Raw genomic sequence first — 144,179 nt, forward strand, 5'->3', positions numbered from 1 at the left:
TTAATATTTATCCAATTAGGCTAAAGTAAGTTTTAAGTACATTTATTTTCTTCTCTATATTTCTATTAGTTATTCATGCTTGTCAGAGTGGGTCATAAAATATAATACAAAACTGGGCTACGTAAACATTGTTGGTGTTAAGACTTACCAACCACATGTACTATTGGGAGTGGTTCTGGGATTGTCCTGTTCATTTACCATTTTACAGGAGTGGTTGGATGCCATTTTTTTAGGAACAATGACTTTTACAGCTAAGGCCCTTTCTATTCTTGCGATAGCTCTAAATAGCACGTTTAACCATAGTGACAGTGACTAAAGACAAAAGAAAACAACACCCATGGCTAAAAGGTTGTATTGTAACTGACGTACAATTGTATAATTACTTCTAGTCTAACTGCGCTGCAAGTTTCATTCAATCAAACATTAGCTTTCGATTGTTAAATGAATATCAACAACACCGTCTACCAAAATGGACCATGGCTGAATCTTAAACCTTCTGATGGCTCACAGCTCATATACACTGTAAAAAGTGAAAGCTGCTCTACATAAAACAATTCTTTCAGTGGGTAACACCTAAAAAATGAAGTTTTATACATTTTCTCACTGTCAGGAACAAAGCACACGAACCCAAGCGCAGACAATGAACAAAAAACACTTTAATACACGCAACAAGAAAACAAATCCCTCGTGGGGGTAAACAACAGGAAACACAAAATACCGACAGATAACACTAGACCTGATATTTGAATACTAGAACAGGAACAATACAAAACGAATGTGCAATGGGCAATAGACACAGGGGCATATAAATCGGGAGAAACTAAACAAGGTAACAGGGGAAAACAGGTGATGAACTAATGATTAACAATAAGCAGGAAAATGAGGAAGCGGAGACAAGAGATGACACACCGGAGGCACATGACCTGATACGCAAGGCCATGAAACTCCACATAGTACATGGGACTGCCAGAACTCTGCCATCATGACTAGACACAAATATTAAAGGGGCCATGGCACAATAATGTTTTAAGATGTCAAATAAATCTTTGTTGTCCCCAGAGCACATATGTGAAGTTTTAGCTCAAAACACCATATAAATAATTTATTATGTTTAAATTGCCACTTTGTAGGTGTTTGCAAAAATGTGCCGTTTTTGGGTGTGTCCTTTAAAATGCAAACACTGATCAAATTAATGGTGGTTTGTTGCAATTAAAACTCAATTGTGCTTTAAGGGGTGGTATTATTATAATAAGAGCTCCTTGCGACATCATAAGGAGAGCCAAATTTCAACGAACTATTTTTTCATGTGCTTGTTTAGAGAATGGTTTACCAAAACTAAGTTACTGGGTTGACTTTTTCACATTTTCTAGGTTGATAGAAGCACTGGGGATCCAATCATAGCACTTAAACATGGAAAAAGTCAGCTTTTCATGCCATGGCCCCTTTAAAAAAGACTCTTTGGCAGGATCCTGACACTCACTTTAATTAAAAAATTTGAGGTGAAAAAAGGTACATTTTAGGCGTTTGAATTGAGCATTTTTAAAATTTACCCAACTTTTACTTTTTTCAATGTATCGTGTGAGTCACTGAGACCTGGCATGAAAACAGACAAACTCAAGATGTGTGTGTTTTGTGCATGAGCAGGAGTGGTTGCCCTCAAGCATACACTTAAGCATCAGGAAATAAATTAGAGCTCCATTACATGACATTTACACATTTTTTACACTGTAAAAAAATTCCGTAGAAATTGCAGCTGGGTTGCGGTAACTTACCGTGGATTTGAATTTGTGGTGTTTGCTGGCAACATTTTGTTCAAAGTTAAATGAACATTAAACATTTGCAAGTCTTTGTCTTTATAGAGTAAAACTAAAAAAACAGTATCAAGCAAAACATTATGGTAAACAAAATCTGAAGCAAAAAACAGAAAAAGGTTGATGATGACTTCTGGTTCCCAGAATGCTTTGCATGAGGCTGTTATTGTATAGTTTTATTCTGTAAAGATAAATACTTGTTAATATTAAAAATATATTTAACCTTGAACAAATTCTTGCCAGTAAATAGCATAAATGTAAATCTACGGTAAATTACCGGCAACCCAGCTGCAATAACATTGTAATTTTTTACAGTGAAGAGATTTTATTAGTATGCCTGTTCCCTGAGAATCAAACCCATGACATGTACTGTTAAAGTAATGCTCTACTATGTGTGCTACAGGAACAGAGCTGTTTTACTTCTAAACCTAAGCAAAATATTGGCATTTTAGTGCATATGTAATCTTAAAAGATAGAATTTTGAGAATCATATAAACATTGAAAAAAATCTTATTTAGCTCCAGTGGCGGATGGTGACTGCTCTTTTGAGGGGCGCAAATTAAAAATATGTATTTGGGGTCTCGTGTGTTGCTGTGAACCATGTGCATCATGCATCTTGTCAAAATACATGCCTGCTGCCCACACGTCAAAAGGATTTATGATAAAAGAGACACTAACTCAACCCTAAACTATGATTACACATGAGAGAAGCGAGTATCTGGCAAATGTAAGCATCTCTTTTTCATCATAAACCCAAAAGCAGCAGGCTCGTATTTAATTTACACGTGATGCACACAAGTTAACATGACACACCAAACACATATTTTGAAATGACGAGCCACACATATGACGGGCTACATATATGTTGTGACGAGCTTCGCATTGTGCGCACTTAAAAAAAAAGTCACCGGCCGCCACTGGGCGGTTCTATACGTTTTAAGACATTGTAAAGCCAACTTTTTGGATTTTTTAAAAACTAGGGCTGTGTAAACTGGATTATTTTCTCCTCAGACTGTACAAAAGTCACTATAGAGCTGCCGTTATCCTGAGCTGCTTTAATACACCTGCCTCTAATGCTTAAGTAATCCTGTGTTTGATTAGGGTGGTGATAGTTAAGCTCTCCAGGAAGGTAAATTTCACTTTTGGAGAAAGTGCCTTCTGCCTCCTAGGGCATTTAAAGGTGCAGTGTGTAACATTTAAAAGGATCTCTTGACAGAAATGCAAAATAATATACAAAACTATATTTTCAGGGGTGTATAAAGACCTTTTATAATGAACCGTTATGTTTTTATTACCTGAGAATGAGACGTTTTTATGTACATACACAGAGGGTCCCCTTATGTGGAAGTCGCCATTTTGTGCCGCCATGTTTCTACAGAAGCCCTTAACGGACAAACTTTTTTTACTAAGTTGTCTCTGATGATGACATGTTTTTCCGGTGGCGGCTACTGTAGCTTCTCTAAGTGTTTTGAAAGCGAGGAGTGAGGACTGAGCCGTTGGTTGCAATTCGCAACCTCACAACTTGATGCCGCTAAAATGTACACACTGCACCTTTAAGGGAGTGGTCCACTTTATAGGTGGGGCCCGTTGACTTACCATAGTATTTTTTCCAACTGTGAAAGGTCAATGGACCCCATCTTTAGGGTGGGCTACTCCTTTAACATCCAAAATACCCTTCCTGTTTCACAAAAGGGTCCAAGGGCAGCAGTGGCTCAGTGGTTCATGTAGGTTGTCTACAAACTGAAAGAAAATCAAAAGGAAAGAAAGACATGGTTATTTCAAGAACCTTTAAATGACTGGTCAAAATGGTTCTTCTATATGGTATTGCTGTATGTAACACACCTTTATTGTTTTATATGACCTTTTGGAATGACACATGACACAAATAATCAGAGGTACATTCCCTGTTCTTGTCTTTAATTAGGAACCAAATACCTTACACCTGTCAGCTGCATTCTTCATGTTTTGTAATCATATGATTCACTGTTATTTATGTTTGATTATTTTGGAGCATGATGTCACACAGCGTACCATGGTCTTAAAAAATTAAAATTCTGTTGTCATTTACTGTCATGTTGTTCAAAACCTGTATGAGTTTCTTTATTCTGTTGAACAGAAAAGAAGATATTTTGATAAATGATGGAAAGCACACAGTAGAATGTGTTTATTGACTTCTATAGTAGGAATAACAAATACTATGGAAGTCAATGGGTGCTACTGTGTGTTTACCATCATTTATCAAAATAAATAAAGAATTAAACTCATACAGGTTTAGAACAAAATGTGGATGAATAAATAAATAATAACAGAATTTTCATTTTTGGGTGAACTATCCATTTAAAAACTATTTAAAGCGTAGATGGTTAAATGAATAAAACACTATATGCTATAGATAAAAATAAATGGCAGTACTGAGTTTTTGTTGTCCCATTCTCAAATATATAATTTCAAAAACAAAACTGAGCGCATGCTGACTGACAAAAGAAATTAACAATTGACTCATAATAATAGGAGAGGCTTGTGACTTTGTTCTTTGTGACGTTCTTGGGTTTTGGCTTTTTACTCCTAAAAATAAAGGGGCCAAAAAGAATTAAAGAAATTTTTTTCATGTTTAGAAAACCTTTTGGTCAAAGTTTCTTAAAGAACTTGCTGGCATGAGGAAATCATTCCTGTGTGTTTACAACAAGCCACAATAAAACCAAAAGATTTTTTTTCAGTGAGGTAAATCATTTTAAATTTGTGTAGAACATGCTGGAAAAGATAAGTTAATGAAGTGAAAATAAAAATTATAAAAATTTCCATTTGATATGGACATGTACTGCATTATTAAAAGATCAATCCAGGTCCCACTGTCTGTCTCAGAACAAATGCATAAAGGTAGAAAAATAGTTGTCAATGGAGCGATACCTTTTCAAAATGTTCACTTTTGTACCTAATAAGAGGTGTATATTGGTACTTCTAATACACATTGGTACCTTAGAGGTACAGTACATACTGGTACCTTAAAGGTACATATATCTGTAAATGGTACATATTAGGAACTTTTTATGAGGTACCATCCCATTTTGTACCTTTTAATCTGAAAGTGAAGATAGTAAAGGCTTAAAACTTTTTCAGATAATTTGCCTTTTCATAGTGTTTTACAAAGCCATTTGGTAAAACAAGAATGTTTACTTGGGCGTTTGACTTGAGAAGTCATCCTCATTGACCGCCATGTAGCAGGAAGCAATGTCGTATAAATTTACGTTGATCATCAAGTCTGTCAACTATCACACAGCTGAGCTGTCATTGGTCCATTCTTGTCTTAAAAAAAAGAAAAAAAAATGACCTCACTTTAAATACAGCTCACCTGACTGGTACGCTACATTACGGATTGTCATTTATTTAACTTGTCTTCACCCTCAAAACACTGCCTTTTGGATTTACCGAGATTGTTGACTTTTCTAAAGTAAGGTAAAGAACATTTCATTTATTTTTTATTACGGTTTTTATTTTGTACATATTTGTGTTTAAAATTTGTTTTGGGATTGTGCTACTATTGCAATGGTATTACCCACTATTTTTTCTCATAAAAAAGTTCTGTAATAATTGTGTGCTGTAGTCTTCAATATGTGTGTATAATTTTTAATCACTTCTATGATATTAAATATACTATATTGTTTTATGTAACCCATTAATATAAGTGCCTATTTGTTGTCTATACATAGCTACATTGAAAATAGATTATACTTAAATTTTATTAGATTCTAGTAGATCTGTTTATTTTGTCTCAATTGAAAATGTGCCCCTGGTCGTCTTAGTGTAAATAATTATAAAAGTAGATAAAAGTCATAATAATAAATAAAATATGTTACCATTGGTGCTAACAACAATGATAATACAAAATAATACGAACAAACCTGTAAAAATAGTTGAAAGATGCCTGATAAAAGGTGTCGGCACCGCTGATTCGTGTGCGCGTCATCGCAAGAACTTGAACACAAGTTAGAGGTTTTAACAGGACTAAACCGTGTCTGAACTGCACCGGCTACATCACGAGCTGCATGACAGGTAGCCTAATAAGAAACATGTAAATGTGTTTGGAAAAAAAAGCCGGCGTGTGAGTTAAGCTTAATTAATTACAATAAAAGTTTACCTCGAGAGTTTTGTTGACAAACAATATTCGTTAGATGCTTTTTTAATACTACCACTCCAGTGAGTATTAGTTTTCTTCTAAATTAAATCCTTTTAGTTTTAGCCTACATTTTCATTTATAAAAAAATATCTGTGGTTTTAGTAAAAGAAAAATAACATGGTAAAGCCGAGGTTACTGTTTATTTTTGTTAAAAAACATTAAAAAAGATTTTATCTTATCTTTTATCAATAAAAACTGGTTTTAAATATCAACAAGATTGAATATAATTTTAACATAACAATCTTCCTTATTCTCATTTTGTTTCGAAATAAAAAATAAAAGTAAATATTTAGTAATATTAATATTTAGAGATTTTACTGATGTGTTACGCATTTGTATTAGCGTCGGCTACAAAAGAAAGAAAACCCTTTTTGTCCTTTCGCCCCTACATAGCACGACACTGATTAGAAATGTGTTTGATAATAAACTTTTGTATGTCTTTTTTTGAAGAATATTACTAAAACAACAGAGCAATGGAGTGGAGGATTATATTTGCCGTTCTGTGCCTATTTGGTAAGTATCTTTTCACAATGCCAAATCACTCTTTAGCATCTGCTTATTTTACATATAAAGCAATGCAATTTATTAGTATTTTTAATTTTTATTCTTAAAATTAATACCCAAGAGTGTGAATGTCATTGGTATGTGTGCTAGGGTCGCAGTTTTTTTTTACAACAGTCGTTCAACATCATTCTTTAGGGAGCAGCAGCATTACACATTTTGTCTGTCTCATTTGACACACCCTAGTTTCTGTAAATGTGACTAACAAAATATGCAGTTCTGCAGGTCCCATAGGTGACAGTTTTGCTGTATTAATGTCATACCAACATTCACTAGTGGTGTAATGAGTGACAGTTTATTTTAAAATTATTCATATTACCTAAAGTTAAGTTAAAGTTAAAGTATGTCAAGCGTCTTGTAGCCTGAGGAACTACACAAATTACAGAGCAGGCCTACTTAAACAGTTTAGTCCCATTTTGCAACCCACTTAGATGAGTATAAACTATAAAGCGGGACCCACCAACACATTTTTAAATGTATATATAAGGAAAACACAATTTTTTCTCTTACAATTCAGTGGTTTTTATTTTACTTATGTAATTTTATAAAAGAAATGTAAGTGTAATTGCAGTATTAAAATAGCTATCAAAATAAATATCAAAATTATAGTAGCCAAGCGACATTGCGGGTTTTAGTTCATCCTCATATGTTGAATCTCCCCCTTTATATATTTATATATACATTCAGTTAAGTTATCTATCAAGTACCCTTAGGAACTATAAAAATAGAAAGCCCAATAACTGGAAAGACTGATAACAGTCCATCCCGTTTGTATGTTTTGTCACTGTTTTAAACGCTCTCATAGTTCACATGTTCCCTCATAGTGAGCTACCGATTTTATACAAAGTGTCTAGATTTTACTATAGTTTACATTTAAGTTGACTATACTTTACTTACAACACCTACTAAGACACAATATTACATATTACCAAATATATTAAACATCTAAAGTATCTAAATTTTCTACATATACATTAAGTGACATTTCAAACCAATAGATGAGCCTGTGCATGCAAAATGCTCATAACGAGTAAAACTCTTACACCTCTAAATAGAAAAAAGTGATCTCACTAATTAAAGTCCAGGGAAAATAGTAGCAAGGCAACTTCAATATACTAGAAATAGATGAGACTCTCAGCCAAGTGAGTTGCACATGGATTGATATTCAGTACTCTAAACTCCAAAAAATGTTAAACCTTCAGCAGTCTTCCATTAGAGTTTTTTTAGATAATGATGATACAATAATGGATGTTTATTACAGTCAGTGTGTTGTAACATTTTCCTCTTTGTTTTATCCCAAACATGAATCCCACCTGTAAATGTGATGTCTCTAAATGCAGCAGCTTCATATGTAACAGCTCAAAATTCATCGTCCTCAAATGCAACGGTCTCAAATGCAACGGCCCTAAATGCAACGGGTTCAAATGCAACGGCTCCAAATGCAACCTCTCCAAATGCAACCGCTCCAAATGCAACGGCCCCAAATGCAACGGCCCCAAATGCAACGGCCCCAAATGCAACGGCCCCAAATGCAACGGCTCCAAATGCAACGGCCCCAAATGCAACGGCCCCAAATGCAACGGCCCCAAATGCAACGGCCCCAAATGCAACAGCTCCAAATGCAACGGCTCCAAACGCAACGGCTCCAAACGCAACGGCTCCAAATGGAACAGCATCTGCCAATAGCACTACTCCAGTAGAGTTGAACTTAAGTTTCAGCATTGCTGATACTTTCAAGGACGTCTACAACGACATGAATGCTCCAGATACCGTAAATCTCATAAAGAGCATTACCAGTCAGGTAATGTTTGTCTCTAATGAGAGACTGTTAGATTTCCCCTGTATTTAATTTATTAGTTTATTTAATTTTAGTAGCAGTGGATTCAATTAAAAAACAGTTAAACGGTTTAAAATGAGTAGTTTGCTTGTAAATGAAGACCACAGTAAAACAGATTTATGGATGTAAAGCCAGATATTTGTTTTAATCTGTTTTTCAATCTGTTGTAGATTGAGCCAGTTTACAAGAAGCGTTTTCCAAAGTTTCTCCGGATGCTTATAAAGAAATTCAGGTAAATCATATTGTAGAAAATTACTTTTAACATGTAAATTGGTTGGTTGGTATATTGTTTACTTATTGGAATGATTGGTGACTTTGCACAGCTTTGCATTTTAACAGATGATTTGTTAATTTAGTAGTTTGTTCATTTATTATTTGCACGTGTCTCACTGTGATTGTTTCTTGTCAGGAGTGGCTCTATTGTGGTAGATTCAGCACTTCAATTTGACAGCAATAGCACTACTCCTAATGTGACAGACGTGAAGCAACTCCTTACTGATGCAGCTGCAAGTGGAAACCTGTCCATCAAAATCAGCAATGACACCATCAACGTTACAGCACCTGCCACACCTGGTCAGTGTTTGTTTGCACATACTTTACGTGAATGTAAAACTAGAAAGAAGAAAGTCTACTCCAACATTAATGTAAAGTTTAATAGTCGTTAACTGAAAAGCCAAATTTTTACAAATGTCACTTTAGTCAATCCATTGGTATTTATCAAGTTTGACTGTTTTTGCTGCACAACCCTCAAAGTGCTTGCAAGCTTTTTTGGCAAAAACCTCCACTTCTAAAACAATTCACTCCTTTGCACAAGACATATCGTGAACAGTTGTAAAATCACGAAAGATGAAACTATAAACAATGCAAATGAAGAAAGCAAGAATAAAAAAATGAACCACACATTAGGGGGCGCTGTGATTCATGTGGCTGCCACATTTGGGTAGTATTCACGTCCAAAAACGGACACAAGTTTGAATGTGATCCATGGTCGTTTCACATGCGTCGCTCATCCAGATGGTTTACCGGCATTTGCATCTGAGCTCTTCATTTACTAACTCTACTTTGTTGCCTAAATTTAGATAATCTATCAGGAAGTCTTACCCTGAGAAACAAAAAAATATAAAGACCAATATCTCGAAAGATTGATTATAATCCACCATGTTTAAACTTCAATATTCCCTCATAGTGATGGCTTGTACTGATCCTGTGGTGTCTAGATTTTTTCCATAAATAAATGTTATCTTCACAGATTTCAGTTCTGAATATATTTTTTATTATAGCTTACAGTTAAGTTCTCTACATTATGTTTACAACACCTACTATGACACAATATTACATATTACCAAATACATTACATTTTTTGAAAAGTATCGTAAATATTCTACATACTGTAAGTGACATTTCAAGACAATAGATGAGCCTGTGCATGAAAAATGCTGAAAAAAAACTCTTACACCTCTAAATAGAGAAAACTGGCAAAAGCAAGAAAAAGTTTGCCTCTGAGGACTAATTCAGTTAAGAATTTCTATCAGATAGTACAATTGCATGAGACTCTTAGCCGAGTGAACTGGATTGATATTCGTTCAGTACTCTTAATATCAGAAAATTATAAACCGTCAGCAGTCTTATATTTGTTAAGAGTTTGTTTAGATAATGATGCTACAGTAATGGATGTTTATTACTACCAGTGTGCTGTAACATTTTCCTCCTTTTTTATCTTTTTCCAAATGTAACAACCCCGAATGTAACAACCCCGAATGTAACGGCAAATACGACCACAAATGGGACATCTCCAAATGTAACAGTCGCTGCCAATAGCACTACTCCATTAGAGTTTAACTTAAGTTTCAGCATTGCTGATACTTTCAAGGCTGTTTACAACAACATGACTGATCCTGAAACCTTATCTCTCATAAAAAACATCACCACACAGGTAATGTTTGTCTCTGATGAGAGATTGTTAGATTTACCCAGTATTTTATTTATAAATTTATTTAGTTTTTAATAGCAGTGGATTTATTTTAAAACAGTGGATACAAGTAAAAAAACAGTTAAATGGTTTCAAATGAGTAATTTGCTTGTAAATCAAGACAAAAAACAAAGTTATGGATGTAAAGCCAGATATTTGTTTTAATCCATTTTTCAATCATTTGTAGATTGAGCCAGTTTACACGAAGCGTTTTCCAAAGTTTCTCCGAATGGTTATTAAGAAATTCAGGTAAATATCTAATACTATTGTCTAATACTTCTCGTGCTGAATAATTTCATCATGTATTGATTGGTTGTCCTATTTTTTACTTTTTGGAATGATTGGTGACTTTTTTGTTCATTTATTATTTGCACGTGTCTCACTCTGGTTGTTTCCTGTCAGCAATGGCTCTATTTTGACAGATGCAGCCCTTCAATTTGACAGCAATGGCACTATTCCTAATGTGACAGACGTGAAGCAAGTCCTTATCGATGCACTTGCAAATGGAAACGTGACCATCAAAATCAACAATGACACCATCAACGTTACGGCACCTGCAACTGGTCAGTGTGTGATTGCACGTACTTTCTACCAGTAAAGGTTGAGGCTGAACAACTGTCTGTGACCATATTTTATATCTGTGTGAAAGTCCTTAAAAAAAATCCTTGTGGCAGTATTAAACACTGTTTTATAACTCAGTAGCCTATACATGCACTGTTAAAACGACTGTTTTAAACAACACATTTTGTGTCTAGTTAAGGACAACACATTTTGTGTTAAATTAAATTAATACATCCACTTATATTCATGTAAATACAGTAAGATTAATTTAAGGTGGACATATTTATCTTGTTGTACATGATGGAGGGCTCATTCATGAAAATCAGCCATTGTGTCACAAATGATTAGTGATGGCATAGATGACTGGGTTAAAAAATGCTAATTTGTCCTATGAGACTGTGTTAGAAATTTTTTTACATTTGTTGAAATACTGTACTTGGAAATGTGTCTCATTTTCTCTTTATTCTTCTCTACAGTAACACCTGTGACACCTACTAATGCCACAAATACTACCTCAAATACTGCACTGTTTACTTTAGTATTCAGCATTCTGGAAAACTTCAACGACACTTTGTCAAATTTGACCTCATCTGATGCTATAAGTCTACAAACAAAAATCACCAATCAGGTAAAATATGTAACCAGTGGTCATATTTAAATGTATCCAATCTAAAAGAAATAAATGGATGAAAATCATAATGAAATTTATCTATTACTTTTGTCTCTTACAGTTTGGTAATGTTTTCAAGAAACGTCATACAAACTATCTGCGAATGCTAATTAGGAAATTCAGGTAAATAAACTATTCGTCATAAATTTATTAAAATAGTAAAATCTTTATCAAATCAGAAATCAATTGTTTCCTTTCCATCATGGCAGGTTTACTTATATCTGTGTTTTTGCTTGATTATTTTTTGCAATGTTTATTTATAATATAACATGGTTTTATTATATAGAGCAGCTCCATCTGTTATTTTCACTTTATAATTTTATAAAAAAATATTTGAGCCCATATTTTTGTGTGTTTTCAGTAAAGGCTCCATTGTGACGAACAGTTCACTTGAGTTTAACAGCACTGGCGGTACAGTTGGAGCACAGCAGGTGGTTGACACAATTATTGAAGGAATTAAAAATGGAAATTTCTCCTTCACAATCGATCAGAAATCCATCAAAGTTACAGACTCGTCAGGATTCACAGGTCAGTAAATATTTTTAAATGTGTGTTTACATATAATGTTCAACACATATTTTTTTAGAAGTATGATTTAGTAGATTCCCATGTACAGCAATATAAAAATATTTACTTTTTTACAGTGTCCTCCAGTTCTCGAGTGATCACTAGTATGCTCACAGTGCTGTTGATGAGTCTAGCATCACTTCTGCTGTCAGGAGTGATCCGCCTATAAGCACCACATTCAGATGAAGAATCAAAGAAAAACTATTCCTGCATTTAAACATGATTACATGAAAACATATTATGAATGATCATGTCATCTTTGATCTTTTACACTCATTACATACTATTTAGTAAGCATTCAGAACCAACAACTTATTGTACTTTGCGCAACACGTTATAAGCTGTAACAGTTATCTGAAACAGTAGTCTTATATTTAGAGCCAGGTGATGTATTTTATGTCTGATTAATGACATTTTGTTTATAGCTCTGTTATGTCTATGTGTATACTGAGTTGGAGAAATAATGAGGATAGGTTTTTACATTTACACCGACTCTGAACATTCCTCCATGCATATATATATATATAATTTAGAAATGGAATTGTTTTGTTATGAACAGATTTATTTAACCTTTGAGTAACAGAATCTAAAACTGTTCTTAAAAATGTTGTGTACTTATACTGTTTTATGAGGTTTTTCTTTAAATAAAGGGGAAATCTTATCCTTATTTTCTGTAAATGTTTTCAACATTTTTGTAATTCTAGAGTTTCTAAATTTTATAAAATATGAATGGTAACATTAGTAAATTCATTAGCCAACATTAACTAACAATGATAGTTTTTCATTATATATGTTAATGCCAATACAGTTATTCAACGGTATATTGTTCATTGTTAGTACATGTTAGCTAACACTTTAGTTAATGTTAACAAATACAACCTTATAGTAAAGTGTTACCATGATAGTTTTTACATTTTCTTTTGTGTAAAAACAGCTAATTTAAAGTCGCCATGACAATAAAATGAAAAAGTATAATTTGTTTTGGAATATTGTGGTATTTTTTACAAATGACTTATCTTTGAGCTTCATTATTTTTTTTTTTCAAAATTCAGGTGCCCTCATAATCTTTAATCAAAACAATCTCTATGTACTTCTGGTCATATGCAGGGACACCGTGTGTGGGGGGGATAGGTGCTTAGGACGATTCTAAGGACCCATGAACTTTTGGGGGCCCAGCCAAGAACTGTGCCACATGCGCAACCCCCTTAAATTAGGCCCTCTTAGCTCCACACTGTCTTTACTCTAGCACCTTCTTCAATCTACGTTCTCACAGTGCGGAGTGAACTTCAGAAAAGTGTGTGTATTTACTGCTATTTGCTATGACATCTGCATATGTGAACTTCCTTACTATAAATGCAGTTTACATAATGTGACGCTGGAGCAATACAATGCAATTTTCTTTCCATTGTAAAGTTTTCGTTTTTTGTTCACCCCAGTTAAAAAAAACATGGTGATTTTTGTTCCCTGTTTTGTGTTATCATTCTGACGCAAAGTCAGCTCCCTGTAATCCTTTTTAACATAGCCGTATAAACTAATTAATATAGCCGTATAAGCTAATTAAAATAAACTAGAAATGGCATCGGTTACACACTCCAATGTTTTGAAACATATTATGCTAAGGAGGTATTTTTATGCAGTCGAGAATTGAGTTGATTGTGATATAACAGGAATGCAACAGACGCTAGTCCAGTAACGTATTAAAGCTTCTCACATTGCAACAACTTTAAGAAATCAATGAAAATGTATACGGTAATCTGCTATAGTTGTCCTTTTATTTTATATTAAAAAACAGCCTAAAGAATCATTTAAGAGTATAACGGTTTTCCCCAGTTCACTGTTTCAATGATCTGTCGTTCTTTTTGCTTTACTAAAGCTGTTGGTGTGTGAAACCTGTTATTCATCTTATAAATAATGCTAATTATTATAATACTGTAATGACACGCTAGGAGACGGAAGCAGTTGCAGGTGAAACACAATATTTATTTAAACAACACACAGGAATAAACGACTGAATGAGAGGCCAGGCAGGAAAATGTCCAGTGATGGTGGCAATGGTGGCGACAGACTATGGTGGTGAGTTGGTGACGGTGATGTTGATGGCAGCGTTGGTGGAGTGGTGAGCAGTGGTGAAAACCCAGGCTGAACACAGGAACATCCACACGAAGACGACAGCTACAACATACAATCCAACTCGACGACACGATAATACAAACACGGTGACACAGTAATCCAAACAACACTGGAGGCAAACATAGAGTGAGGATCTGGCAGGGAACAGAGAGTTGAGTGAGTCTTTATGGAGAGCATGTAATGATGAGCAGCTGGAGCGAGACAATCAACACACAGGTGAATGGGATGAGGGTAACGAGCACATGGGAGAGAGGTGAGTAAACACACACACACACACACACACACACACAAAACATGACACGGAGGAAACAGTGGATTTCCTACCGTGACACTACCCCCTCCCCTAGGACGTCACCTGACATTCCCAGCCTGCTTTACCTGTTGATTAAATCAATAAGGCGGTGATTCAATGTGTCTCGGGCTGGAACCCACCTTCTCTCCTCCGGACCATAACCTTCCCAATCCACCAAGTACTGAAATCTGCATCCCCTCCGTCTAGAGTCCAGAATACGATTGACCGAATATGTGGGTTCCCCATTAACGAGACGAGGCGGTGGGGGAACCGGGACAGGCGGATTAAGACGAGAGTAAACAACAGGTTTAATTTTGGAGACATGAAACGCAGAATGAATCCTCCTGTACGCAGAAGGGAGGTTAAGGCACACTGTTACCGGATTAATTATCTTGGTAATAGCGAACGGGCCAATAAATTTGGGAGCAAGCTTATTCGAGACAGAACGCATCGGAATGTTCTGAGTAGAAAGCCACACTCTTTGACCGACGTAGACGGGAGGCTTCGACCGGTGGCAATCGTCCTTAGCCTTGGCGCGCAACCTTGCCTGGAGCAAAGCTCTACGAGCTCTGGTCCAGATACGGTGACACCTCTGAACTAGTGCATGAGCGGAGGGGACCGAAACCTCGGATTCCAGACTAGAAAAATTCGGTGGTTGGTAACCTAAACTACACTGAAAAGGAGACATGCCCGTGGATGACACTGGCAACAAATTGTGTGCGTACTCCACAACTGAGAGCTGCTGGCTCCAGGACAAAGGATTCTTGGAGGCCAAACATCGCAACACCCTTTCGACATCCTGATTGGCTCGCTCGGTTTGACCATTGCTCTGGGAATGGAACCCTGAAGAAAGACTAACAGTCGCTCCTAGCAATTTGCAAAACTCTCGCCAAAATTTGGACACGAACTGGGAACCTCTGTCAGAGACCATGTCTGTCGGGAGGCCATGTATTTGGAAGACGTGGTCGATGACAGTTACCGCTGTTTCCTTGGCTGACGGTAATTTGGGCAAGGGAATAAAGTGAGTCGCCTTCGAGAATCGGTCCACTATGGTTAAAATCACCGTATTACCCTGGGAGGGTGGGAGGGCGGTAATAAAATCTAGCGGGATATGGGACCAGGGTCTCGAAGGCACTGACAGCGGTAAAAGTAACCCATCCGGAGGTCGATTGGAAGTCTTACCAGTGGCGCAAACCGAGCAAGCCAAGACAAAATCGTGGACATCACGAGCCATACCTGGCCACCAGAATCGTTGCTTGACTAGGAATCTAGTACGACTAACCCCTGGATGACAAGCCACACTGGAGCAATGACCCCACTGAAGGACATCTGACGGCAACTCTTCCGGCACAAATAAACGGTTTGGTGGGCAGCGAGCCGGGGGCGTTACCCCTTCTAAGGCTGTTAAAACCTTCGATTCGACCTCCCATCTGAGCGTGGAGACAATGATGGTCTCCGGCAAAATATGCTCGGGAGTGGCAGAACGATCGGAATGCTCAAAAAGACGGGATAAAGCATCGGGTTTGGTGTTTTTGGAACCCAGACGGTAAGAGAGTGTAAAATCGAAACGACCGAAAAACAGAGCCCACCGAGCCTGCCTGGAGTTAAATCTTTTGGCAGTTCTAATGTAATCGAGATTCTTATGGTCTGTTCACACAATGAAAGGTACCCCCTACCACTCAAGCCAGTGACGCCATTCCTCTAGTGCTAGCTTGACCGCCAACAACTCTCGATTGCCAATGTCATAGTTAACCTCCGCAGGGGATAAACGATGAGAGAAAAACGTGCAAGGATGAACCTTTCTGTCTGAGGATGCGCGCTGGGAAAGCACTGCTCCTACCCCCACCTCTGACACATCGACCTCCACTATGAATTGACGTGATCGATCAGGGGTGACAAGAATCGGAGCTGAAACAAAGCAGCTTTTCAGTTTGGCAAACGCAGCCTCGGCTGCGTCTGACCACCTGAACGTCAAACTAGGGGAGGTCAAGGTGGTCAGAGGTGCGGCTAGTTGGCTGAAATTGCGAATAAAATGCCGGTAAAAATTGGCGAACCCCAAAAATCTCTGCAGGGCCTTGCGAGACTCTGGGGATGGCCAATCTACCACAGCCTTTTAATCTTGTCAGGATCCATGCGAACACCCTCAGTCAAAATGATGTGTCCTAGAAAAGAAACAGACTGTGCATGAAAAACGCATTTTTCCATCTTGAAAAAAAGCCCATTCTCTAGCAACTGCAGAAGCACTCGTCGTACGTGTTGCAAATGTTCCTGGAGAGACGAAGAAAAAATCAATGTCATTCAGGTAAACATATGAACTGATCTACCATGTCTCGCAACACGTCATTAACGAGTGCTTGGAAGACTGCTGGCGAGTTTGTGAGCCCGAAAGGCATGACGCAGTACTCAAAATGGCCTCTAGGGGTGTTAAATGCAGTCTTCCATTCATCCCCCTCCCTAATGCGGACCAAATGATAAGCTTTACGTAAATCCAATTTAGTGAAAAGGGACGCTCCCTGCAACCTCTCGAAGGCTGAAGACATCAACGGCAAAGGATAAGTATTCTTTACCGTGATGTTGTTCAACCCTTGGTAGTCAATACAAGGCCGCAAGGATCTGTCCTTCTTACCCACAAAAAAGAACCCCGCCCCCACTGGAGAAGAGGAAGGCCGAATGAACCCCGTTGCTGGAGAATCAGAAATGTATTTCTCCATGGCCTCCATCTCTGGAACAGACAGAGAGTATAACTTGCCTTTAGGCGGAATCGTACCTGGCAATAAAGTCTATGGCACAGTCGTAGGGACGATGATGAGGGAGAGAATCAGCCCGAGACTTACTGAACACCTCCTTCAGGTCGTGGTACTCCGCGGGCACATTAGACAAATCCACTGCTTCCCCCTGAAACACAGATTCAGAAACAGTAAGACAGGCAGAGACAAGACAAGACTTATGACACTCCTCGCTCCAGCTGGTGACGGACCCCAGTCTCCAGTTTATTTTGGGGTTATGTGTGTGAAACCAGGAATGTCCAAGGACGATGGGGGATAGAGTCCGTGACATAAAAGGAAATCTTCTCGGTGTGGTTGCCGGAGGTGATGAGAGTGACAGGTACAGTGGTGTGTTTGATGGTAGGTAGTGGGTGTCCATTCAAAGCGAAGGGTGCAATCTGGTGAGTGAGAGGAATGACAGGAATATGGAGCTCATGGCTAGTGACCCGTCAATTAAATTTCCCTCAGCCCCGGAGTCCAGAAGTGCATTTTCGGTGTATGAATGGGTGGACCACCGTAGTCTCACCGGAAAGAGAGTAGATGTAGAAGAGGTCTTGGTGGCAGAGATCCCGCCTGATAGTAGCCTCCGTCTTACTACCGGGCTTGGTCTTTTACCGGGCACCGCTGAAACTGATGACCCGCCTCACCACAGTATATACACAGTCCCAGGGATCTCCGCCAGTTCTTCTCCTCCCGGGGAGGAGGGCTCCGGATCGGGGAGAACGCTGGTGGTAGTCTCGCTGGAGGGACTGTTGGACTTGGCTCTACGTGGTATGGCTGAAGGTGTCCTTCTTCTAGAGGCTTGGACAAGTCTAGCGTCGACCCGAATAGCCAAGTCCACGAGCCCATTCAATGAGGATGGTAGCTCAGTAGTGACGATCTCCCACTGGATGCGATCCGCAAGCCCATGCAGGAAATGGTCCCACTGCGCCTCCTTGTTCCACCTACACTCCGCCGCCAGGGTGCGGAACTCAATGGCGTAGTCGGAAACCGATCGATCCTCTTGACGGAGCTCCGCGAGGAGTCAAGCTGTCTCTCTCCCGGCGACAGAGCGATCGAAGACCTTCTTCATCTCTTCCGAGAGGAGGGTGAATGAGGAGCAGATGATGTCTCTATTCTCCCACACCGCCGCCCCCCAGAAGGCAGCCTTACCCGAGAGCAGAGAGAGTGTGAACGCCACTTTAGTCTCCTCAAGGCAGAAAGTTCTGGGCTGTTGGGCAAAGTGAAGAGAACAGTGAGACAAAAAGGGCGACAGTAATTTGGTTCACCGGAATACTTCTCGGGTATAGGCAGTCGTGGCTCGGGCGGAAAACTACCCCCTGAAGGTAAGGATGGTGTGAGCGGCGTGGGTGGCGCAGTGGTTAGCGGTGGGTGTTGAGATCGCTGGGAGAGCTCGGACACTTTCGCCACCATTGCATGGACGGCCTTACGCATCTCTTCGATGGATTTATCTTGATGATCCATTCGTTGTAGCGTACGCTGAAGGAAGTCCTCTAAAGTGGAGGTGGGTTGATCGCCTGCTGCTTCCATGTTGGCCAGATCCTTCTGTAATGACACACTAGGAGATGGAAGCAGTTGCAGGTGAAACACAATATTTATTTAAACAACACACAGGAATAAACGACTGAATGAGAGGCCAGGCAGGAAAATGTCCAGTGATGGTGGCAATGGTGGAGGCAGACTACGGTGGTGAGTTGGTGACGGTGATGTTGATGGCAGCGTTGGTGGAGTGGTTAGCAGTGGTGAAAACCCAGACTGAACACAGGAACATCCACACTAAGACGACAGCTACAACATACAATCCAACTCGACGACACGATAATACAAACACGGTGACACAGTAATCCAAACAACACTGGAGGCAAACATAGAGTGAGGATCTGGCAGGGAACAGAGAGTTGAGTGAGTCTTTATGGAGAGCATGTAATGATGAGCAGCTGGAGCGAGACAATCAACACACAGGTGAATGGGATGAGGGTAACGAGCACATGGGAGAGAGGTAAGTAAACACACACACACACACACACACACACACACACACACAAAACATGACACGGAGGAAACAGTGGATTTCCTACCGTGACAAATACAAGCTTTGGTCAAGCATTTTTGAACCAGTCTTATTTAAGGCAGAAGGTCAATTTCTAGAAAAGATGCATTGTTGTTGTTTTTCATTTTTCTTCTTTACGCCATTCCAGTATCTACACTATATTTCATGGCAAGAACCAGTTTAATTCAAGTTTTATTCAGACAAGCTGATTACTAGTGCCATGAATAATTTTAGCTCCAGATTTAACAACTGAAATACTCACATTTCATCATTGACACAAACTGAATGAAACTACTTCATGAATCACCTGGAAATTTAGGCAAAATGCAGGAACCAAGGACATAACATCTTAACCCTCCACGCGGTTCAGCCATGAGGCTGCTGCAACATAAAAGCACAAGCACATGCTGCCCTCTAATGGACAGTTGAAATAATATCTAACTATATACACAATGAAATACTCAAGGCCTTTAATACAGACACTTTGCCAATTTGCATGTTTTTGGCCTGTGGGAGTAAACCCACGCTGACACAGGGAGAACAAGCAAACTCCACACAGAAAGGCCACCTATTGAGACCACTATGATTTCAATCACTGACATAAGATTACTCCGTCAATATTAGATATATCAAGTTTATATTTTCACAGAATGATTTTATGTAAAAATAAAGGCAGGGCAGGGTCACAATTATCTTTAATCTTTGTCTAAGAATGTTGCATTTTCTCTGAATATTTGATTACAGTACTGTATTTTTCAATTAAATGTACATTTGCACAATAAATCATCTTAGCTTCAGACATTGTAGGTCTCTAAAAATACTGATAATTGTGGTCAAAACAATAGCAAAAGAAAATCTGCATTATTAAATTGTAGACAAAGATTTTGGATAGCTAGTTTGGATTTTTTGTTTGGTGTGAAATGGTTATGGTAGGGGACCCAACCCAATATTCTTTCATAGTATATATGTATATATGTATGTATATATGTATATATGTATGTGTATATATATATATATATATATATATATATATATATATATGTATGTATGTATGTATGTATGTATGTATGTATGTATGTATGTATGTATGTATGTATGTATGTATGTATGTGTATGTATGTATGTATGTATGTATGTATGTATGTATGTATGTATGTATGTATGTATGTATCTTTTCAATAGTACAGAAATTAATCAACTGTGTGTTTGATTTCTTGTGAGTCAGCTTTAGAAAAGGATTCCTTTTAGGACAACGTCCATTTGAATCAAATTGTATAGCTCTTGAACAATATTGGCAGCACTCATGCACCTGTTTTTGAAGCCAGCTTCTGCACGCAAAAGGCTCAACTTCTTTGATCGACCCTTGCCAGTCCTGTTTTGAGTGCAAACAATCTAAAACAAACTCTGTATGACCCTGGCCACTGTTCTGTAACTCAGTTTCAGGTTGTTATTGATCTTCTTATAGCCATCTCTGTGGAGAGCAACATTGAAAAAAATCTTAGTTCTGCTAAACCAGAGGTTTGGTTTTCTTTGATTCATCTTATTCAGGGGCAACTCCAGTGGCGACCGGTGACTTCTCTTCCGAGGTGCGCAAATTCAAAATATGGGTTCGCGGTGTCATGTGAACCATGTGCATCATGCATCTTGTCAAAATACATGCCTGCTGCACACACGTCGAAAGAATTTATGATAAAAGAGATTCACAAAATACTCGCAAGACACTAACTTCTGATTACACATGAGATTAAGTGAGTATCTGGCAAATTTGCGCATCTCTTTGTGCGCCCTCAAAAAAGAAGTCACTGGCCACCACTGGGCGACATTGTTAAGCTCTTCAGGAAGGTCAATTTCACTTTTGAAGAAAGTGCCTTGGAGAAATTGTCCTTCTGCCCCCTATAGGGCATTTAAAGTCTTTGAGGTATTAAAGCCAGCATCAATAACAAAACAATATAACCAAAATATAAAATAATGTGATAATAGTCTAAAGTTAACACTCATAACAATAAAGGTACTACTACATATGCACTACAGATGCCATAGAAAAAACATTTTTGACTGCAAATGGTCCATGAAGGTCCTTTAAGCAATCAATGCATAAAAATAAACTATTGGCTGCACATTTTGTTGAGTCTAACTATCCCATTGCTTCTCTACGTTATGTAGGTATCGGGCGAGTTCCTTTACCGAGGAGAGGTGGGGATCTTGATCGTATTTTAGTTAAACGTAAAGCTTACTGGATACATAAATAAAGAACTCTTGCTCCTTATGTTCTAAATGTCGATTTTGATTCAACCTGTTATCTATAAATGTTTTCTATTGACAGATGTTGGATGATATCGTTGTGTATTTATTCTTGTCCTGGGCCCGGTTCCCCAAAACGTTCTTATCGCTAGTAGTTCTTTACCTTGCCTATTCCTTAACCTCTCTCTTAACCCTATGGCATGATTCCAGACACGTTCGCACGCTAACTTAAATATATCTTCTGTAAGTCACACATTCATAAGGTTGATCTGTACCATTCGTAAGCTCTCTCTTAGCGTTGTTTGCGCGCAAAACGATTGCCGCCACTGTGCAGCAGTCTCTAGAATTCAGCGCAGCGCAGTATTAGTAAAACTATGGTATGCTGACAATGATTTTATTTTGTGGACATTTTAAGACTTATATTAGGGTATGTCTTTTAACATATTATTACATTATACTGTTTGTTTTAAAAGTTTGCATACATAATAAATATATATTATACATATACATGATTCACTGTAAAAATAATTGACTTACCATTAAGAACTATTACATAGGCTAAATGCACACATACATCTCAGTAGCCATTAAAACTTTCAAACGTTTATAAAGAATAAACGATAAACGTATGTGATAAAAACGCTATAAAAACACTACAAGGGAAATTAGGGGAAACAGACTTCAACCTGCTGCAGAGCCTTTTAGTCCATGTTAATTTTTTTATTCGGCAAAACTTAAACCCTTTTGACATTTTGCCTGATATTAGAAAAATTTCGATTCCCAAGACAACTCATTATTATGGAGCTGCTGAATCTTCGGTAAAAAGTGTTTCTGTGCCTTAGTAGATTTAACTAAATAAAATGAGTAAACTGTGTTACAATTTTTTTTAATCAAAATATGAGTTAAAATAGCATAATAATTTAAATAATTAACGAACACATCACTGAGTAAATTCAACTTCATTTTATCATGTATAATCCACTCAAATTTGTAAGAAGAAAATTAACGTAATAATTTTGTGTTGAAACTACGTGATTTTAATATTAAACATAACTAACTAGGCAGTGGACTCGTAGTTCCCAGCATGCTTTGCACGGGATTGCATTTGGAGAGTATAATTTAAATTTAAACTCTATTTTATGTGTTTTTAACTAAAAAGAAAGACTTGTTCGTTTTTAATGTTCATTTATCTTCGAGATTTGGAAGAGTTTCTGTTTCTTCTTTTGAGTTTTGTATAGTTACCATTGTTCAGAAGACTGGTGTTTGTCCATAGACTGCATACTGATGTCGCGCTTTACAGCTGCCCAAAACAAAATTGGTGGGGGGGGGGCACTGATTGAATAAACAATTCGTGCCCTCATCTCACAGAAATATGAAGTCTAAATCAATGTTTATGGAAACAACAACAAACCATAAGAAAGGAAAGTAAATTAAACTAACAGAGTAATATATATTTAAACTATTAGTTAACTAAACTTAATTTTGTTGCATTTGTATTAAGTAATGTGTTTATTATAATTAAAAAAGGTTGCAAGTTGACTCAACCTTTTTAAAGTCGTTAAACCCATGTCTAGAAGCGAAACAAGTGGCACAACGGGATAAGGAGGGTGGATGATTAGCGAGGGATACCCGGTTCGTCTACCCGTATTACTGACAATTTGATAATTTAATTAATAGTCTATATTTTACGGATAACTTAAACTATGTTAAAATAAATGTTACAGGAATAAGTTGATAATGTTCCATTTGTATAGAACGTGCTGTCTTTCTTAATGCCGTAATGCACCTTCGCGTGAAGTGGAAACCGATCCCTGAGCGATCGATCGCAAATAATTCAGCACCTTCACTTGGGACAGCGCCATTGTTACGTCGAACTTAGAGGCAGAGTGTTAAGAAGCTTCCTAAGAGACACTTCAGGGGGAACACACTTACACTGTAAAAAAATTGCCGCCCTAACTAAAAATTTATATTGGTAGAATTATTTTGAGTGAGCGTTATCTATTTTCTTAGAAAGATTAATTGATTGATTGTATTTGATTAATTGTATTCACCTGTTAATGATTGTCTATTAATGCTTGCTGTACTCAGTGCGAAATTATACCTTGACAAAGGCTTCGAAACGTTGGTAAAATAAATTTTTTGCTACCTTTCATATACCCATGAAAAAAATCAAAAGATAAGAAATCAAAAGATAAGAAAGACATGGTTATTTTAAGAACTTGTCAATGGCTAGTCAAATGGTTCTTCTATGGTATTTCTGTACTTATGTAACACCTTTATTGTTTTATATGACCTTTTGGAGTTATGAAGAATGGAACTTGTCAGCTGCATTCTTCATGTTTTGTAGTCATATGATTCACTGTTATTTATGATTGGTTATTTTGGAGCAGGATGTCATACAGCGTACCATGGTCTTTAATTTTTTTTTATTCTGTTATCATTTACTCTTATGTTGTTCTAAACTCTATGAGGCGGTTTCCCGGGAAGGGAATAGACTAGTCCTAGATAGACTAAAACATTTTTAAGAGCTGTCCAAACTGAAAACATCTTGAACTGACATATCTTAAAATACACCAGAGCCTCAAAATGCACACAGATAATGTTTTTAGTAAGGCAACTTGTTATATTTCCTAATTAAACTAAGGCCTAGTCCTGGATAAAGCTAATCCCTGTCCGGGAAACCGCCCCTGTAAGTTTCTTTACTCTGTTGAACACAAAAGAAAGGATTCTGATAAATGATGGTATTAAGCACACAATAGGCCTAGACTGTGCTCATTGTCTTCATTGACAGTCATGTAGTAGAAAGCAATGTTGTATAATTTTACATTGTTCATCAAGTCTGTCAACTATTTCACAGCTGAGCTGTCATTGGTTCATTCTTGTCTTAAAAAAAGGTAAAAACGTGACCTCACTTTAAATACCAGCTCACCTGACTGGTACTCTGCATTACAGATGCCATTTATTTAACTTGTCTTCACCCTCAAAGGACTGCCATTTGGATTTACAGAGATTGTTGACTTTTCAAAAGTAAGCTAAAGAACATTTCATTTATTTTTTATTACGTGTACATATATTTGTGATTAACATTTTTTGGGGATTGTGCTTAATAAAACTTTTATTGCAATGGTGGTATACCCACACACTTTATTATTTTTCATAAAAAAGTTCTGAAATAATTTTGTGCTGATTTCTACAATATGTTTGTATTTTTTTTATCTTTTGTGATATTGAATATATCATAATGTTTTATTTAACCCATTAATATAAGTGCCTCTTTGTTGTCTATACATTGAAAAAGGTTATACTTACACTGTACTTACACTGTAAAAATACTTTGCTGCCTTAAATTTTTTTGTTAAATCAACTCAGATTTACAAGTCATGTCAACAGAGATGAGTTGTCACAACTTATACAATATAGTTGAGAAAAGTCAACTTAATTTTATAAGTTATAACAACTCACCTGTAGTTATAACAACTCATAGTCAAGATTAATAATAGTAAGTTGAAATGACTTTTTAAGGCAGGAAAGTATTTTTTACAGTGTAGATTCTGTTATCAGATGCACCTCCCATGTGGATTTTTAATTTTATTTTATCACCCACTTGGAAATAATGAAATTCCATTTGTCTCAATTGATAATGTGCCCTATGTTCGTCATAGTGTAAATAATCATAAAAGTAGTCATAATAATAAATAAAATGTGTTACCATTGCTGCTAACAACAATGATAATACAAAATAATATGAACAAACCTGTAAAAATAGTTGAAAGATGCGTGATAAAAGGTGTCGGCACTGCTGATTTGTGTGCGCGGCATCGCAAGAACTTGAACACAAGTGAGAATTTTTAACAGGACTAAACCGCAGTGTCTGAACCGCATCGGCTACATCACGAGCTGCATGACAGGTATTAAGAAACATGTAAATGTGTTTTAAAAAATGCAATAAATGTGGCAGCGTGTGAGTTAAGCTTAATTAACTACAATAAAACCTCGATTGCTACCGTATTTTTGACAAACAATATTCTAGTTATTTTAATAATATAATTAGGATGTAGCCTACTTGGGTGCTCTTTTAAATACTACCAGTCTAGTTAGTATTAGTTTTCTTTAAAATGACCACATTTAAGTTTTAACCTATATTTTCAATTATAACAAATATTCTTGGTTTTATTATAGTAAAAGAAAAATAACACGGTAAAGCTGTTAATTCGTGCACCACAGTAAACAAGTTTTTATATTATCTTTTAAATGAATATAATTTTAACATAACAACCTTCCTTATTCTCATTTTGTTTTTCGAAAAAAACAAAAAAACAAATAAAAGTATATATTTAGTCATATTAATATTTAGGGATTTTTGATTTACTGATGTGTTACGCATCTGTAACAGCATCGGTAACAAAAGAAAGAAAACCCTTTTTGTCCTTTCGCCCCTGCGTAGGTCTGTGCACGTCACTGATTAGGAATGTGTTTGGTAATAATCTTTTGTATGTCTTTTTTTAAAGAATATTACTAAAACAACAGAACAATGGAGTGGAGGATTATATTTGCCGTTCTGTGCCTATTTGGTAAGTATCTTGTCACAATACCAAATCACTCTTTAGCATCTGCTTATTTTACATATACATCAATTCAATTCAATTCAAAAGATTTTAAATTATTAAAATATTATTTTTATATTTAATTTTATTGTTAAAATTAATACCAGAGAGTTTGAGTATCATTAGTTGTGCTAAAAAAACATTAGCTGTGCTAGGGTAGCAGTTTTTTAGCAGGCATTCAACATAATTCTTTAATGATCAGCAGAATAACACATTTTGTATGTCTGTCTCATTTGACACACCCTAGTTTAAGTAAATATGACTAACAAAATATGCAGTTCTGCAGGTCGGTGATAATTCTGCTGTATTAATGTCATACCAACATTCACTAGTGGTGTAATGAGTGACAGTTTATTTTAAGTTAAGTTAAAGTTAAAAGCCTGGGCTGCGTTCCCCGAAACCTTCTTAGCTCTACGTCGTTCTTAAGTTGTACCTTAAGCTGTACCTTATCGTTAATACGTGTTTCCCGAAACGTTCTTAGTTACGTATCCCTTCTGTAAGTCGTTCGTTCGGAAGGTTGGTCTGGAGCAATCTTAGCTTTACCTTATCCCACTTGACTCCGCTAGGGGCCATGACTGTGATAAAAGCTTGTGTAGATTGCAGTCTATATAACTAAATATCTGTGTAAAAGAAAGTTGAAGTACACTCCGTGTTAAATTAGGCATTTTTTATTTATTTAAAGAATAAAACATTCACGTAATTAGACATTATTACACTGATGGTTGTTAGATTTTTTATATTTTTTTTTCCAAAGGAACATCAGCTGTGAACTATTATTACAGGCTAAAGAAACTATTAAAAAAAGATTTTGGGTGGAGGAGTTGGTGAAACAAGGCAGGCAGCTATACAGCGAATCTTACTATTTTATTTGTGCATTTCATATCTGTTAAATCTTTAGTTTACCGGCTATTTTAGCTGCAAATAAAACAAATCAAGTTAAAAAATTGCATGCCACGGGAGCACATTCATCACGAAATCATAATTGTTGATTTTCCTAAATATTATTATTGATGTTAATTCGACTTTGCATCGAAGTTTTTTTAATGTTTTATAACTTTGAGGCAACTGCATGCCATATTCTTTATAAACATTAAAAATGCTCCACTTGATAATTGCTTGTATAAGGTCAAAAAAAATTTCCACATTAAAACTAATCAAAGCTTAAACCTAAAACAATCATACTATATATTTATATATCATATAATATATATTTTATGTTATATTTAAGGTAAACAGACAGGCGCGGCTCCAGAAATGCGTCCATTAAGCGTTATCCGCATTGTAAACGTGCTGCTTGCGCAGTGTCCAAGCACATAAACGCGTGAACTAATGAACAACAATTTGTTTTTCTATATTTTAAGTGTAATGCCAAGCCAGGTGACTTGCACGACCCACCTTATTTCCCTGTGCAACGCATTTATTGGAAACCCCTTATATAAATTATCCTTTAAAGTGAAGGGATAATGGATGCATTGGAGCAGTTTATGCATTATACTTTTGGACATGAAGTTGCGAGTTTTGCACGGGTTTAATATAAAATAAAATATACTATAATAAGGTTGAATTTAGTTGTTTGCAATTTGAAGATATTCCTAATAAATTTAACTTGAAATGTTTCTTAAATGTTTCTTTAATAAAGAACACTGCTATCTTATAACGCACCGAAACATATTAGATAAAGTGAACAATTGATTGTCGAGCGATCGATATCAACCTATTCAGCACCATCGCCATGGACAGCACCTGGTAACGTCGTACGTAGGAAACTATACCTTAAGAAACCCGCTGAGGTACAGTTCGGGAAACACGCCTAGAAAAGGTATAACTGTAGTTAAGGTTTAACTTAAGAGTCTTCGTAGCGCGCTAAGGGAGAACGTTGTCGGGAAACGCAGCCCTGAACTACACAAATTACATAGTAGGTCTACTTAAACGTTTAGTCCAGTGGTTCCCAAACTTTTCATTTTACAACTCACTTAGATGAGTAAACTAGCCTATACCCACGAACATATTTTTAAATGTAAATATGAGCAAAACACACATTTTCTCTCTTACATTTGAGTACTTTTTATTTTAATTATCATTTTATAAAAGAAATGTAAGTGTAATTGCAGTATTAAAATAACTTTTTGAATAAATATCAAAATCACTGTAGCCAATAAGTGACCTTGCGTGACCCACCTTATCCCAATGTGTGAACCACAAGTGGGTCCTGACCCATAGTGTAAAAACTACTGGTTTAGTCCATCCTCATATGTTGAACCACCCCCTTCTATTATCCTAAATAGGAATCCTACCCGTGCCTGGCAATGGGCAATCCCCTGGCAACATCACTGCTCCACCTAAAGAGATTAAAATAAGTTTCAGCATTGCTGACACTTTCCAGACTGTCTACTCCAACATGAGTGCTCCAGAAACCTTATTTCTGATAAACAACATCACCACTCAGGTAATATTTGTCTTTGATAAAAGATTGTTAGATTAACCCAGCCTATCATGAATTAATTAAAACATTTTTAGTAGTAGTAGCCTTATTCCAAAGCAATCACACTCTTAAAAAGAACGCGTTCATTTTTTTACACATCTTTGTGCTTTGAGCTTTTAACACATTATGTGTCATTTTGTGTTAATTTTGTGACAAGTTGTGTTGTTTCAATAATAACACAGAGATGGGTGGATTCATGCGTCAACACTTATGAATCAACACTAATGTGTTGTTTTTAACACATTCGTTCTAAGGGTGCAGTTTGACACTTAAAAACAGTTAAACGGTTTAGAATGAGTAGTTCGCCAGTAAATGAAATCCAGAGTTTAATACGATTATGGACGTAAAGTAAGATGGATATCTGTCATACTGTGTCTTAATCTGTTTTTCAATCTGTTGTAGATTGAGCCAGTTTACAAAAGCAGTTTTCCAAACTTCCAAAAAATGTTGATTCGGGAATTCAGGTAAATATTTTCTGAGAGTTTCTTATGCTGAATAATTTTAAAGTATTTAAAAACATGAATTGATTGGTTCATATATAATTTGCATGCGTTTCACTGTGGTTGTTCCCCTTCAGGAATGGCTCCATTGTGACAAATGGGGCACTTCAGTTTAACAACAATGGCACTAGCCCCAATGAGACAAATGTAAGGCAACTCCTTATTGATGCAGTTGCAGCTGGAAATGTGACCCTCAAAATCAACAATAGCACTATCAATGTTACAGCGCCTCCACCACCACCTGGTCAGTGTGTGTTTGCACATAAAAAACTGGTCTCACAAATTAAAGTCCAAGGAAAATATTAGCAAAAAGCAGCCTCAATATTCTTCAACTGCTTGAGACTCTTAGCCGAGTGAACTAGATTGATATGCGTTTAGTAATCTGAACTTCAGAAAATTATAAACCGTCAGCAATTTTCCATTTGTTTAGAGTTTGTTTAGATAATGATGCTACAGTAATGGATGTTTATTACTACCAGTGTGTTGTAACATTTCCTCCTTGTTTTATCCCAAATCCAACCTGTAAATGGGATGTCTCTGAATGCAGCAGCCCCAAATGCAACGGCTCCAAATGCAATGGCTTCAAATGCAACAGCCTCTGCCAATAGCACTACTCCAGTAGAATTGAAATTAAGTTTCAGCATTGTTGATACTTTCAAGGCCGTCTACACGAACATGAGTGCTCCAGAAACCTTATCTCTCATAAAAAACATCACCACACAGGTAATTTTTGTCTCTGATGAGAAATTGTTACATTTCCCCAGTATTAAATTTATTAGTTTATTTAGTTTTAGTAGCAGTGGATTCAATTATAAAACAGATAAACTGTTTAAAATGAGTAATTTCTTGTAAATGAAGACCACAGTAAAACAGATTTATGGATGTAAAGCCAGATATTTGTTTTAATCGTTTTTTCAATATGTTGTAGATTGAGCCAGTTTACAAGAAGCGTTTTTCAAAGTTTATCCGGATGGTTATTAAGAAATTCAGGTAAATATCCAATAATATTGTAGAAAATTACTTTAAACATGAATATTGGTTGGTTGGTCAATTGTTTACTTATCGGAACGATTGGTGACTTGGCACAGCTTTGTATTTTAACAGATGATTTGTTAATTTAGTAGTTTGTTCATTTTTCATTTGCACGTGTCTCACTGTGATTGTTTATTGTCAGGAGTGGCTCTATTGTGGTAGATTCAGCACTTCAATTTGACAGCAATGGCACTACTCCTAATGTGACAGACGTGAAGCAGGTCCTTACTGATGCAGCTGCAAGTGGAAATCTGACCATCAAAATCAGCAATGACACCATCAACGTTACAGCACCTGCCACACCTGGTCAGTGTTTGTTTGCACGTACGTGAATGTAAAACTAGAAGAAAGTCTACTCCAACATTAATGGCAATGTAAAGTTTAATAATCAGTAACTGAAATGCCTTATTTTTACAAATGTCACTTTAGTCAATCCATTGGTATTTAACAAGTTTTATTGTTTTTTGCCGCACAACCCTCTAAGTGCTTGCAAGCTTTTACTTCTAAAAAAAATCCTCTTTTTTGCATAAGACATATAGTGAACAGTTGCAAAATCACAAAAGATGCAACTATAAAGATTGCAAATGATGAAAGTGAGAATGTAAAAATTAAGAAACTGAACCACACTTTAGGGGGTGCTATATGGCTGCCACATTTGGGTAGTATTCAGGTCCAAGTACTCAAAAGGGACACAAGTTTGAATATGATCCATGGTCGTTTATCATGCCTTCTTTCATCCAAATAGTTTACTGGCACTTGCTAAAAAATCTATGTTTAGCTGATTCTACCAACAAACTGGTATTTCTAAATGGCCTAAGGCTGGGTTTAAACGGATTTAATGCGAAGGTATTCGATAAACATTTAATTTGTGGCAAGAAGGTCAATATCACTATCCTATTTTTTTAAGGATGTGGTGTTTGCCAGCTTTTGCACCTGAGCTCTTCATTTACTAACTCTACTTTATTGCCTAAATTTAGGTAATCTATCAGGCAGTCTTACTCTGAGGAACTATAAAAATATCTCGAAATATTGATTATAGTCCACCCTGTTTGTATGTTTAGTCACCATTTTAAACTGCAATCTTCCCTCATAGTGATGGCTTGTTCTGATTCTGTACTAGTAGTGTCTAGATTTTTATACCCCTGAAGAAATGTTATTATTGTCACAGATTTCAGTTCTCAGTGAGAATATTTTTTTATTATAGTTTACAGTTAAGTTTGACACACTACATATACTATTATGACACAATATTACATCTTACCAAATACATTACATTTCTTGAAAAGCATCTTAAACATCCTGCATACTGTAAGTGACAATTTTAAGAAAATAGATGAGTCTGTGCATGCAAAATGCTGGAAAAGACAAAACTCTTACACCTCTAAATAGAGAAAACTGGCAAAAGCAATCAAAAGAATGTGACTCTGAGGACTCTCTTAATTCAGCATTTCTATCAGTTCAGTTGGTTTCCATATTGGTCTCAAAAATAAAGTATCTTAATTTTCTACATATACAGTAAGTGACATTTCAAAACAATAGATGAGCCTGTGCATGCAAAATGTTGGAAAATAAAATAAATAGAGAAAACTGGTCTCACAATTTATTAAAGTCCAAAGAAAATATTAGCAAAAAGCAGCCTCAATATTCTTCAACTGCATGAGACTCTTAGCCGAGTTAACTAGATTGATATTCGTTTAGTAATCTAAACTTCAGAAAATTATAAACTGTCAGCAGTTTTCAAATTTGTTTAGAGTTTGTTTAGATAATAATGCTACAGTAATGGATGTTTATTACTACCAGTGTTTTGTAACATTTCCTCCTTGTTTTATCCCAAACATGAATCCCACCTGTAAATGGGATGTCTCTAAATGCAGCAGCCCCAAATGCAACGGCCCCAAATGCAACGGCTCCAAATGCAACGGCCCCAAATGCAACGGCCCCAAATGCAACGGCTCCAAATGTAACAGCATCTGCCAATATCACTACTCCATTAGAGTTTAACTTAAGTTTCAGCATTGTTGATACTTTCAAGGACGCCTACTCCAACATGAATGCTCCAGAAACCATAACTCTCATAAAAAACATCACCACACAGGTAATGTTTGTCTTTGCTGAGAGATTGTTCGATTTCCCCTGTATTTAATTTATTAGTTTATTTAATTTTAGTAGCAGTGGATTCAATTAAAAAACAGTTAAACGGTTTAAAATGAGTAATTTCTTGTAAATGAAGACCACAGTAAAACAGATTTATGAATGTAAAGCCAGTTATTTGTTTTAATCTGTTTTTCAATCTGTTGTAGATTGAGCCAGTTTACAAGAAGCGTTTTTCAAAGTTTCTCCGGATGGTTATTAAGAAATTCAGGTAAATAATATTGTAGAAAATTACTTTTAGCATGTTTATTGGTTGGCTGGTCTGTTTACTTGTTGGAATGATTGGTGATTTGGCACAGCTTTGTATTTTAACAGATGATTTGTTAATTTAGTAGTTTGTTCATTTATTATTTGCACGTGTCTCACTGTGATTGGTTATTGTCAGGAGTGGCTCTATTGTGGTAGATTCAGACCTTCAATTTGACAGCAATGGCACTACTCCTAATGCGACAGATGTGAAGCAAGTCCTTATCGATGCACTTGCAAATGGAAACGTGACCATCAAAATCAGCAATGACACCATCAACGTTACAGCACCTGCCACACCTGGTCAGTGTTTGTTTACACGTACTTTACGTGAATGTAAAACTAGAAGAAAGTCTACTCCAACATTAATGGCAATGTAAAGTTTAATAATCAGTAACTGAAATGCCTTATTTTTACAAATGTCACTTTAGTCCAGTGGTCTTCACTATTTTTTTCATGAGAGCCGCACTAATAGGTCAGGGTCAATAGAAGAGCCGCCTTTACCACAAAGTATCAAAAGTTACATCCAGTCATGTCTGCTTATCAATCTGTTGCAATGCAATAAATATGAGGGTGAATCATTCTTTATCATTTACCTGTCAAATTTGTAACTGAGACAAGATGATTTCCCTTAATGACAAAAACAGGATTTTATTACTAAGCATTCTTATAATGTGCGTATGCAGTGCCCCCCAAACCACTAGGGGGCCACCTTTCTCTTAATTTTATGCGGTGCTGCACAGAACGGTTGGCGAGTGACATTTGTGCCGCGAGAGCAATTCGAAAGCATAACAAGCAGTCTGATCTCACGGTACTTTGATGTCATATGACGATCGCTGTGTGCAAGCGCTGCACGCGATTGAACACTCTTATCGACGTGCATCTTGATCTAATAGGTATGTTTTCTAAAACAGTTAGCGTCCGGAGCAGAAAAGACAGTAAAAGTGCATTTCTCCATGATCATATCACTGTATTATTTACTGCCATGCGAACCACAAATTATAGCTTGCAGAGCCGCATGCGGCTCGCGAGCCGCGCAATGAAGAACACTGCTTTAATCAATCCATTGGTATTTAACAACTTGACCCTTGATTCGCTGCACAACCCTCTAAGTGCATGCAAGCTTTTTTGGCAAAAACCTCCACTTTTAAAAAATTCCACTTCTTTGCACAAGACATATAGTGAACAGTTGCAACATCATGAAAGATGCAACGATAATGATCGCAAATGAAGAAAGTGAGAATTTTAAAAATGAAAAAAATAAAATAATAATAATAATAAACTCAACCAGACATTAGGGGGCGCTGTGGTTCATGTGGCTGCCACATTCGGGTGTAGTACTCAAGTCCAAGTACTCAAAAGGGACACAAGTTTGAATGTGATCTATTGTCGTTTCGCATGCTGTCATTCATCCAAATAGTTTACTGGCATTTGCATTTGAGCTCTTCATTTACTAACTCTACTTTATTGCCTAAATTTAGATAATCTATCAGTCAGTCTTACCCTTAGGGACTAGAAAAATTGAAAGACCAATATCTGGAAAGATTGATTATGGATTATGGATTGATTATAGTCCACCATGTTTAAACTTCAATCTTTTCTCATAGTGATTCTGTAAATTTTTCAGTTCTGAATATATTTTTATTGTAGCTTACAGTTAAATTATCTACACTATGACACAATATTACATCTTACCAAATACATTACATTTCTTGAAAAGTATCATAAATATTCTACATACCATAAGTGACATTTTAAGAAAGTAGATAAGCCTGTGTATGCAAAGTGCTGGAAAAGGGTAAAACTCTTACACCTCTAAATAAAGAAAATTGGTCTCAACAATTAAAGTCCATGGAAAATAGTAACAAAAAACAGCCTCGATATTCTTCAACTGCATGAGACTCTAAGCCGAGTGAGGTGCACATGGATTGATATTCATTTGGTACTCTAAACATCAGAAAATTATAAACCGTCAGCAATTTTCCATTTGTTTAAAGTGTGTTTAGATATCGATGCTACAGTAATGGATGTTTATTACTACCAGTGTGTTGTAACATTTCCTCCTTGTTTTATCCCAAACATGAATCCCACCTGTAAATGGGATGTCTCTAAATGCAGCAGCCCCAAATGCAACGGCTCCAAATGCAACAGCTCCAAATGCAACGGCCCCAAATGCAACGGCTCCAAATGCAACGGCTTCAAATGCAACGGCCCCAAATGCAACGGCTCCAAATGCAACGGCTCCAAATGCAACAGCATCTGCCAATAGCACTACTCCAGTAGATATTAACTTAAGTTTCAGCATTGTTGATACTTTCAAGGCCGTCTACTCCAACATGAGTGCTCCAGAAACCTTATCTCTCATAAAAAACATCACCACACAGGTAATTTTTGTCTTTGATGAGAGATTTTTAGATTTCCTCTGTATTCAATTTATTAGTTTATTTAAAGGCGGAGTGCACAATGTTTGAAAGCCAATGTTGATATTTGAAATCACCTAAACAAACACGCCCCTACCCCAATAGAATCTGGACCTTCTTTTAAAAGACCAGCCCCACACATACGCAACCCGGCAAGGATGTCGGTAAGTAGACACGCTCCTTAATGCTGATTGGCTATAAGTGTGTTTTGGTAGTCGATCCCGTCTCCTTTTCCAAAGCGTTTTTCAAACATTGTGCACTCCGCCTTTAATTTTAGTAGCAGTGGATTAAATAAAAAAAACAGTTAAAGGGTTTAAAATGAATTATTTGCTTGTAAATGAAGACCACATTAAAACAGATTTATGGATGTAAAGCCAGATATTTGTTTTAATCTGTTTTTCAATCTGTTGTAGATTGAGCCAGTTTACAAGAAGCGTTTTTCAAAGTTTATCCGGATGGTTATTAAGAAATTCAGGTAAATAATATTGTAGAAAATTACTTTAAACATGTATATTGGTTGGCTGGTCTATTGTTTACTTGTTGGAATGATTGGTGACTTGGCACAGCTTTGTATTTTAACAGATGATTTGTTCATTTTGTGGTTTGTTAATTTATTATGTGCACGTGTCTCACTGTGATTGTTTCTTGTCAGGAGTGGCTCTATTGTGGTAGATTCAGCACTTCAATTTGACAGCAATGGCACTACTCCTAATGCGACAGATGTGAAGCGAGTCCTTATCGATGCACTTGCAAATGGAAACCTGACCATTAAAATCAGCAATGACACCATCAACGTTACAGCACCTGCCAAACCTGGTCAGTGTTTGTTTGCATGTACTTTTATGGAATGTAAAACTAGAAGAAAGTCTACTCCAACATTAATGGCAATGTAAAGTTTAATAGTCAGTAACTGAAATCCCTTATTTTTACAAACGTCACTTTAGTCAATCCATTGGTACATTTAACAAGTTTTATTGTTTTTTGCCACACAACCCTCTAAGTGCTTGCAAGCTTTTTTGGCAAAAACCTCCACTTCTAAAAAAATCCACTTTTTTGCACAATACATATAGTGAACAGCAGTGCCGGGTTAAGCCTTTGTGAGGCCCTGGGCTAACGCTGGTTTGCCCCCCCCAATATACACTGAAAAAATAAAGGCTGCCCCATTGCTTACATTTTTTTAGTAAAACTTACTAAAAGAGGGGATGCAAAAACGATGCACTGTCTATATTTTTTAGTAAATCCAGTGTTTTTTTACAGCGTATGTGCAACATTAAATGGCTAAAATTATTTAAATAAATTAAACAATATTATCAAGTAATAATTTTACAATCAGAAAAAGCCCAGAAAATAACCTTTATTTAATAAAACTTACAACAAAAAGTGCTTCTGTCTGTTCTTCTTTAAATATAATTCCTCAATTAAATTATTAAAATCAAGTTGACGCAAAAGCAGGCTAAAATTATTTAAACAAATTAAACAATATTATCAAGTAATAATTTTACAATCAGAACAGCACAGGAAATAACATTTATTAAACAACTAAAAGTTCTTCTTTCTGCTCTTCTTTAAAGAGAATTCCTTGACTAAATCATCAAAATCAAGTTTACGCAAAATGTCGTACTCACTTGAAATTAATGTATGTAATTAAATTAAACAATATTTTCAAGTTATAATCTTACAAATCAGTAAAGAACATTTATTAAATACAACTCACCACTAAAAGAGTTTCTTCCTGCTCTTTTTCAAAGAGAATTCCTTAATTAAATCATTAAAATCAAATTGATGCAAAATGTTACAACTTCAGTTTATATCAATTTCGAAAATGACCTTTCTCCCGAAGCATTCGACACAAGGATGGTGAGAAAGATTCTTATAATGCAATTTACACATTGGGAAAAGCACACTGGAGCAGTAAACTGAACAAGTTCATAATCCAAATGCTCCTGTAGTTGCTGTTCGAACTGAAAAAGTGCTGAAGATCCTCTTTTGCGAAATGTATAACGTTTTAAACAGAAGTAAAGATAAAACAATCATGCATTAGGAAAATTAATAATTGCTTTATTTATTGTATATTTTCTATAGGTGTGTAAAACCATATTTTGGGGGATTGTTTTACTTTCATTGTTTCACGAGATTGCCTGCCTATTTAGTCATAATAATTAATGGTAAACGAACTTGGCTTGCTGTTTTTGAAGGCAGCTCGACCTTAGGTCGGGTTCGAGCCCCAAGTTTAAGTGAAGGAGGAGATGATGAGGAGAGATGCCAGAAGAATTGCGGCCGGGCACGGAGGCACGGAGACTTCCGTTTACTATATGATTTTAATGATGATTGACAGGACTGTTTAGGTTCCTTTCAAACCTACGTTAAAAGTGTACACTGTAAAAAATCCAACTTTAAAATGTTCATTCAACAAAGAACATTAAGTAACTTGAACAAAGATTTCTTTGTTGAAGGGCGTCAGTTAATTATTTTGTGTTCACTGAATAAAAAGAGCATAATCATTCAGCTAACAAATATTATTTTGTTGACTGGACTTAGATGTATAAGTGTTTGTCCAATTCGTTCACCCAACTTGCCAAACTGAGTAATCTGAACAAGCAATAAAAAAAAAACAATGGTTGGAATGGTTCCCAGCATGCATTGTGACATGTTCACTTCTTTGGTTAATATTTACTAAAAAAGATGACTCTTTTAATGTTTTCTGGCTTTATTTATGTTGTTATGTTGTTAATGTTAGTTATATGTTGTATTTAGAGTATTTTTTAAAGAATTATGTTTGTTCATTGTTACCATGATTGAGAAGTGTGTGTTCAGTGTAGAGGGCAGCACAATGAGTTAGCGCGCATCATTGTTGCCTCAAATCAAAAAGGTCTCTGGTTTAAGCAAGGGCTAAGTCAGACAAAGACTTGTTTAGGAGACCTTTCTTTGTGGAGTTTGCATGTTCTCTCTGTGACATTGTGGGTTCACTCCCACGGTCCAAAAGATGCAGATGCTTTTATCCAAAGCGACTTACACTGCATTAAAAGCTAGACATTTTATCAGTACTTGTTAGGTTTGAACCCATGACCTTTTGCGTTGCAAACACAATGTTCTACCACTCAGTTATATAGAAACACAAGAGATTGTCTGTTAACCAACTTGTGTCTGGTGTTTAGGGATAAATGCTGGAATGGTGTTTATACAGTTGTAATAGTTGAGAGGACTTAAGTCACTAGTTGAGTAAGCTTAGAAATTTGCTAATAGCCTAATCAGTTTAAGTTGGTTCAACTTGTTGGTGTAAGTTGACATTACTCTGTAAATTGAGTTAGGTGAACTTCATCATCCAAGAGTTGAGTAAACTCAAAAAAGCTGTGCAGCAAGTTGCCTCGAAAATGTAAGTTAAGTCAACTTTTTATTTTTTTACAGTGTACCCGTTAAAATATTATTACTGCAGTTAAGGAGTTTATTTTGATCATGGTGTCACGATCACTGGATAATTCTGAAATTACTTTTCAGTCATTTGCGATGTTACAAGGTTGAACGTCTTCACGTATACATGATTTGCGAGGTACATTTGCAAATAATTCATAAATAATACCTCTGTGTTTTAGAAGTACTGTATACTCAAACAAACTCTAAAGACAGCAATGTGATTGCCAATGCGCTGGTAGAGAGAGAGAGAGAGAGAGATACTGAGAAAACGAGAGTGGAAATGATCAATGTTATTTGAAGTCGGGTCTTGAAGGACAAAATATCCCATAAGCTATTACGCAGCTATTATACACATTTTTTCAGAACATTCTTGCGACCCAGCTGGTTGGGGGCCTCTGCTCTATGTAGCACTTACGCATAATTACGTCAATCAAAATGTTTTTAAAAACTCAAATTAAAATTGTCTCGGAGGCCCCCTAGTGTCAGCAGATTTTTATTTGTTTAGAGTTTGTTTAGATAATAATGCTACAGTAATGGGTGTTTATTACTACCAGTGTGTTGTAACATTTCCTCCTTGTTTTATCCCAAACATGAATCCCACCTGTAAATGGGATGTCTCTAAATGCAGCAGCCCCAAATGCAACGGCTCCAAATGCAACGGCTCCAAATGCAACGGCTCCAAATGCAACGGCTCCAAATGCAACGGCTCCAAATGCAACGGCTCCAAATGCAACGGCTCCAAATGCAACGGCTCCAAATGCAACGGCCCCAAATGCAACAGCATCTGCCAATAGCACTACTCCATTAGATATTAACTTAAGTTTCAGCATTGTTGATACTTTCAAGGCCGTCTACTCCAACATGAGTTCTCCAGAAACCTTATCTCTCATAAAAAACATCACCACACAGGTAATGTTTTTCTTTGATGAGAGATTGTTAGATGTCCCCTGTGTTTAATTTATTTGTTTGTTTAGTTTTATTAGCAGTGGATTCATATAAAAAACAGTTAAACGGTTTAAAATGAGTAATTTCTTGTAAATGAAGACCACAGTAAAACAGATTTATGGATGTAAAGCCAGATATTTCTTTTAATCTGTTTTTCAATCTGTTGTAGATTGAGCCAGTTTACAAGAAGCGTTTTTCAAAGTTTATCCGGATGGTTATTAAGAAATTCAGGTAAATATCCAATAATATTGTAGAAAATTACTTTAAACATGTATTCTTGGTTGACACTTAAGTTAAGTTAACACTTAACTCTTGGTTGGTTTATTGTTTACTTGTTGGAACGATTGGGGGCTTTGCACAGCTTTGTAGTTTTACAGATGATGCAATTTAGTAGTTTGTTCATGTATTATTTGCACGTGTCTCACTGTGATTGTTTCTTGTCAGGAGTGGCTCTATTGTGGTAGATTCAGCCCTTCAATTTGACAGCAATGGCACTACTCCTAATGCGACAGACGTGAAGCGAGTCCTTATCGATGCACTTGCAAATGGAAACGTGACCATCAAAATCAGCAATGACACCATCAACGTTACAGCACCTGCCACACCTGGTCAGTGTTTGTTTGCACGTACTTTACATGAATGTAAAACTAGAAGAAAGTCTACTCCAACATTAATGGCAATGTAAAGTTTAATAGTCAGAAACTGAAATGCCTTATTTTTACAAATGTCACTTTAGTCAATCCATTGGTATTTAACAACTTGAACCTTGATTTGTTGCACAACCCTCTACGTGTGTGCAAGCTTTTTGGCAAAAACCTCCACTTTTAAAAAAATCATTTTCTTTGCACAAGACATATAGTGAACAGTTGCAAAATCACGAAATATGCAACTATAATGATCGCAAATGAAGAAAGTGAGAATTTTAAAAATGAAAAAAAAAAATATATATATATATATATAAATAAAATAAACTTAACCACACATTAGGGCAGAGGTCCTCAACTCTGGCCCTCGAGATCCACTTTCCTGCAGAGTTTAGCTCCAGCCCTGATCAAACTCACCTGAGCAAGCTAATCAATGTCTTCAGGAATACCAGAAAAATGCAGGCAGGTGAGTTTGATCAGGGCTGGAGCTAAACTCTGCAGGAAAGTGGATCTCGAGGGCCAGAGTTGAGAACCTCTGCATTAGGGGGCGCTGTGGTTCATGTGGCTGCCACATTTGGGTAGTATTCAAGTCCAAGTACTCCAAAGGGACACAAGTTTGAATGTGATATATTGTCTTTTCGCATGCTGTCATTCATCCAAATAGTTTACTGGCATTTGCATTTGAGCTCTTCATTTACTAACTCTACTTTACTGCCTAAATTTAGATAATCTATCAGTCAGTCTTACCCTGAGGGACTAGAAAAATTTAAAGACCAATATCTGGAAAGATTGACTATAGTCCACCATGTTTAAACTTCAATCTTTTTTCATAGTGATGGCTTGTACTGATTCTGTAAATTTTTCCATGAAGAAATCGTATTGTCAAAGATTTCCGTTCTGAATATATTTTTATTGTAGCTTACAGTTAAATTATCTACACTATGACACAATATTACATCTTACCAAATACATTACATTTCTTGAAAAGTATCATAAATATTCTACATACTATAAGTGACATTTTAAGAAAGTAGATGAGCCTGTGCATGCAAAGTGCTGGAAAGGGTAAAACTCTTACACCTTTAAATAAAGAAAATTGGTCTCACAAATTAAAGTCCATGGAAAATAGTAACAAAAACCAGCCTCGATATTCTTCAACTGCATGAGACTCTTAGCAGAGTGAGTTGCATGGATTGATATTCGTTTAGTACTCTAAACATCAGAAAATTATAAACCGTCAGCAATTTTCCATTTGCTTAAAGTGTGTTTAGATATCGGTGCTACAGTAATGGATGTTTATTACTACCAGTGTGTTGTAACATTTCCTCCTTGTTTTATCCCAAACATGAATCTCACCTGTAAATGGGATGTCTCTAAATGCAGCAGCCCCAAATGCAACGGCTCCAAATGCAACGGCCCCAAATGCAACGGCTCCAAATGCAACGGCTCCAAATGCAACGGCCCCAAATGCAACGGCTCCAAATGCAACGGCCCCAAATGCAACGGCCCCAAATGCAACAGCTCCAAATGCAACGGCTCCAAACGCAACGGCTCCAAATGCAACGGCCCCAAATGCAACAGTCGCTGCCAATAGCACTACTCCATTAGATATTAACTTAAGTTTCAGCATTGTTGATACTTTCAAGGACGCCTACTCCAACATGAATGCTCCAGAAACCATAACTCTCATAAAAAACATCACCACACAGGTAATGTTTTTCTTTGATGAGAGATTGTTAGATTTCCCCTGTATTTAATTTATTAGTTTATAAAGTTTTAGTAGCAGTGGATTCAATTAAAAAACAGTTAAACGGTTTAAAATGAGTAATTTCTTGTAAATAAGGACCACAGTACAACAGATTTATGGATGTAAAGCCAGATATTTGTTTTAATCTGTTTTTCAATCTGTTTAAGATTGAGCCAGTTTACAAGAAGCGTTTTTCAAAGTTTATCCGGATGGTTATTAAGAAATTCAGGTAAATAATATTGTAGAAAATTACTTTTAGCATGTTTATTGGTTGGTTTATTGTTTACTTGTTGGAACGATTGGGGGCTTTGCACAGCTTTGTAGTTTTACAGATGATGCAATTTAGTAGTTTGTTAATTTATTATTTGCACGTGTCTCACTGTGATTGTTTATTGTCAGGAGTGGCTCTATTGTGGTAGATTCAGCACTTCAATTTGACAGCAATGGCACTACTCCTAATGTGACAGACGTGAAGCATGTCCTTATCGATGCACTTGCAAATGGAAACGTGACCATCAAAATCAGCAATGACACCATCAACGTTACAGCACCTGCCACACCTGGTCAGTGTTTGTTTGCACGTACTTTACATGAATGTAAAACTAGAAGAAAGTCTACTCCAACATTAATGGCAATGTAAAAATTTAATAGTCAAACTGAAATGTTTAATTTTTTTACAAATGTCACTTTAGTCAATCCATTGGTATTTAACAACTTGAACCTTGATTCGCTGCACAACCCTCTAAGTGCGTGCAAGCTTTTTTGGCAAAAACCTCCACTTTTAAAAAAATCCACTTCTTTGCACAAGACATATAGTGAACAGATGCAAAATCATAAAAGATGCAACTACAAAGATTGCAAATGATTAAAGAAAGAATGTAAAAATGAAGAAACTGAACCACACATTAGGGGGCGCTGTGGTTTATGTGCCTGCCACATTCAGGTATTCAAGTCCAAGTACTCAAAAGGGACACAAGTTTGAATGTGATCTATTGTCGTTTCGCATGCTGTCATTCATCCAAATAGTTTACTGGCATTTGCATCTGAGCTCTTCATTTACTAACTCTACTTTATTGCCTAAATTGAGATAATCTATCAGGCAGTCTTACCCTGAGGGACTAGAAAAATTTAAAGACCAAAATCTGGAAAGATTGATTATAGTCCACCATGTTTAAACTTCAATCTTTTTCTCAAAGTGATGGCTTGTACTGATTCTGTAGATTTTTCCATGAAGAAATCTTATTGTCACAGATTTCAGCTCTGAATATATTTTTATTGTAGCTTACAGTTAAATTCTCTACACTATGACACAATATTACATCTTACCAAATACATTACATTTCTTGAAAAGTATCATAAATATTCTACATACCATAAGTGACATTTTAAGAAAGTAGATAAGCCTGTGGATGCAAAATGCTGGAAAAGGGTAAAACTCTTACACCTCTAAATAAAAAAAATTGGTCTCACAAATTAAAGTCAATGGAAAATATTAACAAAAACCAGCCTCGATATTCTTCAACTGAATGAGACTCTTAGCCGAGTGAGTTGCATGGATTGATATTTATTTGGTACTCTAAACATCAGAAAATTATAAACCGTCAGCAATTTTCCATTTGTTTAATGTTTGTTTAGATAATAATGCTACAGTAATGGATGTTTATTACTACCAGTGTGTTGTAACATTTCCTCCTTGTTTTATCCCAAACATGAATCCCACCTGCAAATGGGATGTCTCTAAATCAGCAGCCCCAAATGCAACGGCCCCAAATGCAACGGCTCCAAATGCAACGGCCCCAAATGCAACGGCCCCAAATGCAACGGCCCCAAATGCAACGGCCCCAAATGCAACGGCTCCAAATGCAACGGCTCCAAATGCAACGGCTCCAAATGCAACGGCCCCAAATGCAACGGCTCCAAATGCAACAGCATCTGCCAATAGCAGTACTCCATTAGATATTAACTTAAGTTTCAGCATTGTTGATACTTTCAAGGCCGTCTACTCCAACATGAGTGCTCCAGAAACCTTATCTCTCATAAAAAACATCACCACACAGGTAATGTTTGTCTTTGCTGAGAGATTGTTCGATTTCCCCTGTATTTAATTTATTAGTTTATAAAGTTTTAGTAGCAGTAGATTCAATTAAAAAACAGTTAAACGGTTTAAAATGAGTAATTTCTTGTAAATGAAGACCACAGTAAAACAGATTTATGGATGTAAAGCCAGATATTTGTTTTAATCTGTTTTTCAATCTGTTGTAGATTGAGCCAGTTTACAAGAGGCGTTTTTCAAAGTTTCTCCGGATGGTTATTAAGAGATTCAGGTAAATATCCAAAAATATTGTAAAAAATTACTTTAAACATGTATATTGGTTGGTTGGTTTATTGTTTACTTCTTGGAACGATTTGGGGCTTTGCACAGCTTTGTATTTTTACAGATGACTTGTTAATTTAGTAGTTTGTTCATTTATTATTTGCACGTGTCTCACTGTGATTGTTTCTTGTCAGGAGTGGCTCTATTTTGACAGATGCAGCCCTTCAATTTGACAGCAATGGCACTACTCCTAATGCGACAGACGTGAAGCGAGTCCTTATCGATGCACTTGCAAATGGAAACGTGACCATCAAAATCAGCAATGACACCATCAACGTTACAGCACCTGCCACACCTGGTCAGTGTTTGTTTGCACGTACTTTACGTGAATGTAAAACTAGAAGAAAGTCTACTCCAACATTAATGGCAATGTAAAGTTTAAAAGTCAGTAACTGAAATGCTTTACAAATGTCACTTTAGTCAATCCATTGGTATTTAACAACTTGACCCTTGATTCGCTGCACAACCCTCTAAGTGCTTGCGAGCTTTTTTGGCAAAAACCTCCACTTGTAAAAAAATCCACTTTTTGCACAAGACATATAGTGAACAGTTGCAAAATCATGAAAGATGCAACTATAAAGTTTGTAAATGAAGTGAGAATTTTTAAAATGGAAAAAAAACTGAACCACAAATTAGGGGACGCTGTGATTTATGTGACTGCCACATTCGGGTAGTATTCCGGTTCAAGTACTCAAAAGGGACACAAGTTTGAATGTCATCCATGGTCGTTTCGCATGCTGTCGTTCGTCCAAATAGTTTACTGGCATTTGCTTCTGAGCTCTTCATTTACTAACTCTATTTTGTTGCCTAAATTTAGATAATCTATCAGGTAGTCTTACCCTGAGGGACAAGAAAAATATAAAGACCAATATCTGGAAAGATTGATTGTAGTCCACCCTGTTTAATTTCAATCTTTCCTCATAGTGATGGCTTGTACTGATTCTGTGGTTTTTAGATGTTTCCATAAAGAAATGTTATTGTCACAGATTTCAGTTCTGAATATATTTTTATTATAGCTTACAGTTAAGTTCTTAACATTATGTTTACAACACCTACTATGACACAATATTACATATTACCAAATACATTAAATTTTTTGAAAAGTATCGTAAATATTCTACATACTGTAAGTGACATTTTAAGATAATAGATGAGCCTGTGAATGCAAAATGCTGGAAAAGGGTCAAACTCTTACACCTCTAAATAAAGGAAACTGGCAAACGCAAGAAAAAGTTTGCCTCTGAGGACTCTCTTAATTCAGTTAAGCATTTCTTTCAGTTCAGATGGTTTCCATTGGTCTCACAAATAAAGTCAAGGAAAAATAATAGCAAAAGGCAGCCTCAATATACTTCAATTGCATGAGACTCTTAGCCGAGTGAACTGGATTGATATTCGTTTAGTACTCTTAACATCAGAAAATTATAAACCGTCAGCAGTCTTAGTTTAGAGTTTGTTTAGATAATGATGCTACAGTAATGGATGTTTATTACTACCAGTGTGTAACATTTTCCTCCTTTTTCATTTCGTTTCCAAATGCAGCAAGCCCAAATGTAACAACCCCGAATGTAACGGCAAATACGACCACAAATGGGACATCTCCAAATGCAACAGTCTCTGCCAATAGCACTACTCCATTAGAGTTTAACATAAGTTTCAGCATTGCTGAAACTTTCAAGGCCGTTTACGCCGACTTGGCTGCTCCAGAAACTGTAACTCTCATAAAAAACATCACCACACAGGTAATGTTTGTCTCTGATGAGAGATTGTTAGATTTATTTATTTTTAGTAGCAGTGTAAAGTAGTTTTTGGTAGCAGTGGTTTTATTTTAAAGCAGTGGATTTGAGTAAAAAAACTGTTAAATGGTTTCAAATGAGTAATTTGCTTGTAAATGAAGACCACAGTAAAACAGAGTTATGAATGTAAAGCCAGATATTTGTTTGAATCCTTTTTCAATCTTTTGTAGATTGAGCCAGTTTACAAGAAGCGTTTTCCAAAGTTTCTCCGGATGGTTATTAAGAAATTCAGGTAAATATCTAATATTGTGAAAAAAAGTTTCTCGTGTTGAATAATTTCATCATGTATTGATTGGTTGTCCTATTGCTTACATTTTGGAACCATTTGTGACTTTGTAAAGCTTTGCATTTTATTTGTTTGTTAATTTATTATTTGCACGTGTCTCACTGTGGTTGTTTCCTGTCAGCAATGGCTCTATTTTGACAGATGCAGCCCTTCAATTTGACAGCAATGGCACTACTCCTAATGCGACAGACGTGAAGCAAGTCCTTATTGATGCACTTGCAAATGGAATTGTGACCATCAAAATCAACAATGACACCATCAACGTTACAGCACCTGCCACAACTGGTCAGTGTGTGTTTGCACGTACATTCTACCAGTAAAGGTTCACTGTAAAAAAAACTTTGCTGCCTTAAAATTTTTTGTTGAATCAACTCAGATTTACAAGTCATGTCAACAGAAATTAGTTATCACAACTTATAAAATATAGTTGAGAAAAGTCAACTTAAATGTATAAGTTATAATAACTCACCTGTAGTTATAACAACTCATTTCTAGTCAAGATAAATAAGAGTAAGTTGAAATGACTTACAAAAAAATTTAAGGCAGCAAAGTATTTTTTACAGTGTTGAGGCTGAACAACAGTCTGTGACCACATTTTATATCCGTGTGAAAGTCCTTAAAAAATGCTTATGGCAGTATTAAACACTGTTTTATATCACAGTAAACATGCACTGTTAAAATGGCTGTATTAAAACAACACATTTTGTATCTAGTTAAGGACAACACATTTTGTGTTAAATTAAATTAATACATCCTTTCTTAGAGCAACACTTATATTCATGTAATTACTGTAAGATTAATTTAAGGTGGACATATTTAGCTTGCTGCATGATGGAGGGCTCATTGTGTCACTACAAAATGATTAGTATTCTGATATGTGGCTTAGATGACTGGGTTAAAAAATGCAAATTTGTCCAATGAGACTGTGTTAGAAAATTGTTTTCTATTTGTTAAAATACTGGACTTGGAAATGTGTCTCATTTTCTCTTTATTCTTCTCTACAGTAACACCTGTGACACCTACTAACGCCACAAATACTACCTCAAATACTGCACTGTTTACTTTAGTATTCAGCATTCTGGACACCTTCAATGACACTTTGTCAAATTTGACCTCATCTGACGCTACAACTCTACAAACAAAAATCACCAGTCAGGTAAAATATGTAACCAGTGTTCATATATAAATGTTTTCAATCTAAAAGAAATAAATGGATAAAAAACCATAATGAAATTTAACTATTACTTTTGTCTCTTATAGTTTGGTAATGTTTTCAAGAAACGTTTTACAAACTATCTGCGAATGCTAATTCAGAAATTCAGGTAAATAAACTATTAGTCATAAATTTACTAAAATAGTAAATGGCAGGTTTACTTATAATATAACATGGTTTTATTACATAGAGCAGCTCCATCTGTTATTTTCACTTTATCATTATAAAAAAAATATTTGAGCCCATATTGTTGTGTGTTTTCAGTAAAGGCTCCATTGTGACGAACAGTTCACTTGAGTTTAACAGCACTGGCGGTACAGTTGCAGCACAGCAGGTGGTTGACACAATTATTCAAGGAATTCAAAATGGAAATTTCACCTTCAAAATCGATCAGAAATCCATCAAAGTTACAGACTCATCAGGATTCACAGGTCAGTAAATATTTTTTTAGATGTGTGTTTTCATTAAATTATCAATACATACTTTTTTAAAGTATGATTTAGTAGATTCCCATGTACAGCAATATAAAAATACTTACTTTTTTTTACAGCGTCCTCCAGTTCTCGAGTGATCACTAGTATGCTCACAGTTCTGTTGATGAGTCTAGCATCACTTCTGCTGTCAGGAGTGATCCGCCTATAAGCACCACATTCAGATGAAGAATCAAAGAAAAACTATTCCTGCATTTAAACATGATTACATGAAAACATATTATGAATGATCATGTCATCTTTGATCTTTTACACTCATTACATACTATTTAGTAAGCATTCAGAACCAACAACTTATTGTACTTTGCGCAATACCTCATAAGCTGTAACAGTTATCTGAAACAGTGGTCTTATATTTAGAGCCAGGTGATGTATTTTATGTCTGATTAATGACATTTTGTTTATAGCTCTGTTATGTGTATGTGTATACTGAGTTGGAGAAATAATGAGGATAGGTTTATACATCTTACATTTACACCGACTCTGAACATTTTTCCATGCCACAGTAATTGCACACACACACATATATATATATATATATATATATATATATATATATATATATATAGAAAAAAAAGAGAGAGAGAGAGAGAGAGAGAGAGAGAGAGAGGGGTATTATGTTAAAATTTAGAAATGGAATTGTTTTGTTATGAACAGATTTATTTAACCTTTGAGTAATTTTTGTAATTCTAGAGAAGAAATTGTATAAAATATTAATGGTAACATTGTAAATTCATTAGCTATCATTAACTAACAATGATAGTTTTTCATTATTTATTAATATGTTAATGCCAATTCAGTTATTCAGTTATTCAACAGTATATTGTTCATTGTTAGTACATGTTAGCTAATATTTTAGTTATTTGTTAACAAATACAACCTTTTTGTAAAGTGTTACAATAATAACAATTTTTAAAAGTTTAAATTCACCATGAAAATAAAATGAAAAAGTATAATTTGTTTTGGAATATTGTGGTATTTTTTACCAATGACTTATCTTAGAGCTTCATTATTTTTTTTAATTCATGTGCACTCATAATCTTTAATCAAAAACGCAAATCTCCTCCCCTCCTCAAAACAATCTCTCTTTACTTCCGGTCATATGCAGGGACGCCGGTAGGGGGAGCTTAGGACAATTCTAAGGACCCATGAACTTTTGGGGGCCCCAGCCAAGAACTGTGCCACATGTGCAAACCCCTTAAGTAAAATAAATACCCCTTGCCTTTAATGTCTTCAGCTTTCGAGTTATTACAGGGAGCATGGGTGTTTACCAAGTTAACACTTATCACTTGGTACGTATAAAGAAGGACGATGAGTGGAAGACAGCATTTAATACACCATCTGGACACTGGGAATACTGTGTTTTACCGTTCGGCTTATCTAACGCACCAGCTGTCTTCCAAACCATGGTTAATGAAGTGCTGGGAGACATTATAAACAAGTTTGTCTTTGTGTACCTCGATGACATTCTCATCTTTTCTCCCTCCATGCAGATACACACCCAGCATGTTCGCCAGGTTTTACAACGGCGGAAAAGTGCGAGTTCCACAAGCAGTTGGTTTCGTTTCTGGGTTTTGTTATAGCCGAGGGAGAGATTCGTTCCGATCCCGCCAAGGTCAAAGCGGTCGCCGATTGGCCAGTGCCCGACACTCGTAAAGAGCTTCAGCGATTTCTGGGATTCACCAATTTTTACCGGCGTTTCATAAAAAAATTTTGGTCAGACCGCTAAACCTCTTACCGTTCTCACTTCCTCTAAAACCTGTTTCCGTTGGAATAGTGAGGCTCAGGAAGCCTTTGATGCTTTAAAAAACAGTTTCATCTCTGCTCCCATCCTCTCTATTCCAGATCCAGCTAACCAATTTATCGTGGAAGTGGATGCTTCTGATGTTGGCATAGGCACCGTTTTATCTCAGCGATCTTCTGTTGACAGTAAAGTGCATCCTTGCGCCTTCTTCTCTCATCGGTTTAACCCAGCGGAACGAAATTACGACATAGGTAATCGGGAGCTGTTGGTGGTTAGACTCGCTTTGGGTGAGTGGCGCCACTGGTTGGAGGGAACCTCGGAACTCTTTCTGGTCTGGACGGATCACAAAAATTTAGAATACATCCGTTCGGCCAGAAGGTTAACATCTAGACAGGCTCGTTGGGCACTCTTCTTCGACCGTTTTTACTTTACCCTCTTGTACCGGCCAGGTTCCAAAAATATTGAACCTAAGTCTCTTTCCCGTCTGTTCGATGGTTCTGATGTCGAGCGGACTGAAACTATTCTCCCGGAGGAAGAGTGGTCGGTGCCCTCGTTTGGAGGATCAAGCAGCGGGTGAGAAAGGCCGGTCGAGAGGGAGAAGTCCCGGAGGGGTGTCCGACGGGTCGTCTGTGGGTTCCTGAACATTTACGTTCCGATGTCATCCGGTGGGGTCACGAGTCTAAATTTGTCGGCCATCCAGGTATTCAGAGAACGCTGGCTGCCACCCGCCAGCGTTTTTGGTGGTCTTAGATGACTACAGACGTCAGACAGTTTGTATTAGCCTGTTCAGTCTGCGCTTGTAATAAAGCATCTAATCAACCTCCACATGGTCTGCTTAAACCTTTACCTGTCCCCTCCCGCCCCTGGTCTCATATTGCCCTTGATTTCGTCACTACCTTACCGGTGTCTGAAGGTAACACTGTTGTTCTGACTGTGGTGGATCGCTTCTCTAAAGCGGTTCATTTTATTCCCTTACCTAAACTCCCTTCTGCCAAAGAGATGGCTCAGATTCTGATCAATCACGTTTTTCGGTTGCACTGTCTTCCTACTGATGTGGTCTCAGATAGGGGTCCTCAGTTCATCTCTCGTTTTTGGCAGGAGTTTTGCAGACAGATAGGCGCCACTGCCAGCCTGTCTTCTGGTTATCACCCACAGACCAACGGGCAATGTGAATGGGCTAATCAGGATCTCAGTCGAACTCTCCGCTGTCTGTCGTTTCGATATCCGAATTCCTGCTGCCAACAGCTTTCGTGGGTTGGGTATTCGCATAACTCCCTTCTTGTCACGTCTACTAACTTATCTCCCTTTGAATTATCGATCAATTTTCAACCTCCCCTTTTTCCATTACAAGAACCTGACGCAGCGTTTCCGTCTGCTCTAGCTTTTCGTCCGCAGGTGCAGGCGCACTTGGAATCGAGCTAAAACCCTTTTATTACAGAACGGCAGGCGAACCAAGGCTGCGGCTGATCGATACCGGCGACCCCCACGCCGTTATGTGTGTGGTCAGAAAGTATGGCTTTCCACCAAAGATTTGTCTCTCCGGGAGCCCTCTTGCAAGCTGCCTCCTCGTTTCATTGGCCCATACATTATTGTTAAGGTTGTCAGTCCGGTAACAATCAAGCTTAAGTTACCACCTACTCTTGGTCAGGTGCACCCTGTTTTTCATGTATCCAGGGTTAAACCAGTGATTTTCTCTCGCTTTAATCCCCCTGCATCTGCCCCTAAACCCCCCGCCCCGTGTCTAGTGGATGGTGCTCCTGCTTATATGGTTAGGAGATTGTTAGACGTTCGTCGCAGGGGCAGAGGTCATCAGTACTTAGTGGACTGGGAGGGCTACGGTCCGGAGGAGAGGTGTTGGGTTCCGGCTCGGGGGATATTGGACCCTGGTCTGATTGAGGATCTTCGTCGGCGACAAGGTGAGCCCCCTCCGGGATCGTCCGGTGTCTCTGTCTCTGCTTCGGGATTCTAATCCTGTGTTCGGGTTCATGTTTGGTTGTTCCTGGTTTGTCTCTGTCTTCTACAGCTGGATTTACTGGATGCTTAGCCTTCAAGCGTACGCAAGTTCGTTTCCGGATGTTCCTGTTTATGAGGAGGATTTCACTCTTCCCAGAGGATTACTCTGTCTGTGTGGCTGTGTGTGGCTCACTGTCACTTGGGACATCTTTGACTTTGCTACCCTTTCTATTATTCAAGAGTGACTTTCACTACCCTGTCTATCATTCAAGAGTGACTTTCGCTACCCTGTCTATTATTCATTCTAATAAACTACTTACATTGAGAGTCCGACTCCTGGCAATTTTTTCCTAACAGGTGTGTATATGTATTTTTACGATAAATGTAATACTGTCCGCAATGACAAAAATAAAGGTTTATTTTTGATGAACAGTGTCTCTGATTAAAACTTTTGCTTGTAACATCAAGAATTCATTTAATGGAATATTCAGTACGTGTATAGTTAAGCAATGCCCTAACAACCTCCGGGGCCGTCAATAGGGCTTATTCGCAAACACCGGAAGTCGCTAGCCGCGGCCATCTTGTTGACATGACATCTGTCCTGCTCATAGCCGAACGTAGATTTGAGTCGAGGGGAGCAGTAGCCTAATGGCTTAATCTCCTCTGTATTAAGAGAAGATGAGCTTGATTATTGTGGAACAATATCAAATAGACCCAATAGCTTTGAGTAAAGATCCGTCCTTATTGCCAGCCGTAACTTATCCGGATATTTATAACTATATCGTTCATAAAGTATCCGCATTCATCATACAAGCACTGAAGGGCCGTTCACATTATAACTATAACGATAACTATATCATCGTCCACATCACCAAACAATACGTTTATGCTAATTCGCTCACGGCTCTCGCGCAAATCACTTGCCTTTAATATTGCTTGTAATAAAAACTTTTGCAGATGTCCTCAACACGCTGCGTTTCGCGTAACTCTAAACAGTGAATCTAATAGTTTGTATAATCTCTTACCTTTTGGCATAACAGTTAGTTAATGTAATAGATTAAAAAGCATTACGTAGTCAATTTTCACAGCAACTGGAGGTAATCTAATGTTATAGACCTGAGCAATGAGCTTCACTGTCATTTTAAGTGGCCATGCACTTGAAGTTCAAATAGATTTTAATGCTATCAATGGTTTATCCTTTATCAGGTGGGAAAAATCGCTCAGAAAGTGATCCCAATGATGTCGTTCATTGTATCTGTACCGTTATAGTTTTGGTGTGAGCTCCCCTATTCTGTTTAATATAAAACGATTTTCAAAACTATGTAAACGGCCCTTAATTCCCTACCTAGTATCAATGCCAGACCTATTATTATGTTCATATAGTTATTAATACTAATTAAGTAACTGTCTCAATTTATGGCAGCTTATTTGAAAGAGCAGTTTCAGCCACTGCTTACAGCTAACCATATGTGATCAAATTATGGGGACAGACTTTGCTGTGAGCATATATCCCTAACGTTACCTGGGGTAAAATGATGGGGACAGACTTTGCTGTTTGGAGTCTCTCCTTCGCTGGTTCAACTCCTCTGTCTCCTTTCATGTTTTCTGACAGTCGGTATCGCATAAAAACTAATTCCGGGGTTCTTTTTGCTGTTGTTAGAACATCCGTGTATTTTTATTACACAGATAGTGATTAAAATATGTTAATGCTTAGCGCAATAAAGCACATGCACTCTCATATCTGCGTTTTAAAAGAAACTTTTTAAGTTTTAAGACATTTTATCCCATCTTCTGGTTTGTATTCAATGTGTCTCCTATAGAGATGCGCGGTTGGCGGTTACAGCCGCGGACTCCGCGGATAAACCGCGGATCGGGCGGATGACGTGACGAAAAATAATATTTTAATTAAATTCGGGCGGGTGGCGGATCGACTGCTTGTTATTAGCTTTGTTCTTCAAAGCATACGACCTTAAAGGTGAGCATTATGTCTATCAAGGTGGCAGGCTCAGAAGTTCGCGAAGAGAACTGAAATGAGACGGTCTAGCCTTCAGAGGACCCATAATTTGGGTCACCTGTTCACGCGCCCCCAGTAGCGCCCATCGCGCCTGTCAGCAATAAACAGCGGAGACATTTCTGACTTATTAAAATAAATATGTAATCAGAAAAATATGAATTTATTTTAGAAAATATGACACATTGATGTAGATTAAACTATTCAACAACAGTATATCAAATAATCAACCTTAGAAATATACGCAACATAAACCTAATAATATTAACACAAAACATAACTTATAATACTAAAACAGTGACAAGAAAAAGTTTTCTAAATACACTTTTATTTAATAAAGGTTTTAATTGTTTGGGATAGCCTCGGCATGTTAAGGATCCATTCGTTCTATCATTAACAGCGCAGAGAAATGAGGACGCATTTTGACACAGCCAGTGCCGGGTTAAGCCTTTGTGAGGCCCTGGGCTAAAGCTGGTTTGAGGCCCCCCAATATACACTGAAAAAAATAAAGGCTGGATTTACTAAGTGCCCCATTGCGTAATTTTTTTAGTAAAACTTACTAAAAAAAGGGGATGCAAAAACGATGCACTGTCTATATTTTTTTGTAAATCCAGTGTTTTTTACAGCGTATGTGCAACATTAAATGGCTAAAATTATTTAAATAAATTAAACAATACACTCTAAAAATGGCTGGGTTATTTTTGACCCATAATGGGTAAATATTGGACAGAACACGTGCTAGGTTAAAAATGTACCCATGCTGGGTTAAAAATGACCCAATGTTGGGTTGTTGTTATGCAACCATGGGGTATAATAACCCAGCAGTTGGGTTAAAATAACCCAGCATTGGGTCATTTTTTAACCCAGCATGTGTTCTGTCCAATATTTACCCAGCATGGGTCAAAAATAACCCAGCCATTTTTAGAGTGTATTATCAAATAATTTTACAATCAGAAATAGCACAGAAAATAACATTTATTTAATAAAACTTACAACAAAAAGTGCCTCTTTCTGCTCTTCTTTAAAAAGAATTCTTCAATTAAATCATTAAAATCAAGTTGACGCAAAAATAGGCTGAAATTATTTAAATAAATTAAACAATATTATCAAGTAATAATTTTACAATCAGAAACAGCCCAGAAAATAACATTTATTAAATGCAACTCACAACTAAAAGTGCTTCTGTCTGTTCTTCTTTAAATATAATTCCTCAATTAAATTATTAAAATCAAGTTGACGCAAAAGTAGGCTGAAATTATTTAAATAAATTAAACAATATTATCAAGTAATAATTTTACAATCAGAAACAGCCCAGAAAATAACATTTATTAAATGCAACTCACAACTAAAAGTGCTTCTGTCTGTTCTTCTTTAAATATAATTCCTCAATTAAATTATTAAAATCAAGTTGACGCAAAAGTAGGCTGAAATTATTTAAATAAATTAAACAATATTATCAAGTAATAATTTTACAATCAGAAACAGCCCAGAAAATAACATTTATTAAATGCAACTCACAACTAAAAGTGCTTCTGTCTGTTCTTCTTTAAATATAATTCCTCAATTAAATTATTAAAATCAAGTTGACGCAAAAGTAGTAGAGCCCAGAATTCTCAGCCCGAGTCCGACCGAGTCCGAACTTTTTAATTCTCCCCATTAGGAATCTGTGTCCGCAGATATAGTTACTGCATCGTGTATGTTTGTGAGTAGAAGTCTCTGCTGTCTGCTGTGAGGTTTTTATGAGAGAAGCACAAACTTTTTAATAGTCTATTTAATATGTAAAACTTGAATTTGAAATAAAACTTACTGCGGAGAAGTTAATGAGATCTCTATCGTCTCTCTTGCTACGTGACACAACAATTATTTATTATTTCAAATCCGTTTACAAGATAAATATATATATACATTGTGTTGTTAAATTGATGAAATTATCTTGCTATATACGCTACATTTATTATGAGAAGCCTTTTCTTTTTACTGTTACACTGTAGACAGTAATATATGTATATTATATAAAACTCTATGGTCGTGAAAGCACATTATCCATTATCTGTTGGTTCATGTTGGTCTAGTTTAATTCAGGGTAATCCTTTAATAAAATGTATAATATGTTCTAAAATATTTTATTTTTTGTAATATTCACAGCGCACATTCTCTCGGATCGTTTTAAAACATTTTAAATCATTCTGCAAAATTCTGCATAGATTTTGCAAAAGAAATCCGCAGAAATAGCAAAAAATAACTGCTTACACAGCTTGTACAGCTGTACTCTTGCAGCAATTAAAGCAGTTCAGTTTTGTTTTAAATTGCAAAATAGTTATATTTCTTTTATTTTTACATTTTAGAGCAGTTTTTGTTTGTTAAAGTTTTTATGATAACTAGTGGTTAGCGGCCGACAGCAAGTTGACGACATGTATGATGAATTGAGCCTCTAAATCAACACTTCACTTGCCTATAATAACAACTATTTAAAATAAATATTTTCAGCATATCACAATGTTAGTTTAAACGTTTATTATCAACACACACTATTTTTAAAAAGCGAAGGCAGGTTGCTCTGGGTGCAGAAATTAAAAAATAAAAAGGGCTATACAAAACGAAACGAAATAAACATGAAACAGAATAAACATGCATGTTGCCTTATCTTACAACTTCGCTTTTGGATATACATTTTTTTAATGTAAGGACTTACCACAGAAGATGGCTATTCGTGTATCCATCAAACAGTTAAACTAAGAAAAAAGTCGATACATACACAAACAAGAAATAAAGACACAGCCTTCTTACACGAAATTAATACAGGGAGAAGTCTTTAATAGATTATGTCTTGGATGCTGTCTTACGTTAAAAGTGTACCCGTTAAAATATTATTACTGCAGTTAAAGAGTTTATTTTGATCATGGTTTGATCTGGATAATTCTGAAATTAGCCTACTTTTCAGTCATTTGCGATGTTACAAGGTTGAACGTCTACACGTATACATGATTTGCGAGGTACATTTGCAGAGGTACATTTGCAAATGATTCATAAATAATACCTCTGTATTTTAGAAGTAATGTATACTCAAACTCTAAAAACAGCAATGTGATTGCGGATGCGCTGAGAGAGAGAGAGAGAGAGAGAGAGAGAGAGAGAGAGAGACCGCGGCCTTGTACAAGAGTGGAAATGATCGATGTTATTTGAAGTCGGCTCTTAAAGGACAAAATATCCCATAAGCTATTACGTAGCTATTATAAAAAAAAAATTCAGAACATTCTTGCGACCCAGTGGTTGGGGGCCTCTGCTCTAGGTAGCACTTACGCATAATTACGTCAATCAAAATGTTTTTAAAAATTCAAAATAGAATTGTCTCGGAGGCCCCCTAGTGTTCAGGGCCCTGGGCTGCAGCCCATGTTGCCCATTAGGATAACGCGGCCTTGGACACAGCTCTTATCAACGCCGGCGAAGGAGGTACGTGGCAAACTCAAAAAAATGAGAATTAAAAACAAAGGAAATAAAAGGTCAGAAAAGGGTTGCCTGGAATAAGTTTTACAAAGTGGTAAATCAGGAGGATGACACTAGTGCAGACTATGTAATTTGTGCGTTTAATTTAGGCTATTTATTTATTTTTGTCCCATGTCCGATCGGAGACTGGTCTTTATGATTTAAAAAGAAAGCATTCAAGTGAACAGTACTAAACGAACTTGAAGCAAAAATTAATTTCAGCAAATGCAAACTTCAATCAAACATAGTAAGAGGTGAAGTATAGCTTTAGCCTACAGAAATGCTTATTGCATTAATTTTTAAATGTGTGCGAGGTCCGTGCACGTCCTTCGCTAGCTAAACGAGCATTAAATATTAATGACGTTGAGTTTATTGTTTTTATTAATTTATATTAACAAAACTTATCAACAAAACATCGATTAAAATTAAGAGACAAATTATCTGAAACGAAATTCATTTTAAAGTAGAAAACAAAACTTAAATTAAACTCGAAAATAATGTCTGACCCATTACAATTCTCCCTTCATATTGGCCTTTACAACGCCCTATGGCGTTTAAAATTACAGTCTATCTTTCGTAATAAGCTAACTAAAATTAAACAAAACAAAACATAAACACATTACAACAATATTCAAACCCAACAATACTCAAACATAAATATAAAATAGACATTATGATACATGTTAAAACAATCCGATATAGCATTTATAATAGCTGGTTGGTAGATGTTTACTATTTTTGTCAAAACCTCCGTTGCAAACCTCCATTTACCTGAATAAAATAATTTTTACTTTGAAAATGATGCGCTGTCACGTTAACACCAGCTGTTTGTTTACATAAGACTCCATCTACATTTACACTCAGCGCAACGTCTGATTTCTTAAACTAAAACAGGGTCTGCAGCGTTGACGAACGAATCCGTTTATGAGGGTCGAAACCGGGATGTAGATGAAAGGCGTAAACGTAGCAAAAGTAACGCATTTTAAAGGATAAACGCATTAATGTAAACATTGCCTGAGTTCACTGCTTATATTCTAGGCAGTAGTAGTAGTAGAATTTCTAGGGCTTTCTAGTCTCGCGGCTGTCATCAGCAGCGGCTGTCATCAGCAGCGCCTTGCATCGCCCAGTCAGCGGATGGCGGGCGGGTGCGGTTTTGAAAACTGGTCAGAAACGTTGGTGCGGATGGATGGCGGACGGATGATGAGTTTTGTGATGCGGTTGCGGATGAAATAAAAGCCCATCCGCGCATCTCTAGTCTCCTAACCTCCAAGTGTGTATATGTGTATTTACGATCAATGTAATTCTGTCCGCATTTTAGATTTAGATTTAGAACAATGTCTGTGATTAAAACATGTCATGTTTTTAAGGTGAAACGTACAAGCGTATTTATGACAAATACTGTTGAATCTAAACTTTTGTTTTGTAACATCAAAAGTTTCTTTATAGACAATCAAGAATCAAACATTTAAATGTGTCCGAGTAAACTTATATCTGATTCTAATGAACTGCGTTGCATCACGAATAAAAGTGTAATAGTTTCTTTAGTTTCTAATCAGACATGTGTTTCAGATGTTGCTCTTATGAATGTGTGTGTATGTCTGCATGCACTCGCGTGTGTGTGTGTGTGTGTGTGTGTGTGTGTGTGCGCACGTGTCTCTGGATGTGTATGTGCATCTCTGTGTGTATCCACTTTGACAAAAGTAAAGATTTATCTTAGTGTCTCGTGAACCCCACATAGGTTGTGATTAAAACATGTAAGTTACAGGGATGTTTTTAAGGGGGAAGAGCCCATGCGTGTTTTATGAAAAATACTGCTGGATCTAAACCTTTGTTTTGTAACATCAAAAGTTTTTTATAGGCAATCAAAAAAATAAAACATTTAGGTATGTATAGATGTCAACTATGCTGCGTACCGTTTCTAAAACAGATGCAGTGACCAAACACTGGTACAGGGCCTGAAAACCTAAAACAATCCTCTGGGGTTTCAAACAGTTGTTCAAAATTGTTCTGTGTTGTGTTAATCCACGTTAAGTTTTTGGCAAAGTTCCTGTGTTAAGACGAAGAGCTTCTCATCCGAGCAGGTCCTGTTCTGCTTCACAACCCCCACGGTGGTGGAAGTTTGGGCCCTACCACTTGATAACGTGGGCCCTACCACGTGATAACTACCATGGGCGTAGATTTAGGGTGGGACGCTAGGGACATGTCCCTACCAATATGCAGGGAAGACTGAATTGGCCCTAGCAATAATTTCGACCAAACAATTAATCTGTATTTATATATAACCACTGATGTCCGTCTTATTCTTGTGTTTTCTATTTTTTACTATTATATATTTTTTCAGGAATCATTTAAATGAGATTAGAAATCTTTTGCAATCCCGTTCTGTAAAAATAACGCTCTATGTGGTACACAAATGGTTAACAGCTTTCGTTCTCTGCAATGCCCGCCTCCGTAACTCACATTGCTAATTAGAGCCCTGCATGGGCCGGAAATCTAGGCCCTGACCCGGCCCTGGCCCGAGACGCTTAGGCCCTAGCCCGGCCCTTGTCCGACAGCTTATCAGAATTCTCAGCCCGAGTCCGACCCGAGTCCAAACTTTTTAATTCTCCCCATAAGGAATCTGTGTCCGCATCACTGCATTGCGTGTGTTTGTGAGTAGACGTCTGTGCTGTCTGCTGTGAGGTTTTTATGAGAGAAACACAAACTTTTTAATAGCCTATTTAATATGTAAACTTGAATTTGAAATAAAACTTACTGCGGAGAAGTTAATGAGATCTCTATCGTCTCTCTTGCTACGTGACGTGACAATTATTTATTATTTAAAATCCGTTTACAAGATAAATATATAAACATTGTGTTGTTAAACTGATGAAATTATCTTGCTATACGCTACATTCATTATGAGAAGCTTTTTCTTTTTACTCTTACACTGTAGACAGTAATATATGTAATTTATATAAAACTCTATGGTCGTGAAAGCACATTATCCATTATCTGTTGGTTCATGTTGGTCCAGTTTAATTCAGGGTAATCCTTTAATAAAATGTATAATATAGTTATAAAATATTTTATTGTTTTGTAATATTCACAGCGCACATTCTCTCGGATCGTTTTAAAACATTTTAAATCATTCTGCAAAATTCCGCATAGATTTTGCAAAAGAAATCCGCAGAAATAGCAAAAAATAACTCCTTACACAGCTTGTACAGCTGTACTCTTGCAGCAATTAAAGCAGTTCAGTTTTGTTTTAAATGGCAAAATAGTTATATTTCTTTTTTATTAACATTTTAGAGCATTTTTTGTTTGTTAAAGTTTTTTATTATAAGCGGTTAGCAGCCGACAGCAAGTTGACGACATGTTTGATGAATTGAGCCTCTCAAATCAACACTTCACTTGCCTATAATAAACTATATAAAATATATATTTTCAGCATATCACAATGTTAGTTTAAACGTTTATTATAAACACACTATATTTTTAAAAAGCGAAGGCAGGTTGCTCTGCTGCTCGCAGTTGCAACGGGCGCAGAAATAAAAAAATAAAAAGGGCTATATAAAACGAAACGAAATAAACATGAAACAGAATAAACATGAATGTTGCCTTATCTAACAACTTCGCAATGCATATACATTTTTTTAAATGTAAGGACTTACCACAGAACATGGCTATTCATGTATCCATCCAACAGTTAAACTAAGAAAAAAAGTCGATCCATACACAAACAAGAAATAAAGACACAGCCTTCTTACACGAAATTAATACAGGGAGAAGTCTTTAATAGATTATGTCTTGGATGCTGTCTGCATAGATTATGTACAGTATCCAAGGTTTTAATCTAGTACTCCATTTATAATTTTTCCTGGTGCGCTGAAGGGTGCGCTGAAGGTCCTGCTGTTATACGCAACAGCTGCATTGTAAATGTGTGGCTGTGCGTAGCGGACTCATGCGGTAGGTTAAACGTCGTCCTATGTTTGTTTTGCAATCATCAATGTCTGTCAAAAGGTTCTTTTAATTAAATTGAAAAATATAAAAAGATGGAGAAGCCTAAATAAGCCCGAGGTCCGGCCCGCGTATCTGCTGTGACGTTAAAATTGGCCCGAAACCCGACCCGAAGGGCGTAAACAGGTCGGGCCCCGTTGGGCTCGGGCTGAAATACAGGGCTCTATTGCTAATATGATTGGCTTTGCATTTCTTTAGTCCCGCCTCTCTAACTCATATTGCTAATATGATTGGATTAGCATTTCTTGAGTCCTGCCTCTCTAACTCACATCACTTTATGATGGGCTTGTCTTTACTCGCTACGTGTGATAGGATGGTTTCACTTTGTACAACGCGCCAAAGTTCACTCAACAAGACGCACGTGATTATTCGGGCTACAGGTAAGTGAGGAAGAAAGTATTATTATACCCACTGTAACTGTTTCATGCACAAAAGAGTTGTGTCACATAATGAGTCAAGGACAGTGTTTTCACCAATACACGACAATCCCATGTTAACCTGAGGAGTTGCAAGCTTTTGTCAGCCTTTTATAAATGGGGTGGCAAGGTTATTTAGGGGGTCCATAATCCATGAAAGAAAATAACCCCAACATGGTAAAAACATGAATTCATGTCATGATTGCTGAATACTTTACATTACTGCACTGTGGTCATTACTTGCACAGATGTAGTCATAGTGTAAGGTTGCATTTTAAACTTAAACTATTTTTTTCACACTGATTAACTGTTTGTTAACGAAAAGAAGATTTAATGTGAACTACAGAAACGTTAATAAACGTTGTTCAGGAAACAGCGTGATATACATACCTACTTCAACACTGGGATTTTTTGGCAAAATTAAATTAAGAATTAAATATTAATTGCATATTCTTCAATGTTATAAAGTAAATATGGATTCATATGTGTTACAATGTGATTTTCTTTTTTTTGACAAAGACTTTGTTTTGTTTTGTTTGTTTGTTTGTTTGTTTATTAGGCTCTAGGACATAACGAATTGTTTACTATAGTACATTAAATTTGGTATGGCACCGGGGGTGGGGAGTCAGATGTCACTGAGTAAAGTGCATACTGAGTTGTCTGTTGTTTATGTCAAGTAAACGGTGATAAAAAGTTTTTGCAATGCGACCATTTAATTTATGTCCACACCAATGCCAGAATCAAACCTACGCCCTTGTTTTGGTGTGTAATAGCTCAATAATACAGTATGCTACTAAGACTGCATGTGAACATCCGACTAAAGTCTCAAATCTTATTGTGAGATAAAGAGCATCACAGTTTGATTTCAAGAATTTATTTCACTACGAATTCAATCACTGACATGACATTAATATTAAATATATCAAGTTTATATTTTGACAGAATGTTCTTTACATTATGTAGGATGATTTTTGTAGAAAACAGTAAACCACAAATAAATACTTCAGCTGGGATTTCACAGGCTGGGTCACAATTATATTTAGTCTTTGTCTAAGAATGTTGTATTTTCTCTGAATATTTGATTACTGTACTGTATTTTTCAATCAAATTTACATTCACACAATAAATCATCTTAGCTGCAGACATTGTAGGTCTCTATAAATACTGATAATTGTGGTCAAAACAATAGTAAACATTTTTGGAAAGCTAGGTTGGATTGTATGTTTGGTGCGAAATGGGTATGGTAGAGGGCCCAACACAATATTCTTTCATAGGGCCTAAAATTGCTAGCGGCGCCCCTGGTCAGAGGCGTCATGCCCATTGAAACTAAGGGGGCAGCTGCCCCCTCGGATTTTTGAGCCAAATGGATTTTGCAAGCAACCTCAAAAATAAAAAAGCGTCCATTAATCTTTTAATCTGTTTAAAATGCCCAAATTGTCAATTTTGTGCTGCATCCGTGTCACTTTTCAGAGTTTTGATAATGTTTTGATCGTGTACATTACTTTATTCTGGCGTCAGGCACTGCGTCTGCGTTCACGAGCTTAGCTGTTGCTGCTGGCTGCATTTGGCTATCTTAGGAATTAAAACGTGTAAGACACGCTCACAACATTTCCAAATCCCCAGTACGGTAATGTGTTGTTAACCTCCTCTGTGTAGAAATTGTATGGTTTAAAATGTGACCGTCTCCACCTTAGTAGCAGGGGCGGCGTTTGCGTATGGCAGGGTATGGCAGTTACCATACCCTAGCATTCAGAAAAAACACCAGAAATCAACAGGCTATAATGATGCTCATTAAAGATCATTTAAAATATTTTCAGTAGAATATATCTAAACATTGGTACATCACTAATAAGGATCATTTACACGTGTTTTCGACTTCATGCTATAACACTGGAACCGACAAGCGGATGACATCAACGTGCCGTGAAAGCGGTTTGAAATCAAACTCTTCTGATGATTCCTCGACTCACCCTCGCGGTACTTTGACGTCATCAGCCTGTCGTTCCTGCTGCGCAGCTTGAAGTCGAACACAATCTATAGTGAGTTTCGCGCTGCAGGAGGTCTCATGATGACCGCTGCTTTTATAATCTTTATTTTTAACATTTAAACAAACTCATGGTTCTACCCCACACTCGCGCTTTGCATATAGCATATTCCAGAAGTAATGATTTGCTCTGTGGATAAATAAACATGTTCTCTTCCACTGGGAATTGTTGCACGCATTTTTGTCCACTTGTGGAATAAAAACTGCACGATGACAAAAGGTAAGACTTGTTTTTGCATTTAGCTCTGTTATACTAAGAGTTTTATTTAGTGTTTTAGTTGGATATGTGTGCTCTATCACATCATTTAAAAGTCTTAATTGTGTGTTTAGTGGTTTTGGCGGTTGTCGTGACAAGATTTGTGAAGGGATGTCATAGTATGTTTTGTTTTGATATTATCTTGTTTTAGTTTATGTGTTGCTGGAGTTGTACTTAGTTAAGAATTATTTGAAAAGCATTTTAAATAACCATGATTTCTATTGTTCTATTGTTGTTGTTTTTCATTTGCATTGCTTCCGTATTGTTGTCAGTAAGTGTACATCCGTGCAATCGTAGTATGATTTTGTACAGGTTGGTGGAGTTTGTACACATATGTGGTTATAGATTCGTTATTTGAGAATGGCCTTCTTGTACGAAGATTTTTTTGCCAGTTGTTGTGAAAAATGCATTAATGACAGAATTAAACAAGTCATTAAACAAAACGTAAATAGGACACATGCCGTTTCAGATGTAAATATGATGCCAATATGTCATTAATCCGATTGAATAGTATTTGATATGAAAGTTAGTCAACACTTTTATTTTGGAGGTTTTTGCACTATGGCAGGGGCGTTTAGAATGTTAGAAATGTAAGTGCCATGGAAAAGACTGAAAGCTCTATAATATAATTTGTTTGATGTATGTGTATGTACAAATTTCTGTGAGCTTTGCACACTGTGCCCCCTTAAAAAAAATTGGTGCATGACGCCCCTGCCCCTGGTCATATGTTCTGGTAGGTGGGTGCGGTCCGGGAGAAGATCGCAATTATCAATTAGCAACCCGACCCAACTTCAAACGATCCAATCAGATCTCGATGGACAAATTCAAATCCAGCCCTGCCTTATTTCATTTCAGAAGCCGTTTTCACTCGAATATACGTCACCACGGGAAAAATTAGGCAATTGATTCTTCTGTTTCATTAATTGCTTAATCCAAAATGATGATCAATTGTAAATTATCACTGATTATCAATGATACATTTTTTTAACTTTATTTCCACCCTGTTCTCTTATCTATCCATATGATGTTTTTCTGCAAAAAGCATAGCAGATATATAACATATAACATTTGCTAGCAATTAGAAATTATTTTGTTTAAATACTTTAAATACTCTATTCTTTATATACACTCACCTAAAGGATTATTTAGAATACCTGTTCAATTTCTCATTCATGCAATTATCTAATCAACCAATCACATGGCAGTTGCTTCAATGCATTTAGGGGTGTGGTCCTGGTCAAGACAATCTCCTGAACTCAAAACTAAATGTCAGAATGGGAAAGACAGTTGATTTAAGCAATTTTGAGCGTGGCATGGTTATTTGTGAAGCCACAACATGCACAACCTTGAGATGGATGAGCTACAACAGCAGAAGACCCCACCGGGTACCACTCATCTCCACTACAAATAGGAAAAAGAGGCTACAATTTGCGCAAGCTCACCAAAATCGGACAGTTACAGACTGGAAAAATGTTGCCTGGTCTGATGAGTCTCGATTTCTTTTGAGACATTCAGATGGTAGAGTCAAAATTTGGCGTAAACAGAATGAGAACATGGATCCATCATGCCTTGTTACCACTGTGCAGGGCAGTTGTGGTGGTGTAATGGTATGGGGGATGTTTTCTTGGCACACTTTAGGCCCCTTAGTGCCAATTGGGCATCGTTTAAATGCCACGGGCTACCTGAGCATAGTTTCTGACCATGTCCTTACTTTCATGACCACCATGTACCCATCCTCTGATGGCTACTTCTAACAGGATAATGCACCATGTCACAAAGCTCGAATCATTTCAAATTGGTTTCTTGAACATGACAATGAGTTCACTGTACTAAAATGGCCCCCCCAGGTACCAGATCTCAACCCAATAGAGCATCTTTGGGATGTGGTGGAACGGGAGCTTCGTGCCCTGGATATGCATCCCACAAATCTTCATCAACTGCAATATGCTATCCTATCAATATGGGCCTACATTTCTAAAGAATGCTTTCAGCACCTTGTTGAATCAATGCCACATAGAATTAAGGCAGTTCTGAAGGTGAAAGGGGGTCAAACACAGTATTAGTATGGTGTTCCTAATAATCCTAAACTAAATTTAATGGTGTTCCCTAAATTTATGTTACATTTCGACTACAAATATGACCCACTTTCAATAAAGATGAATGTTTCTACCGATGAAATGTCCCTTTAACATTGAGATTAAGTGAGTATCTGGCCAATGTGAGCGTCTTTTTTATCATAAACCCTTTACACGCATCTGCAGCAGGCTCATATTTTGACATCACAGTTGATGCACATACGTTTACATGACACGCCAAACACATATTTTGAAATGACAAGCCACGCATATGATGGGCTACGTCAGTGCTTCTCAAATAGGGGGGCGGGACCCCCAGGGGGGGCTCGAAGCGACACCCGGGGGGGGGGGCGCAAGACCCCAGGGAAAATACTTTTTCAGGAAGTGATTTTTAAAGACATTACACCCCAATCACGCTGATAAGCCGCTTGTGTTTTTTATTATTATTTATTGATTATATTTAATTTTTCAGAATCAAATGGTCAAAAAATATTATACTTTAAACAAGGATTGATTTTTTTTCAGGCAAATTGATGCATTTTAAGTCTTTTCTGTTACAGACTAAAAAACAATGTTAATAAAGTTATTCTTTGTTGTAAGTTGATCGATATTTCTTTTTTTGTGTTTTCTTTTTGTGTTTTCTCAATGTTAATAAGGATACAATGTTTTGCAGATGTGTAATTTTATAGACAAATTATACTATTTACAGTGGCGGCGGAGAGTTGGGGGGGCGCGAAATGTTTACCTCTTCCTAGGGGGGGCGTGACAGAAAATAATTGAGAAGCACTGGGCTACGTACATGTTGTGACGAGCTTCACATCGTGCACCCCCAAAAAATAAGTCACTGGCCACCACTAGGCAGCTCTATACATTTTAAGACATTGTAAAGCGTACTCTTTGGATTTAAATTTAAACTAGAGCTGTGTAAACTGGATAACTTTCTCATCAGACTGTACAAAAGTCACTATAGAGCTGCGTTTATCCCGAGCTAATTTAATACACCTGCCTCTAATGCTTAAGTAATCCTGTGTTTGATTAGTGTGGTGGTAGTTAAGCTCTTCAGGAAGGTCAATTTCACTTTTGGAGAAAGTGCCTTGGAGAAATTGTCCATCTGCCTCCTATAGGGCATTTAAGTGTTTGAGGTTTTAGAGCCGGCATAAATAAAAAAACAATGTTACCCAAATATAAAATACTGTGATAATAATCTAAAGTTAACAATCATAACAATAAAGGTACTACAAGATGCTATAGAAGAACCATTTTTGGCTGCAAAAGGTCCATGAAGGTCCTTTAAGTAATCCATGCCTAAAAATTAAACTATTGGCTACACAGTCTAAGTATCCATTATGTAGGTATCAAGCGAGTTTCTTCACTGAGGAGAGGTGGGGATCTTGATCATATTTTACTCAAACGTAAAGCTTACTGGATACATAAATTGAGAACTCTTGCTCCTTACGGTCTAAATGTCAATTTTGATTCAACCTGTTTGCTATAAATGTTTTCTATTGACAAATGATGATGTTGTTTTGTATTTATTCTTCTCCTGTTCTAGTTGACAGTTTTCTTAGAATGATTAATTGATTGATTGTATATTTAATTGGGATTAATTGTATTCACCTATTAATGATTGTCTATTTATGCCCGCTGCAAAATTATGGGCTGTTTCTCAATATGCGTTCTTTAGCGATCTTGCGTCCTTGTGTCCTCGCTCTACGTCATTAACAGTCGAAGTTCAATTCCAATTTTCAAGAACGCAAGTACAGAGGACGCATGAATATATGAGTTCTTGATATCGAGGATGCATCGAGTGCAGACTTGCCCACTGAAATCTGGGGAGGTCAGGTGACCAGCAGGAAGATCGCACACAAGTGACCTTCTGAGTTCGTTTTTCCAAGGTCGCCTGGCAAGCCCGGTCTCCACGAGAACGCAAGTCCGTTCTTTGCGTTCTTGGAATTGAGAAACAGCCTATATCTTGACAAAGGCTTTGTGCCGAAACGTTGGTGAAACTTTCATATACCCATGAAGAAATCAAAAGATAAGAAAGACATGGTTATTTTAAGAACCTTTAAATGGCTGGTCAAAATGGTTCTATGGTATTGCTGTAGACGACCTTATGTAACTCCTTTATTGTTTTATATGACCTTTTGGAGAGGAATGACACATGATGTTAATAACCAGAGGTACATTCCCCGTTGTTTTTTATTAAGACAATGGGGTGGCAGTGACTCGGTGGTTCATGTAGGTTGTCTACAAACTGGAAGGTTGGTGGTTTAATCCCCGTCTCTACCTTACCAAGTGTCAAGGTCTCCTTGAGCAAGACAGCTAACCCCAGCTGCTCCCGACATGCTGGATGGCACCTTGCATGGCTTACACCGCCGTCGGTGTATGAATGGGTGAATGTGAGGCAAAATTGTAAAGCGCTTTGGATGGCCATTGGTCTAAGAAAGCGCTATTTTACTATTAAAAACCAAATACCTTAGACCTGTCGGCTGCATTCTTCATGTTTTGTAGTCATATGAATCACTGTTATTTATGTTTGGTTATTTTGGAGCAGGATGTCATACAGCGTATCAAGGTCTTAAAAAAAATGAAAATTCTGTTATCATTTATACTGTCATCTTGTTCAAAACCTGTATGAGAACACAAAAGAAGGTATTTTGATAAATGATGGTAAGCACACAGTAGACTGTGCTTATTGACTTATATAGTGGAAATAACAAATACTATAGAAGTCAATGGGTACTACTGTGTGTTTACCATCATTTATCAAAATAAATAAAGAAACTCATACAGGTTAAGAACAACATGTGGATGAATAAATAATAACAATTTAAAGTGTGGATGGTTAAATGAATAAAACACTTTATACTATAGATAAACATAATTGGCAGTACTGTCAAAACAAAACAAAACAAAACAAAACAAAACTGAAGGCATGTGGACTGACAAAAGAATTTAACAATTCACTCATAATAATAGGAGAGGGTTGTGACTTTGCTCCTTGTGACGTTCACTTTTGTTCTTAAGAGGTGTATCTCTAATACACATTGGTATCTTAGAGGTACAGTACAAACTGGTACCTCACAGGTACATATCTGTAAATGGTACATATTAGGAACATGTTTAAGAAGTACTATCAGTGACAACTTTTGTACCTTTTATTCTGAAAGTGAAGATAGTAAAGGCTTGAAACTTGTTGTATAATGTTGTATAATTTTATATTGTTCATCAAGTCTGTCAACTATCTAACAGCTGAGCTGTCATTGGTCCATTCTTGTATTAAAAAAAAGTAAAAGCATGAGCTCACTTTAAATACCAGCTCACCAGACTGGTACTCTACATTACAGATTGCCATTTATTTAACTTGTTTTCAACCTCAAAACACTGCATTTGGATTAACCAAGATTGTTGACTTTTCTAAAGTAAGCTAAAGAACATTTCATTTATTTTTTTATTACATGTACATATTTGTGATAAAAATTTGAGATTGTGCCTGATATAACTACTTTTGCAATGGTGGTATACCCACACACTTTATTCTTTTTCATAAAAAAGTTTTGTAATAATTTTGTGCTGATTTCTACAATATGCATTTTTTTATCACTTTTGTGATATTGAATATACCAGATGGGGACAATACTTAAGTATTTTTGCTTTCTAGATAAAAGTAAATTTTCAAGTAATTTTTTTCTTTGGAAAACATATATTCCAAAGCATATTATCATAATTTTTACTCCACTACATTTCATAATTTCAAGTATATTTAATATTTAAGTACATTAAACATCAAGTCAATTTTTTACTTTCACTTAAGTAAAAAGTACTTTTACTCAAGAAAAGTAAAAATACACAATTTATATGTATTTAAGTATTAAATACATTTTAATATGCAATATAAAAGGAATACACAGTATGATTCTATGCTTTAGAATGTAGTAAACATTTATTAGTATAGTAAAGTACATTTTTTCCCAAGACAAACACTCTGATAAAGCACAGATGCTTGGAAAATGTAACAAAAATGCAAAAAGTAGTGTCCACCTCTGCAATGATGGTATACCCACACACTTTATTCTTTTTCATAAAAAAGTTGTGTAATAATTTTGTGCTGATTTCTAAAATATTTTTTAATCACTTTTGTGATATTGAATATATCATAATGTTTTATTAAACCTGTTAATATACATGTAGTGCCTCTTTGTTGTCTATACATAACTACATTGAAAATAGTTATACTTAGATTCTGTTATCAGACGCACCTCCCATGTGGATTTTTTTATTTATTTTATCATCCACTCAATCTTTCTATTTTGTTTCAATTGAAAATGTGCCCCTCTGCTCATAGTGTAAGTAATTATAAAAGTGGTCATAATAATAAATAAAATATGTTACCATTGCCGCTAACAACAATGATAATACAAAATTTTTATAACAAACTTGTAAAAAGTAGCTGAAAGATGCGTGATAAAAGGGGTCTTAATGTGGCACTGCCGATCCGTGTTTGCGTCAGCGCATGAACTTGAACACAAGTGAGAATTATTAGGACTAAACCGCAGTGTCTGAACTGCATCGGCTACATCAGTAGCTGCATGACAGGTAATGAGAAACATGTAAATGTGTTAAAAAAAAATGAAATAAATGTGGCGGCAAGTGAGTTAAGCTTAGTTAATTACAATAAACGTTTACCTCGACTGCTACCGTATTTTTGACAAACAATATTCGATTTGTTTTTATCTAAGTCAGTTAAATAATATGATTAGGATGTCCTCGGGTGCATCTTTAAATACTACCATTCCAGTGAGTATTAGTTTTCTTTTAAATTAACATATTTAAGTTTTAGCCTATATTTTCATTTATAACAAATATCGTTGGTTTTATTATAATAAAAGAAAAATAACATGTTAAAGCCGAGGTTACTGTAGCAAAAGCTGTTAATTCGTTGTTAAGTTTTTATCTTATCTTTTATCAATAAAAACTGGTTTTAAATATCAAAATTATTCAATATAATTTTAAGAACTTTACTTATTTTCATTTTGTGTCGAAAAAAAATAAAGTATATATTTAGTAATATTAATATTTATTAATTAATATTTTTGATTTACTGATGTGTTACGCATTAGTGTCGGTTACAAAAGAAAGTAAACCTTTTTTGTCCTTTCGCCCCGTGCTGTGCACGTCACTGATTAGAAATGTGTTTGATAATAAACTTTTGTATGTCTTTTTTTTAAGGATATTACTAAAACAAAAGAGCAATGGAGTGGAGAATTATATTTGCTGTTCTGTGCCTATTTGGTAAGTATCTTGCCACAATACCAAATCACTTTTTAGCATCTGCTCATTTTACATATAAAGCAATTCAATAAAATTTTAAAGATTTTAAATTATTTAAATAGTTTTTTTTTATTGTTAAAATTAATACCAGAGAGTTTGAGAATCATTGGTAGCTGTGCTAGGGCAGCAGTTTTTTTACAGCAGTCATTCAACCTCATTCTTTAGGGAGCAGCAGCATAACACATTTTGTATGTCTGCCTCATTTGACACACCCTAGTTTCTGTTAAGTAAAGATTACTAACAAAATATGCAGTTCTGCAGTTCTCACGAGTGACAATTTTGCTGTATTAATTAATGTCATACCAACATTAGTGGTGTAATAAATTTTAATTTATTTTAATATCATTCATATTACGGCTGTTTACACCTGGCATTAACATGCGTTTTCATCGATCAGATCACAAGTGGACGACATTAATGCCAGGTGTAAATGGTGTTCAAAACATTTTGAGCTCGTCCACTTTGAACCACTTTCGACCACATTCAGAGGTAGGTGAAAACCCAGCAAACATTGGTCCGACCGCAACGTCGTGTCCCTGGCCAAAAATAGTCGCGGTATGACGGCTCAAATCGGTGAAAATATGTAACACAGAACATTTCATAAAAATGCATTCAGATACATTTGTACATGTCTATAGTTCTATGGGGTTGCATGTATAATTGTTACTTTGACTTTTACTACGTGTGCTTCAATATTTATACCCTGTTGTGAATCGGTTGTAAGAGGACGTCACTAGGTGACGTCTTTTACACGTGCATTTATAGTCCATCATGACCCTCTATAAAAAATCATAAACCTTCTATAAAGTCATTGTGAAATATGCAAATGCTGTGCCTACACCTTGGTTAATACTGCAATAATTAATTTAAGTGCAAAAAGTATTTTTTAAGAGGTTGTGAATAGACGTCCACTAACGTCTTTTACACGTCTAGACTAGACTAGTAGGAAAAAAACAGAACTATCTTTATGAAATACACGATTTGTATACAAAGTAAATATATTAACTTTATCTTGTTTAAATAAATTATAATCACAAAGTGCCCAGTGTGATTGCAAAGCCACACTGCATTTTAGTCATTATTCCAACCTGTGTATTATTGAATGTATGCATATAAATGTAAAACAGATACATATCCGGTCACCATTTAGGTCTGAGTTGGATGTAATTTTAAAAACTGCTATTAATTTAAGAAATATTGTGATAATCTGGGGATATTACAAAATCCCGCGATAGGACAGATTATCTCGCGAGAGAGTGGTGACGTCACGCGTTCTTCCGGAAGTTCACATTCAAACACGAGGAGCGTTGGGTAAGTACATTGTGTATTATTTGATTAACGTGCTTAAGTTTTACTTGTTTGACACGAAGGCTCCGAAATAAACGTTGCCAGAATTGTCCACACTGAGTATTGCAATAATTAGCTAGAAGGCTAAAAGCTAACGTACTTTGAACTTATACATGGTATAAAGTATGTTTAAGGATACAGTCAAAGTAACTTATTAATGTAGCCTCTTGAAAGTCTCTTTCAGAAAGTAAATTATCTGAAAAATAAAAGTTATTTGGCATTAATGGAATTACAATGATTTGATTGCCTAAACATTGCACATGCAAAACACTAAATACTGTTCTGCATCAAAAGTTCAGCAGAAGTGTTTGTTTGATTAACTTCCTTTGCTTTTGTTTTGTACAAAGGAAAAGCAAAACCTCATCCAAATAAAAATAAACAAGCTGTTAAAGGCACTGTGTCCTACACAGACCCTCCAAAATATAACCACCCAAGTCAGGTAAATGCCTCAGTTTGAAAATACATTAACAAATTGGAGTTGTTATTGTGGAGTTAATATCATTAATTACAATTTCGTTTTATTTACAGTTGAAGGTCAACACAAACCAAATAAAGATGTGCATTCTACAAACAATAAAAAAAGGTATGGAAAACTGTAGATATGAATTTTTGTAGATATGACTTAAACAGTCTACACATTTGTTAATGTTCTAATGTTTCATATGTCCTTGTTTGTGCTAAAGATCAAGTTTTGTGTCCACCACACTTAGATGAGGCGTGCCCGACCCCTGACTTTGTCTACCCTACATTAAGTTGTAAGTTTTTGACTGCTTTTGCTTAATACTACGAAAAAACATGATTCTTTCAAAAATGACTTTTATATATTTTGATATGAAACTCAAAAATGTATATAAATTGTTTTGGTGTATTTTGTTTACACAGGCACACTTCATGACAGTAAACATCGGTATCACAATGGTGTGATTGATCTATACCCTAGAATAAGCTGTGACACTATGAGACGTACGTGCTACTGATGCTTTTTTTTGGTGCATTCCCACACTATACAAACACATTGCTTGGCTCCTAAGTGCATACACTTTTGCCTTTATAATGTCATTCTCATTTTTAGGTAAAAATGTATTCCATGAGTCAGGGTTTTGCCTGAATGTCAACATAATATCCAAAAACTTTGATATAAAAAGTGATTTATTTTAATATTTTACACTACTATGTATTTTTTAAACTACATTGTGCATGTGTATGTTTATTGTACTTAATGAAATTACATGCAAGGTGTCATGCAAGATTTTACATTAGTGACAACAAAGCTAAGAGTATAAACATATTTACATTTCTCTGAATCTGAGTTAATAGTTACAAATGCAGAGCTCATAATATCTGTCATTGCTCAACCACAAAGACCTAAAAGTACAGCCAGCTGATTTCATAACTAATGCAGTATTACACTGTGAAGTGATTTACTGTTAATATTTTACACTACCATATAATTAACTCTATTTGTACAGGTGAGGTAACACAACGAAAAAATTACCGGATGGAGACTACCTGATTCTTCACCTATGGCCTCAGCTTCAAATGCAACATGTAAAAAATGCTATATGACTGTGTATTTTGCATTATGAATACATCAAATATGTTGATAACAAGGTGATCTGCGTAAGTTGTGACATAAAGACTATGTATATATATTTCCATCTATCTTTCTATAACATTATTTCAATTGTTTTCACATTTAGGTCCAGCAACTGTCTGAGTTGGTGGATATTCTGTCAGAGACTGCGTGAACAACGTTATGACTCTTGATTTGTGTAATCCTGCATAATATTTAAGGAATATATATTGATTACCACCATAATTAACCCAGCTATTTATATTACTTCAATTCAGGATTTAATCCGTCACACATCACTTGTTGAGAAGTTTTAATGTTCGTAATGACTTAAACAGTCAGCCATACTGAAAACAAGAAATCAAAACATAATTTCAGTGTAAGCCGTTACTTGTCACCCAAAGTTAGGGATGAGGATATAGTTCATAGCACTTGTTACATGGTAGATGAAACAAGTGAAGTTGTGAAGTGTTAACACATAGTGTATGTTTAAACATTGTATGCAATTGCTCATTACTGTTAATTGTGATTTATTGACCTTTTAGGTTATTTGTCTAAGGTGAAGTAATCTTACATTTCTTTCACAGAATGATGTCAAATTGTCTTATGGCAAAGTTCAATATGAGGGGTGGTGGACATCTGGAAAAGAAGTCTTTTAAAGGCACACCTTTGTATTATGTTATTCAAGGTAATTTGGGGAATGTTGATCTAAAAAAACTTGTTCTTGTATATTGATTGTAATTTTATTGTTATGCTTGATCTATTCAGGGGACATCACAGCTCACCTGTCTTTATCAGAAATATCCTGTTCATTTTTTGACACACCTAGTTAAGGGTCTTTCTCAAGGGCACCACAGTGGTTTTGTAGAGGGAGGGGACAAATGCTGTATCCCCCACAACTGATCTAACACTTATTTAAAGCAGAGCATATTTTGTACAATAATATATATAATATTAATATATCATTTTAGCTGTAGACCATAAATATTTTGAAAGTAAGTGCATGTCATTTACCTCAAAATTTTAATTGTATTTATTTTAAAAAGAAACATATTCTTCTCTTCCTTCAGATGCTGTGAAGAGGTGGAGCCCAAATGCCACAGACTCGGAAATAGATGCAGCTATGGCAGACCACCTCAAGCACGCTCCAGGAAGAGCTGGGGGTGGTGGATCCAAAAAAGCCAAACAGCTGTGATGTGTTAAAGAGAGAGTTCACCAAAAAAGGAAAATTGTTATAATTTTCTTATCCACATGTTTTAAACCTGTATACCTTTATATTTTCTGCTGAGCACAAAGATTGAAGAATGTTTGTAACTTCACAACCAATTAACTGTCAATATTTTTTTTACAATTGTAGTAATGGGTTGTGGGATCTGCTTTGTTAAAAACATTCTTTCACATATCTTTGTGTTCAGCAGAACATAGAAGGGTATACAGGTTTGAAACATGAGAGGGAATAAATGACTAAATATTAATTTTTGGGTGAACTATCCCTTTATAGAAAGTGTTTTGAAGTTGTTATTATAGTTAAATGGTTAAAAAAAATAAAAAGTGCTAAATCAGAACATGCTTCTTTTTTTGTTATGGCCACAAATAATGTATTCTTTAATGTGTTTGTGAAGTACACGTGGTTAAAACGGTTTATGGACGTTCAGGTCTGACTGGACCAATTTTGAACTGATTTTGAACCTTTGTGAATATGTGTTAAACCTCAATACAATTGATTGCCTTTCACGATGTTACACAATGGGTGTATATTCATTTTATATGCATACATTTAAACTATGCAGCAACACATTTAAACATCCAGAAGACGGCACATTTAGACGTCCAGGGACGGGCAGAAAAGACGTGTAATTCACGGCCAAATGACGTCAAAGACGTCCGCTCAACTTTAATTTAGGGTATTTTTCAACCGCGATGGGACGTGACGAAGGGTCGTCTTTTCAACGGTCATAAAACGTCCACATGTTTGCTATATGAGGGCTTAAAACATATATTTAAACTATGCAGGAACACATTTAAACATCCAAAATACGGCGCATTTAGACGTCCAGGGACGTGCAGAAAAGACGTGTAATTCACGGCCAGATGACGTCAAAGACGTCGGCTCAACTTTCATTTTGGATATATTTTTCAACGCGGACGGGACGTGACGAACGGACGTCTTTTCAACGGTCATCACACGTCCAAATGTTTGTTGGGAACCCTTTCGATCGGATTGCTTTTGTAGTGTAAATGCACATGTGGTTGAATGTGTTCGAACAGCCACATGCGACCGCCTTTTCTCCGCCCATTTAATCTGAGGTACTGAACACATTGTTTTACATCTTTTCTGACTTCTGGTGCGAACACACAGTGTGCAGCACTATTTTTAGCCTTTCATTGATAAAACTAAAGCGGCTGATCTCCGCAGTTTCATTTTGCGAGTGTGTGAAAGTTGTGAGATCCTATTTCATCAATTGCACTGAAAATTAAGAGAAAGCTCTAACATATGCATGTACGAAACACTGTGCAGCATGTTTACTTAAAACACAAGCAGCGGACTCTGGCATAATATTAGTTTGCGTCTATATAAACTCATCATTACTCCTGCTCGCGTTTAAATGCTAAATATAGCATGGTACACTGTGTGTTCGCGTCAGAAGTCAGAAAAGACGTAAAACATTGTGTTTAGTACCTCAGATTAGATAAATGGGTGGAGAAAAGGTGGTCGCGTGTGGCTGTTCGAACACATTTAACCACATGTGCGTTTACACTACAAAAGCAATCCGATCGAAAGGGTTTTCAACTACCTCTGAATGTGGTTGAAAGTGGTTGAAAGTGGATGAACTCAAAACGTTTTGAACACAGTTTACACCTGGCATTAACGTCGTCCCTTACGAAAATTAACCATGGTTTTACTACAGTTAAAACCAAAAAACCATGGTTACGGTAGTAAAACCGTGGTAACCACAAAGTAACCATGCTTTTGACCATGGTTTTCAAAAACCATAGTTAAACCATGGTTAGTGTAGTAAAACCATGGTTTTGCTCGAAGTAATCAATACACCAAAAAAACATGGGTACTACACTTTTACCACAGTAAAACCATGGTTAATTTTCGTAAGGGGTCCACTTGTGATCCGATCGATGAAAACGCATGTTAATGACAAGTGTAAACAGCCTCAAAGTTAAGTTAAATTAAAGTATGTCAAGCGTCTTGTAGCCTGGGGAACTACACAAATTACAGAGTAGGCCTACTTAAACAGTTTAGTCCAGTGGTTCCCAAACTTTTCATTTTGCAACCCCCTTAGATGAGTAGGCTATACAAAATACCGGGACCCACCAACACATTTTTAGATGTAAATATGAGCAAAACACACATTTTTCTCTTACAATTGAGTAGTTTTTATATTACTTGTCATTTTATAAAAGAAATGTAAGTGTAATTGCAGAATTAAAGCAACACTATGTAGTTTCCATGTAAAATTGACTTACGTCTCCCCCATGTGGTTGAAAAGTGCAACAGTGCCTGGTATCAGACACTCTTCTACAGGCAGGGGGAGGGGCGGGGCTGTGTGCTCTACCCTCCACCTCGACTTTCAGAGTGTGCTTGTAGCAGCTAGGAGGCTGCTCAGGTTGCAGCAGCAGTAGAATTTGTCCAGTTAAAAGTTGTTCTATCACTGAAATAATTTTAGAGACATTATTTAAAGGTTGAAAAACTACATAGTGTTGCTTTAATATAACTTTTTGAATAAATATCAAAATCACTGTAGCCAATTAAGCGACCTTGCGCGACCCACCTTATCCCAATGTGTGAACCAGAAGTGGGTCTCGACCCATAGTTTAAAAACTCCTGGTTAAGTCCATCCTCATATGTTAAATCACCACCTTCTTTTATCCTAAATAGGAATCCTACCCGTGCCTGGCAATGGGCAATCCCCTGGCAACATCACTGCTCCACCTAGAGAGATTAATATAAGTTTCAGCATTGCTGACACTTTCCAGACTGTCTACACCAACATGAGTGCTCCAGAAACCTTATTTCTGATTGGCAACATCATCACGCAGGTAATATTTGTCCCTTGTAATTTTTCCAGCCTATCAATAATTAATAAGAAGTTTTTTAGTAGTTAAATGTTTTAGAATGAGTAGTTTGCTAGTAAATGAAATCCAAAGTTTAATAGATTGACGTAAAGTAAGATGGATATCTGTCATACTGTGTCTTAATCTGTTTTTCAATCTGTTGTAGATTGAGCCAGTTTACAAAAGCCGTTTTCCAAACTTCCAAAGATTGTTGATTCGCGAATTCAGGTAAATATTTGGTAATACTTTATATTACGACCCGCAATGTACCTGTAATATTACGTGGTAAGTATGACTTACGTCTGAGTAATATGGTCTATTGATTTTTATGTTATTTTATTTAGAATTTTTTCATATTCCCTACTTACCTGATGAAAGTTTATTGTATACAGTCGATGTCTCCGAGTCACGTCTGCAAATATAACAGCATATCACTTTTATTTTGTTATTTTATAATAGCAAAAGTGCAGTCGCTTTAATTTGATTATCTGTGTTTCAAGGCAAGTACAATAAAAATAATAGCAACTTGTACCTCTTTGATCTGTATATATAAGGAGTTACCAGTTAACTCTTAGGTTTGCGGGCTGTAAATTAAAGTGGTGCTTGTTACTATTATGAACTCATTCTGTGTGTTCCTAGTCTTGTCTCTTATTTTGAAGTTCTGTTCTGTCTACCATGTCTGTAATCCTTTGTAGTTATTTTGTTTGTTGGTTCTTGTGTTGATTATGATAGCGGTGATATACCGCCCTCCACATATGGTTCATAAGTTTATTCTCGAACTCACAGATTTATTAGGGGACATCACAACAATCTGTGACCACCTTATTCTACTAGGAGATTTTAATGCTCATATTTGCTGCCCTCTAAACTCCCTGTCAAAGGAGTTTTTAACTTTGATAGACTCTTTTAACCTCCAACAATGGGTTAATGAGCCCACCCATATACAGGGGCACACTTTGGACCTAGTACTCACGAATGGGCTATTGATCTCTGAGCTCACCATTTCTAACACTATGATCTCCGACCACAAGCCAATAATTTTCTCTCTCTCTCTCTTCAAAATATAACGTTGCCACGCGAAGGTGTCAAACTCTCAAGAGTCTATTCCTTTCATTTCCATTTGGATTTTAATGTTCTTTTTAGTGACATGACCACACAGTGGCCTTTGGACAAGTTTGATACCCATCAAACTTCTTGTGTATGGGACACTTTTGCCCATGTTTCATTACAACAACTTTCTGAAATTATAAATTCTCTTAAACCTTCATTGTGTCCTTATGACAAAATAAACCCTTGATATCTCAAGCTAATCACGGAGTCACTTTGCCCTCACATTACTTATTTATATTAACAAGAGTTTAGCTACTGGTGTGGTCCCTGCGGCTCTGAAACAGGCAGCTGTCACTCCTTTGCTCTAAAAACCTTCCCTAAATACATCTGTGTTAAATAATTTCCCCCCAATATCTGTACTTCTGTTTATCTCCAAGGTACTATAATAACTACACCGTAAAAAATGTTTGTAGAAATTACAGTATTAATGGGTATTACTGGCAACTAGCTGCCAGTAACTTACTGTAGATTTTACATTTATGTTATTTACTGGCAACATTTTGTTCAACGTTAAGTGAACATGAAACTCTTTTTTACTTTATCTTCTACAGTAAGTTACTGGCAACCAGCTGCAAAATTACAGCAAATTTTTTAGAGTGTAGTGTTACATCAACTACAGTCTTTTCTCTGCATTAACCACATCTCTGAACGCTTTCAATATGGTTTTAATCCTCTCCATAGTACTGAGTCAGCCTTATTGAGAGTGTTCAATGATATTTTGGTTACCACTGATTCAGGGGACTACATGATCTTAGTTCTCCTAGACTTGGTGCACTCATACTATCCAAACCAAACCACGCTCGGGCTTAAAGCCTGGTTTGTTTGAGTAGTGTGATCGCTCTGATTGGTTAATCGCGCCGCGGCCGAGTTGCAGAGGTGGGCCGGAGCTCGGTTCACTTGGGCTCAGGCGTGGAAGGCTGTGGCAATCGCGCCTGAGCGTGATTCAAATGGTGAAGACGTCAGTTGCGCGACCACTTGCCTTCATCTGCCTCCGTAAAAACCTTTTGATGCGAGCAGCGGGGTTACGTGAATGTCCGAGCTGCACACGTGACAGATAAACTAAGCAATATGATGACATGTGAGAGGGCTGTCTGTAATCGCGCACCAAACGACTCCAAATAAAAACACAGACTTATCATTACGGTGGGTTCCAGTGTTAAGAGAGACCTTTACTTCCTGCTTTTTTCAAAACAATCGCATCTTAATGACGAAAGCGCGCCCGGACGCGGAACGATAAAAGTACAGTGTGAGTGGGTGCATCTAAGGGAGTAGGGAGGGGTGACAATCGCGCTGGGGCATGGTTTGGTTTGGTTTGGATAATGTGAGTGCGCCCTTAACCGCTGCTTTTGACACCATTGACCATAAGGTGCTTTTACCTATACTATCCCTCTGGGGTCTAAGGGGTTTTTAGGGCCCTGGTGAAGTTTTGACATGCACTGACATTTATGCTTTTTTAGTTGCTTAAAAACATATTAATGGCAAAAGTCTCATAACACTGTGTTCACCACAAACTGGGCTACAATATTATATTATCAACATGTATGTACATGTTTGTATTTTTGAGAGAAAAATGTTTATGCGTGGTTTTTGAAAAAGCAAAAGTCACTGATATAAATATCCACAAAACTCATTCTAAACATGTTTTCCCAAGACTTTTCAAAACAGGATCTAGTAGTCTAGAGTTTTTTCTTCAAAATGATGAAAATTCGGCCTACTCATTCACATAAAGCAATATATTGATTTACAATTTCTAAGACACTTTTGCTTGGAAAAAGCCAAAACTTGCTTAGAATCCCCTCCACTAGATTAAAACGCAGAGGTGATACAGCTTTTTCTGTCACTGGTCTGAGGCTTTGGAACAGCCTACCAATTAACATCAGATTTGCTTCCTCTTTAGGTATTTTTAAGTCTCTATTGAAAACCCATTTGTTTTCCCTAGCCTTTGTCAATGATCACGTATAAAGGTGTTTTAAGTGACGTGTGTAGTTATGTGTATTGTCAACTGACATACGCAGATAGTGTTGTTTTAGGCATATTGTCCACTGGCATATGTCATTTGTGTATTGTCAACTGACAAATACTGATCTATGTACTTTACATTCTCATGCGCTTGATTGTATTTCAATTATTTCTTATATGCAATTTTCTTATTATAATCTCGGTTTACTCATGTTTTATTTTGTTTTGTTTTTTACTTGTATGTCTTGTTCAGCACTTTGGTCGGTCTGGTGACTGTGTAAAATGTGCTCTATAAATAAAAGAACTAGAACTTCTGTGTAATTACCAGGTGAATTTACCAGTTTTCTTGAAAAACATTGTTTGAAACGCATGCGGCTCCTGCACACATCACTCGCAGCCGTACTCCATAGTGTAGAAAGTTTTAAGCGGTGAATCAAACAATCAATTTTAACATATTTGTTATATAAGAGGTCATCATACTTAAATGAACATCCTGCAGGTTTCAAAACTGAAAACGTCCGTGCTACTGAAATATAACAGTGTTTGGCACCAAGCCAGGAAAATGGTCTATTCAGGAATGTGCCGAAACCCAAATACAACGACCACTTTTGTAGCCCCGCACCACAGCTATGCGTGACACACGTGTGGGCCAGGGGTAAAGCAAACCATGCAGTGTCATTGTGTTACATTGTGTGTCATGCAATATCCACCTCTCGCAACAAGGTTGTAGTATATTTTTAATAAATACGACAATAAATACGTCAAGTCCGACCACTGGAAGCGTTTGATATTTAAAACTTTCAACCGGGAGGTGTTTTTAGTTCACAGCAACTGTTTGAATATTTGGGTTACTTTCAACCGGTCGGTGTGCTTTCACTAAACACTGGAGTCTAATGAAAGGTAGGTGGACCAAAATAAATATCTTTTATCTTGGTACTTAAACATGTTACTCTAAATCTATGGAGGAGAGGGTATTTAAATAAACCGCGGAAATTCGGTAGTTACGTATCTATAAAAAGCATATTAGTAATAGGCTTCTAAAATAAAAGTGATGTGCTGTTATATTTATTTGCCGACGTGGCTCGTAGATATCGACTGTATACAATATGCTTTCATCAGGTAAGTAGGGAATATAAAAAATGTACAATAAAATCATAAAAAATCAATACATAATTTCCCCATAGACTTAATTGCCTAAAGCCCTATTCGGACGGGATTAGTTTTACAGGGGTAGATGGCGTAATGTAATTTGTACCACTGAACGTCTGTAATATTAATCGTCAATTCGGACGGGAGTAGAAATCTCAGTAAAACATTCAAAAGTGGTAGGGGTAACTCAATTGTGCGGCGCGTCACCTCTCATCATCACGTGCACATTACCTTGATAAGGTAAAAGTCGTCGTAATCTTTGCTGACATTGTCCGTAATGATTACTAAAATGGAGCATTTGGACGGGACTAAAATCACTGAGAAGCTCTGATAAAAATTCCTTTACCCCACCTCCCTATGTAAAACTGATCCCATCCGAATACCGGTAGTACTTAAGTCATACATACCACATAATATTACAATAGGTACCCTGTAGTAATAAAATACTTAGTATAACTAATGTATAATTTTCCATATTTTTACCTCCTTATTATCCCAAACTTAACATATTGTTTCCTTATACCTACAAGTACGTACTGTAGAAGTACTCTGTTGTTACAAATAGGTACGCTGTAAATTGGTTTAATTACGCAGTACATTTGCATGCGTTTCACTGTGGTTATTCCCCTTCAGGAATGGCTCCATTGTGACAAATGGGGCACTTCAGTTTAACAACAATGGCACTAGCCCCAATGAGACAAATGTAAGGCAACTCCTTATTGATGCAGTTGCAGCTGGAAATGTGACCCTCAAAATCAACAATAGCACTATCAATGTTACAGCGCCTCCACCACCACCTGGTCAGTGTGTGTTTGCACATAATAATGTTTTCATAAACATTCACAATAATATCAATACAACTAGTTAATTAAGAAAATATCAAATGTATATTTTTTAATTTATTAACTCTTTGTTGTTGCCTTAAGTTATCTATCAAGTACCCTGAAGAACTATAAAAATAGAAAAGCCAATAACTGGAAACATTAATAACATTTCATCCTGTCTGTATATTATGTTACTGTTTTAACCGTTCATCTTCTCTCATAGTGAGGGCTTGTACCAATTTTATACAAAGTGTCTAGATTTTTATTGTAGTTTACAGTTAAGATCGCTACACTTTATTTACAATAGAGGGTATGTATTGACGTCACTTTTTCACCTGACCACGCGAGAGCTCGCCCTGTTGAGTGGCAAAACGTACAACAAAATGGCTGGTTTTCACAGGGGCTGCTGCAAAATGGCAGTAAAACTGACTATTATCAGCTTAAATTAAATTTAGTTGGACTTGATAGCAGAGGTGAACAATACTTAATTACATTAGTTACATTTTTCAAGCATCTGTGCTTTATTAGGATGTTTGTATTGGGAAAAATTTTACTTCACTACATTTTAAAGCATATAATCATACTGTGTATTCTTTAATATTGCATATTACAATTTATTTAATACCTAATTACATTAAAATTGTGTAATTTTACTTGAGTATAAGTATGTTAATGTACTTAAATATTATGTAAAACAAAAACGTATTATTTATAATAGAGTAAAAAAATTATAATAATATGCTTTGGAATGTATGTTTTCCAAAGAAAAACACAGAAAAAATGCAAATACTTGAAAAAATACGTTTAAGTAGAAAGTAAAAACTCTGCTTGTAGTGACCCTAGCAACTTGTCAACCCACCTGTGGTCTGTGAATGTTGGAGTGAACGATCAATTGACTTATCCTTTCAGTGTCTGTAAAACGATAGCTCAGAATTCTTGTTAATCTGTTAGTACAGTATATCGCACAACAGCTTTTTCCCATTTCGATGGTTTTCACCGTGTTTTCGCCGATGTCACTCTGTACTAAAATGCTGCCGCTCTGTCTTTTGCGTAACCGCAGTCCCTCTCGCTGATGGTGACATCATGTGCATACCCTCTATACCTAAATTCTACATTAACAGTAAGTGACATTTCAAGACAATAGCCAGTTCATGCAAAATGCTGGAAAAGTGAAAAACTCTTACAATGCTAAATAGAGAAAACTGGTCTCACAAATTAATTAAAGTCCGGGGAAAATACTGCATGAGACTCTTAGCCGAGTGAGTTGCACATGGATAGATATTCGTTTAGTACTCTAAACTCCCAAAAATATGAACCGTCACCAGTCTTGCATTTGTTTAGAGTTTATTTAGATAATGATGCTACAGTAATGGATATTTATTATGGTGAGTGTCCTGTAACATTTCCTCCTTGTTTTATCCCAAACATGAATCCCACCTGTAAATGGGATGTCTCTAAATGCAGCAGCCCCAAATGCAACGGCTTCAAATGCAATGGGCACTAATGCAACAGCCCCAAATGCAACGGCCCTAAATGCAATAGCCCCAAATGCAACAGCCCCAAATGCAGCAGCCCCAAATGCAACGGCCCTAAATGCAATAGCCCCAAATGCAACAGCCCCAAATGCAACAGCCACAAATGCAACAGCCCCAAATGCAACAGCCCCAAATGCAACGGCCCCAAATGCAATGGCTCCAAATGCAACGGCCCCAAATGCAACGGCCCCAAATGCAACAGTCCCACATGCAACGGCTCCAAATGCAACTGCTCCACATTCAACGGCTACAAACGCAACGGCTCAAAATGCAACAGCTCCAAATGCAACGGCTCCAAACGCAACGGCTCCAAATGCAACGGCCCCAAATGCAACGGCTCCAAATGTAACAACCCCAAATGCAACGGCCCCACATGCAACGGCCCCAAATGCAACGGCTCCAAATGCAACGGCCCCACATTCAACGGCTCCAAATGAAACTGCCCCAAATGCAACGGCCCCACATGCAGCAGCCCCAAATGCAACGGACACAAATGCAACGGCTCCAAATGCAACAGCCCCAAATGCAACGGCTCCAAATGCAACTGTTCCAAATGCAATGGCCCCACATGCAGCAGCCCCAAATGCAACAGCTCTAAATGCAACGGCCCCAAATGCAACGGCTCCACATGCAACGGCTCCAAATGCAACGGCTCCAAATGCAACTGCCCCACATGCAATGGCCCCAAATGCAACGGCCCCAAATGCAACGGCCCCAAATGCAATAGCTCCAAATGCAACAGCCCCACATGCAACGGCACCAAATGCAACAGCTCAGAATGCATCGGCCCCGAATGCAACGACCCCAAATTCAACGGCTCCAAATGCAACGGCCCCAAATGCAACGGCCCCAAATGCAACGGCTCCAAATGCAATAGCTCCAAATGCAGTTCCCCCAAATGCAACGGCCTCAAATGCAACAGATCCAAATGGGACATCTTCAAATGTACCAGCCTCTGACAATAGCAATACTCCATTAGAGTTTAACTTAAGTTTCAGCATTGTTGATACTTTCAAGGACGCCTACTCCAACATGAATGCTCCAGAAACCTTATCCCTCATAAGCAACATCAGCACTCAGGTAATGTTTGTCTCTGATGAGAAATTGTTAGATTAACCCAGTATTTAATTTTTTTGATTATTAAGTTCTAGTAGCAGTGGTTTCATTTTAAAGCAGTGGATTCGATTAAAAACAGTTAAATGGTTTAAAATGAGTAATTTACTTGTAAATGAAGACCACAGTAAAACAGATGTATGAATGTTAAGCCAGATATTGTTTTTTATCCGTTTTCAATCTGTTGTAGATTGAGCCAGTTTACAAGAAGCGTTTTCCAAAGTTTCTCCGGATGGTTATTAAGAAATTCAGGTAAATATCTAATACTATTGTAGAAAATTACTTTAAACATGTATATTGGTTGGTTGGCCCATTGTTTACTTATTCGAATGATTGGTGACTTTGTACAGCTTTGCAGTGGCGACTGTTGACTGCTTTTCAGAGGGGCGCAAAATCGAAATATGTGCTCGGAGTGTCATGTGTGTTGCTCGTGTTTTCAAATTATGTGTTTGTTGCGTTATGTGAACCATGTGCATCACATGTCTTGTCAAAATAAGTGCCTGCTGCAAACACGTCGAAAGGGTTTATGATTAAAGAGATGCTCACATTCACAAAATACTCACAAGGCACTCACTTAACAGTAAACTCTGATTACACAAGATTATGTGAGTATCTGGCAACCGCGAGCGTCTCTTTTATCATAAACCCTTTAGACACGTGTGCAGCAGGAACTTATTTTGACATCACATGTGATGCACATAGGTTCACCTGAAGCAAAGAGCACATATTTTGAAATGACAAACCACACACATGACGGGATACATACATGTTGTGATGAGCTTTGCGCTTTTGTGATGAGCATCGTGCGGCCTTGAAAAAGAAGTCACCGGCCGCCAGTGCAGCTTTGTATTTTAACAAATCATTTGTTCTTTTAGTAGTTTGTTATTTTTTTGCACATGTCTTACTGTGGTTGTTTATTGTCAGGAGTGGCTCTATTGTGGTAGATTCAGCCCTTCAATTTGATAGCAATGGCACGACGCCTAATGCAACAGACATAAAGCAAGTCCTTACTGATGCAGCTGCAAATGGAAACCTGACCATCAAAATCAGCAATGACACCATCAACGTTACGTCACCTGCCACACCTGGTCAGTGTTTGAATGACCATAATTTATGTGAATGTAAAACTGGAAGAAAGTCTACTCCAACAATCATGGCAATGTGAAGTTTAATAGTCAGTAATTGAAATGCCTTATTTTACAAATGTCACTTTAGTCAATCCATTGGTATTTTACAAGTTTTGCTGCACAACCCACAAAGTGCTTGCAAGATTTTTTGGCAAAAACCTCATCTTCTAAAAAAATCCGCTTCTTTGCACAAGACATATCATGAACAGTTGCAAAATCACTAAAATATGCAACTATAAACATTGCAAATGATGAATGTGAGAATGTCAAAATTAAGAAACTGAACTTCACATTAGGGGGTGCTATGGTTCATGTGGCTGCCACATTCGGGTAGTATTCAGGTCCAAGTACTCAAAAGGGACACAAGATTGATTGTGATCCACGGTTATTTCACATGCCTTCTTTCATTCGAATAGTTTTTGTACACTTAGAGGACTTTGCTAAAAAAATCTATGTTTAGTTGATTCTGCCAGCAAACTGGTATTGGTAAAACGGATTTAAAACAAAAGTATTCAATGAACATTTAATACGTGACAAGAACAGTAGGTCAATATCGCTATCCTATTTTTTTTAAGGTTGTGGTGTTTGCCAGCTTTTGCACCTGAGCTCTTCATTTACTAACTCTACTTTATTGCCTACATTTTGGTAATCTATCAGGCAGTCCTACTCTGAGGAACTATAAAAATATAAAGCCCAATATCTAGAAACATTGATTATAGTCCACCCTGTTTGTATGTTTAGTCGTCATTTTAAACTTCAATCTTCCCTCATAGTGATGGCTTGTACTGATTCTGTACTAGAAGCATCTATATTTCCCCCCTAAAGAAATGTTACCATTGTCACAGATTTCAGTTCTTAGTGAAAATATTTTTTTATTATAGTTTACAGTTAAGTTTGACACACTATTACATATTACCAAATACATTTCTTGAAAAGTATCTTTAATATCCTACAAACTGTAAGAGACATTTTAAGACAACAGATGAGCCTGTGCAAGCAGAATGCTTGAAAAGATGAAACTCTTACACCTCTAAATAAAGAAAACTGGCAAAAGCAAGAAAAAGCATGTGAGACTGAGGACTCTCTTAATTCAGTTAAGCTTTTCTATCAGTTCAGATGGTTTCCATTGGTCTCACAAATAAAGTATCTTAATTTTCTACATATACAGTAAGTGGCATTTCAAGACAATAGATGAGCCTGTGCATGCAAAATGCTGGAAAAATGTAAAACTCTTACACTTCCAAATAGAGATAACTGGTTTCACAAATTCCATTACCATTGGTCTCACAAATTAAATTCCATGGAAAATAGTAGCAAAAAGCAGCCTAAATATTCCTCAAATGCATGAGACTAGCCAAGTGAGTTGCACATGGATTGATATTCGTTTAGTACTTTAAACTTCAGAAAATTATAAACCGTTAGCAGTCTTCCATTTGTTTAGAGTTTGTTTAGATAATGATGCTACATTAAAGGATGTTTATTACTACCAGTGTGCTGTAACATTTTCCTCCTTGTTTTATCCCAAACATGAATTCCACCTGTAAATTTGATGTCTTAAATGCAGCAGCCCCAAATGCAATGGCCCCAAATACAACAGCTCCAAATGCAACGGCCCCAAATGCAACTGCCCTAAATGCAACGGCCCCAAATGCAATGGCCCATAATGTAACGGCTCCGAATGCAACAGCTCCAAATGCAACTGCCCTAAATGCAACTGCCACAAATGCAACGGCCCATAATGCAACAGCTCCAAATGCAACTTCCCTAAATGCAACGTCCCCAAATGCAACGGCCCCAAATGCAACGGCTCCAAATGCAACTGCCCTAAATGCCACTGCCACAAATGCAACGGCCCATAATGCAACGGCTCCAAATGCAACTTCCCTAAATCCAACGTCCCAAAATGCAACGGCTCCAAATGCAACAGCTCCAAATGCAACGGCCCCAAATGCAATGGCCCCAAATGCAACAGCCCCAAATGCAACGGCTCCAAATGCAACGGCTCCAAATGCAACTGCCATAAATGCAACGGCCCCAAATGCAACGGCTCCAAATGCAACGGCTCCAAATGCAACGGCCCCAAATGCAACGGCCCCAAATGCAACGGCTCCAAATGCAACGGCCCATAATGCTACGGCTCCAAATGCAACGGCGCAAAATGCTACAGCTCCAAATGCAATGGCTCCAAATGTAACGTCCCTAAATGCAACGGTCCATAATGCAACGGCTCCAAATGCAACAGCTCCAAATGCAACAGCTCCAAATGCAACTTCCCTAAATGCAACGGCCCCAAATGCAACGGCTCCAAATGCAACTCCCCTAAATGCCACTGCCACAAATGCAACGGCCCATAATGCAACGGCTCCAAATGCAACTTCCCTAAATGCAACGGCCCAAAATGCAACGGCTCCAAACGCAACGGCTCCAAATGCAACAGCTCCAAATGCAATGGCCCCAAATGCAACGGCCCCAAATGCAACGGTCCATAATGCAACGGCTCCAAATGCAACGGCTCCAAATGCAACTGCCATAAATGCAACGGCCCCAAATGCAACGGCTCCAAATGCAACGGCCCATAATGCTACGGCTCCAAATGCAATGGCTCCAAATGTAACGTCCCCAAATGCAACGGTCCATAATGCAACGGCTCCAAATGCAACGGCCCCAAATGCAACCGCCCCATATGCTTCCGCTCCATAGGCAACCGCACCAAATGCAACAGCCCCAAATGCAAGGGCCCCAAATGCAACGGCCCATAATGCTACAGCTCCAAATGCAACGGCTCCAAATGCAACGGCTCCAAATGCAACGGCCCATAATGCAACAGCCCAAAATGCAACGGCTTTAAATGCAACGGCTCCAAATGCAACGGCCAATAATGCTACAGCTCCAAATGCAACGGCTCCAAATGCAACGGCTCCAAATGCAACGGCCCATAATGCTACAGCTCCAAATGCAATGGCTCCAAATGCAACGGCCCAAAATGCAATGGCTCCAAATGCAACTGCTCCAAATGCAACGGCCCCAAATGCAACGGCCCCAAATGCAACAGCCCCAAATGCAACGGCTCCAAATGCAACAGCCCCAAATGCAACGGCTCAAAATTTAACGGCCCATAATGCAACAGCCCCAAATGCAACGGCGCCAAATGCAACGGCCCCAAATGCAACGTCCCCAAATGCAACGTCCCTAAATGCAACGGTCCATAATGCAACGGCTTCAAATGCAACAGCCCCAAATGCAACGGCTCCAAATGCAATGGCTCCAAATGCTACGGCTCCAAATGCAATGGTTCCAAATGCAACGGCCCATAATGCAACGGCTCCAAATGAAACCGCCCCAAATGCAATGGCTCCAAATGCAACAGCTCAAAATGCAACAGCTCAAAATGCAACGGCCCCAAATGCAACTGCCCATAATGCTACAGCTCCAAATGCAATGGCTCCAAATGCAACAGTTCCAAATGCTATGGCCCATAATGCAACGGCTCCAAATGCAACAGCCCCAAATTCAACGGCCCATAATGCAACGGCTCCAAATGCAACGGCTCCAAATGCAACGGCTCCAAATGCAATGGCCCCAAATGCAACGGCCCATAATGCAACAGCTTCAAATGCAACATCTCAAAATGCAACGGCCTTAAATGCAATGGCCCCAAATGTAACGGCTCCAAATGCAACAGCCCCAAATGCAACGGCCCATAATGCAATGACTCCAAATGCAACAGCCCCAAATGCAATGGTTCCAAATGCAACGGCCCCAAATGCAACGGCCCATAATGCGACGGCTCCAAATGCAACGGCTCCAAATGCAACAGCTCAAAATGCAACGGCTCCAAATGCAACAGCTCAAAATGCAATCGCCCCAAATGCAACGGCCCCAAATGCAACGTCCCCAAATGTAACGGCTCCAAATGCAACAGCCCCAAATGCCACGGCTCATAATGCAACGGCTCCAAATGCAACGGCTCCAAATGCAATGGCCCCAAATGCAACGGCCCATAATGCAACGGCTCCAAATGCAACATCTCAAAATGCAACAGCCCCAAATTCAACGGCCCATAATGCAATGGCTCCAAATGCAACGGCTCCAAATGCAACGGCTCCAAATGAAATGGCCCCAAATGCAACGGCCCATAATGCAACGGCTCCAAATGCAACATCTCAAAATGCAACGGCCCCAAATGCAACGGCCCCAAATGTAACGGCTCCAAATGCAACAGCCCCAAATGCAACGGCCCATAATACAACGGCTCCAAATGCAACAGCCCCAAATGCAACGGCCCATAATGCAACGGCTCCAAATGCAACGTCTCCAAATGCAACGGCTCCAAATGTAACAGCTCAAAATGCAATGGCTCCAAATGCAACAGCTCAAAATGCAACGGCTCCAAATGCAACAGCTCAAAATGCAATCGCCTCAAATGCAACGGCCCCAAATGCAACGGCCCCAAATGCAACGTCCCCAAATGTAACGGCTCCAAATGCAACAGCCCCAAATGCCACGGCCCATAATGCAACGGCTCCAAATGCAATGGCCCCAAATGCAACGGCTCCAAATGCAACATCTCAAAATGCAACGGCCAATAATGCAACGGCTCCAAATGCAACTGCCCTAAATGCAACTACCCCAAATGCAACGGCTCCAAATTTAACGGCTCCAAATGCAACAGCCCCAAATGCAACGGCCCATAATGCTACAGCTCCAAATGCAACGGCCCCAAATGCAACGGCCCCAAATGCAACGGCTCCAAATGCAATGGCCCCAAATTCAACGGTTCCAAATGCAATGGCTCCAAATGCAACGGCTCCAAATGCAACGGCTCATAATGCAACGGCTCCAATTGCAACGGCTCAAAATGCAACGGCCCAAAATGCAACGGCTCAAAATGCAACGGCTCCAAATGCAACGGCCCAAAATGCAATTGCTCCAAATGCAACGGCCCCAAATGCAAATGCAAATGTTCCAAATGCAACGGCTTCAAATGCAACAGCTCCAAATGCAAAGGCCCCAAATGCAACAGCTCCAAATGCAACGGCTCCAAATGCAACGGCCCCAAATTCACCGGTTCCAAATGCAATGGCTTCAAATGCAACGGCTTCAAATGCAACAGCGCCAAATGCAACGGCTAATAATGCAACGGCTCCAAATGCAACGGCTCCAAATGCAACGGCTCCAAATGCAACGGCTCCAAATGCAACGGCTTCAAATGCAACGGCTCCAAATGCAACGGCCCCAAATGCAATGGCCCCAAATGGTATTAAACACTGTTTTATCACACAGTATACATGTACTGTTAAATGGCTGTATTAAAACAACACATTTTGTGTCTAGTTAAGGACAACACATTTTGTTTTAAATTAAATTAATACATAATTTCTTATATTTATGTAATTACTGTAAGATTAATTTATGGTGAACATAATTGCTGTCCATGATGGATGGCTCATTCAAAAAAATCTGCCATTGTGTCACTACAAAATGATTAGTATTCTGATATGTGGCTTAGATGACTGGGTTAAAAAATGCTAATTTGTCCAATGAGACTGGTTTAGAAATTTGTTTTCCATTTGTTAAAATACTGTACTTGGATATGTGTCTCATTTTCTCTTTATTCTCCTCTACAGTAACACCTGTGACACCTACTAACACCACAAATACTACCTCAAATACTCCACTGTTTAATTTAGTATTCAGCATTGTGGACACCTTCAACGACACCTTGTCAAATTTGTCCTCATCTGACGCTACAACTCTACAAACAAAAATCATTGATCAGGTAAAATATGTAACCAGTGGTCATATTTAAATGTATCCAATCTAAAAGAAATAAATTAATGAAAATCATTAATAACTATTACTTTTGTCTGTTACAGTTTGGTAATGTTTTCAAGAAACGTTTTACAAACTATATGCGAATGCTAATTCAGAAATTCAGGTAAATAAACTATTAGTCATAAATTTAATAAAATAGTAAAACCTTAAACAAATCAGAAATCAATTGTTTCCATTCAATCATGGCAGGTTTACCTATATCTTTGATTATTTTTTGTTGATTATTTGTTTCAATGTTTATTTATAATATAACATGGTTTTATAGGGCAGCTTTATCAGTTATTTTTACTTTATCATTTAAAAAAATATTTGAGCCCGAATTGTTGTGTGTTTTCAGTAAAGGTTCCATTGTGACGAACAGTTTACTTGAGTTTAACAGCACTGCCGGTACAGTTGCAGCAAGTGATGTGGTTAACACAATTATTCAAGGAATTAAAAATGGAAATTTCACCTTCACAATCGATCAGAAATCCATCAAAGTTACAGACCCATCCGGAAACACGGGTCAGTAAATATTTCTAGATGTGTGTTTTTATTTAATGATCAATGTATTCCACTGCAATATAAAATATAAAAATATTTACTTTATTACAGCGTTCTCCAGTTCTCAAGTGATCACTAGTACGCTTACAGTTCTGTGGATGAGTCTAGCATCACTTCTGCTGTCAGGAGTGATCCACCTATAACCACATTCATATGAAGAATCAAAGAAAAACTTTAAACATGTTTACATCAAAACATATTATAATGGATCATGTCATCTTTGATCTTTTAAACTCATTACGTACTATTTAGTTAACATTCAGAACCAACAACTTATTGTACTTTGTGCAACACGTCATAAGCTGTAACGATTATCTGAAACAGTAGTCTTATATTTAGAGCCGTGTGATGTATTGTATGTCTAATAACATTTTGTGTTTTGTTATGTCTATGTGTATACTGAGTTGAAGAAATAATGAGGATAGGTTTATACATTTACACCGACTCTGAACATTCCTCCATGCCACAGTAATTGCACAAATATATATATATATTTAAATCAAAACTTTTTTGTTTGTAGTTTGTTGTGTGTGTGTGTGTGTTTGTGTGTGTGTGTGTGTGTGTGTGTGTGTGTGTGTGTGTGTGTGTGTGTGTGTGTGTGTGTGTGTGTGCCTGGTAATTATCACGTTGTGGGGACCAATTGTCCCCACAAAGATAGTAATACCAGTATTTTTGTGACCTTGTGGGGACATTTTGATGTCCCCATGAGGAAACAAGCTTATAAATCAAACGGAATGATGTTTCTTGAAAATGTGAAGTAGTAGAAGGGTTTCTGTGATGGTTGGGGTTAGGGAATGGGGCGGGTAAGGGGAATAGAATACACAATTTGTACGGTATAAAATGCATTACGCCTATGGAATGTCCCCACAAAACATGGAAACCTGTGTGTGTGTGTGTGTGTGTGTGTGTGTGTGTGTGTGTGTGTGTGTGTGTGTGTCTGGGACGCACCCCAAATAAGAGTCTATGTAGGTCAGTAAAAAGGGTAAAACCTGAGCTCTAATTGTCTGGTTTCAGATCCGCCCTGGGGCGCAGGACTGTGCACCCCAAACCCTCCCACTTATGTTGTAAATGTATAAGGGTGGATTCACTACAGTGGTTCAGTCTGTAGGAACGCTAAAATGACTGAGAAATGGTAACAGCAAGATGGTGTAAAATTATCACCCTTCTGCAACTTATACCAACAACGGAAATAAGTGCGGTTATAATAGCAAAAATGTGGGAGAGCATTGCTAGAATATAAATATATGTAGCGTTTAAGTATTAACACTAAATCAAAACTAAACAACAGATTTGTGAGTGAAAAGGTTTAATACAGCACTGACTAAAAGTTATAATTGAAATGGTTACACTATGTATGCATGAAATGGTAATTAATACATGTACAATTAACTGTTTCCAATGTATCTGAGATATTACCTGATAATATAGAGAGCAAAGAAAGAAAGTTTAGAAAAAAGAGAATCACCATTGAGAACTGAAATCTTGGCCTGATGGCCTAAACCCAAGAACTCATGTGAAAAGGAAAAGCAAAGGGAAAAAGGCCAATGCAAAAGGCCAAAGCCTAGAGCTCATGAAAATCAAAACTTTTATCCTCTATCCCTTGACCATGTGACTAAACCTAACATGATACATTCAAACTGACCAATCAGAAAACCACCCTTAACCCCCACTGTATTTGATAAACAGCTGTGACAATAGTCTTTGATCACTATCAGCACAGGAATGCAGATGGTACAGGATGGAAAAGGGTTGTGACGAAGTAATAAATTACTATATTATAAATGACTATATTTTTAATCTTACAAATTAATCAATATTATTTTTTATGTCTTTGACCATATGTCTCATAACCGTGTTGCAGATTGGTGTGTTAGCTGTAGTAGGCTACTGATCAGTGAAAGCAAGTGAAATATCTTCTTGAGATGAAGAAAAAATGTGATTTTATCCTTACAAAATCACCCTTTACAATGCATTTAATTGATGAATAAATAAAGGATTAAGAAGCTTGGACCAGATTGACCTACAGAGTCAAATAATTGCAGTCTGTGTGCTCCACCACTTCTCATGGCAAACTCAGATGGCTAGCTGGATATCATGTAAGGCCTGAGTTTAATTTTTTTTCCCTGTTTGCTGTTTTAAAGTCTGAATGCGTGATAGACTGCACAAAATTTTGTGGCGCGTTTGAGCTGCCGTTGCGTGGATAATAGGGACTTTAAGCAACAGCCTCTGGTGGAACGGCAATGGCATTCTGACGTCGTATTGCGCATGCGCAAAATTAACTGCTTCTTTGCGACATTCTATTGTAACTTTCTACTACAGGAGAACAGCTGATTTCCGAGTCGCTACAACGTGAGAGATTACGTAAATAAATGTTATGTTTTTTATGGCATCCCTACTGAAAAATCCAGCTAAGACCAGCATAAGCTGGTGAGTTGGTTTTAGCTGGTTTCCCAGCTTGGTTTTAGCTGGTATTGCAAGCTGGACTAGCTGTGTTTTGGTCACTCTTTAAGCTGGTCTAGCTAGCTGGTCAGGCTGGAAGACCAGCTGACCTACCAGCTTTGCCAGGCTGGGAGGACCAGCTTAAACCAGCTACTGCCACCTCAAACCAGCTAAAACCAGTTACCACCTTATGCTGGTCTTAGCTGTTTTTTCAGTAGGGATATGACATTGTAATTGCATCAGTTTATGATTGTACCACTAGTCTTTTATATAATATGTGTTAAATGTTTTAAATTTAAGATAATTTTAACAATGTTTTCCGTTTGTATAAAGATATGTCTGTTGTTAGAAACAACACCTCAGGCAGCAAAAAAGTAGTAAAAACTCCTCTTCTGACAAAAGATTGTAATTTAATGCAAAAAGCAATCAGTGACGGTCATCCATTCATAAAACCTTTTATAGGTAATGTTACCACATTTATTCATTAACTGTGAGTATACCACAGTTCTGTAAGCTGAAAAATAATTCATATTTGTTTTTTTCCCAGGTTAGCACGAATGCATCCAGTGCAATTTTGGATCTTTACCATTGAGGAGAATGGCTGACTGTTCTCGACCAGCCATCATTTACACGCAAAAACTAAAGAAATGTTACTAAGTGGACTTATTCTGTTACACATTATGCTGTGAGTACACCACAGTTTTATCAGTAAAAAAATTATATTTGTGTGTTTTTAGCTGCTTGGCGTAGACAAATGTGACCCTGTGTAATTTGGAAATTTCATGTGAAAAGTGTATGTCTCAAAAATGTTTAAATGTCGGTTTAATTAAGGAACAGTACACTGATTTTGTTTTAAAATTTTCCTGTTTGGACAGTCTATTAACTCATTCCTCGCCAGCATTTTTTTTTAAAGTTGCTAAAGTTTTTTGTGATTTTCACAAGAGTTTCACAAAATGCCTTCCAGGAAAATTTTCTTCTAAAAATATGTAAACATACAAATATATAAAATGAAAGAAAAGATCCTCTGCTTTCAAACAAACAATAAACAAACAAACAAACAAAACAAATGGGAAAAAAAACGTTTCATCCTATCTATATTTTTTTCTCTGCTTATAAACTCTCAAATATGAGTTTTTTTCTTTAAAAATATTTTTTTAGCAAAACGCTGAAACAATTGCATTTTTGTGAATGAATTTTGTTAGAGATCAGATTCAGAATGATTATCAAAACATACACAGAGTTTAAAATTAGTAAATAACGCTTTGGCTTCAGTTTTTTCATAATTTGGGTATCTAGTGGATAATCGCGGTATTGCACAGTAACATAAAAACTTATCAGGAACAAGTTTTTTTATGCAAATATTTTTTCTTAGTTGACGACATAACTCTTCAATGGCGGATAAAGGAATACTTGATATATTTCATGAGGAATGTGTAAATCTAATATTATTTTAATGTTGTGAATTTGGACTGAATAGCAAACTTCTGTTTAATGTCTAAAACCTTTTGTAAAATAAATGATTGTTCAATAAACTGTAATAACTGTACAATTTTTGTTCTCCTTTTTTATACTAATGTTTTTCTGATTATGTAACACTCCTCCTCGCTTTTGTCCTCGAATCATCAGGATATAATTATAAGGAAAGTGTCATACTCAGATTCAGTAACTGTCAAGAAGTGTGTGTTTGTGACAACTTACCCGATTTTCATCAACAAAGTCTTTATTCATATACTTGTGAAAGTTATCAATCCTTCATTTACCTATTGTTTAATAAAACTCTGACACATACGTGTTTTAAAGAAATACAGTGGCAAGAAAAAGTATGTAAACCTTTTGGAATTTCATGGTTGTCTGAATAAATTTGTCATAAATGTGATCTGAACTTCATCCAAGGTGTCAATGTGTCTAAAAATAATTATACAAAAAAATCTGATCTTTCATGTCTTTATTGAACACACTTATTCAACATTCAAGAATGCAGTAGAAGAAGCAAGGGAACCCTTAGAATGAATAACTGGTTGACCAACAGCAAAAACCTCAACCAGGCGCTTCCTGTAGCTGTGGATCAGACCTGCACATCGTTGAGGAAGAATTTTAGCCCATTCTTCCTGGCTCAAATTTGAGTCAACCCTGTATCACTAAATTATGTACCTATAGTCAAGTACATTTGTGAGTCTTTTCAGTGACACTGACACGCTTTTCCGTCTTTTTGTGTGAACATGTCACGCATTTCTGTTTACGTGTCACTGTCACATATTTGTTACTCAACTGTTTTGTCCTATTGTCAAACCATTGACGCTTCCGTTAGGGGTTAGATTTGGTTTTTGCTTCAGGAAGTCATATTAAACCATTGTTGCCTGGCATTAGGTTTAGAGTTGGGATTGGGTAAGGATGTCATTTTATGTAAATCTAACCCTAAACCGAATCGACAATAAAGAAAAGAAAATAGGACAAAACAGTTGAGTAACAAACGTGACAGTGACACGTAAACAGAAATGCGTGACATGTTCACACAAAAGGCTGAAAAGCATGTCAGTGTTACGGAAAAGACTCTTCAGTGTCACAGAAAAGACTCTATAGTCACATAGGTACGTAATTTCGTGATACCCTGGTTCTTTGAGTAGCTATATAGTTGTGTGAACTTATTCATTGGAGTTAAATCAACGTAAACCATTTAAGGCAATCGGTTTCTTCAAACCATTTGGGCTATAGTTGTGTGAACTTAATAAGCTTTATTAAGTGAACTAAAACCAGTTGAGTGTTATGAACTTAAGCAAACTTAAAATCTTTAAGTTACCTTTACTCTAAATGATTGGCTAAACCAACACAAATATATTAAGTCATATGCACTTATACATATGAGTAATGTAAACTTTAATTTATGAGTTTTAAAAATTAAATGGTTTTAGGCAAATGGTTTATTTCATACTTGTGAAGTGGATGGATTATCTCGGCAAAGGTGAAGTGCTCACTAACACCGATAAAGACAGATTTGTGAACAATATTTAAAAGAAATAGCCCATTTGTGTGCATAGAAAAACAAGTGTTGCATTTAAAATTTTGTTTAGTAGATTCTAAGGCAGTGCTGGAGCCTATACCATTATATCTTGAGCTGTAGAAAGTTAAACACCCTGGACAGATTATCACAAGGCTAACATACACAAACACTCCTGCAGAAGTACTCTCAACCCTACAGGCAGTTGGATGTCTTTGGACTGAGGGGTAAACCAAATTACCAAGAGAAAAAAACTGTAAAAAAAAATGTTTTAATAAATAAACTGGCAGCTGTGGTTGCATAGCACTTCCATAAAAAATACAGAAAACACGTAAACAACTCTCCAGTTAAAAACGGTGAAATATATGGTGACAAAACACTCAACTTTTAATTAAACAAAACATATTAAATGATACGAAGTAGTGCTGTTGATTATTTTTTTTAGGTTTAATTGCACAGAATTCATGATAAGAATTCAGAATTCACCGGCCCCCAGTTTGAGAACCACTGCCCTAATGTACATAGCTGTAATAAAAATTAAATAAAATATAATCATATATAAAGCCACACAGGTGATTATTACTTTCAACCCAGAATTGGGTCAAAAGGGGAAGAACCCAACCCGTTGTAATTTAACCTATGCTTTTTTCAACCAAAAATGCTGTATTTTTTTTAACCCATTGTTGGGTGAAATAAAAAAATCTGGGTTAATTTAACACAATGTCTGGGTTTGACTGTGTTACATTATTTTTCTGTTAAAATTATGATCTTTTTTACAGAGTTCAGCAGTGCTTTAAGTGGGCCGGAACGCGCCGGTACTCAGTACCGCCACTTACAAATATAGCTCTTGAGCGTACCACCACCTTTCCATGCGCCCAGAACGTGCTTTTGGCGTACCAGAACGCTCATTTGCACATCTGATTAATTTAATCCTTTGGCTGCGCTGCAGCTTTTCAGAGCGCCCATAACAATGTACGCTTCCTAATTCGTCCCACCGAGAACAGAGACTACATTACCCTTACACCCTTGAGTTTACAAGTTAAAAGCTCATGCGTCGCTTTTGCTGCTGTCAGTCAGGTCTGGGGAGGTGTGTGTTTGTGTGTGAAACGCGCAACCTAGCTGCTTGGTTAAAATGAAAATACAATGAACACTTAATATGCCCTCCTGGCTTTAGACTCTGAGTAGTAAAAGAACAAGGTCAGAATCAGAGGACTCGCTGGCTGACATCACAGCAAGCCAGAATGAAATCAGTGCAGGTCAGACGCAAAGCTTTATCCAATACCCTTTTGTAGGTACGTGACAATCTCCGCTGTCACGGCTGTCAGTTTGATTCCCCTCGACGCAACTTCGGATTTCCTCAGGCGATGTGCAGAGTAAAAACATTCTTGAAATTGTAATAGACATTTAGTTTAATTGCTAAACTACAAGTGAACGCGCACAGTAGTTTTACCACCTGCAAAATGGAAAACAATGAGACAACATAAAGTGATAACTTTCTAGTTTCAAATGGCCAGTATTTTGTTATTCTTGAACCCATAGATCGTGGTCTTGGTGTCATTTTAAAGTTTTTTAAGCCCTTTCTATCTGAACAACCATGCTGAAAATTCTACTCACATATCTACCTTTTGCACATTTTATTTATGTTCAATAATAGCTCTACAGTAGCTCTTTCTAAGGGTATTTTTTCAAAATCCTTTTGCACATTTTATGTTCAGTAGATCTTTCTAGCTAAAGCAAATCCACAAACTTATAAAAGGATTTATTATTTTTTACAATTTCGTCTGTTGACTGCTGAATATAAAACCCCTTCAATATCGGAGTAAAGTCATCAAAAAAACAAAAAAAAAAAAAAAAAACAATTGGGCCACTTAAAGCACTGGTGTTCAGCAATACAGGGTGAAGACTAATCTCGTTTATTAAGAGCCAAAAACATTTGGAAATAATAAGACTTATGTCAAGATGCATTAACTTTTTAATTTGATGAACACCGAACACAGAAAAAACAGAATACCCATATAATATCAGTTCAATGACATTAAGCAATAATATATAAGCATTAAACAAGAATGAAAGAATGAGGAGTGTTCTTGCACTAAATATTTTGTTTATTTTAGTTTCTTTTATTTTTTATTTTTATTATATATCTGATTTAGCAAATGTAAGTTATAATCCAACACAAAATGATTTGTCTGACCCAAACAACACTGTAAGCATATGTAGCATGTTCTTTCTCCCTTTTTTAACTTAACTCCAAACTAAAAAATACCAGAAATTAAAATATGTAAATATTGTTTTGTGAAATAATATCCCAACCCCAAATATATTAAAACTATGTTTTTATATATAAAAAATATGTAAAAAATAAAAATATGTTTTATTTTAGGATCTTTAAAATATTCACCATTTGCCTAGAATAAAAGGACTTGCTGTTTTTCAACCAGCTTATTGCTGTTCAAAAACAGTTTATGACATATATTATAACTATGGTATACAACACAGTATACAAATACAAATCAGTATTTTAATAAAACCATTTTATTCTGAATTAAAGTGCAGAAAGTAATTGGTGAACCATAACCTTAATGCACCATAACCCATAAATATACTGGTTAAGGTTATTATAACATAAAATTATTAGTAGAGTGATGATCCTAAAAAAATAATTTCAATGTCTAACATGTCTAAAATGTAACTGTATTACATATTCTTTATCAGCTTGCCTTGCACTTAGTTTAAATCTGTTGAGCTTGAGTTACAAAAACAATGATGATGGCAGTTATAGCCACTATTGAATAGTGAAGCATCCATGCAGAGGCAGCAGATGTTGTGCTTGTTTGCCCTGAAAAGTTAAAGAAATATTTTTTTAATAGTTGTTTAGTGCAGGTAATTTATTAACAAATTTTAACGGATGCAACCTTTTTGTAAACTGTAAGCAAAGTGTCAACAATTTGGAAACAAGGAAACAATACTTTTGGGTATTACACACACACACACACACACACACACACACACACACAGTATACAGAATTGAGTATTATTGTAATGTTTTTGAATAAACCTGAAAAAGCTCATCTGTTATTGGAAAATACTGTTAGTTTGCCCTGTGACTGCTGCCAAGTTCATAGTAGTATTTTCAATATTTGCATGAATAGGTGTGGTAGGTGCAGTTGTAGAAGCTATTGGCTCTGTAATTGTCATAGCAGACTTGAAACACGTTAGCAAAATTAGGATCTTAGGAATAAACAAAAATATATGTAATCTAAATATAAAAATGTAATTATTATGCTAATTTGTGAAATTCACTAACTTACCTGCTTTAATTGTTCCAATTATGACTTTCAGGGGATTGTCAACCTCAACAGCATTGTATAGAACAGCTTCTACTTCAGAGACACTTGGGACTACAGAAGTGTTCTCAAAGACCAGAGTCATATCAACTATAATTGATCCTTTCCTGTAAAACATGGGGAAATCATGCACATCTGCTATTACAATTTAGTTATAATGTAATCATTGTACTAATTAAGGTCAGCCTTATGATAGTTGTTGAAAGACTACACTCTAAAAGGTGCTGGGTTATTTTCAACCCAGCATTGGCGTTAAAGTGGTTCAATAGTATTTCATGCATTCTGAATTATTAACACAGTTATAGAGTTGTTTCCTGATGCTAAACGTAGGCAAAGTGTCAAAAAAGCAATTGGGCGTGTTACAGAGTATTTCTGTGCCGAATGCGCTTTGCCAGGGTTCGTACAAGTTTCGGAAAGGTTTTCGATTACGGGTCCAGCTGACGCTTCAGGGGTTTCTATACTTATCACTTATTTTTATGGGCACTTCCCCTGGAAAACTCTGCCCACCCGTCAATCAGCGGGAGACGCTAGAACTTACAAACATCACATCACGCGACACAGCTTATTTTAATTTCAAAACTCAACAATGGTACGAATGAAGAAGTGTGTTTTTGGATGTAAGGAGAAGAAAGCCAGCCTTATGAAAACAATGGATATAGTTTATTATCCGGGGTAGCAGCGGAGTTTTGCGTGTGTGTTTGATGCGCTGGATTTCATTGAAAAGTCCCAACCGGGTCATGAGTTGCATGCAGTAAGACAGACTTCTGTCTTATGTTGGAAATAGGCACGTGCATATTATATTAATGACACGAACATGTTGTGAATCATAAGTTATAAGTGTTGTATAGTGTTGCATGACTCGTACTCACTCCTCCCGCGGTAGTAACTCCTTCTTCTTCATTTATTTTGTGCGTTATCGGAAAGAATCGGTAAAGCTAATCTTTCTTTTAGAAATCTGATTAAACTAAAGACTCTTTGGAGAAATAAAGGATGTAATACTACTCTATAGGTACTCCAGATTAGCATTAGTAATGCAGAAACAGTGTGTGTGATGTGAGCTTTAAAGATGGTGGTGAGTGTATACACAGCGACCAGGAGCTCTCGAACATGCAGCTATGTTTAAGTTTACTGTCTCAAGTACTCAGTCAACGTTTACGCTACGGACGAGCAGAACTGCTTAAAATCAGAAATCAACATCAGGATCGGAAACCTCCGGAGATCTTGCTAATTGAGCAGCTTAGCAGAACTATGATCACCACCTAGAAAGGCCACGGAGGTGGCGCAGGGAAAGAACGCAGAGAGCTGGTGTACGAGCCAGGTTACAGGCTAACCCACACAGGCCAGTGCTGCCGAGTCTCTCTCGGTAATTCGTCAATATAACATCTCACTGCCTGGATAGCTGCATTATGGTGATTACAGATACCTGGCTGGACAGTGCTATCCCCCATGCCACCATCAACCTAGATGGCTGCTTCGTTTACCAAGCTTTTTATGCACCAAGAGAGTTTACTGTTGGAGGTGCTGCATGACACCATTAACAGCCAATTGAATGCATATCCAGAGGGAGCTGTGATCATAGCAGGAGACTTTAATCATGTGGATATAATCGTGTGTAACAGTGTGGTATACCAGCTGCATTACACAGATTCGAAAAGATCTGGCTCGGATAGTCAAGACTCCACAAAATATTGTGGGAATCTATCTTCCCAATTTGGACACAGTTTATGCTAGCCATCTGCATCAAAGGCTAGCAACATCATCAAGGATACAACTCACCCGGGTCATAGACTGCTTGAACCACTTCCAAAAGATACAGAGCAATTATAACACACCCAAACAGGCTGAGGAATTGTTTTTTTCCCAGAGCTGTAGTACAGTATGTATCACACCTGTTTCCCATACATGCACACATACATAACTGTGGCAGACTGAAATTGAACAGTTACATACCTGAGGCGTTGCTGCTAAATACTGATACTTGGTTATACTTGTTTTGCACTGTTGTTTGCATTATTAAATTTCACTGTATACTGTTTATACTACACTGCAGTGATATATTTTGTAGCTATTTATACTGTATATGTGGATTTTATTTTTGTTGTTTTTTTCTTCTGAGGATGATGGTTTTAAAACTTCTAAACAAATTTCATTATATTTTTATAATGACAATAATTTTTTTTCTAAAAGATAAGTTCGAATTTATCTATGATGGTTGTTTTATTTCAAAATTCCGGTTTGTTTTAACCCATTTTTAGGTTAATTTAACCCAACTGTTGGGTTCGTCCTTGTATAACCCAGCTCTGAGTTACAAATAACCCAGCATATTTCAAGAATGCACGGTTTCATACTTACGAGAAACTGTTGACTCTTGATCGTTTGAATGTCTTAAACTTTTCCCCGTAAAGTTTGTTTATCTGCATGTAAAGGAAAATATGATAATTTAACCATAAATAAAATACATAACATTAAGAGCAAATTAGTAATAAGTAATAAATAATTTGCTTGTTACATGAGTGAAATATAAGCAAAACACCTCAATTGCATACAAGACATTAATTTTGCTCCAGCATGGAGACTGCTACAGTAGACTGTTATTATGTTTATAAATTACTTATTTGCATTGTAGAATTTACACATTAAAAATTGTAGCTTATGTGAAAAATATTTTTTTTTATTTGAATTTAGTTATAATCAACCCATTCTCACCCCATGGCGTCAATATTTGACGCACTTGACCATGCGTCAATATGTGACACGGAGGGTTACCTTTCGCGTCATTTTTTGACGAACTGGGGACTTCAATACTATTACGTCCGTTGCATTCTCTTTCCTATTTTCTTACCATTTTCGCATCGGTTTAGGGTTAGATTTACATAATGACATCCCTACCCAAACCTAACTCTAACCCCAACGCCAGGTGACAACTGTCGTACCTAACTCTTACCCCAACGCCAGGTGACAACTGTTTAATTTCGCGTAATCTAACCCTAAACCGACGCGAAAATGGTAAGAAAATAGGAAAGAGAATGCAACGGACGTAATAGTATTGAAGTCCCCAGTTCGTCAAAAAATGACGCGAAAGGTAACCCTCCGCGTCACATATTGACGCATGGTCAAGTGCGTCAAATATTGACGCCATGGGGTGAGAATGGGTTGCTATAATAGTGCTCCTGTATAGGTCAGTGGTAGAGCAGTGCATTTGCAGTACAAAAGGAAGGAAGGAAGGTCATGGGTTTGAACCCAGGGAACACATGTTGATAAAAATGTATACATATTGGATAAAAGCGTCTGCCAAATGTGTAAATGTAAATGTATGCAACCAAAAAGCCTTACCATGAAAACCACTTTATTGGCCAGAATAAGGAAGGTAGGGGTTGTTCTGGTCTTAAATGCTATTTCAAAAGTGTCATTTAGACTGAATATTAAGAGTATCCCTCCCTCATCAAAGGAGGGAGGAGCAGTAAACAAATCCTTTTTTACAGTTGTAGCTGATGCATGTGGATTTGATGCAGTTGGCACAACTTGTATTGGAGATTCACTTTTTGCTGGTGCAAGTTTGGTTGTAACCTGAGGTAATTGTGGTACCACGGTTGGGTTTTTGGGAAGAGTGGACACCTTTCCTAGGCCTGTTGTTGTTGTCCTTGTACCTTTTGTTGAAGAATTTGTTACAGATGAACCCTCAACTGGTGTAGCCTTGGTTGCATTTGTTTGTGTTTCAATTATACCATTTGCTGATGTGTTTGTACCCGGTGCACTTGCTGCAGTAGTTGCATTTGTTGATTTGTTTGTGCTTGATTCATTAAACGTAATATGTGCTGTTGATGCATTATCGTTATCAGCTTGTGTTGCAGGCTCTTGTGTTATTTTGATGACTGTTGTAGGTCCTTCTGAGGCATGAGCTTCTGTTGGTGGGTTAACAGAAACCTGTGTTGCAAAATCAGTTTTGTCTGGCGAAGGCTCCATTGTAACATGAGATAAATCTGGTGCCGAGGTTGAGCTTTTAGGAAGAGTAGACGCCGTTGCTAGCCAGGTTGTTGTTTCTTCTGTTGCAGAATTTATTGCAGGGGATGAACCCTCAACTGGTGTAGTCTTGGATTCATTTTTAACACTTGCTGGTGTGCTTGTTGCTGAATCAGTTGCTATAGTAGGTGCATTTGTTGATCCCTCTGTGTTAGATTCCTTAAATGTAGTATCAACTTGTGTTGCAGGCTCTTGTGTTACTGTGAAGACAGTTGTAGGTCCTTCTGAGGCATGAGCTTCTGTTTGTGGGTTAACAGAAACTTGTGTTGCAGAATCAGTTGTGGATGAACCCTCAACTGGTGTAGTCTTGGATTCATTTTTAACACTTGCTGATGTGCTTGTTCCTGAATCAGTTGCTATAGTAGGTGCATTTGTTGATCCCTCTGTGTTAGATTCCTTAAATGTAGTATCAACTTGTGTTGCAGGCTCTTGTGTTACTGTGAAGACAGTTGTAGGTCCTTCTGAGGCATGAGCTTCTGTTTGTGGGTTAACAGAAACTTGTGTTGCAGAATCAGTTGTGGATGAACCCTCAACTGGTGTAGTCTTGGATTCATTTTTAACACTTGCTGATGTGCTTGTTCCTGAATCAGTTGCTATAGTAGGTGCATTTGTTGATCCCTCTGTGTTAGATTCCTTAAATGTAGTATCAACTTGTGTTGCAGGCTCTTGTGTTACTGTGAAGACAGTTGTAGGTCCTTCTGAGGCATGAGCTTCTGTTGGTGGGTTAACAGAAACTTGTGTTGCAGAATCAGTTGTGGATGAACCCTTAACTGGTGTAGTCTTGGATTCATTTTTAACACTTGCTGATGTGCTTGTTCCTGAATCAGTTGCTATAGTAGGTGCATTTGTTGATCCCTCTGTGTTAGATTCCTTAAATGTAGTATCAACTTGTGTTGCAGGCTCTTGTGTTACTGTGAAGACAGTTGTAGGTCCTTCTGAGGCATGAGCTTCTGTTGGTGGGTTAACAGAAACTTGTGTTGCAGAATCAGTTGTGGATGAACCCTCAACTGGTGTAGTCTTGGATTCATTTTTAACACTTGCTGATGTGCTTGTTCCTGAATCAGTTGCTATAGTAGGTGCATTTGTTGATCCCTCTGTGTTAGATTCCTTAAATGTAGTATCAACTTGTGTTGCAGGCTCTTGTGTTACTGTGAAGACAGTTGTAGGTCCTTCTGAGGCATGAGCTTCTGTTGGTGGGTTATCAGAAACTTGTGTTGCAGAATCAGTTGTGGATGAACCCTCAACTGGTGTAGTCTTGGATTCATTTTTAACACTTGTTGATGTGCTTGTTCCTGAATCAGTTGCTATAGTAGGTGCATTTGTTGATCCCTCTGTGTTAGATTCCTTAAATGTAGTATCAACTTGTGTTGCAGGCTCTTGTGTTACTGTGAAGACAGTTGTAGGTCCTTCTGAGGCATGAGCTTCTGTTTGTGGGTTAATAGAAACTTGTGTTGCAGAATCAGTTGTGGATGAACCCTCAACTGGTGTAGTCTTGGATTCATTTTTAACACTTGCTGATGTGCTTGTTCCTGAATCAGTTGCTATAGTAGGTGCATTTGTTGATCCCTCTGTGTTAGATTCCTTAAATGTAGTATCAACTTGTGTTGCAGGCTCTTGTGTTACTGTGAAGACAGTTGTAGGTCCTTCTGAGGCATGAGCTTCTGTTTGTGGGTTAACAGAAACTTGTGTTGCAGAATCAGTTGTGGATGAACCCTCAACTGGTGTAGTCTTGGATTCATTTTTAACACTTGCTGATGTGCTTGTTCCTGAATCAGTTGCTATAGTAGGTGCATTTGTTGATCCCTCTGTGTTAGATTCCTTAAATGTAGTATCAACTTGTGTTGCAGGCTCTTGTGTTACTGTAAAGACAGTTGTAGGTCCTTCTGAGGCATGAGCTTCTGTTGGTGGGTTAACAGAAACTTGTGTTGCAGAATCAGTTGTGGATGAACCCTTAACTGGTGTAGTCTTGGATTCATTTTTAACACTTGCTGATGTGCTTGTTCCTGAATCAGTTGCTATAGTAGGTGCATTTGTTGATCCCTCTGTGTTAGATTCCTTAAATGTAGTATCAACTTGTGTTGCAGGCTCTTGTGTTACTGTGAAGACAGTTGTAGGTCCTTCTGAGGCATGAGCTTCTGTTGGTGGGTTAACAGAAACTTGTGTTGCAGAATCAGTTGTGGATGAACCCTCAACTGGTGTAGTCTTGGATTCATTTTTAACACTTGCTGATGTGCTTGTTCCTGAATCAGTTGCTATAGTAGGTGCATTTGTTGATCCCTCTGTGTTAGATTCCTTAAATGTAGTATCAACTTGTGTTGCAGGCTCTTGTGTTACTGTGAAGACAGTTGTAGGTCCTTCTGAGGCATGAGCTTCTGTTGGTGGGTTAATAGAAACTTGTGTTGCAGAATCAGTTGTGGATGAACCCTCAACTGGTGTAGTCTTGGATTCATTTTTAACACTTGCTGATGTGCTTGTTCCTGAATCAGTTGCTATAGTAGGTGCATTTGTTGATCCCTCTGTGTTAGATTCCTTAAATGTAGTATCAACTTGTGTTGCAGGCTCTTGTGTTACTGTGAAGACAGTTGTAGGTCCTTCTGAGGCATGAGCTTCTGTTGGTGGGTTAACAGAAACTTGTGTTGCAGAATCAGTTGTGGATGAACCCTCAACTGGTGTAGTCTTGGATTCATTTTTAACACTTGCTGATGTGCTTGTTCCTGAATCAGTTGCTATAGTAGGTGCATTTGTTGATCCCTCTGTGTTAGATTCCTTAAATGTAGTATCAACTTGTGTTGCAGGCTCTTGTGTTACTGTGAAGACAGTTGTAGGTCCTTCTGAGGCATGAGCTTCTGTTGGTGGGTTAACAGAAACTTGTGTTGCAGAATCAGTTGTGGATGAACCCTCAACTGGTGTAGTCTTGGATTCATTTTTAACACTTGCTGGTGTGCTTGTTCCTGAATCAGTTGCTATAGTAGGTGCATTTGTTGATCCCTCTGTGTTCGAATCATTTAATGTAGTATCAACTTGTGTTGCTGGCTCTTGTGTTACTGTGAAGACAGTGGTCGATCCCTCTAAAGTTTGAGCAACTGTAACTGGCTTCATTGACACTTGTGTTGCAGATTCATGCTCAGCTTGTGTGGTCTTGGTTGCATGTGTTTCTGGTTCATTTATAACAGTTGCTGCGGTGCTTGTCCCTGATTCATTAGCTGTAATTGATGCAAATGTTGATTGTTCTTCCAGTGTAGTATGCGCTATTGAAGCAGAACTGTCTGTCCCTGATGCAGTTGCTGGGAATGCTGATGACACTCCTGTTGATCTTGTTGTAGCTGCACTATCTGCAGTTTCTGTTGTAACCTCTTGCATTGTTGTTTTAACAGTTTTATCCGTGTCTGTCGAAAATAAAACAAGCATGAGGTTAAGGTGCTTTTGTAAATTTTGTAAAATACTTATAATTCGTTTTAATTTGAGGAATACCAAATAAAAAAAAATTTCGCTAGCAGGCTTTTGGACCGCACAGTGTATATAGGTTTCATCAGATGTATGCGCGTTGACATTGGTTACACGACTAGCCTGAAATTAACTTATGTGGTCTGTGTTTGTTTATCGGTCTGGTTAGGGACCTCTGGAACAAATACCTTGTAAAAAATAAAAATGTTTCAATTTCCTAAAGACAAGGGAAATGGCGAGCATGGATCACTGCTGTGCGAGAGGTTTGGCAGAGAGGCAAGAAATCGTTGATCTTTAGCTATTAGTTGATACGCTTTAGCTTTGATTTAAACTAATGTAATGTACTAATTTATTTTGCTTGTTATAAGAAATAATCTAACTACTAGAGGGATTCTGTTGTTATTGATTCTCTATATTTAAAAAAAGAAATTTAGTTGACACTTCATACAAAGATGGGTTAAAGTTTACCACAAATGGTAAATTTTTTTTAAATACAAAATTTTTTCCGTGGCATTCTCACGGATCTCCGCATTTTTCTTTGTGCGATTATGTTGGTTATTTTAGTCTCTGACACTCCTGCGGCTGCTGAGGTTTTAGTTGCAAATTTTGTGATTAGTGGCACAGTTGGAGCTTCTGCAGGTGTTAGTGTAGTTCTCCTACTTCTCCTATTGTTGATATCTCTACTGTCATTGTTGGAGATAATAATGGCATAGGAATTGATGAGTCTTGAGGAGTATTTTTATTTTGTGTAACAATGTAGCTGGGTAGGCATATGTCAGCCCTTTATATTTTAAGTATGTCTTTATAATCTGCAGAAAGAACTATAAGTACGTCATTTGCAGGGAAACTCCCTAAAGACGTTAAACCCTGGCTCAGTGCTGCTTTTAAAACATTGTTTACGTTGTTGCCGCTGAAACTGTCTATAGTGTGTATAAATATTTTGAGGGTGGAGGGTAATATTACAAGAATTGGTTGAAATATTAGTGAATGAGCACCTGTTGTTATATGCTGGACTTCATTTGATGTTACTGAAAGTTCAGTGTTAATTTTTGTTTGTGGTGATGCTAGCATTGTTAAGATTGTAGATGTTTAAGGTGTTATTTTAATCTCTGACACTCCTGTGGCTGCAGAGGTTTCAGTTTCAGATTTTGTGGTGCAGTTGGTGCTTCTGCGGGTGTTAGTGTAGTTATGGGTGCATCAGCAAAAGCTGAAGTTGCCTCTGTTACTGCTGGATTAGTTGTTGATTTTATTTCATTTTCTGCTGTGTTTTGTGTCACAGCTCTGGTACTCATCGCAATAGCTGAAGATTTCCCTATTGTTGATATCTCTACTGTCATTGAAGGAGATGATGGCATAGCAATTAAGGAGTCTCTTAACACTTAACTAGTTGCTTTTGGCCTTTGTGTTGGATTACCAGATACTTTGATTTGTAGGTTTGTCCCTGCATTTGTTGTAATTAATGTGTGAGTAGACTGAACTGCTGTCATGACCGCAACATGGCACTATAAATACAATAAGCATCACATCAAACAATGTAGCTGGGTAGAGTCATATGTCAGCCCTTTATATTTAAAGTATGTCTTTATAATCTGCAAAAAGATTTGTATTATAAGTACTATTAGTGCGTCATCTGCAGGGAAACTCCCCTGGCTATGTGCTGCATTGTTTATGTTGTTGCCGCTGAAACCACAGGCGTCATGCCCATGTGTGTTCTTCACTTTTCTGAGATTTTTACTGTTTTAAATCAAGTGCATGCTTCATCTTTGACACAGTGAATTATTAATTAATTATACAAACCCAGACACAACATCGGTTGCGGATTAGGTGTGTACAACGATGATAGTTCAAAGTCTATTTCTTATGTTTATATGTAGATTCACACATAAAGGGGGATCATTATGCGGAATCACGTTGCTGCCATAACAATAATATTACGCAGTGCCCGAAAATAGTCCCCTGCTATTGAAAGTTACCATAGGGACTATAGAGTCTTAGTACAAAATGTAACTACAGAAGAGTAAAGTTTTAAATAGTAAAAATATCAAAACTCTGGTTATTTTTAACACGATGTTAATGGTCTTATTGAATTAAATGGGTTATGCTAAGCTATGCTAAAAGTGGTAGAGACCGGCTGAATGGATTCCAAAATGGTAAAAATCAAATGTTTAACTCTAGGGGAGCTATAAAATTAGCATTTTTTTTAAATGGAGTGTCCCTTTAACATTAATGAATGCACCATAAACTAAATGAAGACATTAACTAACATTAATACACGAATAAGTACATGTCGAGAAACTATATTTTTCACTGTTTGTTCATGTTAGTAAATGCATTTACCAATGTTTACTAATACAACCTTATTGTAGTGTTACTGTTACCAATATTTTTATAGTCTAGTTATTAAAAATTATGTGCTTTCAATGCAATTAAATGAATAATAAAGCAAAAAAATATAGACTACAACATTACATTTAGATCTGATTTTGCTGCATCAAAGGTTTCTTTTTATTCACTGTTTTTTTTGATCATTACAGCCAATCACAGATGTCACATGACTGTTAAACCAGTTTTTCATTCATTTGTAAAATAGCAATAAAATCATTTATAATTGTTTCTCATTTTATCTGTAAAGTCTATAACAATATGGCATATAAAATGTTTAGATGTTTCATTGACGTTAATAATTATAATTACAGAATGAAGGGTAGCTGTAGACACATGCAGTAGCTTCTAACATCAATAGGAGGCATAAGTCACTGCAGCTTTCTGGATGGTAATATTACAAGAATTAGTATATTAGTATATTAGGTGGAGGGATGCTATTAGTGTGAGGATTTGCAGGACAGATGAACCCAAATGCAGACGATGTCGGGGAAAACAGAAAACACTTTTATTTTTACACTTAACACTAACAAAACAAAGACCCACGAGGGGGTACAGGACATGAAACATGAAACACTACACTTCTACTAGTTAGCAAGACTTGACAAGAACGTACAACAAGGTACAGAACACAGCACAACACAATGAACCTGCACAGAACAAAAGAAACACTGACATTAAATAGAGAAAAACCAAACAAGATAACGAGCGGGAACAGGTGATGGGAATAAGTAATAATTAACAATAAGCAGGAGAACGAGGGAGCGGGGACAAATGACAAGACACCGGAGGTACATGCCAAACACAAAAACAAGGCATGAACCTCCACACAAGGCCAGGGACTGCCAGAACTCTGCCACCATGACATAATACAAATTAAACAAGACTTCAAGGCAGAGTCCTGACAATTAGTAAATAAGCATATTTTGTTTAACCTGTAGTTATATGCTGGACTTAATTTGATGTTACAGAAAGTTTAGTGTTAATTTTTGTTTTTTTGTGATGTTAACATTGTTAAGGTTGTCGATGTTTTAGATGTTATTTCAGTCCCTGTCACTTCTGCGACTACTGAAGTTTCAGATTTTGTGATAAGTGGCACAGTTGGTGCTTCTGCAGGTGTTAGTGTAGTTATGGATGTTTGTGAAGCTGCATCAGCAAAATGTGAAGTTGCCTCTGTTACTGCTGGATTAGTTGTTGATTTTATTACATTTTTGGCTGTGTCTTGTGTCACAGCTATGGTACTTATTGCAAGAGCTGATGCTTCCCCTATTGTTGAAATCTCTACTGTGGTTGTAGGAGATGATGGCATAGGAATTAAGGAGTCTCCGAATACTGTAGTTGCTTTCACACTTTGTGTCGTATAACCAGATATTTTGGTTAGTAGGTTTGCATCTATTGTAACTAAAGTGCGAGTAGACTGAACTGCTGTCATGACCTCAGCAGGCACTGTAAATACAATCAGCATCATGTCAAACAATGTAGCTGGGTAGGCATATGTCAGCCCTTTATATTTAAAGTATGCCTTTACAATCTGCAGAAATAAGTATAAGTGCGTCATTTGCAGGGAAACACCCCTGGCTATGTGCTTCTTTCAAAAACATTGTTTATGCCACTGAAACCATCTATAATATGTTTATACCAGTGGCGGACGGTGACTTGTTTTTCGAGGGTGCACAAAGCGAAGCTCATCACAAACATGTATTTAGCCCGCCATGTATGTGTGCGGCGTGTCATGTGAAGCTTTGAGCCTTATGCGTCTTGTCAAAATACAGTAAGTGCCTGCTGTATACTCGTCTAAAGTGTTTATGATAAAAGTGACGCTCACATTTGCTAGATACTCGCTTATTCTCATGTTTAATCAGAGTTTACTGTTTAGTGTGTGTGTGTTGCGAGTATTGTGTGAACGTAAGTATCTCTTTCATCATAAACCCTTTTGACGCGTGTGTAGCAGGCACTTATTTTGACAAGATGCATGATGCACATGGTTCACATGACACAACAAACACATATTTTGGAATGACGAGCAACACACCGAACCCAGAGTACTCCCCCTCCTTAACTGAGAATAGAAACCTGCCAAAAAGAGGTTATGGGGTGGTGGAGGGATGCTATAAAAACTTGTTCACCACTTGTTGTTCATCTTGTTCACTTTGCTACCAGACACTTTGGTTAGTAGGTTTGTCACTACATCTGTTGTAACTAACGTGTGAGTATACTGAACACAACAGGCACTGTAAATACAATTAGCATCATGTCAAACAGATTATTTATAATTATTTTTATTTTGTGTAACAGGTTAGTCACATGTCAGCCCTTTATATTTTAAGTATGTTTTTGTTATCTGTAGAAAGAATTACAAGTACGTCATTTGCAGGGAAGCAATGTGCTGCTTTCTAGAACATTGATCTGCTTGTTGGAGCGGTTCAACATGACAAGACGGCAAAGTATTTGTCTGAACAATACTAAATGGGTGGGGTGGCAAGACTGTTCAGGAAACCTGAACAGAAACCTTTTAAACAATCATTTTACTGTATATAAATAGAGAACACTATGTACCATGAACAACCAACAACTGTCTAACACGTGTGAACTCTGTAATTCTTTCTTGCCATCATTGCATTTGTCTTGGACTTATACTGACACCAAGTGGCACAATCATTGTATAACTAGAATGCAAAACTTAAAGATATACACCCCACTGTAGAAATGCTTTGTTTGTTAGTAGTCAGTTATTAATCATTTATTCTGTGAACAAAATTGTTGTTATTCTATAAATGGGAATAACAGAAATACGAGTGGTATTTTTCTGACATGTAATCTCAACATGTAATCTCCAGTAATCTCCCCATGATGGGCCCACTCAATATAAAATAAAGCAGAGGCATTTAAATTACCTGCCTAATACACTGTAAAAGTGGGATCTGAAATCAAAATATTAGTAGCACATTCTAGGTCATGCAAGCCATACTAGTCATTGTTTTAAGAGATACACCCAAGTTCATCCAAAAATTAAAATTCTGTCATCATTTACTCATTCTTATGTTGTTACAAACCTGTATACATTTATTTGTTCTGATGAACTGATCATGAGCCCCTTTCACTTCCATAGTAGGAAAAATAATACAGGTGTGTTACAACATGAGAGTAATTAAAGAATGACAGAATTTCCATTTTCCCTTTAATGTGAAGACTTTTCTTCAAGCTATTACTGAAAAGACAATGCAGGCACTCCTCATGACACCTTCCTGTCACAGGCCACATAAAGTGTACCAGCATTAAGACCTACAGTATATCTTCTGTGTGATCAGAACAGACTAGCCTTCACTTTCCACTGCGAATAGTACTGAGTTAATTCATATAGAAAACACCACACAGGGACGGCACTACCTATAGGCAAAGTAGGCAAATGCCTAGGACTTCAAGCTTGGAGGGGGCCTCCATAACTGCAAAATCCATATGCGCTAGTCTGACAATCACTACTGACAGCAATAGTTAAAGTTTTAAGGTGAGTTCGACTTTATGCGGCGCTGCAAGAAAGGCTTGATAAGCATTTGATAAGCAAACTCCTCTGTATGATTTCATGATTCACTCTTGCTGGGCTTTGATGTCATCCACCTGTTGGTTGTTGCAGCGTTGCATGAAGTTGAAAAAGCCCAAAAAGACAAACTAAACTAACTTAACTTAATGTAGTAAACAAACTTACATCAACTAACTAAACAAACTTAACCTAACTAATTAAACTAAAACTAAAACTAAACTAACTTATCCTAACTAAACTAATTTAAATGAACTTTACCTAACCAAACTAACTAAACTAAACTAAACTACCTAAACTAACTTAATCTAACTTAACCCAACTTAACCTACCTTAACTAACTAAACTAACTAAATTAACTGAACTAAACTAACTAACTAAACTTAACTAAACTTAACTAAACTACCTAAACTAATTTAACCTAATTTAAATAACCTTAACCTTAACTTAATGTATCTAAACTACTTTAAACTAACTTAACCTAAATTAACTAACTTAACTTCACTAACTACACCTAACTTAACTGAACTGAACTAACCAACTAACCTAACTTACTCAACCTAACTAAACTTATTTAAATGAACTTAACCTAAGTAAACTAAATAAACTAACTAACTAAACTAACTGAACCTAACTTAACTATCTAAATTAACTTAACCTAACTTAACCCAACTAAATTAACTTAACTAACCAAACTAAACTAACTAAATCTAATTAAACTACCCAAACTAACTTAACCTACCTAAACCTAACTTAATTTAACTAAACTATTTTAAACTAACTAAACCTAAATAAACTAACTTAACTTCGCTAACTAAACCTAACTAAATTAACTTACCCTAACTAAACTAACTTAACTAACTTAAATAACCAAACTAACTAAACTAACTAAACCTAACTTAACTAACAGAACGAACTTAACCAAACTAAAATAACTTAACTAACGTAACTAACCAATGCTAACTAAACCTAACTAAACTAAACCCAGCTAAACCTAACTAACCTAACTAAACTGACTTATCTAACAAAACAAACTTATCCAAACTAAACTAACTTAACTAACCAAACTAACTAAACTAAACTAACTTAACCAAACTAACATGTGCACATACTATAGCTACTCTTTCTACTATTTATGGTCCCATACACACTGCATATAAATGCGATTGTTACTTCATCTTTTAATGCTTAATCCGGTTCTGTACACACACACACACAATTTGGAAATTACGGGACTGACAACTGCATTCTACAACCGAATTAACTCCTGCAAAATGCAGGTAGTGACAACCGCATTTACAGAAACTCTGAACTGAACAACTAGTAGTTAATAAAGTGTTAAAAAGTGCATCATGGACATGACAGGTCTTTGAAAGGGGCGTTGCACAAGATCTCGGGCCCTATGCATAGGCGGTCCTGATGGGCCCCATGCCCCACCCCCATGATATTTTCCAGACTTTTGAAGGACCCTCTCTTCCTTTCGGGCCCTGGTAATCAGTACTGGTTTGACACCCCGTCTTTCTTCTGAAAAAATAAATGGCTAGAAGCGGAAAAAGCCTTCTGTTTGCACGGTGCAGAAAATGACTGATGCACAAGCGTATGCATTGCCAGATTTTGCACGAAAAAAACAGCGAACAAGAAAAATCCAATAATAAACCAAAATAAATCCAAATGCTTTACCTCAAAGATCAAAATATTGGGACCGGAATCTTCACAGTTTAATAAAACCAAAAGCTTGATCGCGCCATGAGCCAAAAGCCATAAACGGTTAAGATCCAAAATGGTATGTAAGTACAAAAAGGCAGTTTGTACGAGGCCTATTTGTATCTACTTCAGGTTCTGCAGTATCTATGTGTTTGTGATAAAGTATTCAAGAACTGTTGTCCACAATTTCTAACTTTTTCTTATATAAGCAACTGCCAGGTCACATTCTCCATGTGATTTTGCCTAAGCAACAAAAACCTTAAAAACAGAATCAAAACGTGAAGTTATTTTTCTAACTCTGATGGCTCCTGCTACCAGCATAACATGAAACTTTAATATTTAAATTCATGGATAAATTAAATTGGATTATTAAGACTGCATGTTTGCTAGACAACGCTTGATGGTCACTAAAGGCACACCATGACTAGTTAGTAAAACAAAGTCTTGTGTACATGATACAAATGCTGCAGTTGTTTTATCTGTACATGTGCCTCCCTCATCTAACCACGCGAGGGCGACCTCGCCTGCTGCTCTCTTGTGTATAAAAAGAGAAGTGTACATGATGCAAATGCTGCAGTTGTTTTATCTGCACATGCGCCTCTATCCTCTAACCACACAGGGGCGCCATCTACTGCTGCTCATCTCAGCCTCATTAACTGGTGTATATTGACCTGCTGTCCTGCATTACACTTTAAAAAGTGCTTAGTTTGTTTAACCCATAATTGGATCCAATATGGGCAAACTAAATTGTTTGATTATGCTTAGTTGTTGTTACCCAACTATGGGTTCAAAAAACCTACCATTTAGGTTGAATCAACCCAAAATTTTTAGAGTGCAGAAACAATTGGAAATTTCCTACATCCAAATAAGTAGTAGGCCTATGTCTGAAACAAAACCAAGATGGTCTACTGTTTCCGCCGAAGTTTCTGTATATATTATATATTCTCCATAGTATGCATCGGATGGACACTTTTCTATCACATAAGGGCCATGGAAATGATCAATTGAAAAAGTTAACAAAAAAGTTAATACTTTAACTGTAAGCTCAAGATTAAGTGATGTAGTTAATAACAAATGTACTACTTGTTAAATTGTACTTGTTTAACAACACCAGAGTAAATCATATTTGCTGTTGTTGTCGACAAACGTACAGGTCACATGATGCAATCATGGCGAATGTATTAAGTTATGTCCCACATCATACTGCAATCTTATAGAACATACTGTTTTAATGGTAAAGTAAGAAAATTAAGTACATTTTTTCTCCGTAATGTTGGAGTACTCTGTTTTTGACCCTGTTGCCCTGTCATGTGTGTTTATTTTTGCCTGGATTTACCTGTATTGTTACAAAATACAGTGCTATTTTAGTTTTAGTTTGTAACAATGAGAAGAAGAAATATCTATACATGTTTCCCAAACCTGTTTTGGGCAATGCAGTAGTCGTCACTTTTGTTGTTCCAGTTGCTGTGGAGACTGGTGACGTTGGTATGACTGGTCCTTCAACTGTTGTATTTGATGTATAAAAATGACAGAGAAAGATAAATGTTGGTTATTATAATTAACAAAATGCATTAATGAGTGTTGGTTAATAACAATGGTAAGTTGGTTAGTACAGTAATGTTTTAAACCTGTTTCGGGTATTGCGGTTGTTGCCAATTCTGTCGTTCCTGATGCCACTGGAGAAGTCTGAGCAAATGATGTGTCTGGTGATGCTGGTGTGAATGTTATTTTTCTTGATGTAGTTGAGGTGTCTGTTGAAAGTCTGGATTTTGTTGCAATTGTAAGTTGTCCTGATTCGGTAGTTGTAAGTTGTAAGTCTGTTGTCACTGGAGTGATGATTGTTGGTGGCACTGTTAATGTCGTTGGCTCTGTAGATGGTGATAATTGTCTCGAGGTAGTTTTCTTTTTGGTTGTGTTTGTTTGAATGATGTTTGTTGTTGAAATAGTGGTCTTTGTTGTGTAGGATGTTGGTGGCCCTGATGTGATTGTTTGTGCGATGGATGAAGCAGGTAATATGCTAGTGAATGGCTGTGCTGTATTTGATTGTGTTGGTGTTATGGCCATTGTAAATGCAGGTGACGTGGGTTGTGGTTTTTTAAGAGCTGCAAAATAAATAAATAAATATCACATTTTACTTCCGCCAAAATTGAAACACCAATATAAATATTGATATTGATTCATTACCTATTTCTAAACTGGGATACCAAAACTGTCTGGCAAAAACATATGGCCCCCTCCTGAAAGATACAATCATTATGTAAATTATATAATTATCTTTTATATTAAATAAATATATTAAAATTTTAAACATAGATTTTAAATCAGTAGACAGCAGTGTTTAGCATATATTATCATTTATTGTTCTGAATTAGTAATTTTTATATTTAAACCACATTTACATAAATACATTCTGTATAATGATTTTCCCTTTTAAAAAAAGCTGTATTACAGCATGTATTACAGGAAAAATTGACCCAAAAATGAAACTTCTGTCATTATTTTCTCATCCTCATGTTGTTTTAAACCAGTATGAGTTTCTTCATTCTGTTAAACAAAAAATTTTGGTAAATGATGGTAAGCACACAGTTACTTCCATAATATTTGTTTATGCTACTATGGAAGTCAGTGGGTATCATCAACTGTGTGCCTACCATCATTAATCAAAATATCTTCATTTGTGTTCATTAGAATAAAGAAACTCATACAGAACATGGAGTAAATTATGACAGGAGTACAATGCTGTAAGAATGCTGTATGGTACATATTGTTCAGTGTTAGTTCATGTTACCTTATTGCAGTATATTTAATAAAGAGAAAACAAATAGTTAATTTACTAAGGATGTAATACTATAAACATAAAAGTACCAAGCCATTACAATCCTTTTATTTAAATTTTTGGACCCCTTTTATGTATTTGTATAAATTTTCTCACTTACCTAATAATTTTGATCTCTGTGCGATTAGCAACTGGCCACTGTCGCAGTACACTGTTCTATAGAAACCAAGACACATCCAAATCATAGAGATCACATTATAAATCTATACATAATATGCTACAAAGTTTTGCACAGTTACAGTTGTTATTACATCATGTCAGTGTTACGTAAACAATCAACACAGTCACCTTAAAGGATTACTCAATTTACTTGAAAAAAAACCTGATCATTTACTCACCCCCATGTCTTCCAAATTGTTGATGTTTTTTTTTTTTGTTCAGTCGAGAAGAAATAAAGTTTTTTAAGAAAAACATTACAGGATTTTTTAAAAAATTTAATAGATTTTATTAGACTCCAACAGTTTACAGTTTAAATGCAGTTTAAATTGCCATTTTAACGCAGCTTCAAAAGGCGCTGAACAATCCAAAACGATGCATAAGGGTCTTATCTAATAAAACAATTCTCATTTTCGTCAAGAAAAAAAAGTACTTTTAAATCTCAACTTCTAGTCTTGCACCAGCCGTGTGATGCACCAGAGCGACCTCAAGTAATTAGGGTTGTGACAATTAATCGGGCAAATGCGCATTTTCTCAATGAATGAATTTGAATGAATTACGGTGAAATGCAGCCACATCCAAAAGCCAGAGGGCGCTCTCGCTTAGAATCACCATTTGTGCCGCAGAAGAAGTAGCATACCAAACACTATTCCAGGAAATGTCTAAAGGAATATTTATATTGCTGTTCTTCAGATTGTTTCAGGTATTTTCATGATAATAAAGAATATTTTAAATGATTGTGTTTGACGAGTGTTGCTTTTTTAAATGCACGTTATAAACGAGTCAAACTTGTAGTGATTTTAGATTGACAAGCTGTGCATGAAACACTGAATCGGAGCCTTACGATTCAGAATCAATTTAAGACAGGTCTTTTTAATGGGAGCGCGATGCATCGATGCACATCCCTACAAGTAATGCGTCCTCACGTCGAAAGGTCACACATGACGTATGCAAAACTACAACCCTGTGTTTTCGAGTGTGGAGTAAGAAGACGGTTCAGACGTTGTTATATGTGTATTAATGTTAATTAATGTCTTTGCGTCAGTTTATTGTTTAAAATGGTCCGCAAATGTGCGTTTAACCTATGTGATGCGTGACCTTTCGATGTGCTCACACGGCTGGTGCAAGACGAGAAGTTGTGGTTTAAAATGACTTTTTTTTCTTGCCAAAAATGACAATCGTTTTGCTAGATAAGACCCTTATGCCTTGGTTGGGATCATTTAGAGTCCTCCGAAACTGCAATTTTAAACTGGATTAAAACTGTAAACTGTTGGCGTCCAATAAAGTCTACTAAAATAAAAAATTAAAAAATGTTTTCCTCAAAAAAATTTATTTCTTCTCAACTGAACAAAGAAACACATCAACATTTTGGATGACATGGGGGTAAGTAAATCATCAAGATTTTTTTAAGAAAGTGAAGGAATCCTTTAATAACTGCTTGAATACACACTACCAAAGTAATACACAAAGCTGTTTACACAGCAATTTAATAGAAAAAATTAAGTGTAACATGGCCTTACAATCGTTTGAGCCTTTTCCATAATGGTTGTGTCTGATGCAGACACGTTATGTGGTGTAACGGTTGATGATGCTAAAGTGAAAGGAGGTAATAAGAAACAAGGTATTAATTATGCTTTTGAAATAAGAGTAATTATATTTATTTTTATTTAGTGTTTGACTTTTTATCCACTGTGGGAACAAACAAATATTTTGCTTTTACCTGAGCAAGACACATTATTCAGATTTTCACAAGCTTGCCCCAACAATCCTAATGAAAGAGGTTTAATTGAGTTTCAACAGGTGTCTAAATGTTAACAGTGTTAAAATGAACATGAATAGAAACATTGAATAGATATTTACCAAAGAAAAGCAACAGAACCACCAAGGACATTGTCCTTTCTGTCTCCTTCTGTCCTGCAAATAAACATTGAAAAGACTTTAAAACCGATCGGACAGGGGTAAAGTGAGATTTGGAGGACATATGATGGTGTAAGTTTCCTAGTGGTTCTTCTGGAAACTGCAAATTAACCACAAATAGTATTCCACTCCCAATGTCCTTTCTCAATCTCTTCTTGCAGAGATGTTAAAAAACTGTCTAGGTAGGGGAACGACCACTGCCAACGTTCCAAATTCAGTCAGTGAAATTAAGAAAGATTACAGCTAAAAGGGCAACTATTTCATTGCTAAAAAAACTACGTTATTTTGCATATTTGGTATAATACTCTGTGTGGTTTATGGTTAAAAAACATTATTTTCCACATAAATTTTTAGCTCCAAATTTCACTCTCTTCCTAAAATGACCTGAATTGGTACAAAACTCCTCGATTTGAATAGCTCTGTGTCCCTGATTGGCCAACTAATCTGTACGTGATTGGCCTGAATACCTTTGACGTCAGCCGGAAATGTGACGCTCCTTACCATGTTTGAAAGATTCAGGAGCCTGAGGCCCAAGTGGAGGGAATTATGTTAATGTTGTTCTTGTCTACATCATCAATCCCAGGAAGTAAAATGTTGCCTACAAGCCGTGTGCTTGTTGTAGTCCAAGAACAGAGATTTACGTTGGAGACGATAACTTGCGTCATCGTTTACTTTGGGATTTGTACCTTTTGCATATCGTTTACATGTACTAATACACATCTACACACATGTAAAATCATAAATCGGACCATTGCTGCTCTTTAAATAAAGTGCTGGACGTACAGTGGAAGTCCTTATATGGGCACTTCACCTGGAATTGCGCGCACACACACACACACACACACACACACACACACACACCAATCAAGAGCTGACACAAAATCAACTTCACCAAAGAAGTGTGGTGTGAGGGAAATTTAAGCTTGTGCATATACTGTAAGTGACACGAACATGTAGTGAATCATAAGTTATCCATAAGTAGTGGGATAATGTTTGTGAATGTTGGGTGCCCGCTCTGCCCATGCTACGCCTCCAAGAGCTCATTTTTTGTTCCCCCAAAAGCTAATAAATAAATAGCAAAAACACAACTGTTAAAACACTGCTTATTCAATGTGTAATAAACAGATAATAGACTAATGTTATGGATTGTCGTTCGTGTCGATGTGTAATTACACCTGCAGATGGTAGGTAGGTAGTATCCATGCATGTTACCACAATAGTAGTAAAACAGCAAAAGAAGAAGCAACTTGGACAGTAAACCCACAAACAAAATAGAAGCAGCAGCTTGATGTGTAAGATTTGATAAGATTAGCTGTGATGGAGGTAAATGGACATCGACTATTGTTGCAGCTTGAGTCTATCACTCCTCAACTTGACCCATCATTGTTTTACCGTCGTTAGCGGAAATCCCTATGAGGACTTTACGGAAGAGGTTCTAACGGACCAATCACATCGCTTGTGGTCCGCGTAGAATGGACATGCTGTTACAATTTTGTAGAGGTGCACATCAGGCTACGCAGAGCTACGTAAAGCCTATGGCGCCGAACCTTCGCACAACTATTGATTACACTTTAGTAGAATTTGCGCATTTTTTGGGTAAATAACCCGCAGATATTAAGAGACTAATTTGCCCCATTTTGTAAATCTGGTCCTTAGTGTGTTGTACCAAAAATAACATTGATTGTTTTGTTTTCAACACATCCGTTTAAAGAGTGCAGCTTTACTGGACAGGCTGGTTTTTCTATACTTTCTTTTCTTTTAAAATCCAATGCATTGTAAAATATGGTATGTGCAAATATGTGTGAAGACCTTAGCATAGTAGAAAAAAAAGTTACTTCAAAAGAGCTCTTCTAAAGAACCAGGAAAAAGCTAGAAGAGAAAACAACCCACCCTACAATGAAATTCAGGCCAAAGGGTTTGTGTACATCTGAGATTGAACAACTACCATCTATTTAACTTTTAAAGCTGAAGATGTGCTATTTACCCCCAAAATGCCACTTTGGATGTCACCACCAAGCACATGAAAAATGTTCAACACTTCTATGTTGTGAAATAAACGGAAACTTTGCCTTTAATGGTGCCTTTATTGTTTCTTCATTGTCCACTATTGTGCCTAGTTTTCATTGTCGTGATTGTTACTGTTAAAAATGCTGTTTGCGCATGTGGACTTTCTGTAGTCTCATGTAGTGTATAATCTGTGTGTATATGGTTAAAATGACAATAAAGGCACCCTGACTCTGACTCTAGTAAAATAGGTAAAAGAAGTTACAGTTTTGTCCTTAAAAGAGTTGTTTTAGGGTTATAACTATAGTAATGTAATTGCTATTTAAAGGTGCTCTAAGCGAATTCACTCGTTTTAGACTATAAAAACGCGTTTTGTTACATACAGCAAAGATCTCCTCGCTATCTGCTTGCTGCCTGTCCGCTGATCAAACTGTAAAAAAACGTGATCTCTGTAGACAGCCCAGGCTCCACAAACTTCAATATAAACACAGTGGCCAAACCTATAGCACCACAAAACAAAACAAAGTGTTCCAGCCAATAAACGACAAAAAGGATTTGGGGGTGTGGGTTGGGCGGATTCATGAAAGCACGAAAGGGGGTGGGGGGGTGTAGCTACGCTCTGCAAAACAATTCAAACATCAACAAAAACTAACATCTTGCAGATTCGCTTAGAACGCCTTTAAAGAGCCCCTATTTTCCATTTCATGATTTCCCAAAGTCTACTCTACGATGACACAAATTATCATCTTTAACTGAAATATCTTTTCTACAATTAACGACAGTTTACTTCCACAGCCCGTTTATGTGGACTCGATGCACATGACTGAAATTCCACCAGCTTCTGAAACAAAGTCTGAACGTTGTTTCACATTTAAAAAATTCAAATCATGATTCAATCACTTTTGAGTTTTGAGCAGTGTAGAGTAGCGCTTGTCATTTGTTGTTTCTACGATCACAAATGCAGACATGGTTTTATGTTTTAGTATTTTACCTCACCAATGTGTTACATTCTGCTCAAGCCGTGCTGGCAAAGTTGATCGATCAGCTTGGTTATTTGCATTTTCTGGATCAGATTCGGGCTTGTATTAATAAGGTAGTAAAGGCGAAATGTCCTGCTGGAAGCAGATTTTTCAAAATTAGGTAAGAAGCACCACATTTCCATCACTCTCTTGAGGTATTTGGCCAATCACAACAGACTGGATAGCTGGCCAATCGGAGCACACCGCATTTTCTCAGAACGATGAGCTTTGTACAGTATTTGCACAAGAATGTGTTTTTGAACCATAAACCATGTGAACACATTGTATTACAACACACACACGAAATGACATTAGCATTACATTTAGCAATGTAATGGGGCTCTTTAAAGGTTTCATTAGTAAAATGCATTCTCTTATTTTTTGTAGTCTATCATGTGCAAACACCCATGTGTTTAACAGAAGTTAAAGCCTGGGAATTCTCTTATCTCCTGTTTATCTCACACTGTGTCATGGAGGAATTACCCTTTTATAGGTCCTACAGATACACAAGCGGACTGGCCATCTAGCAGACAGGGCTAATTCCCGCTTGGCAAATATACTTTTTGGGTCAAAACTGTATTGTAATGCATTTGTCGGAAAAAAAATAGTATACGATTGTGCCACTGAGACATCTAATCAACAGCCTGTTTGTTCTTTTTCATTTGACATTTGGCTGGCCAAATCACATCTTTAAAAAACTCTCTGTGAGCATGCACCATCATTGTGCATCTGACAAAATGTCAGTAAGATGAGGGTGATGCAAGTGAACCTGCGGTAAGCAGATCAACATTATTAATTATCAACATTAACAGTGTCAGCTGGCAGTATTTTTGTTTTGTTCATTCTTTATTATTAATTGTAGGTCAAATGCTTTTTAGGAACTGTCAATGAGTTTGTGAAGCTTCTTAAAATAAGTTTATTTTCTAATATTTATTTATAAAACACGTTTAAAACAAACTGTTGTTGACCAAAGTGCTGTACAGAAAAACAGAAGTCCAAAATCAAAACTCTTTGGTTATTTTTTTGCGCGATGCTAATGGTTTAATCGGATTAAATGGATTGTGCTAAGCTATTCTAAAAGTGCTAGTGCCAGACCCGGAAATCAGCTGAATGGATTTCAAAACGGTAAGAATCAAATGTATAACTGTAGGGGAGCTGGAAAATGAGCATATTATCAAAAAAAGTAGAGTGTCACTTTAAACTCAATGCGATATTGCAACGGTAGCCAATGAAGTGACCATAGGATAGGTGTAATATGAACCCACTTGCGACTGCCTGTAAAGTGAGCGGGTGGCCGTATTTTTCACCAGCTGAAGTCAATGAATAGATGAGACCGTCAAGCCATAGTAAAGCGAGTTACAGTAATCCAGTCGCAAAGAAAAAAATGCATGTATTATTTCAAAACACTGGGTAGGAAGTTTTTAACCTCACGAAGATGATAAAGGACTGATTTCACAGCGGTATTAATTTGTTTATCTAATTTTTGTTCATGATAGAGTAAGAAACTCAAGTTTTTTGCATTACTGACTTTGTCAGGGGGCCCAAATCAGTTGCACTTAAGTCAGTTTTACAATTGGATACAAACAAGACAATTTGTGTTTTATTGTATAATTATTTTAAAGGTCACGTTCTTTCTGATCCCATTTTACAAACCCTAGTTAGTGTGTAATGTTGCTATAATAGCATAAATAATACATGTAAAGTGATAAAGCTCAAAGTTAACTGCCAGGCAACATATTTTCTTTAACAGAATTCGCCTTTTCATACAGCCCACTACTTCCTGCTTTAATGACGTCACTAGAACAGTTTTTTGACTAAACTCCGCCCACAGGAATACGTCAGTTGCCAGCTAAGTTAACGGCAAGCTAAGCTGCTATCGAATTACACTAAACAACCCTGCTGAAAAAAAACAATAAAACTTTATCTGTTTTATTGGCAATTTTATTGGTTTTAATGGAATATGGCTTAAAACACACTACAGTGTATTGGTTTTTGTTGGTCTCTGATGGTATGTATTGGTTCTATGTATTGGTTTTAATGGAATATGGCTCAAAACACACTACAGTGTAGTGATTTTTATGGTAAAAGCTAATGGTTCCTATTGGTATTTTAATGGAAACCATTAGAATTTTCTGTAATGGATTTATTGTTTTTTTTATCAGTAGGGAAACTACACAATCAGAACTTAATATGCATTTCTGAAGGAGGGACATCATAGAACAAGAAAGACATCAGCCTGTTTTGAGGACAGTAACAGTGGAATACAGATAAGTAAATTGTGTGAAAAATACAGTTTTGTACACGTGAAACATGAACACGTTATATTGCGCACTGTAAACACAATCAAAGTTTCAACAACACAGAAACAACGAGACCTTTAAATGTAAAACATTTATAAGCTACATTTTTGTTAATTGATATATGGCAGCTTTCTAGTCACAAAATGTTTAAGAACCTAAGGTAATGTCTATATTTGTTTTGGAATGTAATATTTTTTTAAAGCTCCACTGTGTACTTCTTTTAGTTAATTCTTAGCAAAAACCCATGTTTTCTTTCAAAAGTATGTGCTCATTCATGTGTAATTACTTCCACCCCACTAATCAAAGTATTCTCGTAAGTGTAGAATCTGCTATTTAAAATACATACCGCCGTAACGCTCTCTGGCTGAATCCATGTTGTGCCTCCATCTTTGAAATACATTCACCGACGAGGGACATTCCTGAAATTCAAGCTCCGACTTTCGCGCTTTCAGACAACACTCACGCTAGTTGCACGGAGGTTGCATGTGTAGGCGGTATACGTCATCAAGACAGACTTATTTCAGAATATTAACAATTATAAAGCTGACAATTATTCTTAGTTAATTGTAAATTGATGTAATATGCTTATGATTTGCGAATGTAATGCTCAGTTAATTTAAATAAACCAGGCTTGATGACGTATGCAGCCTGCGACCTGCGTAGACTGAATCCTTCGGCCGCACGCCGTGATAAACCTGCGATCTTATGCTTTGATTTGAAAGCCTGTTGAAGACATATTCTCGAGGACATTAAAACAAGTCACCAAGGAAGCGAAACGGGGATTTTAAACAACAACGCGACAGGAAAAACATCAAGACCAAAGTCAATATTGGAGTAAGTTTTCCAAGATGGGGCTCAATCAATGGACACTGAAGTTACTTTCTATCTTCACCACAGGTAATTCAGCATATTCGTTTACATCTATACAGTCTATGTTGTAAACTTGAAGTTTTATAGTTCCTTGGCTAACTATAGCATGGTTATGCAGTTACTGTAAACACGCATGTGGTTTTGTGTGCTCGAACACCCACACGCCGTCTCTCCGCCCATTTATGTAATCTGAGGTACTGAGATAAATGTTTTTCATCTTTTCTGACCTCTAGCACAAACACACGGTGACAGCGCTATTTTTAGCCTTTCATTGATAAAACGCCGCTGATCTGCGCGTCGTTCGTTTCATTTTACAAGCGTCCTCAGTAATCTGGAAAGAAGCGGTCGAAAATGGACCAAAAGAGACGGATTTAAACACCAAGTGTAAACGTAATGTGTCTCTCTCGTCCACTTGTGATCTGATCGACGAAAACACATCTAAATACCAAGTGTAACAGCCCCTGTGATATTTTTCCTCGCGTGGATAAAAAAGGAGTGTCTAAGCTACGTTTATGGTTGTTTTTTGTATGTGATTTTAAGCGGACATATCATGACAATCAGACTTTTTACATGTTTAACATAAATCTGTGTGCTTTGACGGATCACACGATTGCAAATTGTTCATTTTTTTCATTGCTTTAGCTTTAGCTACTGGAAGCCATGTTAACCTTGACATGACAGGGCCACCGTACTAGTTAAAACGCGTTCCGAATGGTGGGGCTAGAGCGTAATAATCAGTTGGTTGTCATATAGATTTTTACCGCTAGATGGGAGTAGATCCTACACAGTGGGGCTTTAAATCCATTAAGCTAATGGGGGGCCTACATCTCTCACAAGCTACACCTATGATAGCTACCAAATGTTTCACATGTGTAATTAAAGGTGCTCTAAGCGAATATGTGCGACGTCACTTTTTGTTGATGTTTGAACTGTTTTCAAACAAACGGAGCGTAGCTAACTCCTCCCCCTCTCCCTTCCTTCCATGCCTTCATGAACGCACCCAGCCCCCACACCCAAATACTTCTTGTCGTTTATTGGCTGGAACACTTTGTTATGTTTCGTAGGTTTGGTAGGTTTGGCCACTGTGTTTTTATTGCAGTTTGCGGGGCCTGGGCTGTCTACAGAGATCGCGTTTTTTTACAGTTTGATCAGCGGTCAGGCATCAAGCAGATAGTGAGGAGATGTTTGCTGTATGTAACAAAAAATGTTTTATGGTCTAAAACGTGTGAATTCGCTTAGAGCACCTTTAAATGATACATATTAGGACCTTTTTAAATTATACTGCCCTAGTGACGGCTAAAGACCATTTCTTCTGACTGTGTAGTGAATTGTATTTTATAGTTTTATTTGTTCACCTGAACTTTAGGCAATATTCAGAAAGGTTATAAACTATGCAAGGAAATTATTTTTAAAATAGAATGTAACAAAGCATACTGGACAAGCTGGTTTTTCTATACGTTCTATTCTTTTCAAATCCCTTCATACAAATATGTATGAAGACTATGGCATAGTAGAGAGACTGAAAAAAGCAATGGAATTCAGGCTAAAGGGTCATGTTTGAACATGTGCACTTTATGTAGTCTTGTGTATAGAGGGTATGCAAGTGACGTCACCTTCGGCGAAAATTGCCTGCGGTTACGCCCACTGAGTGGCAAAAGACGGAGCGGCGGAATTTGAGTACCGTGTGAAATCAGCGGAAACACGGAAAAAAGCGTCTAAATGGGAAAAAGCTGTTGTGCGATAGACTGTAACAGATTAACAAGAATTCAGAGCTATCGTTTACAGACTGCCAAAAAACACAGAAAGGAGAAGTAAATAGATTGTTCATGCCAACGTCCACAGGTGGGTTGACAAGTTACTAGGGTCACTGTCAAGCAGAGGTTTTACTTTCTACTTAAAGGTATTTTTTCAAGTATTTGTATGTTATCTGTGTTTTTCTTTGGAAAGCATACATTCCAAAGCATATTATCATCATTTTTAATGTATTAAAGGTAGGGTAACACATTTTGAAAAATGCTAACGGTAGCCGCCTAGCAATGAAATCACGATCCCACGCTCAAGTCAAATCGCCATCCAAAGTCACGCCTCTTTCAAAACACATGAACACACACAGATCAGACGTTCACATCTCATGTCTCATTCAGCAGTGAGAAAACTTTGCAGTACAAAGTCGAATAACACTTCCAAAATAACCAAACAACTGGTTTACAATTAGTTTAAGCACACGTTCGGTTGTGTAGACGTAGTAACTATATCGTTCCGCTAATCCGTAAACGAACACAAATTTCATAAGCAACACAATGTTTCATCAAAGTAGAATATCTGAATCCATCTCAATACAAACATATCGCGTACCTACCTTACCAAAATAAACAGTGCAACGACTCTTTCAGACCCTTTGCCTCCTGCAGCTGTTTCATCTCGTGGTAAAGCAGTAAAGTTACCGATGTTAATTTGGGTTTTTGCTCTTGCTGATCCAGGCAGTTTTTGCTGTTGTTGTTATAAAAGATGCCTTTAGTTTTGTGCCTCCTGTGTAGGTTGTCAATTTAGCAGAAAAGTTTACAGGCAGGAGGTGAGCGCACGTGAACGCGCCGATGACGTATGGTGTCTGCGTGGACTCGCTGCGCGGTGGGGATTCAAATTACGCTTACGTATGAGGGACAAAAATGGAAACGTCCGTTCGGACCGAAATCTATGATTTGTTGAACATTTTTTGGTCCTAAGCCTTTCACAGATAACATAAATTTCTACAAATACATTTAAAAAACTTAACACAGTGATTGCTATCAGGATGTAAGGAGACTTTTAACCAGCATAATAAAAAATGTTGCAGGATCAAATCTGTTACCCTACCTTTAAATTTCATAAATAGGCCTACAAGTTTTTGTTTTACATTTAATTTTTAAGTACATTAACATACTTTTACTCAAGTAAAATGACAAAATTTGAATGTAATAAGGTATTAAATAAATTTTTATATGCAATATTAAAGAATACACAGTATGATTCTATGCTTTAGAATGTAGTGAAGTAAAATTTGTCCCAATACAAACACCTTAATAAAGCAGAGATGCTTGGAAAATGTAACTAATGTAACTAAGTATTGTCCACCTCTGCTATCAAGTCCAACTAAATTCAATTTAAGCTAATAGTCCGTTTTACTGGCGTTTTTCGCAGCAGCTGCTATGAAAATCAACCTTTTCCAACAAAGAAGACGACGCATCGCGGCTGTATTCGCGCTGGAATGACATGACGTGATGACGACGTATCTCATGTGATGTAGCAACATGGCGGATGTTGTACGTCTGAATCTCATTCATAATACCAGGATTCATACTATACGGTACCTACTGTTTTAACAGCAAGTAAGTAGATACTTCATCTCATTCAGTACCTACTGTACAGTATGCGGTTTCGGACGCAGCCCATGACTTTCTTCTGTACAGGTGTACATGTTTTACACTCTAGAAGAGGGGGAGGGGTCTTTTGTCTGCTAGCTTTATCATGTGCCGCATATCATCATAAATGTTTAGTTTTATGCTCAAGGGCCCCCTGCTATTTAACCAATGGAGCTCTGATATGCTATTAACTCTTTCGCCGCCATTGACGAGATATCTTGTCAATCAAGAGAAAACGCTTCCCCGCCAATGACGAGTATTTCCGTCTTTCCGCAATATCACTATTATCCACCAGGTGGCGTCCTTGCGCAACTTTTTAAACCCAGAAGTATTGCCCTATGGCAAGCAGCTGCATGTCCGTGTCTGTTTTAAAGATCGCTCTGAATGGGAACTCTATGAAAAGTCCGTCACAAAAATGGAATTATCTCTGCTCAAAATGTGGTATTTTTGCAGAAACCTACCCATATTCAAAAGCTGATTACAAAAGAACTACTGAAGGTAGGATGAAACTTTTTTTTTTTACAAAAGAACTACTGAAGATAGGATGAAACGTTTTTTTTTTTTTTAAAGCAGAGGGTCTGTTCCTTCATTTGATATATTGTATGTTTATATATTTAAAGAAGAAAATTTTCTGGAAGGCATTAAACTTTTGTGAAAATTATGAAAAACACTGGCGCTGGCTGGCAACTTTTTTTAAAAACGCTGGCGGTGAAAGAGTTAAAGTGTCACTGAATATGATTAATTCAACCAATCAGTGATGCGCAGTAATAATTCTCTGATGGGCGCTTTGCCTCTGCGCACTATTCTACTTCATACCTGTCAACATTTGGATTTCCAAAATTCGGGAGACCTCAGAAGGGGGTGGGGGTCTGGGGGTTAGCAAAGAGTGACAGTCTGCATTTGATTTTATAGCGCTAAAAATTATAACATGCAAAACCCTTCTACTTTCACATCTAAACATATACTTTCAGGAACCTTTCAATGGCTCCTCATATGTTTCACTTTAGGAACCCCTAGTTAATTCTCCTCGAGAATTTACAATGTTTAAATTTTTGTATTAACATTTATAGCTAAATAGCGACATCTCTAGCTATTAATAGTCTGCCTCGAGTTGACAACTCTATCAAAACTTTTTACCTTTAATGATTTTGGAGTTTGGAACTTGATTAATCTTGAATTTATCTCAAGTATATACTATATGGCAGGGTTCCCCAAATCTTAGTTTAGCTCCAACCCTGATCAAACACCTGAGCAAACTAATCAAGGTCTTCATGATCACTAGAAAATCACAGGTGGGTAAGTTTGATTAGGTTTGGACCTAAACTCTGTAGTGCTCTGTGCCTGGTTGCATGAAACTCCTTAAGTGAGGGTTTCCCTGAGGGAGAAAAAATCCCTGAGGTAAGGGATTTATTTAAGAGCGTTGCAATAAAGGTCTTAATTGTCACCCTTATCTAAGTATTTATACTAAGTATTTTACGGTAGTCTCTGCCAAAACATGGCAGCGGAGAAGCAGTTGCTATAGTTACGAAATCTCACAGCGGTAACAAATCAATGCACGTGGCTGAACAGACGGCGGATTTGTGTACAATGAAACATCGCAAATAACAGACTGTAAAGTGCAGCATGTATAAAACCTGAAAGTAATTCAAACTGGAAACACTTTGGATTGACGGACGATCAAACCGCTATTCTCCTAATAAATGCGCATCACTTTTTGAACGTTAGAAATGTGCGTTGGTACTTCATTTTCTTAAATAACCATAAAATCAGCCATCGCGTGTGAGGTTAAGGGACCTGTTACAGTCCCTTAAGTTTTTAAGGGAAAATGTGACTTAAGGACTTTGTTGCAACGCATAGCAGATCTTAAGGTAATACTTTAGCATTTAAGGGTAAATACTTATTGACAGCCTTCTTGCAACCCATTTTTTATTAAGGGCACCCTTAACCTTATATTTAAGGGATTTCTTAGCCTAAGGACTTTCATGCAACCGGGCACAGGCCCTCCAGGGTAAGATTTGGGGAACCCTGTTATAAGGACTGGGATCTAATAATATAACACTCCCAGAAACAATGGTTCAGTCTTACTGGTCAAAGGTAATTCCCACTCCACGACGGAGACATTATTACCTCCAGTTGCTATGAGATTAACTTAATTAACGAATATGGCGGCGCCGTTGACCCACGATCCAGCAGCCAACGTGCAAGTCTAGTTATTTCTTTAATGTCTATGCTCTTTGCCTCCACAGTGCAATTGTTCCATTGTGATTTATTGTGCTGCTTACGTCTTTTTCCCCACCGTGTCCGATACTAAAATCAGTTCGACCTTTTGCAAAAAGCATGGGAATGGCTGATGTTGATTCACAGTATGTAAAAAATTTAACTCCTCCATCCAGCTGTAAATTTGCAGCTATATAGGCCTATATATTTTTTTCGCCGTAGCACCACCTGAGCTTTCTAATGCCATTGTTAAAAGTGATGCTTGATTCAACTTCCCCCGTTTACCTGTGCAGAAATCAACTGCCAACCAAGTTGTAGGTTGCCAGGTTGTGGTCAAAAATGTGTTTAAATTTGTATGATGTGTATTGTGTGAATAGGATGCATTTCATACAAGATCTTGCAACTGGACAACCTTGGAATAATATATTTATGTGATTATTCATATAACGAGCTAGGACCGTTTAAAATACGGGAGAAATAACAAATTGGGGGGGGTGTAAAATACGGGAGACTCCCGGGATAAACAGGAGTGTTGACAGGTATGACTTATTGTAAAGTGTTATAAAAAAATAATATGTCTGTATTAGCAGTATTGCTCTAAGAAGTGCACTGCTTACAAAACCACAATAATGCTCGGGGATCACTCAAAACAATCTCATTTGACCTTGAGGGAGCACTTAACCCAGATGATCCCTATTATTAGAAGCATATTATTAGGTGTGTTTAAATGAGATAATAGTTTGCATGACATACTGTACTGTACATAAATACCACAAAAAACAACACAATTAAACCATTTCAAATGCTGACTAGTACCATTTAGCATTAATGCTAAAACCTGCAATAGAAAGTCTGCAGTGCTGAAAATATATCTGCGGGCCTATTAACACATGGAAATCCTAATCACTTTATAAATGTTCTTATGGCACCTGCAGCACATAAAAACAAATGCTACACATCTATCCTAAAAAAAATCAGTTAAGTAACACAGCTATAAATGAATATTAATGTTATGGCTGTGCTAGATCCAGAACACTGCACATACATCTTCTGCGCTTTAATCTTAACATAATAAATAGATTTAAAGTGATCATTCTTAACATATGGTAACATAATATTCAAATCATTTAAAAACCACATATCCTTACCTATTTGTCCCTTGTCCCCTTTTGTAGGCTACCATAGGTGCAATGAAGACAGATCATTGTTTGAAAAATAAGTGATAGATTTAAGGGTTATCCTCTTTTTCATTTTGGCGTGAAGAGCCCGGTTTTTCTTTCGGTATACTTCAAAACAAATGAAACTTTGTAGCATTGTAGTTTTCATTTCTGCTGTCAGGGGAGGAGCTGCTCTTTGCCGTCTTTGTAATGCCAAGCGTGTCTAAAATCATAGATGACAACCTGAATTTCAACATTGCATCCTTGTGTTATTCATGTATTTACTTTAAGGAAGCTAAGCTGATGTTCCTGGCATTTGCTGTTTTGTGGTTTGCGTAATAAACCGTGAAAAATGCTGTACAACTGCTATCTGTTGTGCTAATGTGCTGTGTCCTGTTTCTCTATACTGGAAAAAAAACAGCTTGTGTTGGTTCAGAATGATTTTTGCTGGTGAGTGCTGGTTAAACGATAGTCATGTTCAAGACCTAAAGTAGTTATGACTAAAGTTTTTAAATAGCCTACATTTTCTATTTTTCCTTATTTTTCAGAAGCCCAAAGGCAGCCCAAATCTTAAGAGACCAATCTGCTTTAATTTGGAAAAATTCTCAAAATGAAGCCGAAGACAAACTGGACATAACAGTTTTGTCATGATCCTCACCTCCAATCACAACATTTCTCGATGAGTACTCTTAACTATTGTTATTATGGTCAGGTGAAAGTATCACAGATGCATTTCAATCCAGGAATGATTTTAATCACCAAAATCTTATCAGATAAGGTAATATTTAGACTCTCAAAAGATTGAGTAAATTTCTGTAAAAATTCAAGGTGAAGGTTTAAGGTGAGTCTAAAAGTTCCTCAAAAGAGAAAGGTGTATACTTTCACATGCTTCATTGCTCATGTTTGGAGTTAACTGAAGTCAGTATAACTTGAACATGACCTTGAACATGAGTTCACTGCAGTAAGAAAATGATTTGCATTAGAAAGTTACAAACAAAGCTTGAAACAATGTTGGGATAACAGAACGCAGATGAATTTTGCAACCACCTATCTCTTTCGGATTTGCATTTACTCAAATCTTAACAATCCATCCATTTATTACCTGAAACATAGTGCTCTACTGTGTAGGCTAGTTATTAGCACTAATACTTTACTTATTTTGTCCAAATATTTACTGAATTTGTATCATTGCTGTAAACCTTAAAAATATACACCATGGATATGATATTAAAGTTTTAATGTCTGTACCTTTAAATGCAAATGACCTACAGCTCCTCACTTTCCTCCTCATTACAAATAGACAGTGACATTTCAGTTAAAAATTAGGTTGGAAACTATGGTAATGCCGGACTGTTAGTGGGTGGGGCTTTATCAGTGTGACCTCGCATTGATAAGAGAATCAAAACAGCATGTCTAATGAGACTGCTTCAAATAAAAAAGGAGCAGGTGGATTTTTTTCATCGTAGGGTTGTTGTGTTCACACACTGTCAACACATTGGGCCCTATTTTAACAATCTAAGTGCATTGTCTAAAAGGCACGGCGCATGATCTAACGATTCCACTTTTGCTAATTTAACGACGGGAAAAATGGTTTGTGCGCCAAGGACATGGCCTACAAGGGTTGTTCCCATTCTCGTAATGAGTAATGGGTGTGTTTTGGGTGTAACATGCAATAAATCAATGAGAGTCTCAGCTCTCACGCTCTTTAAAAGCCAGTTGCACTGGTGCCATGTCGATTTTCTATTTAAATGGCGGAATTTGTAAACTGAAAAACTAAGCGGAGGAAGAAGACCACCAATTCAAGATTGATATAAATAATTACGTTGTTTTTATTTGTATTGAAACTGTTGTCTGGAGAGCCTTCAGCAAGCCGTGAGTGCTTAAAAAGCATTACTTTAAGGAACAGTATGTAGGATTGTGGCCAAAACTGGTACTGCAATCACAAAACTGGTGGCCAATACACAACATGACAACATAAACATCAGTTGAGGGCTGCAACTCCACTTTTTAAATGACAATATCCTGTGGCCAGACCACTGTTGTCAGTGATATAAGTAGTTGAAATTTCTTGATGTCTAGTGACATATTAGGGCCATTTTATGATTAATTGATAAACATTTCTAACATACTGTTCCTTTAAAAACAGTTTACATCTAATCATATTCACAGGTACAAATAAATCTGTGGGATAGCATTTAAAAAAAGCATTTAATTACTCTACCAGGCTTCAGGTGAAGCAGCTTTTAAGCCATTTAACGTCTTATAATCAATCCTAATTTATGTCCAAGAGACTCCGTAATCTTTTACATTTTAAACCTTTAATTTTTTATATTGTAAAAGTTTTTGTGCTGCTGCGCATCCATGTGTGAGATAAGCAACGCGCGTTGTCGTCCCGTTTATAGGCGCATATTACTAACGCACTCATTAAATAACAAAAACAATATTGCGCCATTGACGTTAGTCTTTAGATCAGGTTTTAGTTGGTCAATGGCAAAGTCTATTTTTAGTTGTCTCAAAATAGCAATGCGCCAACAATGCGTCTGAACACACTTTGTTTTCAGACCAGAACGCCCATGTGCGCAAAATTGGGCGCAAATGCATTTGCTATTTAAACAACGTGCCACTAAACATGAAAATGATAATTGCACTGGGTTGAAACTAGCAAAAAATTGAGTTGCGAATTGCGCTGCATTGCGCAAAGTGTATGATAGAGCCCATTTATTAAATAGGCTAAATACCATGATATTAATTAAATGGACTCTTTACTTTTACTTTTACTTCACAGAAAGTAATTCTAACCCCAACCACAAGTGACAATAGTAAGAAAAAACAAAACAATGAGAAAACAATACATCAAATGACATTGAAGTCATGCCAGGGACACAAAAGACTAACACAGAATTAATATAACACAGCTAAGACAAAATTAATATAACACAGCTTTTCGTGAGACCAGTCTGGTTGGTACTGAAAATATAATACGTGTGTGTGTGTGTGTGTGTGTGTGTGTGTGTGTGTGTGTGTGTGTGTGTGTGTGTGTGTGTGTGTGTGTGTGTGTGTGTCAATCAAGAGAGCAAATAGCCTAAAGTCAAATAGCTATTTTATTATGTTTGTTTATAACATATCGTATCATGATGAAAGTTCTGCCTTTGATACTTGGCAAGCTCAACCTTGACAAGATGTACAAATGTAATTGGTCCATTTGCAAAATAAAAACAAACAATAAGAAAAAGGATTGCAGATCCCACCCTATACTTTTAGGGGCAGTTTCTCACACAGGGTTTAAATTAATCCAGGATCAGGCCTTAGTTATATCAGGGCATTTTAAATAGTTTTTACAAACATACCTTACAGAAAACAATACTGGTGTGCAGACAAAACAATGGCACTGATATATGTTAAGATATGTCAGGGGCAAGATGTGGGTCTAGGATAAGCAGTGTCCGGAAAACTGCCCAATAATCTTTTTATCCACTTCTGAACAATCAATTTTGTCTAAGATGCAAATGGCGTGTCTTCAGATTTATCAAACTTTTTTCTTTTCTAACTTCTGATTTTTTAAATAAAAGCTTAAATATTGTCAAATTGTTTAAAATAGTCTTAGTCATGTTGATAATGAGAAGTTGTAAAGCATCTTTAGCAGCGAAGTTAATGAACCGGGTGTTTCCTGAAACCATTGTTCCAGCGAACTTTCACAAACTGCATTGCAAACTTGTATGGTTCAAACCGCAGCTCTCAAGCTGTGGTTAGAAGCATAGTTCCATGTTACCATGACGTAAACACACAAATCACGCTCTTGAGTAAATCAAGCAAGAAACATGCAGTGCATTTAGCGTACATTATTCTTCAATGTCCCCCCAGGCATCAAGAGCTTCATTTCTGGCAAATTTCCATGTTTGTTATACACCCATAGGAATCTCAACTGGGTGGCATCGCCTGGAGAAAGGATGTTTCATCTCCCTAATCCTATTCACAACAGCCTTTGAAATGATCCTTGGTCAAGGGAGTCCGATCCTTGTCAGATCAGTGATTCCCAGCAATACTACTGTATATGAATGATGTCATCACTCTGCTCCAGACATGCGGCGTGTACCTGGAGGCTGATGAATAGGCACAAGGAACTGCTAATATGGACCAGTATGAAGATTAAATGTGCCAAGTCATGTGATCCGCAAAGGAGTCAGGAGGGTATGACATCTCTTTCTTAATAGACGGCAAGGAAATCCCACACCTGATACTGTATGTCAGCCAGTGAGAGGCATGGGAAGGCTTTATACAGCAGACCTGTAGACACTACAGGTTAAGCAGCAAGGTACAATGATGTACGGGAACTGCACCTTTTCTAAAAGTTATGAATAATATGAATAGTTGCAATGTAGAGCCACCTTAAGTTTTATTTGTTTTGAATCATTCAAGGAATTTCTTTTGTGTCCTGTCAAATTAGTTTTCATAAAGTTTAGCACACCAAACACATATAAAATGAATGCCATTTTTTGAATGCATCTGGGGTAAAAGCTCAACATTTCCTTAAGATAAGGATCACATATTTTGACAATATATTCATTTTGGACATACCAGTGAGCATGAAGCAGAGCGACTGCAACATCATAGCCAATATAAAGGAACATGGCTGCTAGTCTCCAGGCAAATTAAAGATGTTTAAAAGTTTTTTGGACAACTGAAGGTCATTTTCTGTTCTCAGCAGAGTACCCAGTGCCTACCTAAAAGTAGAGCTAAACAGCTTTGTAAGGATGGATTTTATTTAAAACAATGGTTCAGGCTGTAGGAATGCCACAATGACTAATGAAATGTAAACAGCACAATGGTGTATTTCTTGTACCCTATACCAATGACAGAGACCAGTGCAGTTATGATAGCAAAATACATAGGAGAGCATTGCTAGAAAATTAATATATTGTAGGCTATTGTGATGGATAGCCCTTAAGTATTAACATTAAAATCAAAACTAGTAAGCAGATTTAAAAGGTTTAATAACAGTAAAGTTACAATTGAAATGGTTACACTATAAATTAATCAAATTAACTGTTCATCATCCCTCTGGACTTCATTACCCATAATCCTCCACACACCCTCACCTGTTCATTATCTGTTCAATCCTTCACACCTGCCAGCCATTATCCACATCAGCTCCTTTATATATACTTTATCAGTTTTCCCCATCTCGTTGTTGTCTGGTCTCGTTTATCTTATGCTATTGTGATGGCTGGTTTTGATATTTAACACTATTCAACCTGCATAACTAAGAAATAAGATATAAAATGCTGGATTACACCAGCTGGCTAACTGACTATCTCATAAATATACCACACTATGTAAGGGGAAAAATACTGACCGTTTCTCAATGTCAAGGATACTTCCTTGGCAGGACTAGTCCTTACAAGTCACTTCCTTCAGAGGCTAGGCGAGGGTCCTCTTAAGCATTCTGAGAACATGTTAAATGGAACAGGCTAGCAAGTGCACGTCATTGCGTCAATGAAAGGTGTGCTTTGGGTGCTGCGCGCATAAGATTGTGGGTGATTTCAGCGCGCGAAGAGCGTGAAGGATACACATATACAGGAAAGGATGCATATGGGATATTTCTCGAACGAGAAAATGGCTGAAATTCAGAGGATCAGTCCTTCGACGGACGTCGATGACGTAGCATCCTCGAAATTCTGGCTTTTGAGGATCCTTCCTTGACATTGAGAAATGGCTACTGTGTCTCAAGTAGTTATGTGTAGCACTAGTGCCCCCAAGGTATGGTTTTGGCACCATTTTTATGTACTTTATATACATCAAATTTTCAATATAATTCAAAGAATTGCCATTTTCAAAAATTCTCTGTGTAAAAGATAATGATGAGAGTTAAAGCTACACTGTGTAGTTTTTTAGTTAATTCTTAGCAAAAACCCATGTGTTCTAGGGTTGGGCGATGTCCCCATAAATTGGCAGTTGACGATGGTTACGTAAACCATCGCGATGGACGATGATATCGTTAGGTGGGGGTATTTTATTTTTTCGTTATTATATAATTATTATTCGTTATTTTACTTTATTACTTCCACTTAAGAAGAGTTTTGCACTTTTTATTTTAATATATATTTTACATAAATACTATTCTGTACTTAAAATCTATAATTTTGTTATTTTACTATCCCAACTAATGTCTCTTTCCTATAGGTTGCACATAAGGGGAAAAAGTAGCTTTAATCCACTGAAGAAGAGTTGTGCACTTTTAAGCACTTTTTAATCTCTTTACATAAATATTTTTTTCTATTTAAAAGCTATAATTTCGTTATTTTACTAACCCAACGACTCCTCCGCGCTTTCCAAATTTTGCACGTAAATATCTGTGCATATGTGCCACAAGTACTCCGTCAGAGAGCGGGTCTTCAGCACCGCGGGGAGCAGCCAGCACTTCAATCTGCAGCTTATTAAAACTAGACAAAGTGAACAGGGCCAGACGCATCGAAATTTAAACATGGTCTGTGTATGTAAATCCCGCGTTTCGGTCGGAGTGTTGTTCCCGTTTTCTTGTTGTTGACGTTTGCTGAATTCTGGGTTTATATCCTAATCTGCCGCTTCAGTGCAGTATAGCCTCAATGTAACAATGAGCACGATCTCCCGAGACACTACAATAGGCTACTAATAAATGATTAATATGGGCTGTTTTCTTGTACAAAATTAATTATTTTAAGATAAATGTACAACATGTAAAAAGACAAGATTCTAGCAATGTCAAGATTAGGGATGGGCATTTTCCAGTAACTTACTATTACCAGTAATTTACTATTACTTTTAATATTTAATTTTTCGAATATTTAAGCTCTTAAAGAACGAATATTCGTTTATTTAAATTATGTTAATTAAGACATGCGTGTTTTGTATTTTTCATTTTGTCATAATTTCACAGAAGGCTTATAATTAGGAAATATCCACAACAAGCTAAACTTATATTCTGTATATACATGTATGTATTTTTAAGTTGAAAACATTGTAAAATATATATATATATATATATATATATATATATATATATATATATATATATATATAATATAAAATTCTTCTTAAAAAATATCCTACAGAAAAAAATGCGTTAAAACTTAATGCGGAGCGAAGTCTAGTCAAATCCTTAGTTTCAAGTCGGTCGTTAGTATTAATTCATTACTGTTTGATCTTACATACATTATATTATACCAAATATTATACACTAACCCCAAATCTAAGCGAAGTTTGAGGACTTGCGAAGTTTAAAGTTTGAGAACTTGACAAAGTAGGCTATCATCATTTAAACAGACTCAAAACACCAAGAGCCCGGAGCAAATGAAAAAACACATCTACATAACCGACTGCTCAGTCAACATATAAATATCTTCTCAGTTTAGTTTGACATGTATTTGTGAATAAAGAAACCATCTTTACCCTACCTGCTTCGGTGAAAGCCCGTTCTTCTGACTAGATACAATAATGCCGGTGCTGCGGAGAAAACTCTTCCTTGTGATGATGGTTATCCGATAAAAACAACAGACGGATTGAACAAGATTGAATATCTGTATTTAACATTATTTTACAAATAACGTAAGCGGCTCGATACCTTATTGTTGACTGTGCAAAGTTACTAACGTTAGCTTAATTTAACAACATTTCACAAAGACGGAGCTTTGCTTTTAAACAGCCATGTGCAGTTATCCGGTTCATTTTCAAAAGAGCACCGCATATAATAAATGTTCTCCGTTTCATTTCGTTCTCCGTGTCTGTCTCCTTATTAACAAAATAAAGTAGACTTTATAACAGAAAGCTTACAAATCTCTCATGATGTGTTGAGTCGGGCGGCGGAGAAGCACGTTTAATAACACGTGAGCCCTCACGTAAGCCAGTGGCCAAATACGGCGCGGACAAGCCCGGAGATAAAAGGAAAAACTTAAATTCGTCTGCAATCTTCATTGCCAAACAATCAGAAATACATACAAATTAATGTTCATGTATATTTTACATTTAAGTCTGTAAAAGACAGTATAGATGAAGTGAAAAAGCATTAAATAAGTTGTTACCCTTTGGTGGCACATTAAAAACAAACAAACATTCGAATAGCATTTTTTAAATTCGAATTATTATTGCCATTCAAATATTCGAATATCCGTGCCCATCCCTAGTCAAGATCAAATGCCTGACAGGATATTTTCACAGACTAACACACGTCACGTCTCAGGCATAGACTACAGTACTTAAAATAGCATATATGCATTAGTTATATTTTCTATTTAATTTATAGAGCAATTCACGCAAAGATATTAGGTTAACTATAGTCTATATAGAAGAGAGTAAGTGTATGTCGACTCGCAGCGGAGTGGGGAGGGGGCGTGGCATCACGATGGTGTCTCTCCATCGTGATGTCAGTCAACCATCACGATGGACGATGATATCGTCTATCGGCACAACCCTAATGTGTTCTTTCAAAAATATGTGCTCATTCATGTGTAATTACTTCCGCCTTCTAATCAAAGTATTCCCGTAGAATCTGCTATTTAGAATACATACGGGCAAGTCGCTCGAATGGCTGAATCCATGTTGTGCCTCGATCTTTGAAATGCATTCACAGACGAGGGACATTGCTGAAATTCAAGCTTCACCTTTCAGGCTTTCAGACTACACTCATGCAGGCCGCTAGCTAAAGAATCCCAAAGTTGCATGTGTAGGCGGTATCCGTCATCAAGATGGTCTAATTTCAGAATATTAACAATTATAAAGCTGACAATTATTCTTAGTTAATCATAAATTGATGTAATATGCTTATGACTTGCGAATGTAATGCTCAGTTAACATAAATAAACCAGGCTTGATGAAGTATGCCGCCTGCATATGCAACCTGCGTAGGCAGAAAGCCTTGGGATTGAGAAAAATCTGCACATTGTGAGGAACACGCAATCTAATGCTTTGATTTGAAAGCCTGTTGAAAACCTATTCTCGAGGACAT

The 144,179-nt window shown here is 37.0% G+C and overlaps 3 protein-coding genes and 1 long non-coding RNA gene across 10 annotated transcripts; 3 read left to right on the forward strand and 1 right to left on the reverse strand.

The window, feature by feature from the left end:
* The first annotated feature begins 5,121 nt into the window (after positions 1-5,121).
* Positions 5,122-93,949, forward strand: LOC129445276 (uncharacterized). Of its 7 annotated transcripts, none has more exons than XR_012365805.1 (16): positions 5,122-5,264; positions 6,436-6,498; positions 28,518-28,678; positions 29,117-29,178; positions 29,292-29,458; positions 29,762-29,937; positions 30,143-30,204; positions 30,389-30,552; positions 45,724-45,923; positions 46,148-46,209; positions 46,385-46,548; positions 47,268-47,419; positions 47,524-47,585; positions 47,741-47,907; positions 48,027-48,422; positions 93,888-93,949. XR_012365805.1 is itself a non-coding variant. In XM_073861684.1 (15 exons), the coding sequence occupies exons 2-15, from the start codon at positions 6,459-6,461 to the stop codon at positions 48,116-48,118; spliced, it is 1,731 nt and encodes a 576-aa protein (XP_073717785.1). In that variant the 5' UTR covers positions 5,122-5,264; positions 6,436-6,458; the 3' UTR covers positions 48,119-48,480. The 7 variants fall into 7 exon arrangements, 2 of the variants coding, with proteins under 2 accessions (XP_073717785.1, XP_073717804.1); XR_012365807.1 differs by having other exon boundaries at positions 5,138-5,259; XR_012365806.1 differs by lacking the exons at positions 5,122-5,264; positions 6,436-6,498 and adding exons at positions 24,564-24,655; positions 26,137-26,199.
* Positions 74,606-75,933, forward strand: LOC141359359 (uncharacterized). Its single transcript, XR_012365801.1, has 2 exons — positions 74,606-74,887; positions 75,270-75,933. It is a non-coding gene; the product is annotated as an uncharacterized lncRNA (long non-coding RNA).
* Positions 85,877-93,902, forward strand: LOC129445280 (uncharacterized). The gene is made up of 7 exons (XM_055206451.2): positions 85,877-85,924; positions 86,148-86,209; positions 86,882-87,045; positions 92,712-92,863; positions 92,961-93,022; positions 93,257-93,423; positions 93,514-93,902. Exons 1-7 carry the CDS (start codon positions 85,877-85,879, stop codon positions 93,603-93,605), a joined length of 747 nt encoding a protein of 248 aa, XP_055062426.2. The 3' UTR covers positions 93,606-93,902.
* A 6,896-nt stretch (positions 93,950-100,845) lies between the features above and the next one.
* Positions 100,846-135,395, reverse strand: muc13a (mucin 13a, cell surface associated). Its single transcript, XM_073861707.1, has 13 exons — positions 135,194-135,395; positions 122,181-122,234; positions 122,041-122,088; positions 121,841-121,911; positions 120,265-120,320; positions 119,513-119,565; positions 118,957-119,430; positions 118,748-118,831; positions 105,577-109,649; positions 104,596-104,657; positions 102,208-102,350; positions 101,991-102,081; positions 100,846-101,728 (listed from the first exon to the last, which is right to left on the reverse strand). Exons 2-13 carry the CDS (start codon positions 122,209-122,211, stop codon positions 101,629-101,631), a joined length of 5,286 nt encoding a protein of 1,761 aa, XP_073717808.1. The 5' UTR covers positions 122,212-122,234; positions 135,194-135,395; the 3' UTR covers positions 100,846-101,628.
* Between the last annotated feature and the right edge of the window lie 8,784 nt (positions 135,396-144,179).

The sequence above is a fragment of the Misgurnus anguillicaudatus genome, chromosome 3 (genome assembly GCF_027580225.2).
Source record: "Misgurnus anguillicaudatus chromosome 3, ASM2758022v2, whole genome shotgun sequence".
NCBI classification, from domain to species: domain Eukaryota; kingdom Metazoa; phylum Chordata; class Actinopteri; order Cypriniformes; family Cobitidae; genus Misgurnus; species Misgurnus anguillicaudatus.

Excerpts from the sequence above, each read along its gene's own strand:
- LOC129445280 (XM_055206451.2), top strand. The coding sequence starts at position 85,877 with ATGAATGCTCCAGAAACCTTATCCCTCATAAGCAACATCAGCACTCAG. Across the intron at positions 86,210-86,881 it reads ATGGTTATTAAGAAATTCAG|GAGTGGCTCTATTGTGGTAG; the intron begins GTAAATATCTAA and ends GTTTATTGTCAG. Across the intron at positions 93,424-93,513 it reads AGACCCATCCGGAAACACGG|CGTTCTCCAGTTCTCAAGTG; the intron begins GTCAGTAAATAT and ends ACTTTATTACAG.
- LOC129445276 (XM_073861684.1), top strand. The coding sequence starts at position 6,459 with ATGGAGTGGAGGATTATATTTGCCGTTCTGTGCCTATTTG. Across the intron at positions 28,679-29,116 it reads TAAACAACATCACCACTCAG|ATTGAGCCAGTTTACAAAAG; the intron begins GTAATATTTGTC and ends AATCTGTTGTAG. Across the intron at positions 45,924-46,147 it reads TAAAAAACATCACCACACAG|ATTGAGCCAGTTTACAAGAA; the intron begins GTAATGTTTGTC and ends AATCTTTTGTAG.
- muc13a (XM_073861707.1), bottom strand. The coding sequence starts at position 122,211 with ATGTCCTTGGTGGTTCTGTTGCTTTTCTTTG. Across the intron at positions 120,321-121,840 it reads TGGAAAAGGCTCAAACGATT|AACAGTGTACTGCGACAGTG; the intron begins GTAAGGCCATGT and ends TGGTTTCTATAG. Across the intron at positions 109,650-118,747 it reads TACTGCATTGCCCAAAACAG|ACACGGATAAAACTGTTAAA; the intron begins GTTTGGGAAACA and ends TATTTTCGACAG.